Consider the following 144,179-nt stretch of genomic DNA (forward strand, 5'->3'; position numbering starts at 1 on the left):
ATTAGGTATCCTGCACATGCTTTGCCACCCAGGGACCTGCAAATCTTAAGTCCGGTCATGCCCAAATTGGTGCTGTGTGTCCCCCTTCCTTTTCTTAGAGGTGATTTATTTACAGAATCAGTTAAATTTTTAATATACTGAGTGAGACAGTAATTTATTTAAGAACCAAAAACAGATGTATTTACATTGCACAAAATGGATATATATAGAACCACCTCAGGTGATGCAGAGTGACCAAAGTACATATTTGCAGTGTCTCATGAAGTATTGGTTGAGGCAGTTGGTCCTTGCCTTATCCATAGCTATCAACTGACCTGGGACTCTGGGTTTCACCCACAAACAAATGCCAAACCCTTGTGACTGCAAAGGTGTCAGAGAAACCTGTGAGAAGGGCAGGCTGATAAAGTAATTACGTGCAATCGTTTTAGATGCAAAGCGATCCTTTCATCTGGTACAATGGTTTTACTGACTTCTGCTTCTGCCAAAGTCACAGAGCTTTGGCCTACTCTGTCCTCGTAAAGTGTGCAGAATTTGCAGCCCATAATACAAAAAAAGTAAAACCACCTCACCTACCAAACAAAAAAGGTAATTTAAGTGCTTTGGTTTGCAATTGGTCCAGATAATTGTGTTTGCTCCATCGCTACACATATGAAATAATGATGTTTTAATTTGTGAATAAAGTCACACTGATGGGGAACACACATTAACAGAACAGTTTTTCCCAGGATCACAAGGCACTCCAGTACAATTTCACCCCTCCTGAAGGCCTATAAACGGGTAACTCAAAAGTATAATGCAGTGCACACTTCCCCTGGGTGATGCAAATAAGATTAAGTGCTTGTCTGTCAAACTAATCACAAATCAGTCAACTCAGGAACTTTCACCTTTATTGTGGCAAATATCTACACTAATAACCACTAATTCAAAAAGGTAAATACAAGTAAACTCTCCTTGTTTCTTATTCCAATGCAATTGCCCTGAATGTGGGAGTTCACCGTGCATTTTGTCCTTTTGATGAGAGGGGTGGAGCTATGTAGATTAGGAACATTTTTGGAGTGCCGGAGAAGTGACCCTCAATCCTATTGCGAAAAGTTGGCATGTATGGTATTCTGCCTGCTGAGCCAGCTGCTCCCCCCCTAACCCCTCCCACAGGCCACAACCATCATTCATTAGGCCGTATCCAGCACTTCGGCAACACCGCCTTTTAAGAGCCCCACCTCAATTTCTCATCCCACCTAAAGCACTGACTATGGCACAACTGTAGAATAAGAGGTCCTAAATAACATGTTGTGCTGGTCATGCCATCTCTGCTCCCAAATTGCCCACCCCCAAAAGAAAAGCTATTTTTGGGCATTTACTCTCCTCTGTGGTATTCAGAACCCACACAGATAACAAGGTGATCAATCAATGTACTGATTTCAGGGGTCTGAGCACTCCAGAGTTTTGTTTTAGTTGCTAGAATTACGAATGGTTTTGGTTCAGTACATCTTATTGCATTCTCAGTAATCTTTGCTCACCAGGAGTTAGTTTGCGATAAGAGCAGACACTGCTTCTGCACACCGGGTCTGCTTCAGTGCCTGTCCTCGCCTAAGCCTAGAGTTATTTTCATCTCTGAATGGGCAATGCACGGTATCAGCAGGTTTCCACAAAATAGTGCGAGGGGGACGGGGGAGGTGGATTCGCGTCTTTTCCTTGTCAATTTCCCTTTTTCGGCCCAGTGACCTGTGCCTCGCAGTATATCGCACTGTCACTCTGTGCACCACATATGCCGCCACATTCACAGTAGCCCATGTGCTTTCCCTTTCGATGCCATCACACAACATTGTACACCACGGTTTTCTTCTTGACCACATTTTGTGTTCCCCCCACTCTGCAATCAATACAGTGCTTTAGCAGTTCTTGGCATGTTATCATCTGGCTATGCAGCGATACACAGGAGAATCTGAATAGTGAGTTCATGTGTAACCATGTTTTAATGTAAACTGAGTGTTAAGTTGTTCTCACCTGCATGCTAAACACTAGTGGGTGCTGCAGGGTTACCACCCGAGAATCTTCATTATTTCTTTCATCCCCATCACAGCCATGGCGACATTATTTCCCTACATTTATATTAATATTCTGATTTATAGCTGACCTTTGACAGTGCCTCCAGCCTACCCCTGTTTAGTACAGAAAGGGAGAGAAAAAACGCAATAATCAGTAACCATATTCATTATCATTTTCACATTTATAGAGGAAACACTAAACACACCCATGCTCTATTTTGTTCTTATTTTATTTGATATAGTTACATTTTGTTCCCTTTACATTAGTCTAGTTTCATGTATTGATATGATATGGCATTTATAACGCGCCTATACCCAAGTGTTTCAATGCGCCAAAACGTGCAGTAACATATACATCTCCTTTATACATTTCAAAGGGCAAACATGGCCTAATTTGGCTCTCCCCTAGAATGACAGCACTTCAGTGCTGTGAGATTTAGCACATGGGCCGCTTTAGGCGCTGTGCTCTGAGACTTGTGGTGGTAATGGGATCAGCAGAAAACTTAAGGCATATTGTGGTTTCTTTTTCCACAAAGGGGCAGATGCTTAGGGCAGCCCCCACGCACTATCCCTATGAGACCTGAACTCAAATAGCCAATGACTAAATAATATGGGTCTGCATTAGGTTTGAGTAATAAGTGACAGGGTTTCTACCTTATTTTCTAAATTCTGTTGGTTAGTGTGGTGTATATTCCTTTAATAATCGTGACAGGTAAAGTCACGTGGTGTGGTTAATAAATAGGGGCCGCCCGTGCTGCATAGGCAGTCAGCACGGGGAACCAGTAAGCAGCACATCCCTGTCTCTGTGTATTTATTGCAGCAGTGCAGAGGCCCAACTCTGGACCCGGCCAACCCCACCACACTGGCGACAAGGGGGTCGGCGAAGTGGTGCCATTCCGCACAGTGGGCAAACCCACATCTGCTGAAGGAGGTGGAGCGTCTCCTCCCTCGCTGAGCGTGATTGCGGCTCGCCACTGGAGCCGGCATTGAGGCACGACACAGGCGACAGCTTCGTGGGGAGTGAAGGCCAGCCCCCCATTCTGATCCAAGCTCACTGACCAGGCGAGCTACAACAAAGCTCTTCTCCGGTCACCTGCAAAGCGCAGCGCCGAGCGGGCTGGTGAGAAAAGAAAAAACAATACAGACAGTAAATCAAGGAGCTGGAAGGAAGGAGACCATGTGGAGTACCCCAGCCCAGGCATTGCAGCGGCCTCTGATAAGGTATGTCTAGGCTCTACAACAGTTATAACTGGATGCACAGTGTAGACACAAAAGACAACGCAGGAACAATGGTTGCAGCTCTTAAAGGCATGGTCTAGTAAAACATTTTATTTAAAAAATAGATAGGCAACATAAAAAAAAATACTAGCATTCTCTTTTTTAAAACTTCCTATGTAAAATTTTGAGCTATTCAAGCTCAAAATTCGCAAAAGCAAGCACATGGGTGCATCCATTTTGTGAAATGGATGCCCTCCTGTGCTGGCTTTTGCAGCACTAATGAAGGAAAAGCCAGCCAGCTGTAGTAAACAAAAGCTACCGCTGGGTGGCTTTCCCTTCATTAGTGATGTACGCGGAGGACCGGGACCGGAGATCAGAGCAGGACAGCTGCAGCTGAAGCTGAATCTCGGTAAGCCCGGAAAACTTAGAAATAAAACCGCAGCTTTAAAAACGTTGTATTTATGTTTGCATTCGCTTTTGAAGCGACCGCAAACATAAATACAACGTTATTGTGTTAAAAAACGCTGCGGTTTTTCTTTCCGAGTTTCTCAGGCTCCTCCGAGCCGGAGGATCCTGAGAAACTCGGAAAGAAAAACTGCAGCGTTTTCCAACACAATAACGTTGTATTTATGTTTGCGGTCGCTTCAAAAGCGAATGCAAACATAAATACAACGTTTTTAAAGCTGCGGTTTTATTTCTAAGTTTTCCGGGCTTACCGAGATTCAGCTTCAGCTGCAGCTGTCCTGCTCTGATCTCCGGTCCCGGTCCTCCGCGTACATCACTAATGAAGGGAAAGCCACCCAGCGGTAGCTTTTGTTTACTACAGCTGGCTGGCTTTTCCTTCATTAGTGCTGCAAAAGCCAGCACAGGAGGGCATCCATTTCACAAAATGGATGCACCCATGTGCTTGCTTTTGCGAATTTTGAGCTTGAATAGCTCAAAATTTTACATAGGAAGTTTTAAAAAAGAGAATGCTAGTATTTTTTTTTATGTTGCCTATCTATTTTTTAAATAAAATGTTTTACTAGACCATGCCTTTAATGTGGAGTGCTTGTGTGCCCATTTCCCTTCTGAAGGTGCACCCTGCACCATAAACCACAGCAACAGTGCCATTCAAGCAAGATCGCAGTCTGAGCAGTAGGGTTGCAGTTCCCACCAGTAGTGCCTATGCCTCTTACCTGCCTGAGGCCTGCACGCACACAGCGTGAAGAAGTTGACAGGACAACGTCCTGCCTGTTCCATTTTTCCCCGATCACCACGCAGTTGACCATCTGCAATGGTGGACAATGCTGCTGCAGTCCCAACTGCGACGCCGGCTGTGGCCAGTATGCATTGCTCTCCTGTATACCTCACATCCCTACAGGAATTCGACATCTCCGGTGCTCCATCAGCCCTTGGCCCTAGATGGTCTGCCTGGGTGAAACATCTGGACATGTTTCTTTCTCCCACTGGAAAATACAATGATAAGACAAAGAAATTAATTATACTGTACTCAGCTGGCCCTGCGGTCTGCAATATTTTCAAGACCTTCCAAAACTAATGATGAGCCATTTGGTGCAGCTAAAATGGCGCTGCAGGAATACTTTGCCCCCAAGGGGAACCTTGATAATGAGAGATCGGTAATAAGAAATGCTCTACAGAAAGAGGGTGAGTCCCTTGACATGTATCATTGTAGACTGCACAGGATGGCCACAATGTGTGCATGGCTAGATGAGGAACATGAAATGCGCCAACAGTTGATCAACGGTTGTTGTTCAGTCAAACTACGGCGACTGATCTTGCGGGAGCCAGGGATACCACTGGTTTGCATCCTTGAAAATGGGCGTTCCCATGAATTGGCAGCCGTAAGAGCTAAGAAGATATGTGCCACTATGAAATCTGTAAGGCTAGAGGAGGCCTGCACCATAAGAAGACAACAATTTTGCAAGCCAAAGAGGAGAGAAGGAGCAACGCGGGCCAGAAATTACATCATGTCCCAATTGTGGCTATGACCTGCCTCACTCTGCTGACTGCCCAGCTAAGGGCCATATCGGCGGGAGATGTGGTGTAGCAAATCATCAGTTTGCCAAGGTATGCCTCACACGGGCCCAATCCATGCACACACAGGGTCCAAGCAATTTGCACAAAGACAAACCCAGAAGATGGTGATGGCAGATCAAATACCCTAAAATGAGGAACAATAAGTCAAAGAAGAGACCGACAAGGAGGACATCTATTTTATATCCAGTGTGTCAGTGGTGAAAGCATCAGATCGATGGCAGCCGAAATGCACCATCGTCATTTGCGGCTCCCAGATTCCAGCACTAGTTGACACCAGAACATCATTTTGCGTCATGGCGGATGAGCGTTACTGCAGTCTGATGGTTGCACCCCCCCTGAAAAAGACTCGGGTACGGATTTACACATTTGGGGCAGCGGTGCCACTGCTGCTGGAAAGTGTTTTCATTGCACTGGTCCATCACGAAGATACCACTATTAAAGCAAGGTACTTTGTTACTAAAAGTGAGTAAAGTCACACTACTGGGCTGTGTGGCAGCAGAAGCGCTGCGTATCGTGAACTTTGCCTTCAGTCTCTATTGTCCAGGTTTGCTGGTGTTTTTCAGGTATAGGATGGTTCACAGGTGACCCAGTTCGCCTACACATCGATCCGACAGTACAGCCTGTGGCACTGAAGCACAGGCGAGTGCCTTTTCGCCTTAGAGCGATGGTCGAGAAAGAACTAGATGACCTAGTTAACATGGAAATCATTGAAGAGGTAGAAGCACCGACCCCGTGGGTTTCTCCCATCATCATTGCCAATAAACCAAGACAACCCAATTCCATCTGCATTTGCTTTGATATGCACCTTCCCAATAGAGCCATAAGGATGGAATGACACATCACCCTGACGCTCGACGATATTCTGGCAGACCTGCAAGGGGCCAAGTTCTTCTTGAAACTACACCTGAGGTCAGAGTACCTCCCGCTTATGTTGGACCCAGCCTCCCGTTACATCAGTAAATTCACCACCTACAAACGACTATACAGGTCTAAAAGCCTTAACTTTGGCATATCCTCTGTAGCGGACGTTTTTCAGAATACGATCCATGGTGCCCTTGCTGGTCTAAAAGGAGCAATCAACATCAGTGACAATATGGTATATTCAAACTGTGAGCAAGAATATTTGGAAAGGTTAGGGAAGGTGCAAGGTCGTATCCAGCAACTTAGACTCAGCGTTGCACACGTTGGGACAGATGCGCTTTTCTGCAAAGAAAAATCGAATTCTTCAGATTCAAATTTCAAGAAGATGGTATCTCCCCAAACCCTGAGAAGGTCAAGAACATACAAAAGGCAGGACCACCCTCAAATGACTCAGAAGGATGCAGCTTTCTGGGTATGGTTAGCTACTGCAGGAGGTCGTTGCAAAATTTGGCCACCCTTTCTGAGCCTCTTCGCAACCTCACCAAGAAAGAGGGTAGCTGGAAATGGACTGCCTTGGAGCAAAACGCTTTGAAGACATTAAGTGCACGCTCACAGCAGAGGACACCATGGCATTCTTCAATCTGAACAGTAAGGCAGAAATAAGCGTGGATGGCAGCATGTTTGGTCTTGGGGCAGTGCTGTCACAGCCGGATGAGGCAGGGGTGGCCCGTCCAGTTGCCTTTGCAAGTAGGGCTCTCTCGAGCATGCAACAGCGATATTCACAAATTGAGCGGGAAGCTGTATCTGTGCTGTGGGGCTGCAAGCATTTTCATCTCTATGTGTACGGAAAACCATGGTTGGATCATCCACCAGGCTGCCGGCAAGAATCGAAAGATGGCTGCTGGCCCGGCAGGAATATGACCTTGATCTGTTGTACCACCCAGGGGATGTCAACGCAGCAGACTACCTGTTCCAACATCCACAAGAGTTAAAGTCTCAGGTGGAAGACGAAACAGAACGTGAGGTTTTGGAGTTCCTACACACACTTTCAGAGGCAGCCACCCCCATATCAATGTTGCTCCAAGATATTCAAGAGGCGTCGGCCAACGACAAATGCTTCTGACAGCTGGAACCAGCGGCAGGTGGAACCATGTCCTCGACAAGTTAATTGGGTGCACACATGTGGCAAAGAGAGTTCTGGAGCAAATGTGACGAGTGCAGTCCAAACTAACATTCCTTGATAACGTACTCGTCCTAAGAGGATCGAGAATGGTTATCCCCTCCAGCCTGATACCACGCGCGTTGGAGTTAGCCCACAGAGGACATCAAGGAGTGACAAAAACAAAGGTTCGACTCAGAATGAAGGTCTGGTTTCCCGGCCTAGAAGATAAGGTGGGAGAATTCAAACGTGACTGTGTGTTGTGCCAGGCGGCATTGCCCCACCAGAGAGAACCATAGAGTCCATGGACTGAAGCAATGTCCCCTGGGGGCATGCTGCACATGGATTTTTGATCTACCTGCCGGGAAACCCATTTCCTAGTACTAGTGTACCAGTGGTCGAGGTACCCAGAGGTGGAGTTTGTGGAGTCCACCTCGCTAGAAGATATAGTACCTATTCTCGAGAAGGTGTTGGCCACTCCCAGACTTCCGGATGAGGTGTTCATGGATAATGGCCTGCCATTTCAGATCAGGGGGGGACTCTGAGTACCTCCATGTATTGGGGATCTGCCACCAGAAGATAATGCCAGTTTGGCCCAGAGTGAACGGAGAAGCAGAAAGGATGATGGGGATGCTCAACAAAGTATTCAGCATCGCGCATGGACAAGGGGAGTGCGAGCACTGGGCCCTGTACCAATTCGTGTTAGAATAACACAACCCTCCCCACTGCTCGACCGGGTGCCACCAGCTGAGGCCTTCTTGCAACGATGCCCGAGGGCTACTACCTGACCTTTTCACCGGCAACCCCAGGAGTGATTGATGAAGGACTGGTACTCGAGCTAATGAAAGGGAAAGCATCAGGAGAGGACTCTGATCACCACCTGGAGGTGGGAGACACAGTACTGGTAGGTACCAGGTACCCAAAAGAAAAGATGGATTTACCCCATGAGCCTAACCCAATGGAAGTAGTAAACACGAGAGGAACCATGATCACCGCCTCTGACGACAAGACCACTGTAACCAGAAATGCAAGCTTCTTCCAGTGAGTTGGAAGTTCAACAGGAGAACGCAGCAGAGAAAAAATATAAGATCCTCGGGCAGCTGTATCCCCGCCATGGCCAGGACAGGAGAGTGAAGGATCGGATGTGGAGGAGCCTGTGCCCAGCAACAACGAGAATGGTCCAGTGGATCAAGGGGAGGCATGCCTCCGTAACGGGATGAAAGGGAAGGTGAGAGGCGCTACCCAGTAATAGGTCACTGCAGACTATCAGAATGTTTGAAAGACTTTGTGGTCAACACTCTCGGATGTGCACGTTAGAACTATGTGATGCAGCTGTTCAGTTTAAGGAAAAGTAAAGTTTTGTTTGCTATTTGTTTTTTCATTATGACCCCATTTGTAGCTGTTTCTGTCTTTTGTTGTTAATGAAAAAGGAGGAGTGTGGTGTTTGTTCCTTTAATAATCGTGGCGGGTAAAGTCATGTGGTGCGATCAATAAATAGGGGCTGCCCGTGCTGAGTAGACAGTCAGCACAGTGCCCCCGTAGCAGTTCATCCCTGTCTCTGTGTATTTACTGCAGCGGTGGGGAGGCCCAACTCTGGACCCGGCCAGCCCCACCACAGGCTATAGCCCAGACTCCGTCCCTACCTCTAGGACAGTGTCAATTACTCTGCGGGGGTCGAACAGTCACTCACAGTTCCTGGAATGTTGCACATGTTCCCAGACACTTCTTTCCTGGTTTCTGATATCTACCTAGGGTGACCATGCATATAGAAGCAGGCTCGTCAGAAACAGAGCCATGGACCGGCCGGGGACTCCAACCCATGCATTCTGTCTGCTCGGGTAATTCTCTAAGGCATTGGTGGTGTGCAGTTTGGAGGCCTGCATTTGCAAGCAAGCTCAGAAGGCGAACCCTACTGATTTCAGGGGAGCTCGGGGTAAGGGAAGGCCCCCATAAACGTTTTGGAAAAATGGGTTACAGACTATGAAATTTACTACACAATTTCACTAAAAAGATCACCTAAAAAGCATTAGATTTCAAAAGATGGTAAATTATTACATTTGTGCAGCAGACAGGAACCAAGAGAAGCAACACATAGTGATGAATTCCCTTCTTGTACTCTTGTCAGTTTACATGTGTGCACATTAATGACATGGCAGCATAGCAGCCGAGATCTTTGCAATAATTGTGTCCCGATGCCATAACACACAAAGGGAGCAACCGTGGGCTTGATAAGGCCAAAACACACTTGGCCTGATTCACAGAAGCATTTTAGAATGGTGCAATCCCATTAGAAAACGCTCCATGAATCAGGCCCAGTGTGTTTTGGCCTGATTCATGGAGCACAATAATGTATGCACAATTTGAAACCTAAACTGTAGTCTGTTAATTGAAATACCACTAACATGTATTATGGATGTGATTTGTGAATCAATTGTACACACATTTTTGCACTTTTATTGTTAGTATTTAACTGAGTGTTGGTTGTTACAAGCCAATGCATTTTAAACTATTTTATATGAATAAATATGATAGAATCAGATATGTTTGATCTCTCTCAAGATTGATTTAAAACAGCAACCCTTTGAGAGATGGCGACTGTCTATATAGCCATATATAGCCATTAATTGTTTACCCTCCTGAGAGCCTGATCAAGTTCTGTGATTGCTATTGTAGCAGCTGCAGTAGTTGCCATTATTGCACACGTGTATGTGTTGCTCTACATGGGTGTTTCCTTTTGCTCCAAGTGCTGTAAAAATCGGTGCTATTACTACAAGGTGTAATTGTACGCAATTTATTAACCGAAGAAGATTTAACTGAACTATCCACTCGCTCTACAGTATGATGTTTGATCAACTGTGTAGTTAAAAATAAACATGTAAAATGACATCTATCCACCACTCTCTCTGCTGCCCTGCCACTATTTTCGTACAAAACATTACATTAATGTTATCACATCCATACGAAATGTGGCAGAACATATTTCTCGTGCTTCGAAGCACTGTAATAATAGGTGCTATTTTAACAAGAAATGTAGCCCCCAGAGTCAAGGCATTAATTAAAGTTATCATAGATATACACGTTTTAGGAGAAATATCTGGTAAGATAACTCAGCAGGTGTGGTGCATGTTGCTGAGATATACATGTAACCTGTAGGTCACAGGTTTCTATCCTCACCCAGGCCAACTCCCCTTCCATCATTCCAAGGTCGTTCAATGAGTACTGATTTCCCATAGCTAATAAAGACTGAAATAAATCAGCATCTGTTTTCAGCACCCTAGATTTTTTCAATCCCTGTGGTCCAATGTATTTATCATTTCCATCTACCTTTGTTTACGCCTGCAGTGAAATTCAGGGCGTCTTCACAGTGGACTGTAGTATCGTGAATGTTTGGTTAGTTAATTAAGGCGATGCAACTCCTGCCATCATGGCTACTACTGGAGAACACATTCGCAGATTCTCAAGGATTCAGAGAGGCGATTCCCAGGAGCCGGAGGAACTGTCTGCGTAGACAATGCTGCACTTCGGGGAACGATTTCATTGTGTGTTGCTGGAATGGAAAGCTATATTGGGTCTCAGAATCTCCCTCCCTTCCATGTGCCTTTATGTTTTGTCTGAGCATATTTTTTAAATAGGGTCTACATGCTCTGCTTCCGGCATCGACACTAACATCAGCGAAATTCGGATACACAGGGAATAGGATATTTTCCATACAGTCCAAGGAGATGGTATTCTGCAAGACACAGTGTGGGAATATTACGCTGGAACACCTAAGCGGAGGCATTTGTAAACTGCAGGAAGGACGTGTGCATAAGGAAGAAAATAGATATGCTATAGATGGGTGGTTGGGACATACAATGTAAATCGTGACAGTAGATCGTGATCAATAGCACCAGATGATATATTACTACTCAGAAAAGCCCCTGGCTAGAACACAGAACTATAAACCATTCAGAAGGCAGGGAGAATTCCTGACAGCCTACCAACAGAAAGGCAGAACCTTACCAGACCCCCAAGTCATCACGTTCGGTGCAGCAAGCCCGTGGGTGGTTTGTTGAGATTCTCAAAAGGATGGAAGATGAAACACAATTACTGGGTCTGCCACCTAATATCAGTAGGATACCAAATAGAATTTTACTCAGTGCCCATTTGATATTTGTGTCCGGTGGTACTAACGACAACGTGACAATTAAAAAGTAATACCTCGAATCTTATGTTGGAATATATCATTCAGAAGGAATTCATCAAGATGATCCCCAAAGAGGAGAGGCAAAAGGGTTCTTCTCCACCACATTCTTGGTTCCAAATCCTCAGGGAATTTCCCCCAGATATTGAACTTGAAGTACTCTGAACATCTGGGTTCCAAAAATAAGTTTCAATATGGTGATGCATCATAACATCAACCAGCTGATGGAAACATTTCTCTTCATGACTTTTTTGGATCTACACTACATTCCTAGTCACTTGTAGAAATAGCCACTGGAAAGGATTTATGTTCCCTGCTATTTTCACAACTGGCTTATCTTGGTGGCATCTCCAGCTAAAGCTTGCCAGAAGACAGAATCTGCAAATGCATCCAGTTGTTAGGATTTCTGATAATTACCACAAGTCACACCTTCCCCTTTCTCAGTCCCTGTACTTCATGGACACAGGTTTTGCCACAGATGCTGATATAATGTCCTTGCCCGATGAAAGATGTCAAGCTCAGAAAAAGGCTGCATGCATTGCTAAAACAGGATCCAAAGAAGCAAAGCAATGACTCAAAGTCAAAGGGGATATTTTGGTCAATATCTTCTTAGGCCTGTAGACGAGGACCCACGTGATACCTCGAATCTCACCTATGCCGGATCACTGGAATACCTACCTCGAGCTTCATGAGTTCAGTATCCTGCTTTCCTACAGGATAAAGAAGGATCATGTCAGAGAATTTGGAGAACAGGTTTTGCCCGAACGCAGTTAGCCCAGAATTGATCATCTCAGATTCAAGAAAGATAGGATGGGGAGCAACAAGGAGGAATGTTACCCCTCAGTGGAAGTGGACACAGAAAGAAAGTAAGACGTCTTCCAATGGGAGCGAATTGCAGGCCCATCTGCTGGTCATGAGGGATTTCATTCATGATGCTCAGAGAAGGAATGTTATGATAAGTACAGGAAATAACACGGCAAAAGGTTGCATAAACCATCTCTGTGTAGCAAAGTCCAATTCTTTGGCAATGGTGGTGAGTCAAATCTCTGCATGGGCAGAGAAGCATGTGTCACACCACAAGGAAACGTATTTGCCAAGGCACCCTAACATGGAAGTAGATCACATGAGCAGTGCTTTCCATTTGCCATGGACATGCGAACATAAACCAGGGCCTTCAGATTAACTGACTTCAGGTCAAGTTTGTTTATTTTGGATCAAAGACAATAAAACATCCTTAAAGCATGTATCATACAGCAGAAATGAGACATGCAACAATACATTAAAATACCACAATTCGCACAACGACTAAAACATAAAAATTCACACAATCTACAACAGTAGACTATGAATTAATCGTAATCATATCACCCAATCCAACAAATAAATTACAAATTCAGCTAAAAAAATAAAAAATGACTAATGCAAAACAGAAAACACAGAAAATGAACTCAAACTTCCCGTGAACTTTCGTTTTGAAAATTCAGTGGCCCTTACCCACAATTCCCTTGCTCTGTAACTTTTAAGTGCAGGTACGCTCTTTTGGCCTAAGGAAAACTTGCCAAGGCGAACCCCACCTTCACCTCAGAATACTGCAATAAAAATGTGAAGGCTGGTTTGTAAAGTCTTAGGCCACGTCCTCTCAAATCCACCAGCAAAAGAAGTCTGCTTACATCTGTATAAAGGCGACAGACCATAACAAACTGGACCAATGTCTCCCTTTCCCCACAGAGGGCAAGAGGAATCTCGACATGTTAAATCATTACTCAGTCGTTCCCCCCTCACAGCCCCCAATGATGATGCATTGAGTGGAGCCTGCAAAAGAAAAATCCTGTGTTCGAAGTCCATAACCACTGACTAATATCCAGCAGCCCCATCAATCAGGGAGAGAGGGAGGTGGTATAGTCTCACTTGGTACTTCAGCATCATTGCATCCTCCCGGACTCCAGCAAAGTAATGCATGATCTTGCGTTTCAATATGTGCTTGGGAACGTGGTTTAGCAAATCGGTATTAACGAAGCACCTCCCCATGCGCATCTTCTGAAGGTGACAGAATAAAAAGATACACCCTCAACCGACCTACCAGAATTGCCAATGCCAACCTGCTTGCAGTCCCCAGGTTCAAACGAACCAAAACTGGTGCCAACAGCTTCCAGGTGAAAGCAGCCCAACACTGGAACTCCCTGCCACTCACCTTAAGGATGCCTCAAACCTACCCCCATTTTAGGTGCACTTACATTCAGTGGATAAAGGACAATGACCAATAACTCACCTTGCCTACCCTATGTACATCTGTAAATATGTATATTTGTGAATTGTTTATCACTATTTATTACTGTATCTGTCGCTACAATTGCAATTGCCTTGATCTATGTACACACTGTAATTACTGTACAGCACTGTACCCAAGCTGAGAATATCCTTGTTGCTCCTGCGCCCTTATATCCTCGGGTCTGGTGCGCAATATAAATGAATAAACAAACAAGTCTGACAAAGGAAAGCCAGCCTTCCTTATACCAGTTAGTATGCAAAATTATGTTTGTAATTATTGCCTTAGTCAGATTCACCTCCATGTCTGTCCAAAGGGCATTCCAAAAAGAACATGTCTGGAGCGCAATACATCAGCCAAATAATGAACACAGTCTCACGATGGGTCATGTTGATTGAGGTGTCTCGTGGCACAGAGAGCAAACATGTGAGAAAATGGTTCTCTGCTCTCTCTAGTGAATCTAACTTTTCATACCTCAAGATTTCGCATCCGTAGGTTCCCGCAGGTATAGTTTTACCCATGTATATCATCAACATGTGGTCAGTTGAGTGCAACCGAATGGTTTTGCAAACCTAAATGCACCCCCACACCTGCCTGATTTTGGTGGATGACTATTCCATGTGCTTACCCCACATTATCCTGGAGTTCTATCGAAGATGCAGGTAGTCAACATTATTGCATATTACAAATGTGTGGTCAAAAGCGAAACTCAAATCCATAAAGGCCATGTACATGGGACTATCCAAACGTGCGTACCAGTGCCCACCCTAAAGGCAAGCTGTGTATCTGACAAAACATGTTTTTCTTGCACCAATCTTCTGGCCTGTTTAAAAGAATTCCAACAAACAGTTTGGAGGCACATCCAAAAAGGTCACTGGGCGATACGCTGATGGATCGGATCTGGCGCCTTTTTTTGTGTATGGGGCTATAATCCCTGTTTTTCACCTATGTGGTATAGTGTTAGTTATAATCAGTGCGATAAACACCTGAACCGAGACTGGAGCCCACAAATCAGTCTGATAAAGAAAAATATTATTTGGCACTCAGTGAAGCCCTGGTGATTTGTGGGCCCTCTGTCTTGACATTATTTTACTTGAGATAGGGCTTAGTTTTAGCTCTGCAGGAGGAGGAGAGGTATTTATGGGTATGCTAGTACCACTATTACCAGTATAGAGAGCGTGAAAATAGTTAATCCACACTTTCTCAGAAATGTGATTGTAAGGGACATCACAGAAATCAATATCTAGTTGAGTAGAGTTCCTCGTCGCAATGTACCAGAACTCTCTACTGTCCCTTATACTGGCAGCATTGCATAGTTGTCCCAATTGTCAGCGGCTATCTCCACTATTCTTTTGGAGAGTTCACTTTGCATTGCCCGTGACTGGCCCTGATCTCCTCAATGCCTGGCAGTGGATTCTTTAAAGCATCTAGTAATGTCTTTAACTTTACATGCCTTTGATAGCCATGATTTTTGCCCTGTCCCATGGGATCACTAATTGGAAAGTAGGTTTAAAAAGTTCTGACAGTTCTTAATCGTTTGGCTTCAACTATGACATTTGGCTTAACTTCTGCACTTAAACAGGTGACTTCCGTTTCGGATTCCCATCATTGGCTCTATTCACTGATAATGTAAACACCTTACTTGCACACTAATGCTCGAGGAACCTAGATACAGATGCCTGGGGAATGGACACCTTGACAATGACATGGCTATCAGGACTCCTGCATCCATTCCCCTCCCTTTCATACGCATTGCCTGAGTGGCTGCCAAAATAATGTCTTCCAAAGTGAGGATTATGCTGCTTGTTCCCTTTTGGCTGAAGAGGTCCTGATGGTACGACAGTTGGTGGTAGCCCTGGTGTTGATGCTCTTGTGTTGTCCTTCACACCTTATGTGGCCCAAGTTATGGTGGGTGGCCAAATTGTGAGAGCAGAATGGTGGTTGAAGGGCAGGGCCTTTACCAGTTAGGTGTCTCTTCGAAAGTGACCACGGCTATTCAGAGATCAAGAAGGATGGCTACTTCTGAGGTCTACTCTCGTCATTCATCTTAATTTTAGGCATGGAGTAGGGCAAATGGGTTGGATCCTCAACGAATTCTGGATTTCCTTTTTAATGGTTTTACTAGTGGACTGTATTTGAGCAGTTCGCCAATCATGCTGGGCTTTCACATCCTTTGGAGGACTTAGTCCAAGGGCTCTTGTTGTTTCTCAATACCCCAGCAAGGGTTCTGCGTTAATATCCCCGCAAAAATATTGTGATGCAAAAATATCGCCATATTTTTGCGGCGATATTGACCCATGCACCCTGCCGGGGACACCCCCTCAACTCTTGCATAATGTTTAAATGTGCGGGGGACACCCTAGCAACCCCGCTCCCACAAAATATCCTCCCCAAAAATATTGCCTATGGTGAGACAAACAGCCATGTGTAAGGTGATATTTTTGATGGGGATATTTTGTAGGGACATTGCTTGCTTGGGTCCTAGGTTTGGTACTATATGCTCTACAAGAGCCTCCATTTGAACCCATGCATACCTTTGACCTGGATCAGCACTGTCATGTTGGCCTCACTGTATGAATATTCTTATGGATGCAAACCAGAACAGTGCTTGTTTCCTATGGTTTTCTCTGATGTTCATCTGAATCCTGAGGTGGAGTTAAATGCTTTAATGGCTGTTGCTCCGGGGTTGAGAGAGACACAGTGTGTGATCAATGGACATGAAAAGGGCTATTCTAACATTGAAAGAAGACATCACATTAAGGAATGGGATTGTCTGCCTGCTGCAGCTACATGAAGTCACTGGTTAGGATTCTACGTTTCTGTGGCTTGTGAGATGCAGCAGGGCCTCTGTCTTTCCACTGTTCAAGGATGGTCGATTTGGGTTGATGCTGCTTTGCGGGCAAAAGTTTTAGCATCCCACACATAGACATTTGTTGCATGCCTACATGGGCTTTACCCAACACGCTCATGTCCCATAATGCATTGAAAGTGGGCATGTGACCAGAGGTAAATGTAGGCTCAGATATCCTAGGGGCTCAGAATGCAGCCCTCTGAAGCTGTATGGAAGGAAATAAAATCGGGACCCTGCATTTGACTTAATTTCTGTAGTTTATGGGGCATTAGTACCCGGTGAGTGTAAATGAGCTTGTTATAAGCAAGCTCATTGGCCCTCGCCGGGGCATTACCCGGCCGACAAGCCTCCCTCACTGCCGCGGCTCCGGGGTTCCTTCCATGATTGGCAGCTATGGAAAGGGAGAAGGGACTACTTGTAGTCCCTTCTCCCCGTTCCATGGTGGCTATTTTGTTTGTTTATTTTTTTTACATTGATTTCAATGGCTGTCATGGAAAGGGAGAAGGAACTACTTGTAGTCCCTTCTCCCGATCTCTGGCGGGTATTTGGTTTGCTTATTTTTTCATGAGTCGAAAAAATTGTTGCAGCACCATTTCTCGACTCTGGAAAAATTGCAATTAGTACCCCGGTACAACGTGCTGGGGTACTAATGGCAATATGACCCTGGGAGGTGGGCCATCACCAGTCAGATAATGCCCCTGGGGCTCCGTTAAAGACCTTGCTTTGCTCGGGCTTCTAACTATGGCCCCGGGGGCATTACCCGACCGGTAATGCCCCCCCCTCCTCGGGTCATATTGCCTAACTAATCTAAGTTCTCTTAACTGACATTTCCTCACTTGCGAGGAAGGGAATGAAGTAGTGGACAAAGGTATTACAAAACAAATGTAAATCACACATCTTTCCAGTGGAGGCCAACCCTCAGTTGTGACCAAGTGGAGAATGGAGGTGGCTATGGTAATGGTCACTCATTGCCAAATGTTATCTTGGAAATAATGCGCGTTTTCTGCTCATAATGCACTGTACAACGTCCACCAATGCTGCTGCAAAAGGCACGTTCGCTTTGTACGCATCGTTTCTCGTGTTTTTACTTTTTCGAATGATGTGGGGTTTCACAGCATATGCGGTAGCCTTCCCCTGCAAACACTGCTCCCCGTTGATGGCCCTCAGCCTGGAAAGAGCACGTGGAAAGTTGATTTCATTGTAAGAAATCCCCCACTCCCCCTTCGCAGCTGCCTGCAATGTGAATAGTTTCACAGCTCACCGAATAAATGACTGAATTTAATTCCGGATGAATGGCCCAACCTCTATATAGATGACGTTTTAATTGCAAACTAACAAGGAGAGAAATCCAATTACATCACAAAAGGGGTCCCGATTCGGCCATTCAACTGTTGCGTGTGTGTGCTGTGACTGGGGACTGCCTCCTAAGATTCATTGCGGAGGGGAGGCTCGCAAGGCATCCATCAGACGCACAAAAACCCGAAGAAACAACCCTCACCGAATCCGCATGCTTATGTGTGAATACATGAGCTTGACTGAAAAGTCCTGGGAAGAGACAAAGGCGGAGAACAGCTTTTTTCCGGCATGTTGTTTTTAAAGCAAGGTATTTAAACGCAAGGCTAAATCTCCATGCTGTGCTCTCTCAGAGCACCGAAGGAAGGACTGTTAGGAGAATTCACGTGTAAGAAATATGATTTTTTTTGGCTGTGAGAATTTTGCCCAGTGCCAACTGTGCTGAACATGTGTTTCACGTATATGAATTAAACCAATGTGGTTGAAGTTGCTATGACTGTGCTGGTGACTTTTGCTCAGCCGTACATATTAGGGACATGACACATAGAGCCTTTCCCTATGGGATTGCACCATTATTTGATGCTTCTGTGAATCTGGTCCTTGGGGTGTATCAACCACTTTTTCTCACTTGGCATTCGGCTCAGACTCAGTGGTAGTTTTCATATGCGGTTCAGAGTCTCCCTATTGACAGTATGTATGCAACATGTGGAATCTTGCACCCTGCGTTCACGCTCACATCAACATGGATAGGTTTGAGCCTGTAGTGCACGTAGTCCCACAGGTGTAGCTTTTGTCAAACCCTATGTAAGAATGTTGTTCTACTTCATGAATTTGTGAAATTTACTTATCTTGTTGTTTTTCTGTGTATTGTATATTGTATGTCAACATTATTTTCGTTTTTGATATTGTTTTAATGATTTGTAAAGTTTTTTTTATAAAACCATCAACAAATAAATAGTATTTAGAGTGGCTGATAGGAATTAGGACTAGGTGCTAAGAAATGAATGTTGCCAAGTTGATGCATTTTTCTGTTCCAACATGTTTAGACTTGTTTATGAATTTTTCACATTTGTACATTTTTGTTCTGCCTCCAGAATCATTTCACTCCCAGCTTTGCAAAGTGGGAGTATACTTCCACTTACAAACCTTGTCTGGAGCTCACTTTGTGCAGGTTGTTTTTTTTTTTTTGTGTGTCACATGCACGTGTTTTCCAGATGCCAGTGCCCGGTGCAGTGGTGACTGGTGGAAGATGCAGTTATCAATGTGTGCTACCCGGGAAATTGGCGTACACTTCCATGATAATTCCATTGGCATCACACACTACCTGCACATTAATGGAGTGCCAGTGCTTACGATTCCATCATTCGGGGTGGCCATAGTGCAATATGTGTGCAGTCAATTGCACTTAGTACACAGGAGAAGTGTGCAACGGCATACAATTCCTGGATCACTGTTTGCCTTTCAGCCACTGTTTGGGGCATATAAATGTGCCTGTGCACACATGCACATGCTGTTATGCATGCCAATTCCTGGTGTACTGGTGTAGACAGTGGGATTGGGTGGCCTGCGATATCTCACCAACTATTGCAGTGGTTTGCTGGAAGGAACCAGTAGCAATGAAATTAAGTGCAGTCAGCACTTTTTCTAGGGGGTAAGGGCCTGGGAGCAAATGGTGTCTGATGCTAAGCCATCTTCCCACTCCCTGACGAGGTCTAGAATTATATGGAGGGGGAGGCTGTACCTAGCATATTCCTGGTCATCCAGAATCCCAAACAGCGTGGTGCATGGTGTGAAGATACGGGCAATGGGCATCCTCCTCCTCCTGAGCTGTCCATGCATGATAGCTCCTACTATTGCTAGGTTTATCATGGCTGTAGATGTTGCCTTGGTATGCGTTGTGTGCTTTATACACATTGTCTCAGGAGGATAGCTCAGGGACAACATGCTCATCTTGGAAGCAAGACGACACAGAGCAACATAGGTTAGATCCCCGGGTCCACGCTTAGAAACCTCTGGGTATTAAGCGTGGACCATATCATTGGTTCCTATGTTTACGCCTTCTATCATATGGCGGATGTATCACAGGGTTTGCGTGTGTTTTTTCATGATACGACGTTCCGCATTGAAATCCATGAATTCAGTTAGTTTTACATTCGGATGGGCATGCAATTGCTTAGCTGTGGCTCGTCCCTCAGCACTGCCACATTTTTACGTGTGCTTCCTTATTCTGCATGTTCCGCCCCCTATTTGGGTTGCTGCGTAGGCCTGGCCCATACTCTGCTTGGAGTCTCGCGCAAGATGCTTGTCCACTCAGAGACATGCCGGGCCTGCGCAAACTCCACGCAAGTACCAGAAATGTCCCACGCAGTTGGTTCCATGAATGGACGAAAAGGGGGTTTGCATGCAGTTTGGCACACAAAGTCCCGGTTTTACATGCAGATTATTCCATGAATTGGGCCCCTTATTGTCTATGTTTAACATTAATGTGTTTGCAGAAACTGGTGTCATTACTGAGCTCATTGACGTACCCAATATCTGTAGGTCAAATTGTTCTTCATATCAAAAAAAGTTGTTCATCAAAACCATCTTCAATAATGTCAGTACAAATAATGTATTTCCTAAGCAATTTTCAGATTTCAAAAGTAACCATTTCATAGCAAATAATCCCCTCTCATGTGGCATATTGGTATGCAAACCTCACTACATCCATGGTGAACCAAATATCACAATCTGGTTTAAACTGTACCTCATGAAGTTGGTTTAAGAAAAATGCATTGTATCCTTCATGTAAATGTCAATATATTGAATTAATGGTTGTATGATGATGTCAATGTACTGGGCTAAAGGTTCTAAAATACTTCCAGTAGCCGTAACTATAGGTCTGTCAGGTGGTTTCACTAGATTCTGATGGGTTTTTGGTAACACGTAGAATTCTGGCGTGATGGGACTCTTGTTCATTAACATTTTGTTTGTTGTATTGTTAATCCATCCAATGTCTTTTTTACTTCAATTGACTCTCCAAACTTGAAAATATATTCAAGGGGTATTTTTATATAAATGCTTTCATCCTTCAATTGTCTTTCTATTTCATCTGTATAATCTTTGATGTTCATGATTACAGACCTCTTGTCGTTACTGCAACAAAACCACTGAGAATCCCGAAAATGTTGAATGACTTTCTGAATTTTTGCACTTTTTCTCATGGATGAATGCAGAGCGAGACCTCCTGCATGCTCCCCACACCCCCATGCCTAATTAATAACCCCACCCCACACCATATACTTTTGCAAGGAAAAGTGCACACATTTGATGAATAACATTATTTCTGGGTGCAGAGTGATTTCATTTGATGCTTTGGAGTGATATCCATGATTACTAGAGCCCCTCCTTTGTCTGCTGGGGTATAATACAATAACATCCTTATTCCATTTTATAACGTTCTGTTTTCATATTTTTAAATAAAATCTTTTTATTGTGCTTGAAATCGATTTTGCGAAACTTGTCCAACACTGCCTTCTGAAACCATTCTAGTGTGGCATTATTTACCAGCGGAGAAAAACACTTTTAGGTTTTAGTTCTATATATTCAGATGAGTCTGTACTTCTGTGTTCCTGTTCGTCTACAATATCGAAAATTATTTTCATTTTCATCTTTCTAACTATCTCCTCTTTCAAATGATTATTAGTATATTGTGGTACAAATGTCAAGCCTTTTTGTAACATCTTAACCTGAAAATTACTCCATTTGTAATTTGATATGTTACCAACTACATTTTCCAGTGATAATCTGTCACCTTCCTCAGAGGTTTTTTCTTCTTCCCTCATCTGGTCTTTTTCTTTTGTCTAAAAAAAGTACCCTGATTATCACTTGAAACACCTGCCAGCTCTGTTTCTTTTATCGCCTCATATGTCGTTGGTGTATCAAGAGATTCACAAGTTGCTTCAACCCTCCACTTTTTCAAAGAACTTCCTGCCAGAGTTATTCTATCTTTTCTAGATCTTCTATCTTGATTTCTATATCCACTATCCTGTTGGTAATACTCTTGTCACACGTACACTATATTCAATATATAGTCTGTTTCCCTACAACATGTGTTGATGTTCTTAACCTCTAATTCCTTACGGTATGTATCCAATTTGGAATTTATATATCTAGTGTTGCTTTCAGTTGCTCTTGTGTTAATAGTTTCGATAAATTGTCTTTCGCTTAATGGATATCTTTTCAATCCTCTGTAGTGAACTAGCCAATTCCTCAATAGGCAAAATTATTAAATCTAAAGAACATTTGTCGCCATCTCGTCACAAAGGTAGGATTAGCTTTACATAATGTTGTCTTTGAAGGTATCCTTAATCCCATCCGTTTGTGTTGTTCCCTATGATATTGTGCCAATCTAGAGGCATGCAATTTCAGAGTAATCTCTCTTCTAATGAGTCTTCCAAGTTGCTTCACTAAAACCTCTGGTTTATCTGTGCCTCTTAAACTTGATTGAAGATACAAAAAAAGCATTAAGACACCTGAGACTTCCTCATTCGTTAAGCCCAATGTTCCAGCTCTGTTAGTAGTCAGTAGAACACATCCATGCTGGCTGTGCCCAATAATGATGTATTGCCAATATAAAAAGACATTTCCATGCTTGCAGTGCCAATATGTGCCACTTTGGCCACCATACGAACAGAGTCATGTTGGTTGTGCCTAATACTAGACATTTTAAATACAAGAAGACACATCTCTGCTGTACCTTACAAAGTCAATATTGGCACTATAATTTCCCCCAGAACATTGTCACGTCACCCTGACAGGTACTTGAAAGGTGCATGCCTAACTGCAGTGTATGTTACCTACATGCAGACCATGGAAATGTTAAGGATTTCAATCAGGCGACGTACACCTTAGTCTCCGCCCAGTATGCAGCACGCAATTCATATGCTTATGTTTTATGATAGTTCCAATATTGAGATGGTACCCCGCTCATATATCACACCCTTTTCAAATACCCTGGGTCACAATGGACCATGAACCAGACTGGACGATAAAATGTAATATTTATTTATTTATTTTAAAATTCAAAAGAAATCATACCATTTTTAAAATGGGTCAGCAATCACCAATGGGGTGATAAGAACAATATGAATGTAAGCAATGCACAGAGTTTAACTTTCTATAGACACAACTACAAAACACCAGGGAATAGGAGCACTTTTAGATAAGATAGCTCTTTAGTTAGAATATCCCCCTGCAATGTTCCCTCAACCCACAAATAATCAATTCTAAGTGGATGAACAGAAGCAGCAGGTAATCAGGAATGACAAATGGAAAACAGAATAGAAATCCGACTTTCTCTCCCGAAACGAGAGAACAACAGATTTAAACCCTGGCAATGCTAAAAATGACACTCGGAAATGGATGAATACAACAATGAATGTGTCTAAAACTCTTGAAACAAAAACAATTCTTTACTGGAGCAACACTGGAAAGATACTAGCAATCACAAGCAATGGATTGAGCAAAAGCATACAATTCGAAATTGAATGGAAGATTTAAAATAGTTTATAATCAAAATGAAACGTAAAATTAGCAAACTTTTGCAATTCTCGTCTGAATTTACCAAAACGGTTTCTAATAAAAACAGGTGAAATATTGTAAATCGTGATGCGGTGTGTTGGGGCGTAACTATGGATCATAGGTATAATATGGAAGTGAAATGAGGTCTCTATCTGGAAAATTGAGTGAGTTATGCTAGATAGAGTGAGGTGCGTTTTTCAGAAAATAAAGGCGCGAAAAAGGAAAAGAAATCCATTTTGACAAGGACAGTTTTACTATACACTAGAGCATTCAGGCTAGGCTACCAGATTGAGACACGGTAAGCTCCGGGGCTGACTCGTGAGTTCAACCCTAGCACCTCCGCGCCCGCCCTGGTGGACCCAGTGTGATCACTCCAAACAGGATTAATAGTTTAGGATTTTACAAGACAAAATTATTAAAGATGTTGGCGCTAGCACAAGGAATCAAAGGCAGGGTTTCAAGAATGATTTTGAAAATATTACATTTATCAGGATAAAGATAGGATGACTTAGAGATGGAACTAAGGACAAGGCAAGGCAAGCTATACTATGGTTTTCGATGGTTCCTATTGATACTCACAGTCCACTTTTTAGTTTGGATTTTGGACAGTCAGCGGTTCTGGTCACCACACAGATCTGGTCTAACAAAGGACAGCCGGACAAAATCAGTGGGACAGGATCAGCTGGGCATGGACTGGATACCAAAGGATAGTTCTTCTGGACTGGCAATTCTGGTTATTGTATACTATAGGTCATCAGGGTAGCAGGATAGCGGCAGCATGCAGTGAGTGGTGGCAAGCCAAGCTGGATTAGGATGCCAAAAGCACCACAGATTCTCCTGGTTACTGGGAGATTAGTGGGTTTTAATATTGTAAGGTAGGCCTTGCTGGAGCAGAATCAGCGATGCTTGGGTTGTGCAATGGGCCCTGGAAGAGGATCAGCAATGCTTGGCCTGGTTGTTGGAGCCTGGAGTCTGAAAGATGAAACAGAAACAGGAACGCAGTGCAGGAAATCAAAAACTGTGTGGGTTTGTCCATGGTCTTTTCAGGAACCCTTATTTATAATGCAAAATGACATCATCAAGCTAGAGGAGGGGCGGGGTTAACCATGCCCGCCCCTAAACTCCTTGGATTGGGCAAGGGAGCTAGTCTCCACCATGCTCTCACTTTGTTGGATTTCTAAAGGGATGATGTCAGGTTTATGAGGTGAGGTTTACAATATCCCTACTCTCCCACATTTACTTTACTTAAAATCTGATTTTGCCAAAAACATACATTTCTTCACTTGCAATCTCATGGCAAATTATACACAGTGTTCACATATTATCTGCATCACATTTCAGTCCAATCCTCAGGTCTGTGTGACCTTTTTTAGCCTTTCTGATACATTTTGGTGGTTTTACACCTTAACGATTTGGCTTAAAATTCCATAATTTTATACACAAATGCGAATTATCCCCAGGGATCTATGTACAACATTTTATGTTTGCCACATTAATACTTCCCTTGGAACCTGTCATATTTCGTAACTTCTGTTCCCCATGCGGCAATGAGTTTTACCAAGTTTTAAAAGATAGCCCACAAAATTAAATTTAAAACTGCTAACTTTTCTATTTTTTGCTAATTCTTGCTAATGAAATAACAGTCTGTAATGTTTCTTTATAACATAGTCTTTGTCACCAAAAGGCAGTCCTTTGTTACTAGATCCTGTTTTTTTATTTCCTCCAACTCCAAGCAGCTGTCATTTCCTTCCAGGCAAAGGGGTTTCTAGTCTTAATTGAAGGTTTAATTAGCCATTCACACCTGACAGGTGAGTGTTCCCGGACTGCTATTGTCCCAGCCTGGAGCTCAGACGAATGTCTGACGAGCATGTGAACTTTAATTGTCCTGTCCCATTTAAAGTTTTTCAAGCTGGCACTTCCCACCTACGTGTCCTGGATTTATGGTGTATCTCCCTTCCTTGGAGAAGTTTCATGGCTGGCAACTGAAATTACAGGCTGGAGTTGCAAGCTCTCAGAAAAACCTATGTGTTTTAAACTGTTTCATTTCTTACTTTGCGTCTTGAACCTCAAACCTCTGACATAAAATAGCCTATGTGTGTATTATCACCACTAACATAATTCCTTTGCATTGCTAAGTAAACAGGCTTTCATTAACAATTGAGTTTTAAACAGGCCATTTTTTTCTCTTCAGTCAGCAAAGCCCGTTTTTCCACATGTGTTAAAAACTGCTAGCATTTCATTCTTTAATTTGGTTTGCAGCTCCTCATATTGCCACTGTCTTTGCAGCTGTAGTCATTTCCTTGCATGCAGGAGTTTTATCTAAAGTATAGATACATTTATCATTGACCTGGCTCAGAGAGTAAAAAGTCTCTTTGAACCGCTGCGCCTGGATTTATTTTGGCAAGAAATAAACGCGTGTTCCTGTGCGAGTGAAAAGAAAATCTACTTGGACAGGACCTATCATGCAGGAATTATGCCCGGTTTTTCTGAGGCACAATGACTTTTTCTGAGCCTGGCAGGGCCGTTTCCATCACAGTGGTTTCAGAATGCACAGATGGAAATAGCATAACAGCATTGAACGGGTGAAAAAGGGTTTCATTTTGAAGGGGAATTTTTGGCTTTTGCAGCAATGCAGTGCTGCCGGTTCACTTGATTCCATATATATGTCTCGGAACACGCCGGCATACTTTTTCAGTGTGTCCCCTTGTTCCATCTTGCCTGAAGTGTACTAGTCAGGATGGTGCAGCCATCTTTTGTTGCTGCCAAAATGCAGCTTTGAGGTCCTGGTGTGCACTGGAGCCAGCGCCGCCAGGTTGCTGTTTCTTGCGCAAATCCAGCTTGGTGATGTGAAGTAATGCTGTTGAGTGGGCCAATATATCCCACCCCACCCCCCTACTTCTCCTGGGCTTCCAAGTCGAAGGGGGGGTTGGTCAAGTTGGATTTCTCCATGGGCTTCCAACAGGATCAGGCAGGTATGAGTCCCTCTTCCATCAGAGAACGGTGCGTCCTGCTCCTCTTGTCGTCTCTGGACGGAACATGGAACAACACTCCCCGCTTTTATTTCATGGTGTGGAGCGACACTCCCGGATCACTCCCGGATCTCCTTTGGTTTCTCCCTTCAAGGCTGCTAGGGCGGCCCTCCTTGGTTGTTAGATAGGTGCAACCAGTACCAATCTATGACAGAGAGCACAAACCGATTACAACAATTTCCCACTAAGTGCCCACCAATTGGGTTGACAGCAGTGGGATACACAGGCATTTAATAATAACAATTGATGATAAAGAAAATACTCCCTGTTACATAATCATATCTATAAATCCTATCGGCTCCCTTCTGGTTATTCTTTTCCTCATTCTCATGTTTCCGATGTCTCCTCTGTTTGATTCTCTCTGGGCTCCTTAATTTGTTGCAAAGTGTGCCTAGGGTGGTATCTCTTAAGTTGATTAATATGGACCCATTTCTCTTCTGTCAATTTGCCTTTGGGGATGCAGATTCTGTAGGCGACAGGTGAGATTCTGTCTACAATTTCAAAAGATCCTCGCCATCTGGGCAAAAATATACGCTCTTTGGTCTGGTTCCTTTGGAAATTGTACAAGTAGACCCTGTCTCCTACTTGGTACTCCTTTTTGGTTGTTTTTAGATCATACTGAGTCTTCATGCCGTCTGCAGATCTTTCTAGATTCAGCTGATCGTACACAAAAGCATGTTGCACGTGTTTTCTTAGGTTCTCAACATACTCATGAGTTGTGGACATGTTAATCAGTGTCTGCTCCTGTGTTCTATAGAGCAGATGATGAGGTAGCATCATCCTTCGTCCAGTCATCAGCTCAAATGGAGACATCTTAGTTGCAGAAGAAGGGGTAGATCTGATGGCCATCAGGACAAGCGCTAATCAGATTTCCCAACTTGGCCCAGAATCTGCCATAAACTTTTTTTTAAATACTCACAATGGTTTTATTGTACCTCTCAACTCCACCACTAGAGGACTGCAGTATGCAATGTGAAGTTACCTTTTTACCCTAAGTATCTCCCACATCTTTGTCATCACTTCGCTGGTGAAGGGACTACCTCGGTCTGACTCAATCCTTTGGGGCAGTCCAAAACGCGAGAAGATGTGATTGATCATGAGGGCAGCTGCTGTTTCTTCCTTGCAATTTGGGGCCGGGAGACATTCACCCATTTGGTAAACAAGAATGCTATGGTTAACATGTACTTGTTCCCCCTAGTGGAGCAAATCACGGGCCCAATGAAATCTACTTATAAATCGGACCAAGCCAGTGTCATCCCCTTTTCTGGAGGGGCGCTCGGTGTGTGAGTGAAGTTGGCTGAAATTGTGCACAAACAAGACACCCCTTCAAGTATTGGTCGAGGTCCTGCCCCATGTGTGGCCAGTATGCAACCTCTTGCAAGATTTCTAAAGTAGTGTGAAACCCCCGATGACCGGCTGTGGCCGCATCATGGGCGTGACTTAGCATCAGGCTTCGGAATGAGGTAGGGACCACCCTCTGGTCACAGCAAGATATGGACCTCTTTACCAACAAACGCTCTTAGATTCAGAACATTTTTGGACATTTCATCAACACCCTGACGTCCTCTTTCCCAATGTAATCGGTATCAGTCAGGGGAAAGTTCTCAGGGTCCTGAATGTGTTGATAAAATTTACCAACAATCGGATCCCCTTTTTGTGCCGTGATTAAATCAGCATCTGGGGTCTCCATACTCCATTGGGCAGTTGAGAGTTGATTGTGAGCATTTGTCTGGGACCTAGTGATAGAGTCCCTGTTGGGGGAAATCCAGGTCACTGCTATCTCGAAGAGCTCCCCCTGGATGGCTCCGGTTTTGGCCAGCTGATCGGCTAGATCGTTTCCAGTTTTGTTGGTCCATCTATTCTGGAATGACCCTTGATCTTCTTCCAATAGATTGTCATTCCACTAGAGGTGACCAGATCCTCAATATTTTGGATGAGATTGCCATGTTTGAGCGGTTTATTATTAGCACATAGCATGCCTCTGGTTTTCCAGTTAACTAGGTGCTCCACGAACCCGTTCCAGATATAATCTGAATCAGTGATTATGACCAGTTCGTGGAGTTGGTGTTGGACAGTAGTGAGGATGGCTTGATGAACTGCCATCAACTCTGCCACCTGACTACTACGGGGACCGATTTTGTACCCAGCAGAGGGTTGCGGGGCATCATTCACCCAAGCATTCCCAATGCCGGCCACCATTTCCTTTTCCCGTTGTTGTCAACATGGTAGGAGCACCCGTTCACATAAACTGTGGGCATTACCTCGCCCTTGTCTTCTTCATAGACTTTGTGCGGAGAGTTCAGGTACGCCTCCATGTTGTCCAGGATTTTAAGACTTTCGTCCTTGAGACAGTTTTCTCAGGCACAATCATGCAAGTCAGCCAGACCTTGCGCGAGGGGACTCTTCTTGTTTTTGCCATATCTGACATCCACAGCAAAGCCTTGCATTGACAGAATCCAGGCAGTAATTCTGGAATTACTCACATTTTCGGCCCCGATTCTGTCACTTTGGAGATATGCAACAGCTGGTGTGGAGTCTCCACTATCATGTGTACCCCTTTCATGAACGGGCGGTAATTTTTCAATGCCCACACCGTTGCCAGGAGTGCCTTCTCACAATCGTTGAACTTTTCCTCCACAGAGGATAAAGTCTTGCTTGCATAGGAGATGACTTTATTGTCCTTGTCATGCTTTTGATATAATACTGCTGTCAAGCATGTATTTGAGAACCCTGTCTCCAAGAAGAACTCCTTGTTTTTGACAGGGTAAGCTAGACAAGGCGCTTGTGAGAGGCTTCTTTTGAGTTGCTTTACTACCTCGGCTTGTTCTGGACCCCACTTCTACTTGAACCCCTTTCAACAGATGGATCAGGGGTCTTGTGATCTCTGCGTAATCCTCAAAGAACTTCCTACTGTAATTAGTCAGTCCAAGGAGGCTCCTTAGCTCATGCCGAGTCATGGGGTCTTTGAGTTTTAGGAGTGCTTCCACTTTCTACTCCTGGGGACAGAGACCCTCAGTATTTATCTCGTTCCCCAAGAAGTTGACATGGGTTGTGCACCACTGTGCCTTTTGAAAGGAGTTTTGCTCCGGCAACCCTCAACTGGGTCAGAACATAACGGGTTCCGCTATGTTTTCCTCCGCAGTTGAGCTTTTTATCAAGACATCATCCACATAGGCCAGGTTACCCCTTTCACCCAGGTCGGGCAATGCCTTATGTAGGAAGATGTTGAATTTGATGCCGGAGTTGATGTATCCAAAGGGAGTCCGGGTCCAAGTGTATCGCGGCCCCCCCAAAGGTAAAGGCCAGCTTGTATTGGTCCTCCATACTGAGCGGCACGGTCCAGTACCCATTGGTCAGGTCAATGGCAGTGTATACCTTTGACCCCTGGATCTGGGCCAGCCCCTGGTCAATGTAGGGGAGAAACCATCTGGATGTAGGGACCCATTTGTTCAGCTCCCTAAGGTCAGCACAGATCTCCACTGGCCGTTGGGTTTTAAAATCCCCAGCACCGGATTATTAAAGGTGCCGTGGACTGGACGAATTATCCCACGGTACTCAAGGTTTTTGATAATTTCCGTCAGGGACTCAATGGATGCGAGAGGCAAGCGGTATTGCTTCACAAACACTGGAGTCATAACAGGGTCCGTGGGAATTGTTGTTGTATGGATTTCGGTGTGACCACAGTCATATGAGTCTACCGCCAAGAGATCTTGAAAATCTAAGAAAACCTGCTTCAACTTTTGCTTTTGCTCCGGAGTCTCACAGGCATCAGCTAGGTTGACTCTCTCTTCAACCATTTTCCTGATGCCTGGAAAGACTTCCGGTTTTGCTACCTCAGCGGCCGCCCCCACCTGGGTGGAGAGGTCCTTGGTGAGAGTATTGACCTGGACAGAGGGTTTCAGGCAAAGCAGGCAGTCCTTGTGGACCTGGAAGATCACTTCATCCCACCTGATGTCACAGGTCACCTCTTCCTCACCGTAAGGGCAGAAAGAGTACACAAGGGAAATTCCCCCCTTGCCGGGTGAAGATCCTTTCTGGTGTTATGTCATTGTCACTGTCAAAACAGTCATTTGGGATTGGTCCTATCACTTCATTACATAGGTCCATGGAAAAATGTCGGTCATCAGCCGCCATTCCAATAATGGTGCCTGCGCCAGGAGTGATGCTCCTAAGGTCGCTGTTATCCATCAAGATTGGAATGGTGTTGTGTTCTACATTGACTAATGGTGTTGGGTTTAACCCCAACCCTTGCTGTTGAAGATTGGCGTTGAGGTGAACATATGCGTCAGGATTTTGCAGTCTGTCCTCTTTTAATTTTTAATTCAAGTGGGAATAGTCGTGTACATCCTGAGATGGTGACCTCCTCTCCAATTTGAACTTCAATTGCATATGGCAGCTATTGGGGTGACCAAAATGCTTTCTCTGAATCATCAAAGTCCATGGGATTACCCCCTAATCGGGACCATGCTTTGTAGTTTATCAAGTCAAAATGAATGGCAAAACGATTGAGAATGTCACTGTCTTAATAGAATGCAGCAGGGACATCTCGCACAACCTAACAATTATGCACAATGCTTTTGTTTCCAATACAGATTTCGAGCATACACCGGCTAGGCAGGAGATGTTTGGAATTGGAAGGGTACAGGCCCATTTCCCACTTATTGATCAATTTAAATGTTGGAATGGCTGGATCTTTTGGGAGCTGTCGGAACATGGCTTCGCTGATGAAGCTCTTACCGTTGTTCACAGACATTCGGGCGAGAACAGATTCCTTCCCCTCATTTAACTGAATAGAGATGAATAGCTGTTCTCTAACTTTCTGAATGTCAGCTAAACTTTGAGCTGGTTTCTCATCACTCTTAACTATGGAATTGGGATTTTCAGATTGTGAATTGGTATAGAATTTCAAAGTATTTCCTTCCAGTGTGGAATGCCACTTGAAACTGGAAGGAAGGTTGATTTTCACCAGTTTGTTGTCATACAGCAATTACTGTCACATCAGGGATTTGGTTGTTCTGAAAATGGAACTCAATATGATCAGGTTTTTGTTCAACCATGTGGCATGTGCCATTTAAACTAACATGGTTGACACTATGTTTTAATTTTTGTGGCCTGTTAGTCTGGGTCCAGAGGACCTTGTTCACACAGTCTATTAGGGGGGACAATTTACGCAGGATGTCATTCCCCAGTAGACAGGGTATGTATCATGGCCACTGGGCAGGAGCCCAGTACTTCACTTCATGCAGGGTTCCAATGGACCCAGTCTTGGCGCCTATGGCACCAAGCTCATTTCTAAGTGTGCATGGCACATAGAACACCAAAGGCACGTGCAGCAAGGCCGGGCGGAGCCCTGTTATCACCGGGAAGGTATGTGCAGAAGATAGAAGGAGGAGCTAGGTGGGGCCACAAGGCTGGGCCTAACGGGAGTGGCTGGGGCCAGGCTATATAAGCCGGCCTCACCCGTATACTGGCGATTCGCGTTAGTTTGCTGAGAGCAGCGTAACGCTTACCGCCATTCAGAGGACTCTTACCTGATCCAGCATGTGCACCTTGAGTCTCCGAAAACCCTCCACCACCTACCTGGTTCTACACGTGCATCTCCAGTCTCTGGCTTCCTCGACCATCTTACCTGAATTCAGCCACACCATCGCCGAGAAGCCTGCCATCTGCTTTCCGCTCTGCAGTCGCTGCGCATGCCTTACCTGAAGTTGCGCCATCATCAGAAGCATTGACATCCGCTTCTCATTCCGCAGTTTCTGTGCATGCCTTACCTGAGGCCACACCATCGCTGGAAGTGCTGTTTTCACCTCCCGACTCCGTCACAGCCGCATTCACCTTACCTGCATTCTGAAATCCTCCGCAGGTACCGCCAAGCATCCTTAACTGCTCTGGACTTCACCAACATGGAGCTTTCATCGGGCTCAGCCTGCACGTGGATCTTCATCTCCGGAAACCTGAAGTAGTTGGACACCGCTCTCCAGCCATAACCGCTCTGCCGCACCTGCAACAGACACAAGGTGAGCGGTCACACAGACTTTAACTTGCTAAAGCAGCACTACTCACGAACTTGGTGCAGTTCCAAAAAACTACTTACTCACCAGTAGTGGAATCATCTGGAGCAGCCGCTCCGCTCCATCACGCGCTCCTGGGTCATCATCATCTACAGGGGAGAGAGAACAATATACCATTACGAACAATCTAACTTGAGACAGTATTTTTACAAGAATACGGACAACAACATTATTATAAAAACTTACCGTCAAGATCCTCTGGTTCTGATCCTCCAGTCCCACAAAGAAACTGGAGTATTCAGGGGAGAAGGTCACAGCTGGTCTGGACCTCCACGATTTAGACCAGTGATGCAACTAGGTCCCTCCGCAGCGTCCCTGCTGAAGAAAGCAGGATGGAGAGCTCATCCTTACATACAAACAGGTGAGCCTGCATGGGTAAACTTCTACGCACTGCATTTTGGCACGAAAGGGCAGAGGGGAACTGCGACTCCACCACGCTATCATAACTGCCTCTCATCTTATCTCAGGAACAAGCCCAGCCGTTAAGATCCCCGGCAAGACAGCAGTTGGGGGAGAGAAGCGAGCAGAGGGAGCCAGATCCAGGGAGGCCTCCAACCGTGCCCCTACGTCCTTGCAGAAACCAGTAGCGTAACTGTGTGCCCTCTGGAGTCACTACTATGACCAGTGTTTCACCTTGTGTCGCCCAATTTTTATTACCAAATCCGCAGTCCCCTCGACTGGAATTTCATTCCCATCGAAGTTCTGGAGTTGTCCAGGAAGAGGGATGAGAGGGAGCTGGTATCTCTCCCTCCTTCCTGAATTCAGCTGATCAAAGGCCCTCGTTGATAGAAGAGTTGCCTGGGATCCAGTGTCCACCAGTGCCGAAAATGTACATTGCCCTTGCACTTGGACTGGGACATAACATCTATCCTCCTTCTCCAATGGGCAAAGCTAATGGGCATTCTGGATAAGTTTGGTGGTCAATTTCCTTATTTTTGTCTCCGGTACAGGTGTCTTTTGGTCATGATCCTGTGTTGGAGTTTGGGAATCTGAAAGAAAAATGTGACATTGGGATGTGGGGAGTTTTGGGCTCCCCTTTTTCTGATTCTGGGCCGCCCCCCCCCCCCTTTTTGGAGGCAGTCACCAGGCTTGGTTTGGATGGTTTGGTTTCCTTGATGCTCATTCTGGGGTTCAATGATGGGTGATTCTGACTTAGTCCCCTCATCGACCCAGTCTTTATTCAGATCTCTTGGGACCCATTTTTCTTTGGGAGGAGTTCCCCCCATCCCTGAAGGAGAAGATCTTTTTCCCAGAATCCTCTGAGGATTCTTCCCCTTTGAACTGGAGGACAGTACCCTCCTCCACAAAATGGGAATTTTTGGGTTGTTTATTTCTCCTACCCGCCCTTTGTTCCTTGGGTGACAGGTTTTTAGCGGCAGGAGATTTTGGATCCAGTTCCTGGGTGTCCAGGGGCTTTTCACAAGTAAGGAAGGAAGCTTCCTCTAGGGTTTTATACCTCCCTTCACCTGCGCCTCTTCCTCTGGAACCGGTGAGTTGTCGGGGTGCTCCCCCGTCATTGTTCTGGAGTACTCTACCATTGGTTCGTGGAGTTCTGAGCCGCCATGTTCATCTGAGGGTTCTGCTGAGCCCTCAACATGCGACCCAGGTCCTGGGACAGGTTCTGGACCTGGCACTCCAGTTGGGATACCCGTTCTGGCTGATATGGGGGTCTCTGGTCAACCCTAGGTGTGTCACGGGAAGGGTAACTATCCCTTCTCCCATAGTACCCTGGGTATTGAGAATTTTGGTAACCCTCCACCTTCGGCCTCCCCTCTCCCAGATTGGGCTGTCTGGGCTCCTAAAAGTGGGGAAAGAAAGTAGGGTTGTCCTGCATGTTGGGCTTTTGTGGGTACCGGGGAAAGAAACTCAACCTGGCATTTCGAGGATTACTGCCCTCCTAGGGAAAGTTAGGAGGGAAGTTTCCTGGGGCAGCACTTACCTGGTTGGTCCCCCCACCTTGGGCTGTGGGAGTCCATACATACCCCAGGATTGGTCTGTTATCCTTGTATCGGGGGCTGATGTAATCAGGGGAGTGTTACACTCACCTGGTCTCTGCAGAGGTGTTGGGGTGCGGTTGCAGCCCTCACGGGGGTGAGGTCGCTCGGGTCTGACTTCGCCCTCTGCGCTTAAGTGGTGACTGGTGGTAACAGGCGATGCTGCTCAGAACTGCTCCTGCGTGGAGAATAGGGGGCATGAGTATGCCAGCTTGTGCGCCTGATCCCTTTCCAGACCCCTTCTCCCAAACCGTGGTACCCGTGGGATGCGCTGTCCCTGGAAAGCTCACCTGTTGATTAATTTTGGCGAGCACGCCGTCCTGCTGCTTCTGGCTGGGGCACTTGTATGATCTGGACTGAGTTCCTTCACTGGCCCCTTGCACGTGGTAGTCCAGTCCTGCTGCGACTAAGCCACTATTCTTCAGGTAAGTGTTCCTGTTTGCCTTTGTCTTTCCTCATCTGCTTTTGTTGTATTGTAAAGTACGTTGTCTTGTATTGCTGTCCGTTCCGCTTTTGATGTTTGCTCTTTTGCTTTTTTCCCTTGCAGGTGATGTTGCCGGCCCTTCAGAAGCTGCGGAGCTCGAGGCAGCAGCCGGAGGGAACGAGGAATGAAGCTGCAGCAGTAAAGTAGCTGATAAGTTGTTCACAATGGGGTGTGCGGGGTTCAAATGCGGCGTGGCCGTCGGACAGATGTTCTAACCTTGTCTTTCTTCTTCTTCACGGGGTCCAAGTTCGTGGATGCGGAGTGCGGTGCTGCGACGTCAGGATCAAGATCACTGGATATCAGGAGATGAGTCTGCAGATGAAGCAATGAAGCACCGGTTTCCTGGAGGTGAGTATGCAGGAGAACGCCTGGTTTCAAAGGTAAGTAAACTGGTCCAAGCGGCGGTGAGCGTCACGTTGCACACGAGTGCACAGTAACGTGAAGCACCGGCCTTAAGGATGGAGCAGCTTATATAGCTGAGCTTCTGAAGCCACGCCCACCAGGTTCAGCCTGCCTGGCACACCCTGCCACACGCGATGAGTCAGCACATGAAGACCAGGCCTAGTGAGCCACACCCGATGAGTCAGCACATTAGGATATTCTCTGGAATAAAGGGTTTCAGCTCCTGGAAAGTTCTTGGAAAATAAAAGCACTCTTGCACTGAAATAAAGTAAAAGCACTCCTGCACTGAAATAAAATGTTCATGCTCACATCTCTATATGAGTCTGGCGCCAAAGGCCCCTGTGTTTATGGGTCCCAAAGGGACATAAGTGAGTCAAGTGACCCATTGCCCCCATCACTAGATATGATATGGCATTTATAACACGCCTATACACAGGTGTTTCAAGGCACGACAGGGCAAGGGAGGGGAACAGAGGGAAGACAACGATCCTACTAGGCCAGGTGTCATTGAGATCGCGCAAGTGCATGGGAAGGGGAGGGGGGAGAAGTGCAGGGTGGGAAGGGGGAGAGGACAGTGCAGCACATAGGATAAGAAATAATAACAATAGGTAAAGTATGGCCAGCGGATGGCAAGTGCAAGGGTAAGTGCAGACAACAGGTGTAAAGTGCTGGTAGTGGGACTGTTGGGATACAGAAACAGTCCCTAAGTGCGTGGTTGCCAGGAGGGCAGTGCAGGAGTGCGACTGGCTGGGGGGGGGGGCCTGGGCCCGAGATCAGAGGGCGGCCAGGCAACCAGTGCAAAGGCAGTGTCAGCAGGAAGTCAGCAAGGGAGAGGAGGGGAAAAGCAGAAGCAAAGAGAAAGGTTTTGAGGTGCTTCCGGAAGCGAAGATGATTCTCCTCAAGTTTCAGGGAGGCAGGGAGGATGTTCCAGAGGGAGGCCCCAGCCGAAGAAAGAGATCTACCACCAACTCGTTGCTTGGAGAAGCGACTGACCCTGAGGGAATTTGAGGCAGATGAGCGAAGAGCTCGGGAAGGAAGGTATTTAGGAAGAGAGAGTTGAAGGTATTGAGATGGTGTGGTTTTTGTGTTCTGGGGCCTGTGGCCATGACAGGGAGTTGGTGATCCCATTTGTGGGATTAACTCCCTGACTACCACCTGTCTGGGATTGGCCCGAGGGCCTTCTGGGTCTTTGATTGGGTTGATTTGGTACAGGTATATTTTAAGGCCCCCCCATCTCCAGATCTAAAATGGGGGCAACCTTCACCTCAGCCACCTTTGCAGCAGCAGGGGTGTTGGCTGGTTTGTGGTTTTTGTTTGGATTTTTGATATCTGCAGGTTTTTGGACCTCATAAATGCGGGTCGCCTGCTCTATGACCCAGTCCAGCGATCTTTTCTCATGAAAGTCCCTCACCAGCTGGTTCACTATATATTTTGGGAGGGCATGAAAGAAGGAAGTGATGAACTCCCGACTTTCTGTGTGCACCCTCTTGGTGGTCTGTGCAAAGGCGCGTTTGAGCTCCTGCACAAATTCTTGGGGGGCCTGATCTTCCCTGCACTGCAGATTGTAGGCCGCCTTGCAGGCCTCTTGAGGGTTTCTGTGAGCAGAAAAATGTTTCAAGAAAGCCGCCCTATAGGTGGACCATCTGGAGTGGTTCTGATCCTCCAGTCCCACAAAGAAACTGGAGTATTCAGGGGAGAAGGTCCATTTTACATACTCTATGCAATTCTGGCTTTTCTTCATATGAAAAGTATCCATCATTTGCTCATATAGGTCTAAGTGTTCCCAAACAGAATACTTTGCAGTTTTATCATATGGAGTTAGGAAACTCCTAATGGCCTTAATCTGCCTAATGGGATCTTTGTTCATAGCTCACTTAAGTTTGTTTGCCTTCTTTGTTTTAGTCAACCGAGTCCACTCGCCCTTAGACTCAGAGGCGCTGCTACTGGAGGTTCCTTCTTGATCCTCTAGGCACTCCCGGATTCTGCGAGCTTGAGAAGGGCTTGCAGAATGTTGGGGCCTAGTTTCTCTACTCCTTTGGTGCTGAGAAGAATCTTCTGACTCTTCCCTGCTCCCAGGGTTGGCGGAGTATCCCCCCCACTGCCCTAACTGGGTAGAGGTCTTCAGGATGCTCTTTTCCGGCCTTATTTGCTTTAGTTCCCCATCAAATTGAACCAACTGGTCCCTTGGAAGGCGGTATTTCAGTGGATCTGATACACTGACCCTCCCCTCATAGGATTCTTCCTTGTCAGAGATATCAGCCCTAATATGTGGGTATCTGTACAGGGACGCCTCGTCCATCAATTTCTGGGGGGAGCTGATCGGTCAGTCCCATTTTACCAAACCTATTGAATTCTGCCAGCCCCATGGCTGCCAGCTCATGTGAGCCAATAGACATGAAGTCACCAGTGTTCCTGGTATTGAATGGGTACAGAGTTCCTTATGCTATGATCAGGGGTTGCACTGTCCCTCTCTACCTGTTCAGGGTCCCTCCAGTTAGGATTTAGTCTAGCACCCTCTTTGTCCAAACTTGCTAGCTTTTCTTTTTCAGCCGCTATTTCTTGGTAATAAGCAAAGATCTGAGCCTTTTGTTCACCTATCAAGGCCTTATTGGTCTCAATGACCCGCTCTTTCGCTGCCACTTGCTGGTGGAGCCCATCATTCTTTACACAGAGAGCCTCATTGTCTCTCTGTGCTTCCTGTATGGTCTGGGAATACTTGGACAATTTCTGCTGCAGGAGACTCACCTCCTGAGTTTTAGCATTTTTGGTCTGGGTGTTCACTTCCAGAGCACCCTCTACCCGTCTGGCGTGCCCCAGTAACTTCCCATACTCTGTTTTTAGTTCATTGAGCCCCTGGAGGGCTAACTCTCTTCCCTCTAACTTGCTTTTTAACTTGCTTATTTCCTGGTCTAAGGTGTCTTTCTCTTGATTTAGGGTGCCCTTGTGTTCAGCCAGGTCATCCCTTTGTTTTTTGATGGCATTGGATTCCTGGCGCTCCTGATCAAATTCTGTTTGAGAGTGGAGGTCTCTCAAGATGAACTGAAAGAGGAAAATAATAAGTTAATCTATCTGATTTTGTAGAGTAACTATCTGCTCTGCGCAGACCCTGTTATAGGTTAACTGTTGAGTCAGCTTCCGTTGACTCTCTTCTAGAGAGTTAGACTTTTCCTGACACTGTATTTTTGCTGCTTCTAGTTAGACCTCTTGATCTGCATTATTTTGCTGTTGGCATTTATGATGTAATTTGCAGATTCTACCTCCTGCACTTGCGCGGTCTGAATGACACCTGGCCTAGTAGGATCGTTGTCTGTCTTCCCCTTGTTCCCCCCTCCCTGCCTCGTCGCGCCTTGAAACACTTGTGTATAGGCGTGTTACAAATGCCTTATCATATCATAACATATCATATCATACCTCTAACTCTTGGCTCTTTTGCAATGTTTGTTCTGCCAAACTTAAATCAATCTGGATTTTATTTAACAGTTCAGATTGATTCAGCGGTAAAATTACATTTTCCTCCTGCCTTTCCCCCATCACTCCCGTGTGGAGATACACGTAGGCCGTGATTCTGGCAATTTTGCTTTGCTCCTCTTTATTTTTTGGAGTCATATATAGCTCACTCAGAGCGTGGTGGTGTTAGGGGGAATTCTCCAGAATGGCTAATTTCCCGTACCAGGTAAAAAGATTAAACCCTAGAAATCCAGCAAAGCTGCTGAGGGACTCAACAGGTAAGAGTGTGAGCCCTTTTTCCCACTCTTACATGTGTTTTGCTGTGTGTTGGACATTTTTATGCTCATGGACTATGGAGTCTCACCCACCCCATAGGCATCATCTTTTTAGTGTGTGTCACACAGCACCTTCAGTGCAGTGACACAGGGTTGTCTTTTCAGATTTCCCACTTTAAAACCCATTTTCTGGGACTGACTACTGTTTTAAATTTTCAGACCCAGTACAACCTATCTTCCAATAGAGTACTGGAGGGTTTAATAGTTATCCCCTTTTGTCTGATTCTCATGCAACATTAGTATGTTCCCCTTTCCCCTTTCTCTAAGATTTGGCTGGTGGCAGTGATATCTATCATTTTTATTCTACCGCGAGCTATGAGTGTTTTACTCTGCGTGTCAAACCAGGTTTGGTTCCTTTGTTCGCCGTCCTTTGGCGGGCTTCTGCACAGAAGCCCTCCTTAGGAACCTGAGTGTCTGGGTGGACAGGATGTGAGGGAGGGGTTTGAGGCCTCCTGCACAGGGTCTCCTTGGAGACCCAAGTCGCACTCTAGTTTGATTGGCTAGGTGGCTGTCCTGCCAGGACAGGCACCCTGCTGTGTGACTGACAGGCTGTGTGAATGGAGGATTTGGTGCATAAAAAGCCAGTCTCTGGGACTGGAAGGCAGAGTCGCCAATGGATCGAGAGAACCAAAGAGAAGCTGAAGGAAGACGACTGCTGCAACTACTGGACATCCCGGTGAAGCCCTGCTGCAGGTCCGAATCGCCCGAAACTTCGACGACAGAGAAGATCTGCAAGGAATCTTCTTCCCTTGAGCTTGGTGGCACCAACCAGCTTGTCAAACACCAAACGCCGGCCTCCCTCTCCTGGTCGGATTTGCTGTGCATCACTGCAGTGAACCGGATACCCAGGAGGAACGGAACCTGCTTGGGTTTTAAGGAGCGCACCTTTATTCGACATTTTGCTCCGCTGCTGGCTTCTTCCCTGTGCAGTGCAGGACTCTCCAGAGGTCATCCTTCTCGTCACCACTTGAAGCTTCAGGAACCGTCAGCCTGCAGGAACTGCCAGGAACAACTGCCTCAGCTAATGCATTCTTCTCCATTTAAGGTACTGTGCAAATCCGGTCGTTCGTTCCGTCCGACTGCAGTGAAAGTGCTTGAAATCTTTCACCTCTTCGAAGGCTTGTCCTTCTCTTCTCTTTGAATAACTTTTCCTCCAACCAACTTCGTTTTGAACTCTTGGCAAAGACTTAACCGCGAACTACACTGAGCTGTGTGATCCTCTGCAAAGACTCTGAACCATTAACATTGGCCCAGGCGTATTGACTTGAATCCTAGTTATAGTAGCCTTTTCTAGATTGCCCTGCCTTTAACTTGTTGGTGTTGTAGATTTTGAATAGCCTTGTCTTTTCTCCCTTTTAAATTGCTGGAGTGCCATTTTGCTCACACTTCATTTTGAGCCTACCTTGTCCAGAATTGATTTGGGGTTATTTTAGTATATTAAGATTGTGATTTTCTGCTGTTTTATGATAGTGAACTGTTTTATAACTGATGGTGTAAATAAATGTATATTCTGTTACTCAGAAACCTTGAATCAGTGTTAGTTTGAACCATAGTAATTGTTGTCCTTAGTGTAACCACTTGGACTGCTCACTTTATTCTTGAGATAAGTCTGGCTGCTCAGCCATTGCTACCACTTTACTGTGTAGTACGGGCTTGTACCAAAGGTGAAATTGTACTTACACTTGCATATGATTTTGCCTAACAGGTGTAATAGGCCACAGTCCTGCCATGTATCTAGGTCCATAGCAGTGACCCGTTAGGTTATGTCTTGTAGCCAGACTTTCTCATCCTGTTCTGGCCACTCACCTCTGACAAATAGCTTGTGCAGGAGGTGCTCCCTTGCCATATTGATCTCTACTGGAACAGCCATTTTGGAAATGTTCTTTCTTCATTAATTATTTCGGGGTTGATTCAATTTTACTTTTATAGACAGGCCTGGTGCTGAGAGTATTTGTTTTGGGAGGCGCTTGTACAGTGTAACACAGTATTCCCACCACCTAAAGTATTGCTGACTTGCAGGTTAGTCTGCTGTGTTAGACTGTCATGGGTGCCAACCAAACTCAACCCCGGACTCGAGCAGCCAAATTTGTTAAGGATTTCAATCAGGCGACGTACATCTTAGTCTCGGCCCAGCAGTGCGCAATTGAAATGCTTATGTTTTATGTTAGATTCAATATTGAGATGGTACACCGCTCATATCACACCCCCTTTTCAAATACCCCGGGTCACAATGGACCATTAACCAGGCTGGTTGATAAAATCTAATATTTATTTATTTTAAAATTCAAAAGAAATCATACAATTTTTAATATGGGGCAGCAATCACCAATGGGGTGATAAGAACAGTATGAATGTAAGCAATGCACTTAGTTTAACCTTCTATTGACACAACTACAGAACACCAGGGAATAGGAGCACTTTTTGATTTTAGGTAAGATAGCACTTGAGTTAGAATTTCCCCCTGCAATGTTCCCTCAACCCACAAATAATCAATTCTAAGTAGATGAACAGAAGCAGCAGTTAATCAGGATTGACAAATGGAAAACAGAATAGAAATCCGACTTTCCCTCCCCAAACGAGAGAAAAAAACAGATTTAACCCCTGGCAATGCTAAAAATGACACTCGGAAATTGATGAATAAAACAATGAATGTGTCTAAAACTCTTGAAACAAAAACAATTCTTTACTGGAGCAACACTGGGAAGATACTAGTAATCACAAGCAATGGATTGAGCAGAAGCATACAATTCAAAATTGAATGGAAGATTTAAAACAGTTTATAATCAAAATGACACGTTGTAAAATTAGCAAACTTTTGCAATTCCCGCCTGAATTTACCAAACGGTTTCTAATAAAAACGGGTGAAATATTGTAAATCGCGATGCAGTCTGTTGGGGTGTAGCTATGGATCGTAGGTACAATATGGAAGTGAAATGAGGTCTCTATCTGGAAAATTGAGTGAGTTATACTAGATAGAGTGAGGTGCATTTTTGAGAAAATGAAGGCGTGAAAAAACAAAAGAAATCAATTTTGACAAAGACAGTTTTACTATACACTAGGAGCATTCAGGCTAGGCTACCAAATTGAGACACAGTAAGCTCTGGGGTTGACTCGTGAGTTCAACCCTAGCCCCTCCGCGCCCGCCCTGGCGGACCCAGTCCGATCACCACAAACAGGATTAATATGTTAGGATTTTACAAGACAAAATTATTAAAGATGTTGGCGCTAGCACAAGGAATCAAAGGCAGGGTTTCAAGAATGATTTTGACAATATTACAATTATCAGGATAAAGGTAGGATGACTTAGAGAGTGGAACTAAAGACAAGGCAAGGCAAGGCAAGGTATGCTATGGTTTTTTATGGTTCCTATTGATACTCACAGTCCACTTTTTAGTTTGGATTTTGGACAGTCAGCAGTTCTGGTCACCACACAGATCTGGTCTAACCAAGGACAGCCGGACAAAAACAGCGGGACAAGATCAGCTGGGCATGGACTGGATACCATGTAACCAGACTGGCAATTCTGGTACTGGATACTATAGGTCATCAGGGTTTCAGGGTAGCAGCAGAATGCAGTGAGTGACGGCCAGCCAAGCTGGATTAGGATGCCAAAAGCAACACAGTTTCTCCTGGCTACTGGGAGATTAGTGGGTTTTAATATTGTAGGGTAGGCCTGGCTGGATCAGAATCATCAATGTTTGGGTTTTGCAATGGGCCCTGGAAGAGGATCAGCAATGCTTGGCCTTGTTGTTGGAGCCTGGAGTCTGAAAGATGAAACACGAACAGGACCGCAGCGCAGGAAATCAGGAACAGTGTGTGGGTGTGTCTAGGGTCTTGTCAGGGACCCTTATTTATAATGTAAAATGACATCATCAAGGTAGAGGCTGGGCAGGGTTAACTACACCCACCCCTAAACTCCTTGGATTGGGCAGGGGAGCTAGTCTCTGCCTCGCTGTCAGTTGGTTGGATTTCTAAGGGGATGATGTCAGGTTTATGAGGTGAGGTTTACAATGTCCCAAAACTCCCACATTTATTTTACTTAAAATCGATTTTGCCAAAAACATACATTTCTTCACTTGCAATCTCTTGGAAAATTATACACAAAGTTCACATATCATGTGCATCACATTTCAGTCCAATCCTCAGGTCTGTGCGACCTTGTTTTGTCTTTCTGATACATTTTGGTGGTTTTACACATTAAATACTTGGCCTAAAATTCCACAATTTTATACACAAATGTGAATTGTCCCCAGAAATGTATGTACAAATTTTATGTTTGCCACATTAATACTTCCCTTGGAATCTGTCATATTTTGTAAATTCTGTTCCCCATGCGGCAATGAGTTCTACCAAGTTTTAAAAAATAGCCCACAAAATTAGATTTAAAACTGTGAACTTTTCTAATGTTTGCTAATTCTTGCTACAGAAATAACAGTCTTTAAATTTTCTTTATACCATAGTCTTTGGAACCAAAAGGCAGTCCCTTTGTTACTAGATCCTGTTTTTTTTTCTTCTTCTTCCTCCAACTGCAAGCAGCTGTCATGTCCTTCCAGGCAAGGGGGTTTCCAGTCTTAATTGAAGGTTTTATTGCCCCTTCACACTTGACAGTTAAGTGTCCCAGGACTGCTATTGTCCCAGCCTGGGGCACAGACGAATGGCTGACAAGCATGTGAACTTTCATTGTCCTGTCCCATTCAAAGTTTTTCAAGCTGGCACGTCGCAACTACGTGTCCTGCATTTATAGTCTATCTCCCTTCCTAGGAGGAGTTTTATGGCTGGCAACTGGAATAACAGGCTTTTCTGAGAGCTTGCAACTCCAGCCTATGTGTTTTAAAAATGTCTTACTTTGGGTCTTGAATTAAACAAACCTATGACATAAGATAGCCTATGTGTGTATTATCACCACTAACATAATTCCTTTGCATTGCTAAGTAAACAGTCTTTCATTAACAATTTAGTTTTAAACAAGTCATTTTTCTTTTCAGTCAGCACAGCCCATTTTTCCACATGTGTTAAAAACTGCTAGTATTTCCTTCTTCAATTTGGTTTGCAGCTCCTCAGATTGCCACTGTCTTTGTAGCTGTAATCATTTTCCCTGCAGCAGGAGTTTTATCTAAAGCGTAGATACATTTATCCTTGACCTGGCTCAGAGAGTAAAAAGTCTCTTTGAACTGCTGCGCCTGGATACATTTTGGCAAGAAATAAACGCGTGTTCCTGTGCGGGTGAAAAGAAAGTTGCTTGTTGATTTCTTTCAAATCTACTTTGACAGGACCTTTTATTCAGGAATTATGCCTGGTTTTTCTGAGGCACAATGACTTATCCTGGGCCTGGCAGGGCTGTTTCCATCACAGTGGTTTCAGAATGCACAGATGGAAATAGCATAACACAGCATTTTGAAAGGGTGAAAAAGGGTGTCATTTTGAAGGGGAATTTTTGGCTTTAGAAGCAATGCAGTCCTGCCGGTTCGCCTGATTCCATATATATGTCTCAGAACACACTGGCATACTTTTTCAGTGTGTCCCCTTGTTCCATCTTGCCTGAAGTGTACTAGGCATGATGGTGCAGCCATCTTTTGTTCCTGCCAAAACACAGTTTTGAGGTCCTGTTGCGCACCGGAGCCAGCGCTGCCAGGTTGCTGTTTCTTGCGCAAATGCAGCTTGGTGATGTGGTGCAATGCTGTTGAGTGGGTCAATATATCCCACAGAAAGTATCGGCAGCAGCAATGTAACCGTCCCTCAACAAGCAGGTTCTGCTCAAACAGCAGCTGTACCAGTTTACGTCTTGAGAATAGGTACAATATAGGAAACAGAAGTATTGGAAAGTAATTAAAGATTAAAAGAGGCACTGGACTAGTATTCAGTGAATTCATAGAGAAAGCCTTTGGGTGTTGGGCGTCACATTGTCATTGCATGTCGACAAGCACTCAAAGAATGTGAATGTGTCATGGCCAGTGCAAAATTGGCCAGGCATGCAGCATATTCAAATCTTAGGGCAACATTATAGATCTGAAACATTGTCACAGAATGCTTGATAGTTCAAAGTGAGTTTATTGTGGTCCTCAATTCCTTTTTAAAATCATTTCCTAAAATGCATTCTCCATTTCCAGTGGCTTTAAATTGCGTTTTGAATTATTAAGAAGGGTTTTTTAAACCATGGTAAGACTAATGATCACAAAAATATATGAGCAATGAGCGAATAGTTTAATGAATAGTTGTGAATAAAGAGAGGTACGAGTGGTTTCAGTGAATTAGTGCATGAGTGATTGGGTGTTTGATGGAGTAAGTGAGCGGTTTAGTGGATATGTGGGAAGGTATTGAGTGATAAATGAGTAAGGAAATGGACCATTGGTTGTGGAGGTATGAAAGTGAGTCGGAAACTGGTTGTGTGAGCGAGTGGATTTAATTGTTTTATTGGGTGTGAGTGAAACACCTGTTAGCTGCATTGTTCACAGTGCTACCTAAAGGGCTTTTAATCACGCAAGCATACACATGGTGATATGGACAGCTGAAAAAAGCGAACAAAGCAAGCAAATGTACATCAATCTCCATTTGGAGAAATGTAAACAGTTTTTATCTTCACATTTTCACTAGTGAGAAACCCCTTTGCGGTTTTCTCTGACTGGTGCAGCAACCTAGCAACCTATCCCATTGTTTGAACAGAGGGTGGGTGAAAGCACGGGAGCCACCTTCATTTGCCTTTATCGGGCAGCCTGCATTCACCAGATGAAGCCTTCTCGTGTGTGTTTTTGCAATCTCAGGATAGAAGGGGGTTGGGGGGGGGGGGGAAGAGCGGGTCAGTAGTCATTCCTTTACTACATGGCCAGACAACTCATAGCCATCCCAGTAGGTGAGGGTCGATCACTATGGCATCAAGGCAGGCATACTCAGCTGCACATGCAGATATGCCTGTGATCTGACCCACCCAAATCACAAAGATGAGGGGAAGCACAACATTCCCATACTTTGGATCTTGTCAGGAAAATCACAAAGCTCAACTGAGCCGCAAAGCACCTTGAACAGATATGTTAAAACAAAAAGAAAGAAGTATTTGCTGCACGTGTTTATATGTTGCCACATTTGCACAATTAGAATGCCCATTGCTTCACGCCACAAATCTAAGGAAGATGCATTCCTGATAACAACACCTTCCAAACAAAGTAGTTGAAAGCTTTTGAGTTACATTCAGTGCCAACCTACCAATTTATCTGGGTATTTGACATTTGGTGCCTGCGTCTAAATGGAACACAACACATTTTCCTGTGTGCCAGATAGCATTGGCAGCGTGCAGTGGCATAAAGATCGCCGACTGATCCTCATGTAACATCCTCAGGTACCCTCTAAATGAGGTAAGACCACTTACGTCTGTTTGGGGAAATCGGTGGAGGCAACGTCTATGGTCAAGGCAGCCACTTGGTCAAATGGGAAACCAGCCATTTTTATACAAAAAGTAAATTCTGAAAAATCAAAATTGTGACAGGACTATCAGTTTTGTTTGTTCTGTATTTTGCTAAATGCTATTCTGATGTATTCTGATATGATATGGCATTTATAACGCACCTGTACACACGTGTTTTTAGGCATGACAAGACAAGTATGGGGAAAACAGAGGGAGGATAAAACAACGATCTTACTAAGCCTTGTGTCAATCAGATCGTGCAAGTGCAAGGAAGTGGAAGGGGAGAAGTGCCGATGGAGGTGCAGGGGAGGGGAGAAGTGCAGGTATCTCAATAAGTGCAGCCAGCTAGTGGCTCATAAGTGCAGAGCGAAGGGACTGTAGGGTTTCAGATGCAGATCATAAGTGCTGGGGGAGCCTGGAAGCACTGCAAGGGTAACTGGACATGCAGGAGCCTGGGCCCGACTTCAGAGGGTAGCCACGTGACCAGTGTGTGGAGCAGTCGGGACATCAGCAGGGAAGAGGAAAAGAGAAAGCAGAAGCGAAAAGGAAGGTCTTGAGCTGCTTCTGGAACCAGAGCCGAACCCCAGCCATAGAGAGAGATCTGCCCCAAATCTCTGCTTGGAAAAGCGTCTGACCTTCAGAGAGTTGGAAGTGGATGAGCGGAGAGCTCGAGAAGGGAGATATTTAGGAAGAGAGAGTTGGAGTTTTTGCGTTTCCAGGCTCCAGAAAGCCTTGGGGACGATGCAAAGGGTCTTGAACTTGATCCTTGCCGCCACAGGGAGCCAGTGAAGAGATTTCAGAGCTGAAGAGATATGATCCATGGGCTTGAGGCCAAGGATAAGTCTCACAGTCCTGTTCTGGATAGGTTGTAGAAGTCGGAGAGTAGAGGCAGGCAGGCTTAGAAAGAGGCTGTTGCAGTAGTCCAGCCTAGAGAGGACCAGGGCTCTGGAGACAGTGAGCTTCTGGGGGAAAGTGAGGAAAGGAAGAATACCTCTGAGGAGGTGCATCTGATAGTCTGACTTCTTAGAGACGTCAGAGATGTGAGGAGAGAAGGAGAGGGTGGAGTCGGAGATGACACCAAGGTTCTAAACCTCATAGGTAGGAGCAGGAAGAGTGCCCAGAGTGGGTGGCCAGAGAGAGAGGAAATGAGGGAGCTGTTGTTCTGATGAGGAGGATCTCAGTCTTACTGGCATTAAGGCCGAGATCATTAGCGGCACACCATTTTCCTGAGTTGTGGCCAGACAGTCTGGTATGAGGGCAGGGGAAGAGACAGCTGAGGGGAGACTGAAAGAGAGCTGGGTGTCATCCGCATAACCCTGAATGTTGGAGCAGAAAGTAGCCATGCAGTGGGCTAGAGGTGCCAGGTAGTAGTTTTAAAGCCAGGGAGAAAGGTAGAGTGGTAGAGTGCCCCTGTAGCTCCATCTGTAGATTTAGCTAGTCAACAGTGCCATAAGCACTTGCATCCAACCACCACAATACATGTTCTTATTTTAGAGGAGGAAATTGGGTATCAGTTATCAATCGTTGTTATTTTTGCACATGTGTTGCCCTGATTGAATGAGCTTTGGTTATTTTCATTTATTGTTTTGAAAGCATATGATTCACACTCAATCCAAAACTCTTTGGCAAGCACCGTGTTTACTGGAGAAACATTTTCTTACAGGACAGACAGCAGAGAATACTATGCGAGTGCCAGAAACTGACATGTATGAATGTACGCTTTTATGGAATATTTAATGTCTTCTCCTAAAATCACTGTATGAGTGCAGCCGTAGCTCCGATGTGATATATGATATTAATAACACGCCTGTACACAAGTGTTTCTAGGTGCCACAATGGAGGGGAGACAGAGTGAAGACATGACAAACGATCCTACTAGCTATTAGCTAGAGAACAGCAGCCGAGAGACATGCTCTAACGCAGGGCGAGAGGCTTCGGCTCCCATTGTGTCTGCTAAGAGACTTTCCCGAAAACATGCAAAACGAGATGATGTTTGTGTCAGTGCAGCCCTGAGACACCCTGGTTGAACTACCGTCCTCGGTCGGGTGTATGCCTTGGGAATTGCGTCCGTTCTGACTTCCACGCCTTTATTGCCTTTCACGTGATATTGTCATCCCGTTATCCTTGGTCCTGGCTGGCCTATGTTGTAGAAGCTTCTGTTATTTTGAGAAGCAGTCCCGACTAGCCACAAGAAATGTAAACTTTTTTTCCTTATGAAGACGTTGGTAAATGAAGCAAATACGTTGAAACCGGTCAAGAAAATGGGGATGGGGTCGTGCTGTATATTTAATTGACCCACCCCAGGAATAGACCATATTTACAACTACATTGGTCGTGTACATTGAATGCACTTTATTAAATCAAATCTGTCAGCTATGATTTTTAACAGGCTTTATCATATATGTATTGTTGTTGGATATGATAATTGTATAGAATGTGTATGTACGATGGCTGCGTGTGGACAAATGAATGTATGATTGTCATTTGTATGAGTTGTATTAATTATGATGTTCTTAACTCTCCTGCAATGTAAATAATTGTTCAAAGTGTTGATTAAATCACAATTAATTCGTTTGTTAAAATGATGTATCAGGCACAATAAATCCTGTTTGATACTTTGTTTATAAACTAAATTCCTCTGGTCTTTTTCTTCTGAGCTAATTAAACGACCCTACTAGGCCATGTGACATTGGGATTTTGCAAGTGCAACAATGAGAAGTGCAGGGGGAAGGGAGAGGGGAAAGTGCATGGCTCTGAGCAAGGGCAGGCAGGGCAGCACGGCTCTGGGTAAGTGCAAGGAGGCAGGGAGCTGTAGGCATTACAGTTACCGCCCCTAAGTGCGCAGTAAGCCAGGAGGCAGTGCAAATGCATGTGGTACTTTGGTCAAGTCTTTGGCTCTCTTCATTCTGGGTGGCTCTAGTATCCCTCTCACAAGACCACTATTGACTTGACACCCATGTGCTTTTTAACCTTTTCTTCCTAAAACATTTCCCTTCTCCCTACTTGTACTTTCTGTCTTTCTACCCAAGCAAAGGAATCCAATCATCCTCACATGTCTTCCATCCCCATATATGTGTAACCCCATCTCTTTCCGTTATCCCCCCTCTCAGGACCACTAGCTGTGTATAAAGGCAGTCTTGTCGCTGAAACATGGGTGCCAGTGGTGAAGTGTTATTTATAAACCATTGTCATGAAAATAACACTGCCTCAGCACAATAGCACAGGGCATTGTGGAGTAACAGCACACATTCCTGTATGAGCAATTCCTTGTTTTACCCCTTGTCTAAATGGGGAAAGTTCCCCTCTGGCCAACCTGATCTCCTCCTCTCTTCCAGTGTTATGCAGACGACACACGGCTCTCCTTCAAGCTTCCCTCTACTGACTCCTCTTCCTCCTCTTTCATCCCTGACTGTGTGACTACTATTCAGGCATGGTGTGCTGCCAATAATCTCTGCCTTAATGCCAGTAAGACCGAGATCCTTCTGATTGGGACCTCAGCTCCCTCCTTCCCTCTTACCCTCTGGTGGCCCTCTATGGGTCCCCTCCCCTCACCCTCTTGTGAGGCAAAAAACCTTGGTGTCATCTTTGACTAATCTCTCTCCTTCTCTCCTCACAAGATCACAGACCTTGCCAAGATGGTCCACTTTCAGCTGCACCTCCTCAAAGGCATGCTCCCTTTTCTCACCTTCCCCCAGAAACTCCATAGCTCTGGTCCTCTCTATGCTGCACTATTGCAACAGCCTCTTCCTCAATCTTCTTTTATTCTACCTTCGCCTTAACTAACCCAGAATAGGACTACAAGACATATCCTTGTCCGCAAGCCCAGGGACCGCATCTCTCCAGGCCTAAAATCTCTCTACCAGCTCCCGGTTGCCGCTAGGATCAAGTTCAAGACCCTCAACATCATCCACAAGGCGTTCTGGGGCCTGGGCCCTCGCCACCCAACTCTGCCTCCCTAAATACCCTCCAGCCAGATCCCTTCGGTGTTCTAGCTCCAACTCTCTGCAGATCAGATGCTTCTCTAAGCAGAGAGTGGGGGGTAGATCTCTCTTCTCTGGGTTGGGGGATGCCGGGTTCCCCCCGCCCTGTCCACCCACCTCCTCACACTTAGCATGTGGAGCCTAAACCCATGCACCCCATGCAATCCCTGGCACTTGCCCTCTTAACCTCCCTGTAGCACTAACTAGCCCTTGTGGCCCTCTCCCTCCTCCACCTCCTTTTTCACTTGCACGCTCTCATCTTTACTCTGCACTTCCCTTCCCACTCTAGCACTTTGCATTTACCACAGACCGGCACCCAGCCCACCCCCACGACTCCCTCTCACTTCTTGTTACTGCACTTGCACGATCCGAGTGTCACAAGGCCTAGTACGACCATTATTGTTATCTTTCTCTATTGTGTCCCCCCTCCATTTTTTGTCTTGTGGCGCCTTGAAACACCATTTGTTGTATAGGCGCCTTACAAATATCCAATATATAAATAAATAAAATAAATTAATTGTTGCTCGAATTTTCTGCAATCATTTCCCCTGATAAATGTAGACGGTAAATTGGGCTTATTCAATGTTTGTGGGTGTGGGGTGTAGGGGCATGTAGGGGGAAATGGGAACACATGGTGGGTCTTTCCCTACCCTCTATAAAAAAAAATCAAACAGAGCAAAAATGTTAGACCCATAACAAATTGGCTGAAAAAAATTAGTAATAGACATACAAGCTCTTAATATACGTCTAGCTTAGTTTATGTACATAAACTACTCACCCAAGACTTGCACGTTCCTTGATCTGTGGCACTATTTGTCGAGAGAAGATGCCCCTAAGCAATTTAGTGGGGTGGGCACATTTGGTCTAGATAAGATTATCCACTTATGGGGAATTCCTGAGTCCTTTCGTACTTTGCTGTATAAGTTCATCAAAAACCAAATGTGAAACTAGATGTGCCAGGGAAGCTGCAAGGACATCTGAAATATTTTACAGACTTTAGAGCAAATTGGGCTGTCCCTATGTATAGGAAAGACTTTATAACGAAAATCTTACAAAGGCATTCAAATATACCTAAACTTTTACAACGACAAAACATAACAGAAATGTATGTGGGGGTGGGGTAGAGGGTCAAATCTTGTGGGGAAATGGTTGGGGTGGGTTTTTAGGGGTGGGAAATGGGGGCTTGGGAGGGTCCCAAAAAAAGAAGAAAAAAAATGTTCGCTATAACTGCATTCTACAGAAAATGTGTCGCTATAAAGACATGTAACCCAGCCAGCTTTATCGAGAGCTTCAAGGGCTACTCCCACCTAAATAATCACCTTCTTGATCCCCATAGTCTAGCTATACCAAACCCCCCACCGACCAACCCCAACTTCAGTTAGCTGTATCTGTAGCCCCAAACTAGCCCATTGAATCTGCACCCAAGTGCATGTGCGTGCTGTGGTTGGAGACTGCTTCCAAAGATTCACTGTGGAGGGGAGGATTGCAAGGGATCCATCATCCCAGACTCTTCCCTGATTGCACCACAATCACTACGTAGCCCTTCCATGCCATCACTCTCATCCTTTGATTCTGAAAGATGGCCAATCTCGAAAATGTTTAGTACTTCTTCAGCTGCTGGAGCATTGTCCAATTTTGAAGTGTTTCTTAACGCCCCACCTCAAGTTAGCTTTTCAGTTTGCCATCACGACAACTGCCCTACCCCAGCAACACATTAGGGACTTTTTATGCTCTGAAGACTTGTTTAACCTTGTCCAAAGCTTTCCTAAAATCCGAGACAATACAATTGAGTTCCAAGAAGAACCCTAGTTGATAATAGACAGTTTGCTGCAGAGTCTTTTGGTTGCGGTTGCGAGAGGACTCTACAGCTTTTGCTCCTGAACCCTGTGAGGACCTGCTTCTTGTCCTTTTTTTGTTTCACCTGCTTTCACCTGGTGCCTTTAAAATACCCAGAAGACCGCGGAGCGGCCGCGGAGTCTGCTGCAGAGTCTTTTGGTTGCGGTTGCGAGAGGACTCTACAGCTTTTGCTCCTGAACCCTGTGAGGACCTGCTTCTTGTCCTTTTTTTGTTTCACCTGCTTTCACCTGGTGCCTTTAAAATACCCAGAAGACCGCGGAGCGGCCGCGGAGTCTGCTGCAGAGTCTTTTGGTTGCGGTTGCGAGAGGACTCTACAGCTTTTGCTCCTGAACCCTGTGAGGACCTGCTTCTTGTCCTTTTTTTGTTTCACCTGCTTTCACCTGGTGCCTTTAAAATACCCAGAAGACCGCGGAGCGGCCGCGGAGTCTGCTGCAGAGTCTTTTGGTCTTTAGGCTCTGCAGGCTCCGCGGCGCCCTCCCAGAAAAATCCGCCCACCGAGTCACTCGAAGACATTCAAAACCTTGCAAGTGACCTGCCTCTCGCCGCTGACAGCTGCGCTGTCCCCTCGTGTGTCCGTATCGGCTGGCCCGGAGCTGAACGACCCCTCTGAACGATTCCCCTCTGACTCTCCTCTGACACCGGAGCCTGCCTGTGCCTGGCGTACTCGTGCTCCATCCACCTAACACCGAACAGGGTCCTCTGCCGCGTGTGCCTTCCCGGCCACTCAACGCGCTGACTCCCGACACCCGCAGCTGTACAGCAGCCCCCTCAACGCCCTATACCAGACCTGTCAGGACTCCGACTCCAACATCTGATTATCTTCGCTGATCAGGAGACCGAAAGGGTTCGTCCCTTGGATCCCGAAAACTTAGCTCTAACCGCCCCACAGGAACAAAACGATCGCACAACCCCGTACCATTGACCGATCAGGAAACCGAAAGGGTCCCCCCATTGGATCCTGAAAACGCAACTTGATCCTCTACAGAAAAGCGGAACGAAGATAAACCTGCGCAGCCTCACTGATCAGGAGACCGAAAGGGTTCGACCCTTGGATCCTGAAAGCGCAACTTGACCCTCTACAGAAAAGCAGAACGAAGACAAACCTGCGCAGCCCCGCTGATCAGGAGACCGAAAGGGTTCGACCCTTGGATCCTGACCTCATCAAATAGACAACAGTAGCAAGCCGCAACCAGGGGGCCAGTATTCTAAGAAACCAAATAGGAACCCCCCAAAACCTAAACTTTGCAATCTACAAACTGGAAACAATGACAATAATTCGCACCAACAAACAACACCCAACTCAACGTCCAAAAACAAGACAAACAGCCAAGACCGCGAGCGCTAACACAACGGACGAAAATTTACTGCAGCTAACACTGGAGCAATCCTTCAAGAAAGTGACATTGTATAAAGAAATTCCAAAGTCCCTGACACAGAATTCAAACTCTAAACAGAACTCAGAAGACTTCAAAGAAAGAAACCTTGAATCTGCTAATCCCATTGTGATATCCCCTCGACTATTAGCGGAATCACACAGCACAGTTGAAAATCAGCAACTTACCTCAACCGAGATGAAGAGTCCGGACTTTAAAACTCAAGCTCAGAATCCAATCACAACAACTGGACAAACCACCATGTCCGTATCATCATCACCGGCTCTTCAACTCGAACCTGAACAGCAACTGATCGATCCTCCAATTGCTCTGAACACAACCCACCAGTCCACAAAACAAGACCCTCCAAACAACAGGACACAAGACACCCTGACAAATCTTATAATCAGCAATAAACAACCCATGGAACTTACAAACAAACAGTTGCAGACACCGACAAAACAGGATCTAACACCGGACAAACAAATCCGAAATCAACAATCCATGGAACTGAAGAAACCGCACGAAATAGTCAGCAATCCTCAGGAAATTGCTAACAACCAAGAACCAAAACGCACAGCTCAACATATCGGCTTCACGCCTACCTCAAACTGCCAACAAATTCAACGAACACAAGACCAAATTACAAAACCAGCAGTCCCAACACCAGAACAACAGAAGCAAAAAGAAAAAGCAAGATTAGCACGACTTGCGTGGCTTAAAACCCACAACTCCGTCAAATCCACCACCCCAGTGGAACCAACAACATCAAAAACAAGAAACAGACCGGAAAAATTATCACTGGACATCACCGAAATTGAGTCAATCATGACTACCGCAGAAAAAGGAAAAGTAGTATTTGGAGACTTAACGGAAGCAAACCCAATGCAACTAACATCAACACCATGTATCCCCCAGGGCAACCAAAACAAGCTGATGAAAAAAGAACGTCAACCAGAATTGGATGAACGTAAAACTGCCCCATCCCGATTCAACTATGACACAGATGAATCTTACTATACTCCAGATCCAGTAATCAAGAATCAAAAATCAAAAGACCCCCAACAGAAAAACGACAACCACGAACAAGCCGAAGAAGACCCACACCTAAGAATCCCAACAACAATGCTAGATTTGCAAAACATGCTCATCGCAACACTCTCCCAGTCGATGATCCCCTTCTTGAAATTACATGAAGATATGAAAGATGCAATAAAAGATCAGGCGACCCTTCTAGCGCTAATTCACTCAAAACAGATACACATCGAACACTTTGTCTCGACAGTGGAGTCAAGACTCACAATAGAAGCAGAGGAGACACACCGGTGGCAACAAAGACTAGCCGAGATTGCGAGAGGAGACCGACAAGAGAAAACAAAACTTACAGGAGAACTAGTACAGATGCTCAAAGAACACCATCACCAGCAAGCAACCAGACCAAACGATCAACGACTACAAACCCTGCCGTCTCTAAAAGCGTCACAATGTCCAATTCAGACACAACAACTATCTGAAACCACCTCGGACCTCGCCCAACAAGTACCAAAAGAACCGAGTCAAAATATTATTAACAAAAAAACAAAAACCATCACCCCAAGTAACATAACAAAGAACCCAAATGAAAACTTTCAGATTTTCGAAAAAGAAAAAATAACAAATGAAACAAAACCCACCCAACAGAAAAATAACAAAAAACGACAAACGGGCTCTCGAGCATTTCTACGAAATATAAACCAGAACGCCCAAACTGTTCAACAACCAAAGAAGAAAATATCAGCTGCCAACACACAAAGCATTCAAGTTCATCTAGCCCAGACCAAACCCAAATTAGCGGGACCTATCCTGCCACACTCGCCGATCGATGAGGAACTGCTCAACATGACCACCCACGAAGAACAACCATCAGAAAACAATCAACAGGCTTCGCAATCAATAATCCAGACGAGTTACATAATAATCGATGAATATACCACAATCCTTGATCAACATGCGAAACAAAATCAAGACAATTCTACTGAACTCTCCCTAGAAGAAATTTCGATGCTATCAATGGAAAACATCTCAATATCCACAACCAGAGACGAAGCTTACGACCCCATCTCGTCGATCTCGATAACAACAACACCACAAGACCCCAGTCAACAAACCCAGATGCGACCAACATTTGTTAATCCACTACGACAAAATGAAATATATGAAATCCACATTGAAAATGCAAATAAAAACCTGGATCCGGTAATCCTAAATAGAACAAATCTACTACGCCTCTTTGGCGTAATACCTTGCTTGAAAAAACTCACAACAAAAGACCTTGATCTGATAACCTTTAAAGACGATCGAAACTTGGATAAAATCGTCATAGAGCTTTCGGACCCAAATAACCAAGAACTCATCATATCAACACGAAGACAATTGCACAATTTGGGCTTCTCATGCTGGGCCTCAACATCCACAAGAATGCCAAGCAAACCAAAATATAAAACAACAGCAAGATACGAAAGAAAAAACAACGACCAAAGGAAACAAAAACAGGCAACTGACGACAGAAACTCAAATCGTGCCTCAGAAGAAGCATACCTAAACAGAAATAACAAACCTAACAGAACAAGCTTTGAAACTCCCTCATCAGACATTGAATCTATAGAAGACTCAATAAGAAGCCAACAACCAGACAAAGATGCCCATGCAATTAGAAGAATCTATGACTTCGAAACCACCTGCTCAGAAACAGAATCTACAGAATACTCAATGAACTCTAACTCATAACAATTAACGAACAATGGATTTACGTGGTCACTGTGCTCATGGAACACCAGAGGAAATCTCCATCTATTTACGGACTCAGCTGCTGAGCTAGAGCAATACCAATTCATATGCCTCCAAGAAACCTGGCTCAGCGACCCACCAGCATGTGATGGTTTTATCACACTCCTAAACCCAGCTATCGTACAAAAACAAGGAAGACCCGCTTCAGGCTTACTCACCCTAATCAAGATAAACCCTCACAGCACAGTAATACTCTCCGAAAACATAAACCCCTGGATTCAACTGACCACAATAATATATACAAAAAACCAGCAAAAACGAGAAGAGAAAGACAACTCAACAATCCTAATCCTAAATCTCTATTGGAACCCATTAGCAATATCAACAGATATGTTCCTAGATGGAGTTTTCATCTCAGTCGATGAGGCCACAACTAAACATCCGTCATCGGAAGTAATAATATGTGGCGATCTGAACATCAAACTATACGATAAGAACGGTGGCCTCTTAAAGCACTCAGACCTATCGGCAAACGCAAAGAGATGGATGAAAGAAACCACGATACGCAACCTACTCCTTCTGAGTCAAGGGAACACTTCGAAACCCTATATACCAACATGGAGCAGAGGTTCATCCCATGCGATCATCGATTATATATTCCTATCTGAAAAACTTCACCGATCAGTTACAAACGTGCAGACGATACTAACAGATAGGAGCGACCATAATCAACTTACCGCCCACTCTGAAGCGGCACTGGAAAAAATAGAGACGGGGCTACCATCTCCTCTATTAGAACTAAACGGAACAACAACAAGACTGAGAATCCCACAAGCATCCTTAGCCTCATTACCGGAAAAATTCCTACAGACAAGTCTGACAAATGCTCTAAAAATTGACTACGAATGGATCCTAATTCCGTTCCGACAAACCAGTAAAAATCGCCCGCAGAAAGACCATCGACATTTCTACAACCAAGAAATTGCCGAAAGGAAAAAAGCCTTAAATCGGACAATAAGACAGATAAAGAAAACCCCAGCGCTCGATATCCCAAACCAGATCAAAACTCTGAAAAACAACCATCGAAACTGGACTAAATCACAAAAAAGCCTCATTCAGCAGGCAGATGCAGAGAACATATTGAAAATCCACAAATCCCACAATACAAAAGAACTCTGGAACTTACTCAATGACAATCAACAAAAACAGCAGAAGCTTACAGCTAACGTAACCCAAGAAAAATGGATAACGCACTTCACTACCATCTATGCATCACGAGAAACGGTTCAACAGAACACACAACCCATAACAGACCCAACATGGAAAGTACACGCAGAATTTGAAGATTACATCCTCCTGATCAACAAACTCAACACTTCCAGAGCCCCAGGCCCTGATGGTCTATCCAATGCCATAATCAAAGAAGATCCTAACGCTTGGGCAACCCTCCTGTGTCACATCACAAAACTGATCAACAAACTGCACAGAATACCAAACTCCTGGAGAACAGCAGTAATCGTACCAATCCACAAACAAGGCCCTAGAGAAGACCCCCAAAACTTCCGACCGATCGCTTTGCTCGATCCGCTAGGAAAATTATTTGCAGCAGTACTTCTAAACCAACTCACCGCGTGGGCCATAAAAAACAATAAATTCTCGACCAGACAAACAGGATTCACCGCCAATGTTGGAACAAACCTCAACCTGATATTACTACAAGCAATCAAACATGAAGCCATCAACTCCAACTCGACAATCTACGCAGCATTTATTGACCTAAAAATGGCTTTTGACGCAATCTCACGCGAAAAACTATGGTCGAAACTGAGAACATGGAACTGTCCATCTGATATCCTAGAACCAATTATCCTGCTGTATTCAAAAACCACGATAAAAGTCAGACTATCGAGACAAGGAGCTACAACATCTGCCATACCAACAGAAAACGGACTTAAACAAGGCTGTCCTCTTGCAGCGACACTCTACAACTTGTTCACTGCCGATATCGAAGAACATCTAAAATCACATAAAACCAATCCCCCCAAAATCAACTCGATCCCAGTCCCAATCATGGCATACGCTGATGACATTGTGCTACTAGACAAAACACCGACTGGGCTACAAACGACACTAGCAGATCTAAGCCATTACATGAAAAAAAACGAACTAACGATCAACACGGAAAAAACAAAGACAATGACCCTCACCAAACCATCAAAAAAAAGAACAAACCAATATATCTTCACGATCGACAACTCAGAAATAGAAAATGTTACATCGTTCAAATACCTAGGGATCACAATAAACCAGTCAAAATCAGAAGAGCAGTGGATAGACAAAATCGAACAAACATCTCAAACTCTATCAAGACAAGGCTGCCTCCTTCACAGAAAATACGGCAAGTTCTCCTTTAAGCCAATTATCTCCTACTACAGACACAAGTATATTCCGATTCTCACCTACGGTACCGAAGCAATGTTGAACGCTCAGAGAGTCAACTGGACAAAATATGAAGCGACTTTTTGGCGCAAAGTCCTTCGACTCCCGCAAACATTTCCAATGCCAAGAATACGCTACGAACTGGCAACTCAATCAATCGAATCAGTCGTACAATGGAAAAGACTAGACATTTTTCGGAAAATATTGACAGATGGGAAAACTCCAGCAATTCAAATACTTCGACACAAAGAAAACACCTTCAACACGACAATATTGGAAAAATGGAAAGATACAATGAGAAAAGAAATGGATAGTGAAAATATCACAGAAGAACTGCTCACACTTCGTCCACAACACGCAAAAACAAAACTGCTGCACAACGACTGGATAAAGACCATTCAACAAAAAAATACCTACAAACAGAACCTACAATGCACAAAAGATAATAGGAGAATCCACGAACCACCGGCGTACCTGCAAACCTTCCCAGACCAAACCATTCGAGCAACATTCCTAAAAATTCGCCTAAACATTCTTCCTACAAAAGCATACCTATACACAAAAAGACAGATCAAGCCCGAAGACAACTACTGCAGGTTCTGTAAAGACCAAAAAATCGAGGAAACCATTTTTCACCTCGTAATGGAATGCAACGAACTCGCCACACAACGCAAAGAATTCGGTGCATTCTTTCAACTCTCATCGACACAAATGTGTACGCAAGAAAGATGGACCGCTCTCCTAAGCGGCCACAACAACAAGTACACCTACACAATTGCTCTCTTCCTATCTTCTACACTCGAACTAAACAAACAAAAGTTAAAAACCGATTCTAAATCAAGTAAATGATGAAAAAGTTTCCAAATAAACTGCAGCATCAAAAAAAAAAAAAAAAAAAAAAAAAAAAAAAATAGACAGTTTAAACCCAACCTACTTTGACTTAAACCTATTACTTTGAGCTGCTATCCCTCCGGAAATATTGGGGCAGATTCTCAAAACATGTTTTGGTGCAAGGATGAGCTGCATTAGTGCATCTCATCACTTGTGCCAAAAATGGTGAATCCCAACCCACAAATGGCGTCTAAACGTGCACATCTTAGATGCACAAACTCAAATTCGCTCGTCGCTCCTTTTGAGACAATAAGGGGGCATTTATGCACAATCCGCAAATGGAATGTTCTCTGAAACGCAAAAAAATCAAAGACATCCCATGTGCCTGCGTGGACTAGGCGCAGGGGAATGCACAATGCATGAGAGGTTAATTTCTGAACCTTTCATGCATTTTCATTGATATCGGAGAGCAGCGCTGTGAACTGCGGCTCTTCCCCATGCATTTCTATCTTTCAGACAAAGACAGAAATGTATTTTTCTTTTTTACAGTATCTCACATTCATAGGCTTTTTAAATGTGCTCCCAACACCCACATGGGTGCTAGGAGCCTGAAATACATTAGTGTCAGGAAAACGCTTCCAAAACAAATGCATGCAAGGGAGCTGAGCAGCGCATGTTTTGCGCTGCCACCCACCTGCCCCCCTGAAATGTGCTGCTGGACAGTATTGAGAATAGAGTGACCTGTGCATTTCTTTTTTTTATAACTCTGTTTATTGGTTTCTTTACGGTACAGGGTATGCATACAAGACATTATGTGATCCAATAGGAGAAACAGGCCAAACATACATACAAACAAGACAGGTCGCAATTCTAGATTTGTTTTGGTACATCTGTAGAGTAGTGTAGAGGGGGAAGAGGTACCGTTGGGAGGACTGAGAGCTGAGGATTACAGAGTTCCCGGGCCTGCCACCGTCTGCGCCCTTCCATCCCAGAACTTGGGTGTAGCCAGTTACATGAGTCCCGCCCACTGCCCCCAGACCTTCATAAACTTCCCTGGGCAACCCCTGGCATTATAGATGCGCCTCTCGAGGGACGCACAGCCGTCCATTTCATTAGTCCATCGGTTTAAGCTTAGTCCTTCTGTGGCCGCCCCCCACGTGGAGGCAATGAGTCTCTTGACCACTCCTAGTGCCACGAAGAGGAACATGTTCTCGTATTTATTATAGTCCACCTCACCCCATATCCCCAGCAATGCCATTTTGGGGTCTTGTGGAACCGGACAGCCCAGAACCCCTTTAATCTCCTTCATACATTCGTACCAGAAATCTTGAATGACCTCATCCCAGGTCATATGAATAAAGGTCGCCTCCATCCTGTGGCATAGCAGGCCGTCCCCATCATTTATTACCCCCCGTTTCTTCATTGCGACACGAGAGTGGTAGGCCTGGTGAAGTATCTTGTATTGTATCAGGCACAGTTTAGCGTCTATGCCGATTTCTCGTGGAAACATTAAAGCCTGCACCCATTCTTCCGATACTAACTGGCACACTACCCTTTCCCACCTCTCCCAGAGTCGAGATAGTTTGCGGGCCCCGAAGGACGTAATTACCTGATAAAGTGTTGATGTGGGTTTTGCCGTGATACTGCCTTGGAGGACGTTTGCTTCAAGGGGGGAGCATTTCGGAATGTCTGCCATAGTAGGAAATTGGGTCGTGAGGGCATGTGTGAGTTGTAGGTCTCTATATGTATCCCCAGGGGACAGAGTGAATTTCTCCTGGATCTCCCTGAAAGGCAATAGTTGCCCCTCTTATATCACGTCGGCTAGAGTCTTTATCCCTTGGACCTCCCTTTTGGTAAAATGACCCATTGTTAGAACTTCTGGGATGTAGCCGTTATACCATAGGGGATGGTCGAGTGTCGTCTTCCCGCCCCATCCGATATCCTGGAGTGCTTCTACCCAGACCGTTCAGACTTGATGTACCAACCCTGGGGCATTCGACATCTCACTGTCCGGTCCATACAGGACCCTACCTGTGCATTTCTTAAATAAGCACAAATTAAAATATTGCATCTGCCGTGCTTTTTTCATTTGCATTCATTTTTGAGAATCTGGCCCATTTACTTTACTCCAATAGATATGCAACTAGCCCTTAGACGAACGCATGAGAGAAAAACGGAACTAATTTACTGTATAGACTTCTCTGCACAGTTTTAGATATCTTCCCTAAAAAACCTTGCTGGACCAAGATTAATGCCTGCAAGCAATCTGAAGCAAAACCAAAATTAGATGGCTGGAAGGTTTCAAATAAATCATAGCCACCGGCACAGCTCTGGGAACCCCCCTGACCATCGTTTATCAGCCTGCCAAGCAATTACAGAAGGGGAAAGACCATATGCAAGTCAGGCCTGGTCCCACCCCAAAAAGGGCAGTCCAGCCCAAACTGCTAAGCCACGCCCCTTCTGCACGAAACTGCAAGTATCCCCAGACATATTTCGGCCTTGGGGCTGGGACCAAGCTTGATTTGCATATGGTCTTTCCCCTTTCAGTAATGGCTTGGCTGGCGAAGAACGATGGTCTCAATGGTTGCCCAGAGCAATCGATTTATCCTTAACCTTCCAGCCATCACCTCTTTGTTTTTTCTTTGCAAGCAATCTAAAGGCAAACATCGAGCCAAATACCCGAGAAGGGTAAGGTATTATTGGGACCATTCTACGTCTCAATGCACCAACTGACACAACCAATAGACAGCCTGGTGCTTTCCCCAATACTTTCCTGCACTTCAACCCCTAGGTTTTTTCAATTCCCAATATAGGACAGCCGAAAGGCCAGCAACAATGTTGCACTGCTAATTTCACTTGATCCGTCTTCTTAATAAAAGAAATGCTCTGTTGGTGGAAAAATACATTATTGTCTTGTTCGTACTGGAGCTTCTAGTTCCACACTGAAAGCTTCTGAATGTTTGCATGATCCATGGTCAAATGAGGTTCTAAATGCTGTAGGTGACCTGCTTACACCCAACCCTGTTTGAAGACCTTTGGATGTTACTCTGGGTCCAATCTGTGATATCATCAGGCTTATATACTTAGCCCTTTGACTCCTGTAAACCTTCAGACCTACTCTGTAAAATGGGTTTCATGATATACAGTTGTCCTGATGGTATTTATTTGGATGCCCCGATAGCTAAGGAACTGGCATTTTCTGGCTGTGTTACATGACCCATCTGCTCTGAGAGACTGTGGAGCAACTCTCCCTCGTAACAGGGATTGTTGGAACAGGATCCTCCACAATTATTGTCCTCTGATGCAAATACTGAAAGTAGAACCTGTACATATCACCCTGAACAAATCAAATCTGCTTACGCTTATCCTACAGTATTCCATTGTGAGAGAAGCAGAGGAAATAAAATCGGTCATTGAGGCTCTAATTCACCAAAGAATCATTGTAATGACCCAATCCCTTTCAATACCATAAATCTGCCTGTTAAGAAACCTGGCAGCGAGACCTATCAATTTGTAGAAGATCTCTGTGCGGTGGATGCCCGTTCTACTCAGATTTGCCGTTGTTGCAAATCCTGCAAACAGTTCATCTTGCATCCTAGTCGACGCAACCCATTTCACAGTGCTAGCTCAGTGCTTCACATTCCTTTGTGTGTACTTGTACACCTCAACAGTCAATATCTGTACACGTTTATGTATACAAATTTGCAATAGAACTATATAATGCTTCCAGATGGGTTTGTTGAAAGTCACTGTGTGACCTGTATAACTACTTCCTCACTACTCTAAGGTGTTGTAAAGAGTTGTATTTAACTGCCTTACTAACTATCTTGACACACACAACCCTTGTGACCTTCTGCAAGTTGTTTTCTGCTCCTGCAATTCCACTGAAGCTGCTCGCATGAATGTCTGCTAAACATTCCAACCTATCCTCTATCCTAATCCTCCTCGATTTATCTGCTGATCACTCTGATCTCCTCAATACTCCCTCTGCGCTTGGGATTATTGTGCGAGAACTTGCTTTGATCATGGATCCATACCTCAACCTCATATTGTAGAAGAATATGAGGCTTGTCAAGGAAGGAAAATTAGCTCAGTTCCGAGGCTGTGAAATAATTTTGGACACTGAGGGTCCCATATGAATAATAATGAATAGTGTGTAAATACCTTTCTCTGTTAGAAAACCCCTTTTCATATGTATTGTTATTACCCTATTTCTTAACATTTAGGGTGCTCCTTCTGTTAATCCACACACTTGCCGGGATCAAGTCCTACCTGGAACCTCATCTAATCTCTGTTTCCTGCAACAACAGCTATCAATTCACTCCTTTTACTGCTGGTGTTCCACTAGAATCTATCATGGGTCCCCACCTGTTCTCACTGTACGCTTCGACTCTCGGGTCACTTCTCCCCTCCTCTGGGTTCCCGTACCAACTCTTTGCAGACGACACCCATATCTTTTTATCCTTTCCTGAACACTCCACTGACTAATCTGCCAACATCTCTGACTGTCTCTCTGCTATTAAATTCTGGATGGTCTTGCACTCTCTTAGGTTGAACTCCTCCAAAACAGAGGTGTTTTTCTTTCCTGTAAAATCCTTTCTCTCTTTTCCTGCCCCGACTATCCAGTTCCCACCTAACACTTTTCCCTACTCCCATTCAGCCCAAAACCTAGGTGTCAGAAGCAACCCTTTACACATAGTATCTACCTTAATCTCTAAAACTGTAACAGTGGCTCACCTCAACCTCCTAAATAAGGAAAAACAGGCACCTCTTTCCCTTAAAAACCACCAAACATTTCCTAACCACTTCTGTCTTCTCTAAACTGGACTACTGTGCCAGTATCCTCTTTGGTCTTCTGACCCTTTGACACAAATATTAACTTTGCTATTAGGACTCTCTTTGCACTCCCTTGATTAACTCCTACCTCGTCCTATCACCAGCAGGATGACTGGATAACTCTGCAACACAGGGCTACATTCATATTTGTGCATAAATCCATCCATGATAAGGCACCAATGTGCCTATCCTCTTCTATCAACCACTTCAAACCCTCTCTCAGCCTTCACTCTGCCTCCTCCACCATCCTTGTCGCACCTTGCCCACCCTGTGCTTCCTCTCACTTCCGCTCTTTCACTCTTCTTGCTCCATTTACTTGGAACTCCCTCACCTTTGCCATTTGAAACATGGTCCACAGCAATGTACTTAAAGGCAAATTGAAAGCCCACCTCCTCACTTCTGAGCTATCCACTTGACTAAGCTCTCCCGCCCTACTACTTACACCTACCTTCACCACTAACTATATTCTTTCCTCTCTTTTCTATACCACACTGGCACTTAATAGTTTTAGGTCCTAGCTCATGCTTAGTTGGCTAGACTGCCTACCCTCTGACACTTGTTTGTCCACCATATTGTTCCCAGTATCTGTGCAATTTACCTCATGCCACTCGAACTCTCCCCGTTATAAGAGGCTCACTGCCTCCCGTTTATCTTCTATATTACCTTTTGTATGTTCCTTTGTGACCAAAAGAGTATATTTTCCTGTATATATGTATGCAAATAAATAGTCCACACTTCTTAAACATTTTATATCCTGTAATTTTTAATGCAATTTGATTTGCTGTTAGTGTTCGGGTTGGACTGCACCCTTTGGGGTGGGACCAAACCTGATGTGCATGTGGTCTTTCCCCTTTTGTGTTGGCTTGGAAGGTGTTAGGTGAGTACTTACCTGTTGGTGTTAATACACCACAGCACTTCCCTTAAATTCCAGACAAGTAAGCTCACAAAATGAAGTGGGAGCAAAATGGCACTCCAACAATTTAAAAGGGAGAGAAAGACAAAGTTAATAAAAATGAACCACACCAACAGGTAAGTACTCACGCAATAGAGCAAGAGGAACTACACTGATAGAATCAGGTAGAAAAGGCTTAGGGCCAAAGTCAATGGGACAAAAGTCTTTTGCTCAAGATCACATCGTTCAGGGTAGTTAGCGGTAAAGTTCGTGCCACAGATTTCTGACGAGGTTGGTTGGTAGAAAAGTTAGTTCAAAGAGAAGAAAAGGACAAGCCCTCAGATTGGAGAAAGATTTCACGCACTTTCCCTGCGGCTGAACAAAATGAGCAGCCGGGTTTGCACAGTACATTAAAACGGAGAGGAAGCTGTAGCTGAAGCGGACGTTCCTGGTAGTTCCTGCAGGCTGATGGTTCCTGAAGCGACTGTCAGACTGACACAAAGTCTTCCACTGGAGGGTCCTGCACTACCCAGGGAAGAAAACAGCAGCAGAGCAAAGCAACGAATAAAAGGTGCACTCCTTAAAACCCAAGCAGGGTCCAACCTTCCTGGCTATCTGGCCCACTGTAGCTCTGTACAGAAAATTCAACTAGAGAAGGGGTCCTGGCTTGCAGTTTGGGTGAACTGGTTGGTCCCACCAGCTCAAGGGAAGAAGTTTCCTGGAGGATCTTCTCTGTCGTCGGAATCTGAATATTCAGACCTGCAGCAGGGCTTCACCGGGCGGTTCAGTCATTGAAGTGGTCCTCTTCCATCAGCTCCTCATTGGTTCTTTCGTTCCAGTGGCGACTCTGCCTTTCCAGTCCCAGAGACCTGCTTTTTATGCAGTTTTCCCCCATTTATACAGACTTGCTGTCAATCACACAGCAGGGTGGCGGTCCTGGCAAGGACAGTCCCCTTAGCCAATCAAACAGGAGTGCAACTTGAGTTACCAAGGGAACCTATGGCAGGGGTCCGAAGACCCCTCCCTCACATCCTGCCTACCCAGACTTTCAGGTGCCTTAAGGAGGGCTTCTGTGCAGAAGCCCGTGAAAAGACGGCGAACAAAGGAATCAACCCGGTTTGGCACGCAGAGAAGAACACGAGAAAGTCTTTAACAAAAAGAAACGGCGAATAAACCCAGCCAGAGCCAAAATAAAATGTATTTGGACAAGCGGGTTTATGTTCGAGGCTAATGTAATAGCCTAAAACAATACCATTGTTATATAAGATAACCGCGGTAGAAAAGTTAGGATAGTTACCACTGCCACCAGCCAAGACTTGATGTAAAGGGAGCGAAACAGTGCTTCAAGAGACACAGATAAAAAGGGATAGGAATTAACCCTTTCCAATACTCCCTGTAAGATTGGGTGTACTGGGTCTGTAGTTTAAAGAGACTACATAAAGTTAATGGAAACTTTACATGTTTCTGGGAGACAGTAGTGAGTCCCGGAAAAATTGAGTCAGTGGAAAGTCTAAAAGACAACCCTGTGTCACTGCACTGAAGGTGCTGTGCAACACGCATAAAAATGATGCTCATGGAATAAGTGAGGCCCCACAGCCCAAGATCACACACATGGTAAAAGCACACACAACAAAACTCATTTAAGAGTGGAGAAAAGGCTCACACTCTTGCCAGGTGAAAAAAATAAATCCTAGGAATCCAGCAAAGCTGCTGAGGGACTCATTAGGTAAGGGAAATTAGCCATTTATGAGAATTCTCCCTAACACTCGCCCCCTACCCCCAGACTAAGGAACAGGAGGATTTAATCCACCCCTGGATGAATGTCTACCTCTAGTTGATTAAAAACATCCTAGAGAGACCATCAGCATTTTGGTGGTGACATCCTGCTCTGTGCTCAATGATCAAATCAAACTCTTGCAGGCATATTGACCATCTTAGAAGTTTTGGGTTCTCCCCTTTCATTTGCATTAACCATCTCAAGGGGTGGTGGTCTGTCTGAATCACAAAGGTAGATCCATACAAATATGGTCTAAACCTCTTCAGAGACCACACAATGGCAAAACATTCATGCTCTACGTTTGCCCACTTTGTTTCTGGTTCCTTCAGTTTTCTACTGATGAAGCAAATGGGGTGCTCCCTACCTTTCTCATCCAGTTGACTAAGGACTGCACCTATACCTTTATTGGAGGCATCTGTCCACACAATGAAGTGTTGGTGATAATCAGGAGCTCTTAGGACTGCAGCTTGACAAAAGGCTTTCTTCAGGTTTTCAAAGGCTTGATTGCACTCCTCATTCCATTTAACCTTTTTAGGGAATTCTGGAGATCACATTCAAGGGAGAAGCTATGGACCCATGAGTTCTCTATGAAATTCCTGTATTACCCAGTGAGACCTAGGAAAGCTCTCACTTAGGTTTGAGTTGTAGGGGTGGCCCAGTTTTGCACAGCTTGTACTTTGCTGGGCAATGGCCTTATCTGACCTCCTCCTACCTCATGACCAAGGTAGACCACTTTGCTCTGACCAATTTGATTTTGCTTGCCTTTATGGTCAGATGGGCCTGCTCAAGAGCCTGCAAAACATATCCCAGGTGATCAATATGTTATTTCCATGTAGGGCTGAACACTGCAATGTCATCCAAGTATGCCATGGAGAAGTCTACCATCCCATTCAGAACTTGATTAACCATCCTTTGAAATGTAGCAGGTGCATTCTTTAGTCCAAAAGGCATAACCTTAAACTGGTAGCAGCCTGCTGGGGTAGGAAATGCATGGTCTGTCAGTGCTGTTTGCCAATAGCCTGAGGTTAGATCAAATGTACTGAGGTACTTGGCTGAACCAAGTCTATCCACCAGTTCATCTGTCCTTGGCAAAGCATGGGCATCAGTCTTAGTGACTGCATTTAGAGCTCTATAGTCCACACTTAATCTCAACTGCTCGGATCCTGCCTTTGTTACTAGAACAACTGGACTAGACCATGGACCTGTAGATGGCTCTATAACCCTGAGATCAAGTATCTTGTTGCCCTCTCCTTTGATGTGGGATCTCACATGTTCTGACAGTCTGTAACCTCTGATGTTCACAGGTAAACAGTCACCAGTGAGAATATCTTGCTGGCTCCAAGGGGACAAGCCTGGTGTTAGTGAAAACAGGGAGGCAAACTGCAGTTGAGAAGAGAGATTAACTCCTTCTATTTGTTCATCTAAAGGTTGGCCTCTGAGGAGGTCAGGTAGAGGTTCACTCTCCTCTTCCTCTTGAGCTGAAGCTAGAAGCAAAGCTCCCACTTCTGGTCTCGAGACATAAGCCTTTAAACGGTTGGTGCGAAAGACTCTGGGAGCCTCCTTAGGTTTGCCTAAGTCCACCAAATTGTTCACCTCTCCAAGTTTGCCCACAACCTTGAAGGGTCCTATCCATTTGTCCTGCAAGACCCTCTACATTGTTGGCACCATAACTATTACAAGCTGGTCTTGAGTAAACTCAACCAAGCTGGCCTTCTGTTCATGCCAATGTTTGACCAGAACATTGGCATGTCCATGCTTTGCCAAGGACAGATGAACTGGATTGGTTCAGCCAAGTACCTCAGTACATTTGATCTAACCTCAGGCTATTGGCAAACAGAGCCTGACCTGCTTTTAAGTTATCACTTGCTTCTGCCATCATGTGTGACATTCCCCTCCGGAGACCTATCACATAGTCAGTCAATCTGACTGGCTTGGGGGAAGGAGCACTCTCCAACCCCTCCTTGATCAGGGCTAATGGACCTCTGACTGGATGGCCATAGAGAAGTTCAAAGGGACTGTAACCAACTCCCTCCTGAGGGACTTCTCTATATGCAAAGAGAAGGCATGGCAGTAGAAGGTCACACTTTTTCTAAAGGGGTTCTTCTAATGCACCTATCATGCTCTTCATAGTACGATTAAACCTGTCTACCAGTCCATTTGTCTGTGGATGTTAGGCTGTAGAGAACTTGTAAGTGACACCACAGTTTTTCCACATGGCTTGCATGTAGTGGGACATAAAGTTGGATCCCCTGTCGGATATCATTTCCCTAGGAAATCCTACTCTGGTAAAAATACCAAGTAGAGCCTTAGCCACAGCATGAGCCGTAACAGTTCTCATAGGTATGGCTTCTGGGTATCTTGTAGCATGGTCTACTACAACCAGGATAAACCTGTTCCCTGAAGATGTGGGAGGGTCAAGGGGATCGACAATGTCAATGCCCACCCTCTCAAAAGGAAGTTCCACCACCGGGAGAGGCACCAGGGGTGCCACATTCTTGGCTCCACTCTTGCCAGAGGTTTGGCAAGTGTGACAGCTCCTACAGAATTTGCCAACTTCTGCACCCATCTTAGGCCAGTAGAGAGAGAGCCTTTCCTTGGTCTTCTTGAAACTCAAGTGACCAGCCAAAGGTATCTCATGGGCTAACTGTAGGAACTGGACTGTTGGCAAGGGGCACTACAATTCTTTTGCACACTACAATTCTTTTGCAGTCCCCAGGGATAGACTCAGTTGGTTCACTGTAGAAGAGGCCATCTTCCCAGCTTAACTTGTGCTTTCCAACTTCTCGCCCATCAAGTTGGTTAGAAGCCCGTTGTCGAAGACCTACAAGAGTAGGACACTCTCTCTGTCCTTTGATGAATTCTGCCCTGTTGGGTCCACCTTCTGCCAGTAAGGACTGCAGCTCAGGATGTTCAACAGGGCAAGATCTCCAACTAAGACAGTCTCTTTTTCCAGATCTGATTCTTCAGATATTGGCTCAACCACACAAGGTTGAACCTCACACTCTGCCTCAGCAGGTGGAGTAGTCTCAGGTGTGACTTTGGACAATCTTGGGGATGTCCTTGTCGGTAGCACAGGGGTGGGGTCTGACTTTTTCCTGGAGGTCTTGGGTTTCCCCTTTGCCTCTGTTTTCTTAGAAATGGCAATAAGCAACTCCTGTGGAGTGGGAGTAATAGTTTCCTCTATCAACTCCTCTGGAGAGCCTCTCAAGGTTCTCTCCCTTGCAGACCTAGTGAGCTCCTGTTTCCATTTACTGGGAGGCCTGGGGTTGCTTGACACAACACCAAGTATTTTCAAGTCTTTACACAACAGGACTCTCCCAGGCACTTCACTCTGCACACTAACAGATATTTTGACAGTCATATCATTACACTGGATGAGAGCTGGTAACTGGGGAAGCATTTGCACAGGGCCTCCAGCTAACTTGGCGGCCACTGACACTCTTCATCGGTCGGATGACCTTGGAGGTAGGAGGTGGTGCTATATCCAAAGTAGAAGAGAGCTTCAAGTGAGAGGACAGAAGAAAATGATCAGTCCATGAGAGTGAAGTAGTGAGAGGGATAGAGAGTGGGATGTCTGTGGTGATGAGAGCATCCAAGTTATGGCTCAGGAGTGTACGTTGGACCAGGGGGTATAATGGAAAGAGAAAGGGAGTCACAAAAGTTTTGGAAAGGTCCTGAAGAGTCAGGAAAGTCAAGATGAATGTTAGGATTCCCCAGAAGGAGGAGTTGGGAAGAGGCCAGGTCAGCCAATTCCGAGAGTAAGAGGGTGGATTGGCCCGGTGGCCGATAGAAGGTGGCCAGAGTAAGAGAGGCAACAGGTGAGAGAGCGAGCCTGCAGACCAGGCATTCAAAGGAGGAGTAGACCTAAGTGGGAATAATGGAAACCGGGATCCACTCAGGAAAGATCAAGGCAACTCCACCTCCTGGCCTATTGGGCCTGGGCACAGACAGGATCTTGTAACCTTCAGGAAGGAGTGTGTCAAAATTCATGAAATAGCGGTCCTTAAACCATGTCTCAGTAAGAGCAAGAACATCAAGGTCCAGGAGTTCCAGGAAGTGGCAGATGTCAGAGTGTTTGACAGCAGAGCAAGAGTTTAGTGTGGCGACATGGAGCAGGTCGCCACTTTTGAAGGACCTACATGGGGAGGATGCAGGAGACAGAGGTCCCTCCCGCAAGCGGCAAGAGTGCCTGATTGATAGAGGTTAGAGGAGGCAGAGGAGGTAAGGGAGCTTGTGATGCAGTGGCAGTGGGGGGCCAGTGCAGCATGGCGGAGGGGGGTGACAAGGTTGTCTGTGTAGTGTGAGTAAGCAAGGTAGCCTGTAGAGTTGAGGGTGATACTGTGGGAGGGGGGTTGTGAGGTTGGTAGGAGGCAAAGAAGCCAGGGTGGGCATGGTTGGCAAGGGAGCCTGGGCAGCCGTAGAGGCAGGTGGAAAGGGAGCCCATGAAGAGGAAGGAGGAAAGTTGATAAGGCGAGGAAAGAGCCTATCAAAAAGAGGTTGGATTGAGGCACTTGTACTAGGATGGTACCACTTCGATAGACATTTATGATGGCCCTGGAGGTTGGAGAGGAGGAAAGAAGGGCCTCCCAGCCGGTGCCACCATTTAAGTGTGAGGAAGAGTAAGAAGAGAGCAACACAGCCATATGGGGAGTCCACAGTTCAGGAGAAGGAACGACAAAGAGGATGTCAGTGAGAGTCTCTGTGGCGGAATCACTGATATAGGTGTCAGCGATGGGAAGGCCTGGGGTGGAGGCAAGTATGTGCTTCTTGAGTTTCTTCCTGCCAGACCTAGTGAGTTGTGAAGGATAGGAGATGGAGAAACAGTTAGAGTAGATGGGGAAGATAGAAAGTGCCATAATGAGAGGCACAGGGTGTGGTGCACTTAACCAGGCAGAGCAATTGAAGTACGTGAGGAGGTGGGGGCAAGAAGGGAGCATGTGCACAGGGAGACAATGACAGGATAGGGAAGAGACAAAGGGAGATGACGAAGGTAAGGGAACAGATAGCGGACTAGACAGAGAACAGGCGGGGCAAACCTGTGAACACCTTCTCATGAAGCGAGATGTGCACAAAGCTAAATTCGGTTTTAACCAGTAGCAAGACAATCAGGATGTGTGCACACAACTAAATTCGATTTTAAACAGTAGCAAGACAATCGGATGTGCACACAGCTAAATTCGATTTTAAACAGCAGCAAGAGAATCAGGATGTGCACACAGCTAAATTCGATTTTCTTTTTTATGTGAACAGGTCAGCACAACAGTACAGGGGTGTCGGCAGTGGCTGTGAACGTCCAGGAAAGAAGTGGGCGTTACGGTTTGGTGCTTTGAGACAAAAGGAGACAAAGAAAAGTGCCTCCTGAGGATAGATTATAGAGATAGTCCGGAGAGACACAATGTCCAGAGGATGATGCCGGCAGCATAGAAGTAGCCCACACTTACATGATAGCTGAAGGGGCGATCACATATCCCAGGGGCGTCTGGACTCCATCGTTCAGGTGCTTATTGAGGGGTTGACAAAAAGTAGTGGGGCCCACAATGCCCAGCCATGACCGGACAGGAACAGACAGGAGCCTTATGAGTGGGACCTTTGGAGGCAGGTTGGAATTCGCCTGCTGGCTATGCTGATTGGACCTTTCAAGGAACAGAGGCCCAATCAGAATCAAACACAACAAGAAGGTCAGGCACTCCACCTCCTGCAGAACAGGGCAGCCATGATGAAAAAGGAGGCCAACTACAGCCTCACACAGGATTCCAGGCACACAGCAACAAGAAAATGCGAACCTTGAAATTTAAAATTACTAATTTTTCCATTTCCTTTCTTTCATTTTCAAATATAAATCAGACACCCTTTAGATGGCTCTTGTGCGCCGCTTGCACAAGGTGGCATAGCTAGCAAGGAACTTATATTCTTTAGAATCGTTCCTTTGGAAATTATAGAGATATACTCGATCAGCCTCATATTCATTTATGGATGTCTGCAGGTCATTATAGGTTATTGTACTTATCACAGCTTTCTCCAAGTTCTTCTGTGTGTAAGAAAAAGCATGTTGGAGAGGCTTCTGCACCTTTTCCATGTATTCATCAGTGGGACAGTCATTCATCAAGTCTGTTCCCATGTTCGGTATAACAGATGTCGAGGCAAGACCATTTTTCTAATGGTTATGAGTTCAGAAGGGGATTTCTTAGTCGCAAAGTAGGTCTGGACTTCAGAGCCCTCTGGACTAGTGGTAATCGTAAGTCCCATTTGGGTCCAAAATCCCCTATGAACGTCTTTAAAATGCCCACATTGGTTTTACTCTATCACTCCACCCCCTCTCCACTGGAGCTGGGTGGTAGGTGATATGCAATTCTCTCTTAACTCTAACCATGTACCACATGTTAGTCATTACCTCACAGGTAAAATTACCATCTCAGTTGGACTCAATCCTTTTCTGGAAGGTCAAAACGTTAAAAGATGGGTCGTTAATAACATAGCGGATGTCTCTGCCGTTGCAATTGGGCGGAGAAATACATTTAATACACTTAATGAAGATACACGTAACTGTCAACATATATTTGTTGCTGCATGCAGAATGAGTCACTAGTCCAATAAAGTCAAACTGAAGATCAGACCATGGGAAGGTCATTCATGTCTTTTGCAGAGGAGCCTGATAAATAGAAAAATCGAGTTGAAAATAAGCACACACCAGACACCCCTTTAAGTAAATACTTAAGTCCTGACCCATGTGTGGCGAATAAGTGACCTCATGTACAATCCCCATTGTCTTTTAAAAACTCCAATGGCCAGTTGTTGTGTCATGGGCAGGATTTAACACAAATGTTTCAAAATGGGGTCTGTAGAACAACTGATTATAACCAGATTGGAGTTTCCTAACCAAAAGTCTATCTTGAATTTTGAACATTTTCTAGAATTTCATTAAAGCTCCTTTCCTCGCCAATCCAGTTCAGATAAGAAAAAGCTTGCTGGGTTTTCTAAATATGTATAGCATCATCCTATAATTGGATCTTCTTTCTGGTGCATCTCTACTTCATTGCAAAGTAGAAAGCTGACTTTCAGCTTGAGATTGTGATTCAGCCACTGCTTTTAATTGTATTTCTCCAAGGAGATGTTCCATATCAATATATAATCACCTTGGATTGTTCTGGTTTTGACTAGCTGATCAGCCAAATTATTTCCGGTTTTATTGGGACCTTCAACTTTTGAGTGACCCTTTATTTGCTTCTAAATAGGGTTATGTTATTTTAAGCCACTAAATTGTCTATTGTTTGAATTAGCTTCCTGTGTTTCAAGTTTCTTTTTGCACACATCATACCTCTGGCTTTCCAGTTTACAAAATGTTCAGTTAATCCATTTCGGACATAAACTGAATCTGTTATGAGTACTACTTCCTGGAGTTGGTGAGCCACAGCAGGATGCACAGCTTTACATATGTGTATAAGTTCTGCCACCTGACTACTCTGGGGACCAATCTTATAATCGGCTACGGGTTCAAGGATGCCATTCACACAAACATTCCCAATGCCAGGTTCTAATTCCTTTGCATTGTTTTCTTTAATATGGTAGTACATCCATCAACATAAACATTGGCCAATCCATGATCTGTATTCTCATCATATACCCTATGAGATGATGGTAGATATACCTCTGCAGTATTGGTTGTTTTGAGTTCTTCATCCTCTAAACAATTATCTTGCACACAATCATGTAGATCAGGTAATCCTTGCGCTATTTTACCAATAGTTACCAAACCACATTTCTATATGGTAACCCTGTTTCTAAATAATCCAGGAAGTAATCCTTGAATTAGTGACATTACCAGTTCCTATACAGTCACTCTGAAAATATTGCAAAGGCTTATGGTAGGTCTCAACTATTACAGGTTCCCCATGGATTAACAAATAGTAGTTTTCAATGCCCATCCATTTGCCACGAGTGACTTCTCATATTCTTTAAATTGGATCCCAATGGATAATAAAGTTTTGCTTGCGCAAGCAGTCACTTCAGTAATCTGGTCATGCTTCTGATATAAGACCACAGTTAAACAGGTGCTGGAAAATCCTGTTTCCGGGAAGAATTCTTTCTTTATGATGGGATAAGCCATGCATGGAGCTTGGGATAAGCTTATTTTAGTTGTTTCCCAGTCTCTGTCTGATCTGTCTGAGAGTGCTCCTACTTCCATGCGACCCCTGCCTTCAAAAGGTGGATCAAGGGGTGAGTGATCTCTGTTAGGAAAGATTTCGTAATTGTGGGTAATTTTCCTTCCATGTGGCAACCCCTAAACTTTTTGCTGTTGTTTTTCACCTTGTTCTCGACTTTGCCAGAGAAGTGCAGCCTTCTGCCGCACTCCTCTGGGCTTTCGCTCCATTCTTACGGGGAAACTGACATGCCCTTAAGACAGTCAGTACCGGGAAACGCTGTTTTACGTAGTTTCTTTTATCATGTTGCGGCTTTCGTGCAACATGACACAAGAGGGCACTGTAAGATAAGTTACTGCTCTCTTGGGTCTCTAGCCTTTTACAGGCCCTACAAACTCTTTTTGGATTGTAACTGATCAGTGCAAGTGATTCACGGACGGGAATGGTGGCAGCGATCGTTTCTTGTGTTTTGAGCTCCTTTTGGCGTTCTAAGCGCGTTTCTCGCGCTCAGCCCAAAATGGTGGCCTGGCTCCCAAAATGGCCAGACCACGAGGCTCCTTTGTCCTGTCCGCTGACCGTCTTGCTCCCTTCACCTTCCCCAGGTCGAGCCGACCCGGGGCCTTCCTTATTTGGGCATGTACATTCCCGCGAAACACGGATGCTTTCGCGGGCTTCTACATGCCTGGTGTGTGCCTCCAGGATGTGGGCTGGGATGTCTGGTCCCAATACACATCCTGGGTGGGTGCCAGAGAGTCTAGGGTGGTGTGAATGCCTGGGACCACCGTGGTCCGTGATAGGTCCACGAATGGTGTGAGTGTTGATGAGCGGATCTCCCATTGGGTCCCCTCCGTTTTGACGCGAAGGGAACCGTGGATAAGAGGGGGCTGGAAACACCACTACCATGTCGATCGCCTGAGTTCTCACGAACGAAGGAATACAGGAGCCAAGTATCCTGCAACCAAGATGCTGAACCGAGGAATCGCTGGTGACCCGCTGAAGGACTGCTCCTCGGCACTGCTGTCGCCTTGTGAAACCCTTTTCACCTTTGATCGAACCAGAAGGCCTGTACTGGTACTTCAACCCTTGGAATAGCGGGAACAGCTATTCTCGGCATCTTCACCATCTCCTGCTCGTAAGCCTTCGTAAGCGTCTCTGGGCCATCCAGCAGACTGACCAGCCTAGACAGGAGTCTTGCTCTGTAACCGCCGCCAGGTTGTGTAGTATTTCGAGTCCTTGTCACTCTCACACGATTCGTACACTTGGCGTTCCCAGGTCTGAAGTGAGTAGTGTACATTTGGCTCCGATACACACGGCCACTCCGTTGCCCTGCTGTGGTAACAAACTGTGCGGGTTCCTTCGTTTGGGCGTCTTTTACTCAACTCTGCTGCAGCGACTGAAACCGACGCGGAGAAGCCTGGGTCTGCTTGCATCGGGGACCGGTGAGTAGCATAGCTAGGAACTGGTCGCCCTTCTGCAGGAGCCCCTAGCTTTTCCCCGCTGTGTCAATACAGCACGCCTTTCCGTACTCGCGCTCTGCTTCTGCCCACAGTGGAGGCTGCGCTTGAGTCGCGGAACTCTGTTCTTCTTCATTTGTGCACTAAACTGAACTGCCTGATTTCCCTCGAAGAGACTCCCCTTTTGCCCGTTGGCACCAGCGTGTGCAGGTACTTTTGAGCACAAGGCTCCACTCTTCATTGGGCTCGGACTTCCTTTTAGTTAGGTGCCTTTGAAGGCGGACTGGGTCTAAGCATTATTTCGCACTGCCTGTTTTCCTTCCCTTTTAGGTGGACTACACATTTCGTGCATCTAACGCTTAAGAGTTGTTTGTATTTGTATATATATTGTATTGGTATGGTATGTGTTGGTTTACTAGAGTTGAATTGTGATTTCTCGCTACGGTCATTGTTTTAAAGGCCTTGGAATAAATGTGTATATATTTTTAATATAACACCTGTTTGGAGTAGTTTGTAAGTGTCCTTGCTTTGTGTGCTCATTGCGGGCTTTCAGTCACCCTCACCCCTCTCGAGACCTAGTCTTGACCGCTGCGATCGCTACCCTGATTGGTCTGGCTTGTCCAGAGGTTACCCTGTTCCAAGTAATTAGGTTGGCCTTCTGAACTTCTGCGCCACCAGGACAGAGTTACGAAATCCGTCTTAACAATCTCTGCATAATCATCTGTGAATTTACAACTTTATTTAGTCAATCCCAATAGATCAAATGATTCACATAGATTTCTGGGGCCCTTTACTTTCAGTAGAGCTTCAACATTCTATTTCTGAGGATTATCACCCTCAGCTTTAATTCATGGCCTAGAAAGTTTACTTTAGTTCTGCTCCACTGTGGTTTCTGGAGAGTTAACTTCACACCTTCATATCTCAGTTGAGTCAACACAGCAGATTTCTTCCAGATCTTCCCCAACAGTTTTACTTTTGATTAGTAGCTAAATTCCCTCATTCTACAACGTCAGGCATAGATTTATGTAGGAATATATTGAACTCATTTCATCAAGTTTATATTGGAGTTCATGGAATAACAAGACAGTTCAATAACTGTTAGTCAAATCGATGGCAGTACATACTTTCGAACTTTGGATCTGTGCCAAGGCCCTGATCAATATAACGAAAAGGCCACCATGACATGTAAAAACAACAGTCAAATTGAGGGTTGCCAGGCGTATGAAGCACTAGGGCTGATTGGTTGGTGAGCAAAGATTCCTTAAACTGGTGCCAACAGCTGCTGCACCAAAGTGGAGCTAGTAGGCGCCTCAAGCCTACTCACACAAGATACAGAATGAAAGCGATAGTTCCACTACTTTGATGCGCTGCTTGTATAGAGATTAAAGACAACACCCATTTGCTTTACATTGTTTCTACAAATAATATAATAGCTGAAGCAGATAAAGGGTTATCATAAAATCTTGTATTCTGTTCCTCTACAAATGTGTAAAGCAAGTCTGCCGACACGTGTTTCGACCTATAACAAGGTCTTTCTCAAGGCAAGACTGAACATTACAAAAGCAATAACAATGTCCACATAGCAGATTGGGTGACATTTAACGGAAAAAGATAAGTGAAGTAAAGCAAATTCAAAATGTGCACAAATATTAGCAGTACATTGAAACAAAAAGAAGCACGAGAAGCGCAATATAAATTGCAAACAAGGGAGAGTGGGCAAGGAGTTAGCGACCAGGCAAAACATAAAACAGATATACATGCCATAACATATAAAAAACCCAATACATTACCAATTTTGAGTTGCCAAGTAAATCGCCCAATGATGATGGCGTCATGAGAGGAGTCCAAGGTGAAAAAACAAAACTGGTCATGTGCCCCTTTACAGATTCACAACATGAAGCACATTCATGTCCACATTAGAACGCCTGGAAAGCCATGCGTGAAGCACAATGAACAGAATGTCTGTATACAATCCGATCTGGGTTCACCTAATTAGAAGCAAGCAAAAAGCCTTCGAAAAGAAAAATAGAGAAAAGCTCTGTGTGAGAACATGCTGTCAAGAAACCACTTCCAGTTCACAAACAAGAGTGACAGAAAAAATGCATGCTGTGCCAGCTCTAATATTAGTATTACAACTCGTTAAAAGCCATATATCCGAGGGGGAAACCAGTGCAAGTGAGAGTAAGATCCACCATGGTGGTTCACCGAAAAATCGTGTTCCAATCAGAAACAAGTATTAAATCCAAAACCTGAAAAAATGTCCAAACAAATAATGTTGGCGTCTGGAACCTGCAAGATCAATTATTGGATTTTATATGCGGCGAGTGCACATTGGCAGCCAATCTTCTTGCAAAACATGAAGGAAGTGGTGAGAGCACGTCTCAAAAGCGAAGGTTTGTGATCAATGGCTCAAGGGAAACAAAAATGAATGTGCAGGGACTACCTGATAGTTATTTCTGTTGTGGTATACTGGAAGTGCGTAGTGTAGGTTGTACCAAATGGTATACGTAATATATTCCTTGTATTACGAGCGGTCTATAGAACGACACCAAAAGTATAATGCATCCTAAAGGTAATTCAGCTGTACCACTTGCACGTGTAAAGTAATCAGAGCAGCAAGCGCATATTGGAATACCTTAATACCAGAAACAAGTCTCCGCAAATGTTGCCTGTAATTAGTGTGCGCGAGAGCTCCAAAAGGCCAATTATAATGCCACAACGTAGTGAGTCACGTGAGGTAACTCCATACTGTTACGTGAAAGTATCTAGACCGATACATTCATTAGCGTAACAGCCCGGGCAGGAAGTCCGTATCATTGCCGTAGTAGTGTTGCTAAAAATTAAATACAGACACTGCTATTTCCAAAAAAGTGATGTAATAGAGAGAATTGCTTACGCGTCCCGGACCAGTGGCTGAATATAGGGAATTAGTACCAAAAAAGAATCGAAGCATGAACTGCACACAAAATATTGAACCTGATGCTAGACATAATATGGAACCATTGGTAGGAATGGTGGAGAGTACAGCCAATATGTGCATTGGAACATTGGATGAGAGCAATATCTAAGGTTGTATGCCAACAAGTATGGGGAATTGATGTAATGTGTAAAGTGAAGCATAGAATGAGAACATGATCTAAGGCCGCATGCCAGAAAACAATGGTAAAATGGGAGTTCTCTAGACCATGTTGACACATCTCACGAGTAGGTGAAAGGCCAAAATGCCAATGAAGATAGTGCAAGAGAGAAAGCAATGAGTGAATTTAACAATGGTAAGTGAAAAAGGTTTGTGACAAGGCGGGGACCTAACAGCATGACTCACACTGGGATTCAATTCTAATCATAATCACAGTTCTTGCATCAACCACGACAAGAGGAACAATGCAATACTGCCATGCATGGCAAGTATTATTCCAGCTGATGACTGGTGTTACAGGAAAACATGTAGTTCTGTGTCCTTGTTTAAAGCCAAAGTGGTGCATCTAAACTGGCAAATAGTGCATGCTTCAAGTTGACTCAGTAATAATTGTCGATCTCCTCCTCTCGGATGCGCACGTGCTTGAAGTAGTCCTATGAAACACATATCTTGCGCCGCACCTAGTTGATGATGTTCTTGCCAATGATTGGCTAGAGGCAATTTCGGATCTTGGCTATTCAAATGTACAAAGTGTTCTCTGATGTGTACTTTTAGTTCCCGTATGGTAGATCCTGCAAATACTTTTCCACATACACATAGAAAGGCGTAAACCACAAACTTAGATTTGCAAATAATGAAATCACGTAGTTACACTCTAAGGCCATTGTGGCACGTGAACAGGTTGGTGCACATGGTAAATTTGCAAAAGTTACACGTTCCACATTTGAAAAATCCCTTAGGTTTCGATGGCAACCACATGGTGTTGTCTGACAGGACAGGTTTTGGTGTGAGGAACGAGGGGCATAATTGGCATCTAAGCATCTGGTCCTGGTGAAAACCAGCTTGGGACGATCGGTGATGTAAGAGTGTAGATCTGGGTCCAATCGGAGCAAATGCCAGTGTTTGTTAAGCAATTGGAACAAAGTCCCACTGTTTTGTGCATATTTGGTAACAAACTGCACTTCAGAATGCATCAGAGTCGGTTTGGTACTGATGGTGGTGACAATCGAGTGCAGTTGTATGGAATTTGCTTGTTTCATACCTGTTTGTATGCAATCATGTGAGTATCCTCGTTCCAAAAACCTCTGCCTGATCTGGGCACACTCTTGCTCATAAGAAATTTGAGTACTACAATTCCTGCGGGCTCGGTAAAATTAACCAAAAGGAATATTATGTATAACAGAACATTTGTGACAACTGGTAGCATGTAAAATGGCATTTACCGCAGTAGGTTTTCTGAAAGTTTGTATATGAATGGATTCATTGATTATACTGATTGTTAAATCTAAGAAGTTCAACTGTTGGGAGCTGACATGTCCAGAGAATTTGATACCAAAAGAATTACAATTGAGATACTAAGAGAATTCTTCAAAGCATTCTGGGGTGCCATTCCATATGAGCAGAATATCATTGATGTACCTTTTCCATATAACGATGTTGTCAGAGAATTGGTGATGCCTATAAATGTAGTTGTGCTCAAAATACCCCATGAAGAGGTTGGCCAAAGATGGAGAATACTTGGCCCCCATGGCCACGCCCCTTTTTTGCACATATGTGCGGTTAAACAGGAACTGATTATGATCTAGGGTGAATGCTAGAAACTCCTTAATCATTTGAACATGATGAGTGTGTGATGAATGATTACAAAATGTGAAATCTATGGTATACAACACACCACCATCAAAAGTATTGTTCCAACTCTTCCAGCTTATTTGCGAGACACAACACATACTTTACAAATACTTCAAACTGTTAAATGGTGTCCACATTATATGTTAGCTAGTTTTGATGTTAAAGCACTTTATACATCTATTCAGCATAATTTGGCATTGGATACCATAGATTTTACATTTCGTAATCACCAATCTCTTCTTTCATCCTCCTTCACGTGCTCTTAAGGGATTTTTCCAATGAGGCTGTCAGTTTTTCATGGGTACATAAAGAATGGACTTCTCAATGGATATTTTGCTTCACAGGCTGCTTGTGTTATAGGCATCATTACAGGTGTCTTGCTTGTCACTATTTCCGGCTCCCAACATATAGGCAATTTAGGGGCTGGACTTCCGGTAGAGGCTTTTGGCTCCTCCTCTACACAGGTGCTTTAAATTCTCAGTCCCCCTCTTTACACAACCTACACGTTGGATTGAGATTTGCATCTCTACTACGTATTTAGGCACTCTTTAGTGCGGTAGAGATTATAAAGACTGTAGGGGGTATCTGTACACCTACCCTCTATATGGCAGAGTAGAAGCACAGAGCACCCCAACCAAGATTCTCTATTTGGTAAACGTGAATGAGCAATCAAGGCTTAAGCTCTCAGGAGGTGATGTGGGTTGGTTCTTAAGTGCAGTGTAGTCCCCAAACCCCCACAAATGATTGTCCACATACGATGTTGTTGATGACACAGTTCTTTATATAAATAAGCTTCAAGTTATGTACAGACACAATAACAAACTTTGTGCTCAGGCAATACTATAATGATAAATGTACAATTTCTATGTGGTACCACAATTACTCTTTGACTCCATTAAAATGCACCAACTGCTGACAGTTTCAAATGGCATTCAAATCAATAGCAAAAGGTATCAACCATAGATCTGGGAGGAAAACCAGTTGGTTAATCAATTGGCAGAATACTTGTCTCATTACCTCGACACAATTCTGTTTGATCATCCCCCCCTCCACCTGGGCAACCTGTAAATAAAGTATTGACAAGCCAAGTCCATATATTGTTTAGCAGAGTGTTATTTCCTTCTACAAATGTTCTATTACTCCAGTGTATGTGGTTTAGCAGAGTTCGACGATGGGTCGCAGACGGATCCATCTTGAGTGAACTCCCTTTAAGGCAGGAGCCACGGATCGTCAAGATTCCTCGAAGAAAAAGTGAACAATGGTGTTGAGACAGCAGCTACGGTCCTTGCGGTGCTCGTCGATGATCGGGCGTGGACGTCCTGTGAAGATGAGGCGTGCGGTGCACCTCAGCGATGAAAGTTCATTGCTGCAAAGAGTCAATGAAGAACGCAGGTCCATCGAGGTCATCGGGTCGTCAGCATTTGGCGTCAGCAACCGGGATCGACCACGGCTGGCTTTCAGATCTTCATCAGCGTCTTTGAGGACTTAGAGCGGTGGGAGACTCACCGGCGGATCCTACTCGGTTTGTCGGCGACCTTGATTTTTCTACAGCGGGACAAATCAGTCGACGGTGATGAGCAAGGGAGTCCCTGATTCAAATGTCTTAGGCAATAGAGCGTTTCAGTTCCGGTCGGCGATGATGGTCATTGACGGCAGTGAACTTCAATGCCCAGGCGCTTCGCTTCAGATTCCTCGGCACACCCAGTCCTGCTGTGATGGGCACTTGTGCTTTGCTAATGTTCTTTGATAAATCTCTTGGCTGCTTTAGTTTGCTGATATAATGTATTTTCCCTCTCAGCTTTACTGTTACTCCCTGGCTTTGCTTAGCTGATGCAACATATATGCGGCTTGCTTTCCTGCTTTACTGTCTTTTCCTCATCTACCTGTTTCTTGCTGCTTTTTCCTCTTCTGCGTTTATCTTGCTGCCTGACTTTCACTTAACTTTCAAGCAACCTAGAGCAGTACCTGTAACTGCTGCCTGTTGGATTATTGCTGCGGTAGAACGTGAGTGTGCACATGATTCTGTGTGCAGGCTTTAACTGCTTTCCTTTTTCCTGCAGAACTAGATATGGAGACTGCTTTGGAAGGGGAAGCTCCTGCAGATACAAAGGCATAAAAGTCATCTCCACTGGTGGCATGAACACACAGAGACCGTGCTTGGTTGGGAGCCCACTAATGAAAGCAAACACCAGAATCCGGTGATGGAAAGAAACCTTGAGTCTGTGCCGAGACACAGCAGCTACCGGAGCCAGTAGTAGCAGAGTTTCCATCAGAGCGGTACCCCCATGGAGAAGATAATCAAAAGTAAATGGAGGAGCCGTCAGAGCAGCCCTCGCAAGCCAAAGAGAGAAAGAGACACAGAAAGAATCTCTTGAATAAGCAAAGCTTTAAGTTTAAAACATTATCAAGAACTGATACAACTTGTGAAGGGGGTGAAATATAGAACTTTGTTGTGAGATTACTAATGATGTCATTTTCACCATGAGCTGAACTTGTGTGATCTTTTTCAAATGAACACTTTTTTCTTTTATGGAACTGAGAATGCTTTTTGAGATCAAAGCCAGTGGCCTTGGCTAGGCCAGGTGCATCAACCAGTACCCAAAGCTTCTGGTTATTTAGGTACTTTTCAAAAGTTGTAGGGCTAGGTAGAAAGCAGGTTCTGACTGAGGCCATTTTTGATTTCTTTAGAGGACAGGAGAGCACCATTTATTTTAGTTTCATAGGTAGGGGATACCCTCATAGCGATAGAGATGTTGATGCTTTTCTTTATCATTTAAAAATAGAGACCGTTGAAAGGCCTTCTTTTCATCTGCCTCCTTCTTCTGGTTTATGACAGTAGTTACTTGTGACTTTGAATACTATCTCATCTCTCATTTCCCAGGTAACATCCTCTACTGCATAAGGGCACAGGCCGAATACCATAACATCTCCCTCATATCGATTTTAAAGAGTTTCTGTTCAGTTACCATCAGTATGGTCACAAAGAAATAAATGCAGATATGGTACCTACACCTCAAAAGCCTCCATATACAACACCAGAATTGCTAATGCGGCCTCAAGTTCCTAAGAACTCTTCACCATTCTCTGCGAACCTGAAACTCCTCTAACCCCCCCCGTACAACATCATCAAAGACAACGACTGGTGTAACAAAATCCAAGACACCCTCACAGGTAAAATCACACAGTTCCAATCCAGAATACTCACCAAACAAGCCACTTTACCCATGGCGGATGTCCAATCTGGACCCACCTGTGATGACATCTCAACCTTCATGTTCCAGCCTACCAACATAACTACCCTTGCCAACAGCATTTCTGGCCTCAAACCTTCTTGTTGCAAGAGAGACGCTCTCCCAGCCTCCTTGGTCAAAGATTGCATTGAGACCCTACTCCCTTTGATAGCCATCATTATCAACTTGTCCTTCACAGCCTGTTTTGTCCCCCTCTCACTCAAGGAACCTTGGATCTCACCGCTACTGGAAAAAACCACCCTTGACCCTGCCATACACACCAACTACTGCCCTATCACCACTGTCCCCTTTCTCCCCAAAATCATGAATAGAGTAGCTTACCTACAAATACAATCCTTCCTTGAACACCATCACATCCTTGGCACCTGTCAGTCAGGCTTCCGCCCCAAGCACTGAACCGAAACAGCCCTCTTCAACTTAAAAAATCAGCTTGACACTGCCAAAAACAAAGGACCCTTATCCCTGCTCCTTCTCCTCGACTGCTCAGCAGCATTCGATATTGTGGATCACAAGACCCTCTGCCAAGTGCTCTCATCCGCCAATCACTTCTCCCCAGATGCCACCAACTGGATTGCCTCCATCCTATCCAGCAGATCCTCTAGAGTATTTGTGGGCTAGGCCACTGCCTCTTCAACACTTAAGTCTTGTGGTGTACCCCAAGGCTTATGTGTATCACCCACCCTTTACAACGTTTACACTAAGCCACTGTTCGACCACCTTAACACATTGGGTATCTTGATTACTAACTATGCTGACCTAATTCTCATCCCCCTCTCCGGTGATCACCTGAAAGACCCCCTGAGAATCAACAAAATATATGAAACTATCCAAGCCTGGATGGCAGCTCACAGTCTCTGCCTCCATGATGAAAAGACTGAGTTCTTACTCATTGGGCCCTCCGCCCATCTGAAGAGTCTCCCCAAGGATTACATATCCTTTGTCATTGAGGGTCACAAGATTCCTGTTTCTCCCTCCATTAAAACTCTGGAAGTCTATCTTGACTCATTGCTCTCCATGTCTCGCCATGTCAACCACATCGTCTCGACTTCAGGCTATGCGATCAAACTAATCAATGTCAGCAAACCTTTCCTCGCCACTACGAACTGTCTGGAAGTTGCACAAGCACTTATATGCTCGAAACTAGACTACTGCAAATCCCTACTCTGTGGAACATCAGAAAAAAACCTTGTCATACTTCAAACCACCCAGAACAATGCCCTCTGAGCCGACCTGATCATTGGCTAACCGGAACACACATCAGAGGCCAGGAGATGGTCCCATAGGGTTCCAGGAAAGGACAGAATCTTCTTCAAAATCCTATCACTCACCCACCGCTATCTTTCGAACAACTTCTCAGGCTACCTGGCGACCAGTCTCAGAAAACACACCTCAGTAAGACCCACCAGGGAGGCCTACAGTCACCACCTCATCAGCCCAAGGTTCAATCGTGCCAAAGCCTGGGGCACCAGCTTCCCAGTACGAGCACCATCTCTCTGGAAAAAGCTACCCATGCTCCTGCGGGAAGAACCCTCTTAAAATGTTTTCAGAAAGTATCTTAAAACACTGTTGTTTGACTGACTTGTTTCCGCTCCCTACCGATTTCTGTTTTCCTATCTGTAACTAGCATCTAGATGCCCACGGGCTGCGAGCGCTGCTACACATTTACAAATAAATAAACATTGATAGGATTGGCTAAATCAATGGAAACATGTCTAGAATCAACAATCATCCCAATGGTGGTATCTGGGGATATAATTATGCTTTCAAGATGATTATTATGAACTAATATTCGGATGGTGCCATCTTTGTGATCTACTAATGGGGTTGGATGTAGAGACAAGTTAAGTTGCCGAAGAATATCATTTAAATGAATAAAAGCTTCATTAAATCAGGTCTGTCCTTTTCTAATTTTTACACAGCAATGTTCATTGTCAAATATTCCAAGGAATAGTAGCTTCTTCATTTTGAACTTCTGCAGTAGAAGGCAGCAATTGTGCTGACCGAAATGCCTTTTCTAGATCATTGCGGTTCTTAGGTTTCTCCCGGTTCTGTACAAGACTTTATTAATAAGATCCACATTTATTGCAGCTCAATTTAGTACGTCTTTCCCAACATAAAAATCAGAAATGAAATCTCACACTACCCAACAATTCTGATTTAATTTTTTATATCCAATTTTTATCTCCAACATGCACCTACCTGCTGGTAATCATGTGTTTTGAATCCATTGCATGAAGTCCAGCTTCCCATTTATCAATCAGGAAAATGTGGAAATCTTCTGATCCGTCTGTACTTTCCTGAGTAATTTACCACTGATGAAACTTCTTTCTTCCGATAAACTTTGGAGAGAACTGTTTCCATACCTTCATCAAGATATATGATATGATATGATATGGCATTTATAACGCGCCTATACACAATTGTTTCAAGGCGTGACGAGGCAAAGGAGGGAGAACAGAGGCAAGACAGACAACGATACTACTAGGCCAGGTGTCATTCAGATCGCGCAAGTGCATGGGAAGGGGAAAGGAGGAGAAGTGCGAGGGGGGAGGGGGAGTGGACAGTGCAGTACATGGGATAAGAAAAAAATATATATATAAATAATAAATAAGAGTAAGTAAAAGTACGGCCAGCAGGTGGCTAATGCAAGGTTAAGTGCAGACATCAAGTGTCAAGTGCTGGTTGTGGGACTTTAGGGATACAGGAAACAGCCCACAAGTGCGGGGGTTGCCAGGAAGGCAGTGCAGGAGTGCAACTGGTGGGGAGGGGACCTGGGTCCGAGATCTGAGGGTGACAAGGTGACCAGTGCAATATCAGATTCAGCAGCCAGGAAGTCAGCAATGGAGAGGAGGAGAAAAAGCAGAAGCAAAGAGAAAAGTTTTGGAGGTGCTTCCGGAACCGAAGAGGATTCCTCAAGTTTCAGGGAGGCAGGGAGGCTGTTCCCGATGGAGGCCCCAGCCAAGGAAAGATATCTACCACCAACTCGATGCTTGGAGAAGCGACTGACCCTGAGGGAGTTTGAGGTAGATGAGCGAAGAACTCGAGAGGGAAGGTATTTAGGGAGAGCAAGTTGAAGGTATTGAGGCCCTAGAAAGCCTTGTGGACGATACAAAGGGTTTTGAATTTGATCCTCGCAGCCACTTGGAGCCAGTGCAGAGATTTCAATCCTGGAGAGATACGATCCCTGGGCTTGAGGCCAAGGACAAGTCTTGCAGTCCTGTTCTGGATAAGTTGCAGAGGGCGAAGCATAGAAGCAGGAAGATTTAGAAAGAGGCTGTTGCATTAGTCTAGCCTAGAGAGAACCAGAGCTCTGGAGAAAGTGAGCTTCTGGGGGAAGGAGAGGAAAGGAAGAATACCTCTGTAGAGGTGCAGCTGGTAGTGTGACTTCTTAGAGATGTCAGAGATGTGAGGAGAGAAGGAGAGTGTAAAGTAAAAGATTACCCCAAGGTTTTTAGCCTTGCTGGTGGGAACAGGAAGAGGGCCAAGAGAGCTACAGGAAAGGAGGGAGCGGGTGTGCCGATGAGGAGAATCTCAGTCTTACTGGCATAAAGGCAGAGGTCATTGTCTGCTATCCAGGAGTGGTGTGCCGCCAGACAGTCAGAAATGAGGGAAGTAGAGGCAGAGACCGAGGGTAGCCTGAAGATGAGCTGGGTGTCATCTGCATAGCACTAAAATCTGGGGCAAAGAGCAGCAATGCGGTAGGCCAGGTGTGCCAGGTATTAGTTGAACATCCAAGGAGAGAGGTTAGACCCCTGGGGGACACCACAGGTGGAGAAAAAGATAGCGGAGAGGAAGGACCCAAGTTGGACCTGGTAGGGTCGGTCAATGAGGAAAGAAGTCGGCCATGGCAGAGCCTGACCAGTGATACCCAGGTTATCAGGGAGACGGTTGACCAGGATGGCATGGTTGACAGTGTCAAAGGCAGAGGAGAGATCAAGCAGGATGAGTACACAAGGGGTGTTAGAGTCAAGGTTGCTTGAATGAATATGAAAGAATATGAGTTCTCCTTTTCCTTGTAGTGGAGTTAATCTGCTGATTTTTTTTCCTAAATTATCCTCTGATTGACCTTGTTCCTCACTGGAGGTTTGCCACAGATACAATTTTAAGGTATTTCCCTCCAAACTGGAGAACCACTCATTATTTGGAGGAAGATTTATTCTCTTCACTATCATCATGTACTTTTATAGGTATAATAGTGATGTCTGGGACTTCAGTGTTCTGAAAATGGATCTTCACTCGGTCAGGATGTTTTCAATCAAATGACGAGTGCCATTCAAACTAGGATAGTTGGCACTTCCCTTTAGTTTGATCGGATGGTGAGTTTGGGTCCAGAGGACCTGGTTCACACAGTGTATCTGATAAGAAGCCCCTGAAGTAAATTGTTTCCCATTAAAGCAATTCCCTCTTGCCATTACCTTCCCTGACCTGTTGATTCATTGAGGCCATGGTTTCTATTGGCATTCGAATCAGGATTTCCAATTGGAATCTTTTGGTTTGGCCAATGCTCTGTCAATGGCTTGACATGCCACTCAAGTTTAAAACATCTTTCTCCACTCTCTGGACTATGGGTTCTTCTCTGGTCATATCTCTGTTCTTCTCTAGAAGGGTAACTATCTCTTCTAGGAGAGCAGTTTTGATAGTTCTGAGAATGATTGTTGTATGTCATGTTGGATCTCCACTTATCCTGCTACTGGGATCTGTTATTCTGGAACCTAGAAGGTGGAGGGTACATTTCTTGATAATTAGTCCTAAGAGGTTGTGATTAACTTCTCTCCCCGGAAACACTCTCACTTTGATTTCCCTTAGAATTCGATCCTAGGTTTTGAGCATTTCTCTCTGAAGGAGGAACATACTTATAGCCCAGAATAGGTATTTAGCCTAAATACTGAGGACTGGTGTAAATATTTGGTTTTATGGTATCAATATTTTGGCAAGTAGTGGGCAGGTTGGCTGGCTGTCAAAAGATGATTTTCTCTGTCTCTTAGGATCCTTAAAAGAAGAGGAAAAAGCTTTTGGGCCCCCTGTCTCCAAGTTCATCTGAAGGGTAATCTTCACCTAAGCTATCCGAATAGTGGCAGGAGCGGGCATTTGTTTCTGGCTCTTTTCGTTGTTTTTTGGAGATGTTGGGTTCTATACATCATAGATCTTCATAGCCTGCGTGATTGTCCACTCCAAAATTCTTAAGTCATCGAAATTAATATGTATTTTGGAAGGGTGTGGAAGAACGTAGTTCTGAAATCTCAACTTTCAATATTGACACGTTGAGAAATCGGGACAAATGCATGCTTGAGTTCTTGAACACACTCCCAAGGAGATTAATCCTTAGCACATACTAAATGGTAGATTGCCTTATAGGCTTCTTGGTGATTTCTGTGAGTGGAAAAATATTTCAAAATGGCTGCATTGTAAGAGGACCATTTATAGTGATTTTGATCTTCCATCCCAGCAAAAAGCTAGAAAAAGCTAGAAAACCTAGGAGAAATGTTTTATGGTAAGGGATCACAACATTATTTATGGCCATAATCTGTTTGATTGAGTCTTTCACAAACTGTGATTGTGGTTTTCTTTGACCAAAGTCCAACTTCCCTCATATAAATCAGTGGCATTACTCAAATCACCTTCCTTGCTAAAAAATCTGCCCCACCCGTCACTAATGTTGGTAAGGGGGTTTCCTGTTTGCAGGATATTGGGGACCCTCTCTTTTCTCTTTCCCATTGGTATTCTGGGTTATGGGCCTCAAACCTTTTCTGATGGGCTGGATATCATCATATTGTCGCTCAAACTTAGTGTTTTCCCATCTATCTAGGGGCTCTCGGGCAGGAATCATCAATGTCCCAGGCATAGATAGGGGCTTTTAAAATGCTCTTTTTAGGTTGCATTTCATCTCTCCCACTGTCATCCAAACAGACTAAATGATCTCTCTGTTGAATCATATGTTCTAGTTCTTGTTCCCTTAACTCATTATATCTGGACTCACCTATTCTCTATTTGGGTGTGTTTCCTGGCATTATAAGTGTGCCACTCCCCTCTCCTTTCACCTGGAATACTCTATATTCCTCTCTATCAGACCGGGAAATCAGGTCTTCCTGTGTATCTGGGGGAGTTTCAGGAAGAGGGGATGGTGTGCCTTGCATGCCCTATATCCTGGCTATGGGTAGGTGCATCAAAACCAACAGCATGACTCTTGGAAGGTTTGGGGAATGGAGATGTAGTGTCTGGATTGGGGATCATTTCCCTTCTTCCTCAAAACCTATCTGCAGGTTTTAGCTTGTGAGCCTGAACTCACTTGAACATATTTGATTTCCTATCTCAACCTGGAACTATGATCCAGTTCAATGATCAACTATTGTTTGTTTCATGCACGCTGTTCCTTAGATTCATTCAGACAAACCTGGCTAGTGCCCAATAACTTAGCTTTGGAAACAAGTATTTCTTTCATGTTTTGTAGATCTTTCTCTAAGGAGTATTTTTCTTTCTTATAAATACATATTTCATCTGTTGATTCCTAACTAATAGTCTGACAGCTAACCACTTCTTCCTTTAGGAGTATAATTTCTGACATTGCAACATCAAGATATTTCCCTAATGTGTCCCTTTTGTCTCTCAATTACATATGTTCCTCTATTCTCTGTATTAATCCATGCACAGCCACTTGCTTAGATCACCCAGTGTCCGTTGAGGGTAATCTGATAAATTTTCTGAATTGTAGCATCTTTCTCTTGGGCCAACTGACTCCCTTGTTCCTTTTGAATTCATATTTAAATTATATAGCTGAATAGATTCTGTCTGAGACAAATCCTTCACTACCATTTTTGAATCTGCATCTTGACTCTGTTTCAGTTGGGTTTTTATATCCAAAATATCATCTAATAAGGCACCAGTACAAATGGTTTGGTTGGTTATTTTGGTCGTCAACTCATCATGCATCGATAAACACTGACTATGAATGTGTCATTAAGATCTGAGTGTTCGGGCTCTAGGCACTGTTTGGCTTCATGCACAGGTACTAATTCTGAGGAGGCCTCTTGGATATTTTCTGTAAAACGGCGTAACTCATTGGAGTTTTCAGCCAATCTATGCTCCATCATTTGAAAGTAAAAGCAGAGATGTGCTGAAAAAACTCACAAGGGTCAGTTTCTCATCTCTAACTGCTGATGTTATATATCATTTTTGTAGCACTTCACCAAGCGGGCCTTGCAGCACTCAAATATCGACTCCCACATTTTCAACCATATATTTCACATTATTTTCCCATTTCTCAATGTCCTGCAATTTTCCACTGACTGTGCAAAAAGTATAAAGTTAATACATGGTCAAGAGCCACACCCATATGCCTTGAGGAATCATGGCTAAGTTGTATATCCAATTCCAATTACGATCAATCAGTATATTCAATTTACCAACCATCAATCAACAATCAAGCACTTGAATTATTTTTCTGTATTTCAAAGTCCACTATTTTATTACAATCCCTGTCTCTACTATGAGACTATACAAACGAGGTCCACCTAATTCTATGCACTGATGCAATTTCACAAGCATGTGTGATCTTGTGCACATTTAGTGCTATTCGGTGAATGAGTGTATGGACACCACTGATGATGAAACTTTAGATTAATTACATGAGCCCCCATTATGTAAAGAAACATTTTACTTTTAAATCCCAGACTCAACATTAATATAATATTTCTGGTTTAACACCCCCGATTATACAGCACCACCCCACAATTCTGAACAATAAACGGGGAGTTATATGAAAACTCCCATTTATTTAAAGAAAATTAATTTCAAATCCCTGCAAAGGTGCTCTCCAGCTTTAGGGCAGGGAAGTGACAACAATGATATAGATTTATAAATAATTGATCAGAAAAACACAATTGTACCTGTCTGCATGAATCTCACTATGATTCAAACTCAAGCATTCCTTTACATAATCAATTCTATGCATGTATTAAGCGCTAAAGAATACTAGGCATTCTAAATATACTTCTATTACTTGTCAATAAATGTCTCTCACAATGCTTAATTGTTCAAAACATTCAATATAAAACGTAACGTCACATTTTCAAATGTATCAAAATACTGTTTTTACCTTCCCCACCGACACCCATCCATTACATAATCAGAGGACCTTTATATATGATTTACAGCATCTCAACTGAATATGCTACATGGCTTTCTTAACCTGTGTGTGCAACTTTCAATCTATATACGTCTGAAACTTTTAATCTATATAAGACTACAACATTCTCTGATCATGTACGTCCAACTTTCTATCAACTTCTATTCATGTACCTTCCTAAGGTTTTGGGCTAGAAATATAATATGCTTCATTAAAAGGTACAATGTTAAAGCACACTTGCCCTTTCACATCACACATAGATCTACCTGTGCATTTTAGGATAATTGATTGCACAGATTTTACACTTTGATGAATAATATTATTCCAGATGATGAAGCTTCATGACTGCATGACCTGCATTAACAGCTAGGCCATTGGGACATACTGATTCAGTTTTAATTTGGCATAATTCTGCAGACAAAATCTGCATTTAAATTGCTCAAAATGCTGTTGGTTTTAAACTGTGCTTCTCAATATAAAAATGCTCTGGGCTTTATGGGAATTAAATCTCACTTGCATTCAGTTTCAAATAGAGTCACCAGTTTCAAATAGAGTCACAGTGCCATTTGATCTTACACTGCCACTGTGTCCCTGTTAAAACTAGCATCCCTGTGTTGCTCCCAGGCCATCCTTATTTCCTGGAAGTTGCCATAGACAGTTCTATAGTGTAAGCCCGAGTTATGTCGGGACTGAGTACTTACAATTTAAATGGGGTTTCTTATTCTTCGAGTACATTCTGGACCCTGTCTGTTTTGAAGTTCTCAGTCTACAAGGTCCCTTAAGCTGCTGAATAGGTTTCCAGTATGGACTGCTCATCTCCCTGAGCCAGTCATCTCCACCCAAGAATACCCGTAATAATGATGACAATGTTCTTTTTAAAAATGTTTTATCATCTTTATTTAATTTTAAATCAAACATAACAATGAATACATTGGTGAGAACCATAAAACAGGAACAAATTTCTAGAAAAATTTCAAATATATAAATATCAATAATCCCAAACCCCTGTCCCAATTCCGATTCTAAACTCAACAAACTACATGGACAAACAAACAAAAACACCATGACATTAACCCCCCACCCCAACCCTATAATTTCCAATTCAAATTGCTCTACACCTTACCCAAATAAATCATTAAAGGAATCCCAACTTTCACAGTATTCAGTCTCCCGATGTAAGCAATAATCAAAAGATCTGTCATATCTTGATAATAAGCACAAATCTACCAACCATCCTTCAACATGTGGCTTTTTCTGCAACTTCCATACTTTCATAATATGTTTTACTGCCGTCATCAGTGCCCTATTAATCCAAGCAGAACCACCACAAATTTCCAAACCCAATGATGTTAATGTTCTGTCTGCATGCAGGGTATTTTATAATCACAACTCCTCCACTAATCTCGTGACTAAGTGGTGGGGGCTATTCACTCCTCGTCTTGTGACTGGCAAGGTGGAGCTATCCACCATAATCTTTTTACTTGAAAAGTGTGAGGCAAAATGTACTCCTAACATGTAGATATGCATTTAGTTTTTGTAACAGAACCTTTGGTGTGAATGTGCTAGTTTGATTTAATAAAGACCATTATGATCTTTAGATAAGGGCTGATGATTCGAGATGTGAACTGTAAAATCTGTATATTTGGAGATGTCCATTTTTTATAATTTTTATAATATCCATAATTGTCCACAATTCAAATTTGGTTTTGGCTGAAGGATATATTTTCCATCTATAATGTACAATTGGTTTTATGTTTGTAGCATTCTGTACTACAAAATTATAGATTTTTAAATAATTAAATCACTGGACACTAGATAAAATATGAACTTTTGTTAATCTTCGACTTAAATATATCTGAAGAAAATACCGTTTTCAGCCACATGATGTCCTCTGCGCTACATTGCAAACACGCCATTTTCCATAATACTTCTAAAGGAAAGCTCCAAATATGATATTCGCTTGGGATAAAAAGTGGGTCGTGACAAGGGACTGAAAAACTGGATTGAAAAGGATTATGCTGGAGAATCTTACTGTGGAGATGCACCCATCTTGAGACCTAAAGCACATTTTTACTGACTGGCAGGCAGCTCACAAACCCCTTTATGTCACTTTGATTTATAGCAACTTTGGCAGCAACAATTCTACAACCACAACCACAAACCTTTACCCCATTGGCATCAACTCCACACCACAAAATGAAAGCAGCAGACAAATCATCCCATCCCATACAATGTGAACAGTGAAGGACTACTTCACTGTTGTCAAAGCAAATATCAACATCGCTGTTTTTACCTTATGCAAGAAGGAGGTGGATAGGAGTAAGTTAGATTCCCACCTGGGTGCATCAAGCCAGGTATCCCACAAGAAAAACGACCACAAGTCTGCATAGAGCCAAGTCGTCAAGAAGAATAACAGCACATGTGGGCTCCAAGTGCAGGTACAGACAATGCAGGTTGAAGCAACTTCAATGCCCAGTAGTATAGCGAACATGCACCAGATGACGGTAATTTTGGCATTCCAAAGGCAATACCCCTATGACCTGAACATCTGATTGCTCCCTGAAATGAGTCTCTGACAGCAAAGATGCTTGATGTAGATCTTCTGTCCTTCTCCTTGATTTTAAACCTTTAGTTCTGGAAACTGATGGAAAACACAGCACTGGGGTGGAAGATTCTGAGCCGCTACTTTTTTCCAGATAGGTGTCCCCAGACCCTCCTCATTTAAACATCTGACAAATAGCTGCACATTGTATACTCTAATATCAATCTGGATCACACAGATCTGTCAACAGGAACCTACATGTTCCAATTTATAGCACAGGAATCTCTCAACAGTTTCTATGATAATATTCCCTCTAGACTGCCAATATTTAAATGTCCGACAAATATCTGCACATTTTGTACCTTAATTACATAAACTGTTTATTGCTTAGCATAAAACATCTCTTTTGCTGAACACAAATTCAATCTTGAAATTGTGATTCCAAAGAGAATTGGTGACCAACCGTAGAAAGTCGAACGTTTTCACAACGGAAAATACCTTATGAAAGACTATTTAATTTTCGGTATTAACTTTATCTTAGGCTTCATGGAGCTATGTATAGGAGCAAAACATCTGTTGGCCACGAGTTATTTAGCAGATTTTGGACTGTACCCATTTTGCAATTAATTCAGTACACAAGTATACTTTTCTAAGCGATTTCACTTAATGTATTAGTTATAATTTATTCAGTCATCTTTCAGGAAACTAGACGTTTTAATCATTAATGATGACAGTGCTTAACGTCACAGAAATACAACATAAAGTTTGAGCATGGGAATAGTCTGCTATATTCCTAAATCTATTTTCCAAAGACCTGAAACAAAGCATGATGTGCTTGCACAAATGTGAAACCCAAGTATTACACCCACCTATGTTTTTGGGCAAAGTGGAGCATGACGTGAAACACACAGGTAAGCAAGGAAAACAGATGCTTGGCTTAGCCTAAAGTGAGGAATGACAGGATGTGCACAAACAAGCAAGATGCTCTTGCTTCACTTCACCTTAATTGATTGGGCATAGTGAAGTGTTACGTAAAGCGTATATGCAAACAATTAAAGCTCACACGTTGCTTAGCCCAATCACTTAGGGTGAACCAAGTTGTGATATTATTGCGCATGAGTCACTGACCTATGTGTCATATTAATTCTCCTGACCTCCGGTGAGCAGTAGGTGGTCAGGGAAGCATTCATACGCCTGCTCGGTCCTCACACGCTCAGAGCAATAAACACGTGCAACTCACTTGTTTTGATCCCCGTGACGGAATGCTCGTCTTCCGGCTAAACTTTATTATGCCCATCCCACGTGACCCAGGTTTACCCTCACCCACATGATCAGGCCCTGCTTGGTTACACCAAATTCCTCCCAAACTTAGAATGCTGAATCAACATAACATTGTGTATCAGTGTCTCTCACTAGCTTCCGTCTCTCTCCGCACTTCGATAGTAGATCCCTTAAAGTACATATCCATACAGGGTCCACACGCTATAGTTCCCTGTGCTGTGTGTGGCGGGCTTGGCTTAATGTTTCATTCCACCTGGATAGTCTCTCCTCGAGGGGTATGTCTGAGTCAGGGTTTACCCAGCTCAGGTGTAGTGGTTGCTCAGCTTGTATCGGCATCCCGAACATCACTGCTGCTGGGCTCACACCAGTTGATGTGTGTAGGGTTTGTTGGTATGTTCATAGGAACCTGTACACTGCCGACAGCCACAGTTGGTTGTGGGATTTTGCGATACGTATGGTCGTGTTTAGGGACCCCATGAAGCGTTCCACATCCCCGTTTGCTTGTGGCCAGCAAGGGGTGATTTTCCTGTGCTTGACACTTAGTTTGGTGAGGAATTGTTTGAGTTCCTGGCTGGTAAACGGTGGGCCATTGTCACTCTTCAGCTTCCTGGGTATCCCGTGCACTGCGAATACCTTTTCAAGGGCCGTGATTACTGACACTGCATTTGTGGACTTGACGTGCTCCACTTCCAGGTATCTGCTAAACTTGTCAACCAGGACAAGGAGGTACCACTCTACGGCGAGCGATGGTACAAAAGTCCATGCTCACCGACTCCCACCTTGTGTAACTCCTGGGCACGCTGGTGATGGGTTCAGGCGTCGTTACTATATGTGATGATTGGCACGCTGCGCAAGATTCCACCAGTCCCGTCACACAGTGCTGCATCTGTGGCATCCATATCCTTGATTTCAAGTATGCGTGGGTCTTCACTATGCCATGATGACCTCTGTGTGCTAGTTTCAGGACTCTTGCTTCCAATGATGCAGGTAGGAGGATTCTGTGTCCCTTCAGCACTATACCTTCTTCAGACATTGTGAGCTTGTGGTGGATGCCAAACAGCACCTGTAGCTTCTCCTGGGCCGCTTTGGTGCGTTGTGCTACTGCGACTAAGTAGTTTCTCCAGTAGCCTGATTGGATGGTTTGGGTGGTCTGTTGTAGTCAGGGGTCTATCTTCATCTCGTCTGCTATTTCTTGTAGCGTGAGGGCTCGTGGGCGAGCGCGGGTGATCACGTGGCATACATGGTCCTCCGTTTCGACTGCGTGTAGCTCCTCATGTTTGGTGGCGGGTCGCTGGTGGCGGGACAACTAATCCGCTGGATTGTCTGCTCCGGCTCGGTATGCAATGACCATGTTAAACCGCTGTAGTTGGAGCATCCACTGCTCTACCCACGCTGGGGGTTCCGTGCTGACCTCCTGAAGATTGGTATTAGTGGTTTGTGAAGCGTGAACATTTTTGCTGGTTGCCCTAGTAGATATACTCTGAAGTGGCAGCAGCCCCACAGAATCGCCAGTGCTTCCTTCTCAATATGCACATAGTTTTGTTTTGACTTTGTTATCTCTCGGCTGGAGAATGACACTGGGTATACGCTTCCATCTTTGTCTATTTGTGTGAGTACTGCTCCTAGCTCCACCTAGCTGGCATCTACCAGGAGTTCAGTGGCCCAGTCTGTGTTGAAGAACTCAATTTTTGTGGTACTGGATAGCAAGTCTTTTATGCCTTGGAACGCTTGTTGGTGCTGTTGTCCATTCCCATGGTTTCTCTTTCTTCGTGAGCTCCCTTAGCTGTGCTGCAAGGGTGGCCAGGTTGGTTATGAATCTTGTACTGTAAGTATCCATGCCCATGAAGCTCCTCACCTAGGATGCTAATGTGGGGGCTTTAGTGCCTTTTATGTCGCTAACCTTGGGCGTGCCCGGCGACACTCTGTCGGAGTTCAATACATAGCCAAAAATGTTCAGTTAACTTTTGTTGAATTTGCATTTTTCTGCGCGTAGGGTGAGGCCTGCTTCCTCTGGTAATTTGGGGACTGCCGCCAGTCGCACGTGGTGTTCACTTGTCGTAGTGCCGTATACCAGTATGTCATCACTGATATTAGTGGTTCTGGCAAAGCTGTGGAGCACTCACCTGATCTCATTCTGGAAGACCTCCGCTGCTGAGGAGATACCAACATTCTGCCATTTGTATTTTCTGAAGCCCAAGTGGAATGAAAAGGTTGTTATATATCTTGACTCTTTGGCGAGGCGCAGCTGGTGGAAGCCTGACCTTAGATCCAACTTGCTGAAAACCTTGGCTCCTGTTAGGTCTACAATCAGTTAATCGATGGTAGGGGTGACATGGCGTTCGTGCCCAATGGCCACATTGGGTAGCCTCATGTCAATGCAAATTCTTACTGCATTTGGTTGCCGTGGTTTTTGTGTGACGACCATCGGAGATACCCATGGTTTTGGGCCGGTCGTTTTCCCAATTATCCCCTGCTTTTCCAGTTTCTCCACTTCTTTTTCGACTGCTTCTCTCATATGGAAAGCGACTCAACGGTGTCGTACAGCCTTGGGTTCTATCGTCGGATCGAAGTGTAGTTTGATTGTTCTTTCATGGAGGCACCCAATCCCCTGAAATAGTTTGTGGCATTTTGCTAGAAGGTTGCATACTTTCATCGGATTGATGCTGAATGCGAACTGTATTAGGTGCAGTTTTTCTGTGGTGCTACAGCTTAGTAACATTCCAAGCCCTGCATCCACTACGTATATCCTTGTTCTGCACGTGGCTCTGTTTTATGCAAGGTCTGATCGGAAATGACCCGCTCACTGGTAGGGGCTTCTTGCACCCATATGCAAACAGCTTCACTCGCTTGTTTTGGAGCGTCGGCCTCAGGTCAAGATTGTTGTATGTGTGGATGGGCATGACATTCACTGTTGCTCCTGTGTCAATGATCACTTTGGTGGGGTTTCCACTGGTCAGGATGGTGCATAATGGCCACTTGTGTTGCTTCTTTTACCTCCCGGGCTTTGTTCTGTTTGGCTTTATGGCAGAGATCATGTGTACTCGATGTTCTTTTCCTCTTGTTTTCTTCTGCCTTTCTTTTCCATGTCTATCGGGGGGCGCACTTTCGTCGGAGGACACTTCTGTCCTGCTGCTTCTGGGTGACCTCTAGGAAGTGTCGACTACTCTGGCCTTTCCTCTCCCTCTTTGTTGTCGGTTGGAAGTGTGTTGTTGGTTTGAGTCCCTCGGGCCCGTGGGGTTCAGGCATACGGCTGCAAAGTGGTTTAGCCTTTTGCACTTCCAACATATGCATCCCCATGCTGGGCAAAGGCTCACCTCTGTGCAAGGGGCCACCACACCATATGCAGGTGTTGTTGATTTCGACTTTGCAGACGTCCAGGGCTCGTGTTGTTGGGGCGTTTTTCCTCTTGTCGCCGTGTATCTTGTCGGCCTCTGATTGCTGCTACTTTTTACTTTTGTGGGTTGTCCAGAGGCAGGTGCTGCCTTGCATCTTCCATGATTGCTACTTGGTCATCTGTTCGCTCTCAGAGTCTTCCCATAGCTAGTATGCAATCTAGCAGGATGTTCTTTTCTGACAGTACTGTCCATCGTAGCATCTCGGATGATAGCCCATTGATGATCTGTAGACGGATTGCAAATTCCTTGTTGGGGATTGGGGAACTCGCACCCAATTGCCAGTTTTCTTAGCCATGTGTGAAAGTCGATTGTCTCCTTCTCCCTATTGCTGGTCATGCAGAAATGAAATCTTTCATAGTCTGGGTTTAGTTCAGGCTTGAATTTGTTGGTTAGCGCAGCTTTGGCCAGGTTGTATTCGTCTGCTGTTACTCTGTTAGGGAGTGTGTTGAATAGGCGGAGTGCTGCGGTGCCAATGTTCAGCAGCAGGAGCGGGTGTTTTCTCTTCTCCTCTGTGGTGTGCCTGGCTTGCAGGTGGAGCTCAAATTGCTGGAGCCATATGCCCCACCTGAGTGCTGCTCCCATGGTCTAGGGGTCAAATGGCCTCATGATAGTGGTCTGTGTAGTTTCCTGGCTCTCTGGCCTATATATGCTGTCCCTTCTCACAGCACTGCTGCTGTCACCTCTTGATAGGCTGGCGTGTGGGCTCGTCATGTTGGCTCACCTTGCTGGGCTGGGTGGGCCTGCTGTTGGCCTGTTGCATGCTCTTCTGTGTGCTTGCTTTGTTAGCGGCAGCACGTGCACCCACATGGATTTCTGGGTGACTCCCTTATGAATGGCCTGGGAGTTATGGTAGAGAAGGTCGCGGAGCTTCACCTGGACCCCTCTGATGCCTGGGCACCGAATGATGGGCCGCACTGGGCACTGAGTGTTTTGGGCCGCTGTAGGCCTTTCTGGTGTGCGTGTTGTGAAATGATGGCTAGCCGGTAGAGCGGCGTGTGAAAAGAAACGGGTTGGGCAGGCAGCAGAGAGGCGTGTGAACGTTGGGTTTGCCTGTGGGCTGTTCTGGGCCTCCCTGTTGTGCACGTTTCCGAGTATTGGGCAGGCAGCAGAGCGGCGTGGAAAGCGCTTCATTTTTCGTTGTTTCGTTTTTTTCTTCTAGACATGTGCGCAGTGTCGGAATCCTCGTTGCCAGTGTGATATTAATTCTCCTGACCTCCGGTGAGCAGTAGGTCAGGGGAGCATTGCTACGCCCGCTTGGGTTTCACACGCTCAGAGCAATAAACACATGTGACTTACTTGTTTCGATGCTCGCGCCGGAATGCTTATCTTCTAGGTAAACTTCATCACTCCCATCCCACGTGACTCGAGATTCCTCTTGGCCACGTGATCAGGCCCTGCTTGGTTACACCACACTACGCATGCGCAGCCTCTGGGAAATTTTACATTGCTATTTCGCTCTGCCGTTTCATGACGCCCTGTGCTGCCATTCAGTGTGGCATGAAGAGGAATGGTGGAGAGAATCGAAATTCTGGCAATTCTGGGCAGCAATTTTATGGTGCAAAATTGTGTCATTTCATCCACCCCGACCTGGAGCATCTTGTAGATGTTCACATACAAATGTGATTAAAATATTTGCTCAAGGGCATCGCAGAGATGCTCCAAACTTCTCTAGATGTGTTACAGTTTTAGGCTTTGAGAATGAGATATAAGAGTGCTCGTGCACATCTGAGATACAAGAACTCCTGTTTTGTTTCAATTCAAAATGTTGTGCAGGCCCGTAATTTGGCCTTTCGACCCTTCACTTAGATTTTTAAAATATGCAAGTTCCCCTTTACTTTTGCTAATAAGGGAGCCTGGAGTTTGAAACGGACTTCAGGAATTGTTCCTGCCAACGCCACTGTCAGCTTGAGAATAGAGCATAACCAATAACTGATGCTGTGGAGAACGTACTGTCAAAACATGTCTAGTCGGAAATTAAAGTTTTGTTGTACATTGCAGGGTAAAAGACAGATAATCTGCCAGATCAGACCAGTTATCGGTACCTTGGCATTAGACAGCTTTTCTTAGTCTTGTCTGTGTGAACATTTTATCAGGAGTGACAATAATACTACACTTCAAACCTGAGAAGTATTATTTTGTGTTGAAAACAAATCCTGATAGACTATTGCCATGGGCGGACGAGGGAAAGAAGACCATTTTATTTGCAGCAGTGGGTAATTTTGTCTGCTTTAATTTTGATCTGTCATCCGCAGCATTCTTGGAAACCAACATACATGTTTAAAATGAAGCTGTCAAACAGAATTTCCACATTCAAGTTGCAAAAAGCTGCCAGGAGGCCTCCCCTGGGTTCATGCTGTTCACAGGTGATGCACGGATCTCCTGGGGACTTCAGGGTAGCAGCTGGAAGGTTGTTGCTGGTCGTGAACACAGGAATGACGGCAGCAACTCAGCTGTGGCAAAATGGCATCAAACAACACTGGTTAGGTTTAGACATGCGTAGACGTTAACCCTTATTTCTGGGGGGCTGTCGATTATGAATAATAACGTCAGGTTTTTATTTATAGCTTTATGTCCTTCATGTCTCCCCCCGGATCTCAGCTTGTTCATTACTGTCCCATCAAGCATGATTTGTTTTCTAGCCTGCTTGGGACCTTGGGTGCCAGCTTCACAAATGTATTCGTAGGGGCCAGATAGTGACATTAAATCACCACTCTGGCAGGATAGTGGTAGTGACATCATGCGCCGTTTAACACAGATAACTTGACAGGAAGCAATTTATGTATTGTTTGCATGTTAGGCGCTTATACAGCAAGTAAAATACCATTTCAATGTGCCCACAAGGCGAGAGGAGGGAAATACATTGCAAAACACAATAATTAATAATAGCAGTGGAGGGAAAAGTAGGAAGGATGAACCTACTATGCCTTGTGAGTATTCAGAACGTACAAGTGCAGCAGGGAAAAGGGGAGAGGGTATAAGGGCTGGGGAGTCCGGGCTCATGTGTGACCCTTGACCAAATGCAATCACAGGCTGTGACCTCACATAACCTTTTAACTCCCAATGACATCTAAGTATATGATATGAGTGAAATAAACAGCATAAGTTAATAAAACAGAATGGCCATATTAATGAAGATGAGAGGTATGCAACACCTTTTAGTTTACATCCAGTTGTCCCCCCAACAACCCTCCCCCCACTCCTCAAAAAGGGTATAGTATTGAGCTTAACTACAAAATACCATGCAACATGGTAAATATGGAAGCATTAAAGAAATGTTTAGAAATAGCTGTTAGTCGAAAATAGTATGCTCCACTCTAAAAGGGAAACCGAGTACAACAAATACTGCAAATCTGCAAAATAACAAGGCAGTGGAGCAAAGAGGTTGGCTTAAAACTGCACCAATGTAATTCTCCATTGTATAATATCATGCATAAAAGGGAAACAACTGTTATGTTTAAATAAGTGAACTTCACTGAATGACCATGAGTAGCTATTTGAGACGATGAGCTACTTGGTGAAAAAAGCCTACTTTCACGTATCATTTAGTTTCGGACATTTGCAACAGCACATGTTGTAACATGCAGACATTGACCCAGCGGTCATTACCGGGTCGGTTACCCAGACTGTCCCAAAGGAGAATGATAAGTGTTGAATAATTTGTTCCAGTTAAAATTGGACATGGGTAATTGAATTGTAAGAATTGCCCTTTATGAAATAGGAGGGAAACAATCTCCGGTTGGGAGTTAGGCCAGATGTTTGGATATAATTTGCAGTTGATTATGAAGTGTGAATGTAACTATGACTGACATATTGTAAAAGCAAAAAGAGAAATATCGAGGCTGAGTACCACAAAAGGAAATACACCAAATACAGGCGTATAAAGATTCTCAGATCTTTATTCAAATAAGTGTACAGTTTACAAAGAAACAAAGTAACAGATAGCTATCTGGCCCTAAGTACATCACAACGAATACCAGCCCTTTCGGTGTGAGAAGTGAGAGGTAATGGACGTCTACCTATTCACATCTTTTATACAATTCTCATTCGCAATGTACAGCCCCTCTGCAAGTCAATCATTCTTGGACTAGGGTTAAGGCCGAGGTCGCCCCTAGTTTGTCCAACTATGTGCATGTGGATTACGTCTAGTTTATAAAACAACAAATCACAATGGCAACAGTGTATCTTAGAATTTGACATGAAGCCTTAGTAGATGTTTTATACAATGTAGTTCAACAAGTGCTCACATTCATTATTTAAACAACATTGTATTCAATGTATGCCCGCGGATCAGACTTCGTGGCGCAAGTAATCCTTTGATCTTCAGGTCAAACATAGGACATGGTCTTATTACACGACCCAAACATTTAGCCTACAGGCAGTTTAGGCATTAACCTGTGTAAAGGTCAGGACAGCTAAGGTTACGAGCAGGAGAACGCTGTCCACCATTTTAGAATAGAGTGACTTTGAGGTGGAAATCAAAATGGCAGATGTTCCCAAAATGGCGGCTAGGTCGATCTAATGTCGGGACCTTGCAACGCGGATTTCTTCGCAGAGTGACTGGGCTTAGGCCAATATGTACATAAAGGAGGCATAATATGATATCCCGTTTCAAAACCCTCCTTTTTGCCCAAGCCAAGTGCTAAACTAATTCTAGTCACTTTACGAGTAACTCCACGTCTCAATGTCCATACATCCTGAATCACTATTGGAAATATCAATTGCCATGAGGTTGGATACTAAGATTTCTTTCAGCTTGAATTCATTGGAGATTTTCTCTGGGGCACATATTTTGTGTCCTAATGCACCCATCGCTTGTGCACAACATCCTCCTACCATCGAACATATACCAGGAAGACATTGTATACAGCAGCAAAGAAACAGCAGAATACCTAAAATAATCATCAAGACCGAAAGTAACTACCATCCCCAAGATCGTAGGAGGTCCCAGAACCAAGCGCTAAGTTCCCAGTTTCCCCTAGGAACATGCACTTCTGAACTAAAGGACATGCAGATTTTGGATCGCCCTAAAGATTGTTGGGGAGGAATCTGGAACGAAAACGCAGCAAGCGGACCCCACTAATTTACATACCCCACCACGTTCAGCCAGGATGACATCTAATGCCATCCGGTTCTGAAGTGCCACTAACCTTATTGCTTTCTGTTCTAATGTCATATTATAGAGTATGTTGCGGTAAATGCGAACAAACCCAACAATTAGACCTATTAAGAATGGTATGTGTAGCGTTCATGATGAGTAATAGAGTGTTGTTGTGGTAACTCTGTCTGTGCTGAGAATCTCTCGGAGATAAAGTATGCAGATGTACAAAGGGAGTAGGAACAGTGGGTACATTTTCAGTGGGTAACACATTTTCGAGCGGATGTATTTCTTCCAGATACCAAAATCCTAAGGCAATGACTATTGTAAAACCAATCGACATTATCACTAAGCAACAATACGTTTTCGGGGCCCAAGCATTTGAATGTTCATTTCCGTAGCTGGTCACACAGTCTCTTATCTTTTCCGTATGAGCAGGAGCGGTTGCAGGCAGTGTTCTTCAAACGATTTACACCAATGTTTTTTGCTGGGGACCTCCAGGCCGAGCGTCTTCTTAGTCCTTTCACAAACCCTAGCCAACAGAATCCCCTTCTACACAGATGATCGGGTCAAAAAGGCAAGCCCTTGATGACTTTTCTTCGATGGCACAGCCGAACCGTGCAGTAAGTCTATTTCCTCGGACACAGATCGTACCTTGTGATCCCTGGTACTGAGTGATCTGTGAACAACGTGTCGTCACTTCCCGTTGGAAGCGACAAATTCAAAGCAGGATCTGATGCAAAATCTGGAGCAAATTCAAAAGACGAAACTGTTGGAGTGTGGAGACGAAATGGCTGTTTCCCCATGCCTCACGGGATCAGGGAGAGTCTCCGATGTACTCTCGATGCGGTTTACTGCATTGAGATCGTTGGTTGCAGTACTGGTGAGGGGTTCTGTATCTTCTGTAGCGTGTGGCACAGGGTGTGGAATCCTCTTGATGTGGGACACGTGGATCCAATTATTCTTTCCTGCCATCCGCACTGCCGTCTGTGTGACCAGGAAGACCTGATGCGGCCCCCGCCAACGCGATGTGAGGCAAGAGGAATGCTTGAATGCTTTCGTAAGGACCCAGTCACCCGGCCGTATGCTGTGGCCAGGACCCTCGTATTTCACAGGTAAAGCCTCTCGCACCTGGTGATAAATCAAATACAGATTTTTAGTTAACTGGCCACAATAGTCAGAAAGAAGTACATTATCAACCTCGCGCAAAGAACGGGGCCTGGGAATATTCCAAATGTTAGCTGGCCTACCCGTGACCACCCGAAAAGGGAGAGAGCGCAGTCTTAGTTTGAGGGGTCATCCTCATGGACAATAATACGATCGGTAAGGCGTCCGGCCATTTTAGTTTGGTGCCGGCACACGTTTTAGCGAGCTTGTTTTTGATGATGCCTTTGTGTCTTTCTACTAGTCCAGCACTCTGTGCGTGTCTGGCCGAATGGAATCGTTTATCGAACTGTAATCCCACGCATATCTGCAAAGTTACAGCAGTGATAAAATGTGGACCATTGTCCGACCAGATGACTCTTGGCAAACCAAATCTTGGAAAATATTCCTTTAGCATGGTCTTTGCCGTGGTCATGGCTGTGGCATCTTTGACGGGAAAAGCTTCAACCCATTTGCTAAAGGCACAGATGACAACTAATACATACTTCAAATTGTGGCAACGCTCCATTTCAATAAAGTCGAAATGAATCACCTCAAAGGGGACAGAAGGTGGACCAAAACTACCCCTAGGAGTTGATGTGCCCTTTCCCACATTGTGCTGAAAACGAATCATACATCCCTGAACGAATCGTTCAGCTACTTTAGGGATTTTATCATTTGCCCACACATTCTGCAACATTTTGGTAACCTTACGAGCACAAATATGGGTGGGACCATGAGCCATAACGACCATCATCATAACATATGTGTCAGGCAATAGCCATTTCCCTTCAACTTTGTCCACCCAGCACCCACCATCATCCAGTTTTCCCAAGCCCTCATGCCAATTCTTAGATTCTTCTAACGTGGCATTGGCATGAATATTCTTTACGGAATCAATACCCTCATCCAAAGTACAGGCATTTTTGGCTTCCCTTGAAGTATACATTTCTGACGAGGGATCAGTGGCAGTCTGTTTGGCTATCTGGTAAGCGGAAGCATTACCTTTTCCTACATTCTCTATGACCTTCTGATGCGCTGCACATTTTATGACAGCTAGCTGAGTAGGGAGTGCAAACACAGAGTAACCGTACGATCAAGGAAGCATGTTGGATTTTAGTACCATGTGAAGTCAAAAACCCTCTTTATGCCCAAAGTCTGCCGAAGTTGTGAACCACCCCAAAGGCATACTGACTGTCAGTATATATATTTACTGTAAGCCCTTCGGAAAGTTCACAAGCTCGGGTCAATGCTATAATCTCTGTGCCCTGCACGGAGTTATGTGTGAATCTTTTGGTGTCCACGACCGTGCTCAACGTGGTGATTGCATAAGCAGCTGTGGATGTACCTTCCAGGAGTTTGAAACAGGAGCCGTCACAAAACAGCTCCCCTAGCGGATTATTCAAACAAGTGTCCTTTAGGTCAATTCTGCCTTTAGACTCTTGTACTTTGGTATAAAGGCAGTCATGTGACTCTTTGTCACTGCAAGCAGTACCTTGCGGGAAAGGTAGAAGTTCAGCCGGATTAAGGACACAACACCTATTAATTTGAATGTGCGGTGCAAACAAGATCAATTCGTATCTCGTTAATCGTGCGGAGGTGAGGTGTTGCGTTTGTGTTCTGTTTAATAGAATATCTACAGAGTGAGGTACCATCAGGGTTAGAGCATGGCCTAGGACCATTCCCTCGCTCTGTTTAATGGACACAGCAGCAGCAGCGACAGCTCTCAAACATCTTTGCAAGGTGCATGCTACAGGATCAAGGGCGGAAGAAAAGTAGTCGCACAGCCTATTCTTCCCTCCATGTTACTGCGTTAATACAAAAATGAACCTGGGCGAAATGAGATCAGAACATCTGTACACATTTAAACAATACTAAGTCTTGTCAAAAAAAATAATATTTATTTATAAGCAATTTACACAAATATTTATTGTTCTCAACATCCACATTTAAACACCACCATTCATTCCATCATTCATTCACAATTTCACTATACATGTCAATATTCCACACTTGTGGTACTAAGACCACCTAGAACCAATATATTAACATAAATGTCAACACCTCTTGGTGATTACAGTAAGTGTTAATACAAAAACAAATAGCATTTTGCTTATTTGCTGTAACTCAACATATGTTTCGGTCGTCACAATAGGCCCCTAATTAAAGCCGGCAAATATAAGCGACCTTCTTCAGGAGACGGATGGTTCTGTTGCAACCACTCCGAAATGTCAAAAGGTGGAGGATGTCATCAAACCTCAATTTCCACGTGAATTAATGGAGACGTGTGTCGACAATGGACTAAATCCTGCAGTGGTGCTAGATAACTACGAAATTTGGTGCGAGTGCAGGACAAGAGAAGGAACCCAGGGAACATTGAACTGGAACCACCGCGCAGTGAGAAAAAACTGGGGTACCAGAATAAGAACATATCTGGACTCGGCCACATGAGGCGAGAACAGGGATTTTTCCTCTTGGATTTATTAACTAAAGACGCAAGACACCCCCATACCTGAATTTTTGATCAGTATAGGCGAAGAGTTATCTAGCACCACTGCAGGATTTAGTCCATTGTTGACACGGTCTCCATTAATTCATGTGGAGATTGAGGTTTGATGACATCCTCCACCTTTTGACATTTCGGAGTGGTTGCAACAGAACCATCCGTCTCCTGAAGAAGGTTGCTTATATTTGCCGGTTTAGGTATAGGCGACCTCCTGTCGACAATATTGACATTTTTTAAGCGAAGCTTTGTGTCCATGTTGAGCTAGATGAATAAGCAACAACACAGTGCCCTCCTTACAAGCGCTCTCTGAGTCAGCAGCTAAAAGCAGGTCATCAACATATTGAAGCAGTGTACAAGTAGAGGGCAACTCAAGGGTATCGAGCTATTCTTTCAAAGCCCTACTATAGATGCTAGGACTTTCCGTGTAACCTTGAGGTACACGGGTAAAAGTAAACGAGCGTCCCCCTAAGTGAACGTGAACAGGTATCTACTGTCCTTATGTATAGGGATACTAAAGAAAGTGTTCTTTAGATCCACAACACTAAAGTAAGTAGCTGAAGCCGGGATCATAGTCAATATTGTTGTCACATCAGGCACAATAGGAAATTGTGGAGCAATGATCTTATTAATGGCACGTAGATCAATAATAAAATGGAAGGGAATTGCATTATCGCCTTTTTTGTACATAGGCAAAATCGGACTATTGCACAAACTACCTGCAATTTCCTCAATCACCCCTTGATGCACAAAATCGGAGACGATGCATTTCAAAGCTTGCTCACCATCGACCAAGGTCTTATACTGGGGAATACGTGGCAACTTCACTCCATGTTTCAAAACAATCTTAACGGGCTCAATTTGCAAAACACCGACATCATTGTCGTCAATCACCCACAAACACTCTGGAACATTTCTAAATTCTGGCAGCAATGGTCTGGTCAAGAATTGAGAGACAGAAAGTTGCTGTGGTGAAATCATCAGACGCACTCCGTCAGAAAAACAATGAATTACCGCATTTAATTCCTTCAACAGATTCAACCCCAACAAATTCTCTCCACAATTTGTGGTCAAAAGGAATGGACAGTGGTCCATAAATGGACCCAAAGAAATAGGTACCGGCGAAGAAACCGGACAGATGACTGGTGTGCCAGAAAACCCTACAGAAACATTAGTTTGCCCTGACAGTGGAAATTTTGGAACCCGCAAGTGTTCTATGGAACACTTCTGTGCCCCTATATCTATCAAAAATAGATGTTTCCTTTTACCCACTAACATTTCAACGTAGTTTAGTTTATTCATTTATATTGCGCACCAGACCCGAAGGTATGAGGGCGCAGGAGCAGTATGGTTATTCTCAGTTTGTTTTCAATGCTGTACAGAGGATTTACAGTATATGCATAGGTTAATACAGTTGCGATAGATACAGTGATATGCAGTTTACAAAATATACATAATTACATGGAAGCATAAAATGTAGAGGCAGGTCAGTTATTGGTCGTTGTTCTTTAGCCACTGAATGTAGTTGCGTCTAAAGCAGGGGTATGTTTGGGGGCTCCTTAGAGCGAGTGGGAGGGAGTTCCAGTGTTGGGCTGCTTTCAACTGGAAGCTGTTCCCGCCCATTTTGGATCTGTAAAACCTGGGAACTGTAAGCAAGTTAGCATTGGATGTTCTGGTGGGCCTGTTAGGGGAGTATCTTTTTATTCTATCAGCTAAGTAGCGGGGGGCTGCATTATTGAGGCATTTGTGTGTTAAGGAGGGTACTTTGAGCCAGATTTTGTTGGTGATGGTGAGCCAGTTATGAGATCTCCTGATGTTGGAGATGTGAGCTCTCTCGAGAATGCTAAGCCCTGCTCTAAGGGGATTATTTTGCAGGTCTGGATTTTGTTAGTAATCTGTTTGTTGGCTCCAACATAAAGGGCATTACAGTAGTCGAGTTTGGATAAAACAAGGGCTCTGGCTAGGGTAATGCAATTCTGTGTGGATAGGAAAGGTTTGGCTGCTCTTATAAGCTTACATGTGTAGGCAGTGGAAGAGGCCATAGAGCTAATCTGTTTGTAGAAGGAAAGAGCGGAGTCTAGGTAGATTCGTAGGGTTTTCACTACTTTTGCTACCTTGATGGGGTTACCGTCTATATTGAAGCTCGAGTAGTTGTGGTCCAGTTTGTTTAGATTGGGGGTGGATCCGAGGATGATAAATTCAGTCTGGTCATCATTCAGGCATAGACTGTTGGAGGCCATCCATGCCTGGATGAGGTACACCCTGTTCACCAAGGCGAAATCCGTGTTGTAGTCTCCCGTCAGCGGGATGAGGATGTGGGTGTCATCAGCGTAATTAGTGGAGGTGACACCCAGACCATCAAGATCATCAAACAGGGGCTTCGTGAACACGTTGTACAGGGTGGGGGAAACACATGATCCCTGGGGGACCCCACATGTGATGGGTATGGGGTCAGCGGAAGCAGAGTTGGAGAAAACACGCATGGATCTGTTACTCAGGAATGACTCAATCCAGCCGATGGCTTCTTGGGAGAAGTGGGCAGCCGAGTTTAGGTGGTCACAAAGAATTTTGTGATCAACTAGGTTAAATGCTGCAGAGAGGTCTAGAAGAAGCAGTAAAGTCGGTTTCCCATTGTCTCTCAGAGCGTCAATTTGGGCCTTAAGGTCAATGAGAGCTGTCTCTGTCCCATGTTGGGCTCTAAAGCCTGATTGCCGGGTTCTTAGGATGTGGTTTTGCTCAAGGTATTTTTGTATTTGTTCATAGGCTGTATTGTCTAATATTTTGAGCAGGAAGGGGATGGTGGTAATGGGTCTGAAATTAGTGGGAATCGTCGGGTCAAGGGTGGGTTTTTTGAGTAGGGGGAGGACCCAGGATTCTTTAAGGTTATTGGGGATGGTATCTGAAGAGAAGGAGGCGTTGATAAGTTTGGTGATGAACGGTGAGAGGTCTCTTGCGTCTTTGATGATTTGGGGGGGGCAAAGGTCGCCTTGACAGTTTGATGGGTTGAGGCTGAGAATGATTTTTCCACTTCTAACGTGGAGACTTTGGAAAAGCTGAAGTGGGAACGTGGGTTAGGTGTCGTGTTCTGGGGCGTGGGGAGGGGAGTTGGGTGTGTGAGGGTGTTAGTGGAGTTGGTAGACTTAGTTAGGGATTCTTTCTTGTTAGAGATTTTGATTTGATGGCCTGCTACTTTATTGGTCAGGGCATTTTGGACACTAGTGCACCATTGTTTATCTTTCACACATGTGTCTGGGACTAGGATGGGTGTTTCCAACTCTTTGATAATGGTTAAGAGTTCCTTAGTGTTGGATGTGGCTTGTGATATTCTCTGATTGTATGATTCCTGTTTAGCGGTGATGATTTCCTTTTTGTAAGTAGAGACTATTTTGTTGAGGGTCTGCTTGTTGATGTCTGTTGGAGATAGTCTCCAAGCTTGTTCTTTTATGCGTTTCTCAGATCTGAGGGCTTTTAGGTGAGTAGAGAACCATGTGTTCAAGTGTTTTTTCGGCTTACACTTTCTCAGTTTTAGGGGTGCAATAGAGTCTAGTGCTGAGCGCATGCTATTGTTGTAGCTTTCTACAAGATGGTGGTGGTTGGAGGTAGCTGGGAGTTGGTTCAAGGTTGGGAGGATAAGAGGGATGAGTTTTTCAGCTGTGATGTTTTTCTTGCTTCTCGTAGGGATGGCAGTGGCTAGTAGGTTATTAGTAATGGGGCTAGCAGCTTTCAGGTTGAAGGCGAGGAGATGGTGGTCGGACCATGGTTGGGGGGTGTTAGCTGTGATGGAGGCCACGCAGTTGTAGTCAGCTACCCATTCCAGGGTTCTTCCTTTGTTGTGAGTGGGGGAGGACACTCTTTGGGTGAAGCCTAGTTCTAGCAGGGTATTGTTGATGAGGGTCGCCTGTGGGTCTTTAGGGTCTTTGAAGCCCAAGTTGAAGTCTCCTAGGAGGAGGCTCTGGGAGGTGTTTTTTAGGTTATTAGTGATGGTGGTGGTGAGGTCTTCCTCGAAGGAACCAAGCAGGCCAGGGGGTCTGTAGAGTAAGTGGATGGTTATAGTTTGGGAGTTGGCGGTAGGAAGTTTGGCTGTGAGGGATTCGCATGATGGGAAGTGATTGGTGGTGTCGAGTCTGATGTTGAGGTGTGTTTTGGCAATTATAGCGAGGCCTCCACCTCTGGATTCTGTTCTGTCTGCTCGGAGGATAGTTTAGTCATTGGGGACGGCTAGTGAAAGAGCAGGTCCAGCGGCTGCATGGAGCCAAGACTCAGTAATGGCTAGGAAATATAGTTCTTCTGTTAGAATGAGGTCTGCTACATCTGTGGCATGGGCTACTAGTGATTGTGCGTTAATTAAGGCGCCTCGTATGAGAGGGGTGGTAGGTTTGGTATGGGTAGTTGTAGTGGTTAAGTTGTGAACCTTGTGCTGAGTGTTAGTTTGGCCGTGCTTGGGTGTGTCCAAGGGGCGGTTGGTGCAGAGGATCAAAAGCATGGGTAGGGTCTGGTTGGACAATTTAGACTGGTTAGAGTCTCTGGATCGGGGTTCATATATTTTGGGTAGTCTGGCATGTAATTTGGAGTTTCTAGCGGTGAGGCTGCATGGTATCGAGAGGTGCATCGTAGGAGGGGGGTGGTGCCTGTGGAGGCAGAGCTAGAGGTAAGGCTGGGGTGGCTTGACAGGAGGATGAGGTGGAGAATTGCTCTCAGCAGTGCTGAGAAGATGCCTGGTAGGTACATTCTGTAGGTATAGGTGGGAGTCAGATGGTAAGGCAAGTAACTGCTAGGTGCATCTTGGGTGGCCGGGGTAGTTATTCAGCCAGAGTAGTTGGTAAGGAGTGGGATCACTGGGTGCAAGTAATATGGCAGCTGAGATTGTCTAGGATCGACAATCACAGAGATGTGCTAAAAGCACTGTGCAGGCAAATAACCAATATGGCAACAGGGTCTGCTTAGATTTGAAAGTCACAGATTGGGCTAAAAACACTATGCAAGCAAATAACCAATATGGCAACAGGGTCTGCCTAGATTTGGAGAACGCAGATTGGGCTAAAAACACTATGCAAGCAAATGATAACCAATATGGCAGCAGGGTCTGCCTAGATTTGGAGAACGCAGATTGGGCTAAAAACACTATGAAATCAAATGATAACCAATATGGCAACAGGGTCTGCCTAGATTTGGAGAACGCAGATTGGGCTAAAAACGCTGTGCAGGCAAAAGATAGTATGGAGCAGGGTCTGCCTAGATTTGAACATCACAGATTGGGCTAAAAACACCATGCAAGCAAATGATAATATGACATCAATGACTACCTAGGTTTGACATTCAAAGACTGGGCTAGGTACAGTATTTTCATAGAGTGGAGGAAGTGATTACTTGAAAGTAGGCGAGCGCCCGCATGTATACTGTGAGGTAGAGTAAACAGAGTTCAGTAGTGGCGGCTGGTATGGAGATGCAGTGTTACCTTTGCTTTGGTCTGGTGTGAGGTAGGGACCTTTCTGATTAACGGGAATAGGTGTTGGTTCCAAACCCTGTTTCGGGCAATCCTAGCAAAACAGAATGTCGCTGAAAGGAAGTTCTTCAGAGAGGTAAGCAGCAGAAGGATGGTCAAAAATGTTTCTATTATCTACACTCGATGCCTGATTGTCCTGCGAAAAAGGTTGCTGTGAATCTTGTGAAAACTGACCTCTTGTACGACCCCCTACCCCTGGGTGGCCTCTGGATCATCTACCCATATTTCCAAATGTGTTATTTGACCTCTGCTGGAGGATGGGGCATGGTGCATGCTAATGACCCTCTTGTCTGCAATAAGCACACTGGTTAATGTTTACAGGACCCAAGGGCGCATTTCCTTGTGGAACGTACTGACCTCTAAATTGCGAATTACCCCCTCTAGGGCCTCTAACAATTTGCTGCAATAGCACTTTTGTCTTTAAGTCACCTTTTCTATTTTCAACTCTTTCCTTTTCGTTATTGACAGGATTCTTGTAGTATTGTGCCATGTGCAATACTTCTGACTGAGACTTCGCTTGCCAAGCGCTCTCGGAGGACATGATCTGTGACTGGATGTCAGGCAGCAATCCACGCACAAATTTGTCCATGAATAACCTTTTCCCTGACTCTGTGTTTAAGTCTTGCCCATTGTAATCTGAAAATACTTGTTCGAACCGATTAAAAAACTTGGTAGCACCCTCAGTTTTCCCTTGGACACAGGCCGTAAGCTTGTCCCAAATAATCCTTCTTTCAGGAATTATAGTCTTCAATTTTGTAACTATTCTATCGGGTAAGGTTAGTATTACCTGTGTTGGTCTCTCACCAGCTGGTCTTTCTCTATCGAGCCTAGTCATAGTAACCCATGAATCTCATAACCCTGGTACATCATCTATAGTCCTAATCTGTTTCCACAAATCAATGGCAAGGAGTATGGGAAACAAAAGATCAATATCACTTAAGGTGAACACTGAAGATTGTAAAACAGACTATTTCTTTGTAGAACCCTGTCGGATTCTTTCTAATATCGGGAATAGACTGTTTAATGGTGTTCACTTCCTGTCTTGAGAACGGGAACGTGAACGAACTGCGACACAATGTGCAGGAATTTCTTGAGCAGCAGTACCTGCTGCAACATTAGCTGGAATCTCTTCTTTTAGGACAAATGTTGGAGGGACCTCTCTCATTGGCAACTGAGAAGTAGGCAACTCCGAACGCTTACTAAGCAACAGAGCTAAATCGAGCGCTAAAGCAGCTGAAGAAGTGTCAAACGAAAAAGCCCTCTTATAAAAACTGAATAACTCTGCGGGACAACAAATCTTTCTTTTTACACACTCATCCTGTAGGTACTCTACCATTACCTCTATCACTTTCCTCTGCATTTCTGGCGTATACGGACTATATGTGTCATACACTTCAACAGGAGATATCGATGTATCTGAGATCCACCTAATCGCATCTTTCGTACAAATTCGTGCTTCCTCAGTTATTGATATTCGACAAGGAGAAAACCATTTCTGTACGAACATAACATCCAAGCTATCACATCTACATCCTCATTCTTTAGCCCTTCCTATTCCGTTCTATACACAAAAACCCTCTCAACATGCTCTTGTACCTTCTCCGCAGTATCTCTAGAAAACGCTAAAATATTCAGATCCCTTAACCCTTGTGGGAGATCTGTATCACTTAGTCTGTTCCACATTACAAATAAATGAATTCCTAATCCCTCAATAAAAACGTTTTTCTCAGGAAAATTGTGTAAATTATAAAGTGTGGCAAGAATATCAGCTTGGTCACCCTTCTCCATGCAATGCTTAGCCTACGCAGTTAACTCACGCTTTTTCTCTGAAGATACAGTATTACGAGTTACAACCCTCGATCCTGCTCCCTGATCTACTACAAGCGGTGTAGGACCACTTGGACGAGGGAGAGTAGGCAGATTTTGAACATCTGGATACAGAGGTACTGTCGCTGGCACGGCAGGCAAGCCCACCGGACCCGTAACAGTAGGCAAAGGTTGAGGAGCAGGTGGAGGAGTGGCGACAAGAGGAGGAACAACGGGAGGAAGAGAACATTAAGCGGAGCAATAGGAGGAGCAGGAGGAGCAATGGGAGGAGGAATAACAGCAGGAAGAGGAACATACAGAGGTGGCGCAGTGGCACCAGGCCTTCGTTCGTTTAATAGTTTATCGATAAGTTCATCAGATACATGAAAGTCTTTAGAAGGATACATTTTTTGGATACCAAGTGAGAAAGCCCTATCCATATTCCTAACTGACTCAGACTGTTTACTCTGGTCATATAACAACGCTTTTTCGGCGTTCGTCATATGACGGCGCGCATGCTTTTCTCTACTCTTAAGCTGCTACATAGCTTCTTTCTTCCAATTTTGTAATACATCGAATGCTGCAGGCCTAGCCTTTTTCTTCAATAATATAGCTGCTAGGTATTCAATATGAGGGTTTTCAAAACTACCATTGATTGGCCACTGAAGTTCGGAAGCATGTCTAGTTTGTCTGTGCCAAATATCGTTAAATACTATACTACCAATGCCGTGCTTACAGTACATATAACACGCCGGCGACCCCTCCATTGGTGCCGGTCGGCCAAATTCCAAAGATTGTTTGTCACTGCGGAATAACGCCCTGAAGCAGGCAGACAATTTCCCAGGCATATCAGAATACTGGTGTTACCTGGTCAATAATTGCACTTGCAAGTATAATGCGCCAAAACAAATTATCAGGATACTTAAGAATCAGGTCACGACTCGCCTGATCAATTCCTAAGGTGGTCCGATCGGAATACACATTTTTATAACTAAGGTGCCTCGTGGTTGGTGATTTCGGAAAATCTGCCCGCCTCGACATATGGACCCTCGTCAAGATGCCGACTCGGACCGTGGGCTCACCGTCCAGGGATCGGGTCATGCAGCGCTGCTGAGGTGGCGCGTCTCATCCAAGAAAGGGGCCTCCTTTTACACTGTCCGATCCCGGTCCGATAGCCGTGTCAACCTTCAACGAGCTGGCATCAATCTTGAGGGTCCCTATTCTGACACCATCTGTAAATGCAAAAAGAGAAATATCGAGGCTGAGTACCACAAAAGGAAATACACCAAACACAGGCTTAAAAAGATTCTCAGATCTTTATTCAAATAACTGTACAGTTTACAAAGAAACAAAGTAACAGATAGCTATCTGGCCCTCAGTACATCACAACGAATACCAGCCCTTTCGGTGTGAGAAGTGAGAGGTACTGAACGTCTACATATTCACATCTTTTATACAATTCTCAATCGCAATGTCCAGCCCCTCTGCAAGTCAATCATTCTCGGACAAGGGTTTGTGCCGAGTTCGCCCCTAGTTAGTCCAACTATATGCATGTGGATTACGTCTAGTTTATAAAACAACAAATCACAATGGCATCAGTGTATCTCAGAATTCGACATTAAGCCTTAGTACATGTTTTATACAATGTAGTTCAACAAGTGCTCACATTCAGTATTTAAACAACATTGTATTCAATGTATGCCCGCGGATCAGACTTGGTGGCGCGAGAAATCCTTTGATCTTCAGATCAAACATAGGACATGGTCTTATTACACAACCGAAATATTTAGCCTACAGGCTGTTTAGGCATTAACCTGTGTAAAGGTCAGGACAGCTAAGGTTACGAGCAGGAGAACGCTGTCCACCATTTTAGAATACAAAGTGACTTTGAGGTGGAAATCAAAATGGCGGATGTTCCCAAAATGGCAGCTAGGTCGATCTAAGGTTGGGACCTTGCAACGCGGATTTCTTCGCAGAGCGACTGGGCTTAGGCCAATATATACATAAAGGAGGCATAATATGATATCCCGTTTAACAATATGAGCATATTTAATGAGCTATGTATGAATAAAAACGATTGTTCTGAAATTATGCACACTAAAATTGAGATTTAATGTATTTATGCAGATGTCTTACGGACTTAAAAAATAAATGAATTAAAAAAAATATTTGTAAACCAAAGTTCATTTATATAAGCGCTGGCATTCATGATGGCAACTTTAGCTCATCAATTGATAAGGAGAAATAACATAACTTTTAGGCCCATCCGCCATGTCAAACATGGTGTTTAATGGCCACTGAGCTTTGTTATCCCCGGGCGAAGCAAGAGCCTCATCTCCAGCTGCGGGCAGTTAAACGCCATGTCTGCCTTTGCGGCGGGGCATGAAAGCTAATCGCACCCCTGGATTTCCCGGGGTGCAGATAATTTTCTTTTTTTTTGGATTCTTATGGGAGATGTGCTCAGTGTGACCACATCTTCCATTGGAATGAAAAAACAAAAGTCAAATCAATGGTGGCCATAAACATAGAAAAAGGACTAGGTCCCTTTTTGGATGACAGCAGCCATTGAAAACATGTTAAAAACTGCCCGCCGTCATTCCAAAAAGGGACTTAGTCCCTTTTCAATTTTTATGGCAGCAGCCATTTGGTTGACTTTATTTTTCACCACAGCAGGCGGGGTGAATGCAGAATCACACCTGCCATCCAGGAGTGGTGTGCCGCCAATGATCTCTGCCTTAATGCCAGTAAGACTGAGATTCTTCTCATCGGCACACCCTCCTTTCCTGTCACTCTCTGGCCGGCCTCTCTTGGCCCTCTTCCTGCTCCCACCTGTAAGGCTAAAAAGCTCTGGTCATCTACAACTCCACACTCTCCTTCTCTCCACACATCTCCGACGTCGCTACGAAGTCACACTACCAGCTGCACCTCCTCAGAGGTATTCTTCTGTTCCTCTCCTTCCCCCAGAAGCACACTGTCTCCAGAGCTCTGGTTCTCTCTAGGCTGGACTATTGCAACAGCCTCTTTCTAAATCTGCCTGCTTCTACTCTCCGCCCTCTGCAACTCATCAGAACAGGACTGCAAGACTTGTCCTTGGCCTCAAGCCCAGGGATCGTATCTCTGTATGACTGAAATCTCTGCACTGGCTCCCAGTGGCTGCGAGGATTAGGTTCAAAACCCTCTGCATTGTCCACAAGGCCTTCTGGTGCTTGGGGCCTCAATACCTTCAACTCTCTCTTCCTAAATATCTTCCTTCTCAAGCTCTTTGCTCATCCGCCTCCAACTCCCTCAGGGTCAGTCACTTCTCCAAGCAACAAGTTGGTGGTAGATCTCTTTCTTCAGCCGAGGCCTCCATCTGAAACAGCCTCCCTGAAACTTGAGAATCATCCCCTGTTCCGGAAGCACCTCAAAACCTTTCTCTTTGCTTCTCCTTGTTCTCCTCCTCTCCCCTGCTGACTTCCTGGCTGAAACTGAAACTGCACTGGTTACCTGGCCACCCTCTGATCTCGGGCCCAGGTCCCCTCCCCCGCTGTAAAGACTGGAGGGGGCTGTCTGTACTCCTGCCCTCTATATGGCAGAGGAGAGGCACAGAGGACCCCAGCCAAGATTCTCTATTATTGGTAACGTAGTCGAGCAATCAAGGCCTAGCTTCTCAGGAGGTGATGCAGGCTGGTTCTTAAGTACAGCGTAGTCCCCAAGCCCCCATAAAGGAATGTTCACACACTATTAGTTAAAACACAGTCTTTATATAATTAAGGTTCAAGGTCATATACACAATTACAATAACTCACTTTATGCTCAGTAAATCTACAATGTCAAATATATACAGTTCTAAGTGGTACCACAATTATTATCAGATTTCATTAAAGTGCATCAACTGTACTCTGGTCAAACGTCACACAAATCACTCAATAAAGGTAACCAACAATAGCCATAGGAGGAAAGCAGTTGGTTAGAACAATTGGCAGAATACTGGACCCTACCAACTAGACAGTCTGTGTGGAGGTCCCCCCCATCTGGGCAACCAATAAAGTAAATATATATCACAAGACCAGTCCATATGTTGTTCTATAAGTCTTATTTCCTTCTATAATGTTTCTACCACCCCAAAGTACCTGGAATAGCAGAGTTTGACGTCAGGTCATCGACGGATCCTTCTTGAGCGGCTCCCTTTAAAGCAGGAGCCGTGGATCGTTGAGATCCCTCGAAGAAAGTGAACTCGGCGTCGAGGCGGCAGCTTTGGTCCCAGCGGTGCTCGTCGACGACAGAGCGAAGACTACCTGCAAGGAAGAGGCGTGCGGGCACCTCGATGTCGATAGTTCAGGACCGCAAAGAATTTGTGAAGAACTGTTGCCCAGCAAGGGCGTCGAGTCATCCGGCATCTCTACGGTCGTTGGGTGGTGGGAAACCCACCGGTGGATGCTCGTTGGCCCGTCGGCGTCCTGGCCTTCTCCGGCGGGATAATGCTGGCGGTGGTGCGGATGAGCGCGTCCGTGAATCAAAAAGTCTTAGGCAACAAAGCGTGCAGCTCCAGTCGTTGATGGAACGGCGTCAAGCAGTTCCCGCTTCTGGGCAACACGACTTCGACGGGCCTCCAGTGGTTATAGCAAACCTGCGAACCCTGGTCGACAACGGTGGACGGAATGTCTGGGGCTTATCTTCATTCTCCTCGATGGCCCTAGTCGGCAGCCTTTCGAGGGACTGACTTCTAGGGTACTTGGGCAAAGGTTAGCGGTGCTAAATGGTCCCTCTGAGCATGAGAGGAGGGCGCCTAACCAGGTCCTCTCTTGCATCAGTCTCGACGGCTTTCGGCTTTCGGATTTCAGCGAAGGGAGACAGCAGTCAAACTTCTTCTTCAGGCTTAGCTTCGAGATTAAGCGTCAGTTTCAACTTCAGCTTCTGAAGGATTTCTAGCAGCGAGAGGCCCCCAGATATACTAGTTGATCTCCCATTCATTCTGCTGGGTCAGACTCAGGCAACCAATCACTCAGAAGGGCATTCAGCAGCCAATCAGACATACAGTGCATTCAGGCCATTCTTCTCCCTCTCAGACACTCACAACAAGGAATGTGTATTGGGACAAGTACCCAGCCATTCAACACTACACACTGCATTCATACCAGTTTCGGGCAGGACTGTCTCAATCATTGTGTCAAACACCAGATAACAGACATCCACAACAAGAAGTGCATTTTGGTCACACACTCTATTCACCCAGGTCCCACCCACAGGGTGTACCCACACATACAGTCACTGGGAAGGCTCCAGCCAGTCTGGCCTGGACTTCACAACAACACCATATATGTAACTTCTACCCAACAGCCAGTCAGGGGGAAGGGACAGAGTCAGGGCTTCCCAGGACTTTGGGAAAACAAAGTAACAGGCGATAGAAAGCAAGAGGCCACAGGGGCCATCTTGTTTCCTATCAGGAATCAATTGATTCCAATGACAGGTCCTGGGTATCCCAAAATGGAGGATACTCAGAGCACCTGTCAAATTCAGCATGGAGCTGCCACAAGCCCATACCCTGCTCTGTGGGCCACACACAGGTTCACAACAACATATACTAGGGGAACCAGCCCATACCCTGCTCTGTGGGCCACACACAGATGCCCAAAAACATACACTAGCGGCACAGGGTTGTACCCCCACCCATGGGTGCCATAAGAGTATCCCATGGGTCTGTACACCAAACCAAAAACAGGAAAAGCTGCACTGCCAGGAGTCCCACATGGACCCCTGGGCAGAAAACAATACAGAACACACATGAAAAAGGACTACAGGACAAGGACAGGGAGGCCCTCTCCCTCCAATGCATTTCCAGCATCACACCTGCCAGTCGCACACCTGCACTGCCTTCCTGGCAACCCCCGCACTTGGGGACTGTTTTCTGTATCCCTACAGCCCCTCTACCAGCACTCGACACCTGATGTCTGCACTTACCCTTGCCACCTGCTGGCCTTACTTTTAATTATTGTTATTTATTCTATTATCCCATGTACTGCACTACCCCCCCCCGCACTTTCGCCCCTTCCCCTTCCCATGCACTTGCACGATCTGAATGACACCTGGCCTAGTAGGATCGTTGTCTGTCTTCCCTCTGTCTCCCCCTCCCTTGCTTTGTTCCGCCTTGAAACACATGATATGATATGGCATTTATAACGCGCCTATACACATATCATATCATATCTAGGTGTTCCAGTGGCATGTGGGACAACTCCATCCTTCCTCGTCTTTTCAGTAAATTGTAATTTCTATTCTGGGACTTGATATTTTGTTTTCACGTAAGGTTTGGCCGTCACATCATTAAATGCACTGCTATGGACTAAAAAGTAAAGACCGCACAATTGTCAGCCACTTTCTTACTGCCTGCTTACAGTGGTGGGGCTTAGGGAAAGGCCACCCTCATGCCCCGCGTGCACCTTTCAGATTCCTATGTGCCCCCTGCCACCGCAAAGTAGTAAAATATGGACCAGTGCTCCTTGAGGAGCCCTTCACCCCAACTGGCACCAAAACATGCCTCATCCACCGACGCTGTATGGTGGCTGTAAAGCAAAGATAGATTCCCTCACGCCATGTCAGAAGTGACTGGTGCATGCTGCCTTTTTCCTTTGCACTTGTGTGCCTGCACTTCATGCTTAGGTCACTATAGCCACAGAACTATATGTACCACAATCCAAAGAAAAAACTCTGGCCTGTATGCAATTCTCACACTTGGCATTGGACACTTTGAGTTGTCTGTAATCTTGGAGGGTTATGGTGCAGAGCTAGTGGCATGCCAACCTGGAGGGGCAGTTAGCACCTGCACATGCTCCACAGTGGGTTCAATCAGGAAATTTTGAAGCGGTCTGGGACTTTTTTCCCAGCTGCTTCATCTGCAAGTGCCTTCAACAGAGCACTGCTGGTAGTAGGAAGTTCCCCAACTGCACAGCCCATCAGGGTTCTGTTGTCAAACGGTGACTACATGCAGATTGGTTAATCACAAGGGGTGTTCTCAGGGTGTCTAAGTATTGAACCTATTAAGACCTATAAAACAGTTTAAGGATACTTCAAGTTTTGCAGTGTCAGGTGTGAAATAACTAACCATTGCTGGCCTTTAAGCTCCTATAAAAAGTAAAAAGGTAAGTTTTAAAAAGTATAGTGGAATGAGTGTTTGTGCGACTATATTTGTACGTGTGTGTGCACACGTGTATGCGTGTTGGATCAAAGGTATAGTTTGTGGGCATGGTGCAGAACTGGGGTCAGCATTAGCATATACTGAGCCAAACTGCAGGATCTAATTTGAGCAGTTCATAGTGATAATGTCGAATTCAAAAAAGTTGAATACAAAAATGTTGAAGAAAAAAAAATAACCAGCCTCCTTGCCTTCTTTTTACACAACCATCATGAAATTGAAATAGCCCTCATGATCTTATTTAGGCAGAACCTGCTTCAAAGGGGGGCAGTGTTACCATATATTGTTGAGACAGGCTTCAAAGTTTTTATTTTATGGACAACCAGCATCAGCATACTTTGCAAAACGCTCCTCTGTAGTGTTGGTGACCTGACATCTATTGAAGTGTTTCATGTGTTTCCCTGCAGAACCGAGAGAAGTTTATGTCAGGCAACGCGCCCATAGAACATACATCATTAACAATCAGCATATATAAATGTTTAAAAACAAAGAAAATGTGAAAAATATATTATAGAAATCCATAAAATGCACACCGTAAACATCTGTACATCAAAAATATTAAAAGAAAATGTTAAAAGGTATTTATAATATTCATAGAGGTCAAACCTTCATGCAACAATATTTCAAAAAGTTGCTATAATAAAAGATAATTCAGGTCGGATTGGATTTTCCTCTCAAAGCCAGTTGTGTGTATGTCATCTGTCTGTGCATGCCAACGGAAGTGTTGAGGGCAAGTGGATTTCTTTTTGCATCTTGCTATCCGTTTGAGGAGAGAATACAAAAAGGATGTAGTAACAATTTTTTCCTTAAAACATTGTACCAGTGACAAAAGAAATGAAAGTGCTCTTTAGACACTTCCAAACTGCTCTGACCTGCACATGCATATACCAGCAGTTCGTTGAGGTGCCAATGACCATCTAGAAGTTCATTGAGGAGAGTTAGCAAATGAAGGCGTCGAGGGAAAGGGAAATTAAGACCGAGAGTACGTTGTATGAATTACTACCCAATGTTATTGAAATTTGTGATGCAAAATTCACAATTTCCACGCACTATTTAAAAGAAATTCTAATGAGAACTTCCCAAAATCTTCCTGGATTAATTCAGGTGTACTCTTTTGGGCCAAACTGTAACAGACTTGTCTGAGTGGGCAATGGCAATCCAAAATGATGGCTTGTTAGGTCTCCCTCCCCTTTTGAACACACATTAGAATCCGATTCCCCATTAAAAAAAAACAACTTTCCACATCGTTTGCTCCCCAACTCTTGTCACGCTGCATACTCTCCAATTCAGAGCACAAGTAAAATGATGGTGTATGGAGATATTTGATAATGCAAGAGGCGCAACTATGCCCTGCTTGTGAATGGTCCATCTTTTAGTGATTTTGCTCTGCATTCTGGTGCTTGTAGTTTAGCTCTTCCATTATAAATGCAGTGAATCACTTGAGAGAATGCAAGCAAAGGAAGCTGTGGTGGATGTGCACACTGACATTGGACAATGTGGTGTTTCTGGAAACTCTTCTCTTGGTTGTAGAATCAAGAAAAGCCACCAGCGTTTTTCATTGTCTGACAGAGCTAAGCTCCTCGTTCTTTTGTATTAACTAAATAAAATGTGTGGATTAGCATAAAAGCAATGCCTGTTTTTGCTTTTCAAACAAGAAAACAATTTCATACATTTTTGAAAGTATTCAGTTTAACTTTTTTGCCACATATGAACTAATTAACTGCAGTCAGCTGTGGTTTGGGATTTGCCTTGGAAATGGACATGGCACCTCACAATGTTATTAACTGAGCATTAGCACTTTATGGGACGGTTTCTCTTAAAAGAATCATTCAAAAGATGAATGTGTGGCCAGATGCTTTGATGTGTCACAGCCATGACAGTTCTGGACCTAAGCATACCTTTGCACTGACAAGAAGCTTCTGAAATACTGGGTTCAACACCCCACACCCCTTGTATTTGCTTGCTGTGAGAAACCAAAGGGTGTCTCACCTACTAGCCCTCTCTGATCTCTGTCTCTCAGGTTTCTGGAGAAAGTTTGTAATAGTATAATTTGTTTTGGTTTTCTACTGAAAGGAGTAGTAATCAGTGTAAAGTGACGCTGCCTATGTTTTAGGCAGCAAAACCTGTGGGGGCAGTTACAACAGCTGACAGTTTGTTGTTTGTCAATTTTTGGAGGAACCTCCTGATGATTTTGATTAAGAACGTTTTGCCTGAATCAGCTTGACCACTCACATACAGCAGTATAGGTTTATAGCGTTGGCAGATACATTTTTTACTTTCATGTTGCACACCATGTTCAATTTGTTTTGTTACTTCTTGGAAAATGCTACACTGCTCATTGTTTAGTTGTGATTTTAGTACAGCAAAGTCTTCTGTGGATTGCTCATACTGACACATGGGGCCTCATTACGAGTCCGTCGGTCCGGAATCCGGTGATTCCGTGACAACGGTGACACCGTTTCCACGACTGCAAGGTTGCAGAATGAACAGGCGATTACGGCTTGTGGGTCGCGCGCAACACACCAAGGCAGAAACAATGTCACTGTCATCACGTAAACACCCAAGCACACGGACATATCGCCACAAAAACCGGTGCAAACCCGTGTCCGCCCTTGCCGTCATGGACACGGAATCACCGGAAGCAGAAATACTGTGACCGAAAAAAAACGGAAACAGCGAGGCGGCCATTATATAAAGCACAATCCACTGCCATCCTCAGACATCACAGGTCAGAACACCTCCCTGAGACTGAGAATACATTTACCACCATGGCATCCAGGATCCCAACACGTAGACAGTAAAAGCAGAGCTTCATTGAGGCCGAGCTGACAGTACTGGTTGAACACATTGTGGAGAATGCCGAAATGCTCTTCAGCGCAGACCAGCAGCGCGCTACCCAGCAACGCCGCAAGGTGGTGTGGGGGCGGAAGTAGCGCGCAAGTGCACAGCGGTGGGGTGATGACACACTGTGAAGGACTGCCATAAGAGGTGGGATGACCTCAGGCTCAGGGTGCGCAACCTCATCGCTGCACACCGCCAGCACAGCACTGGCACCGGTGGAGGTCCTGCATACCCTCTCAAGTTGCAGTCGTGGGAGGAGTGCTGCAGCAGTGTCCTGCACCTCGAGGGCATCCACGACATCGGAGACGCAGAGGCAGGAGTGATCCCACCTGCAGAGGCCAGTAAGTGCACAAAGTACAAAGCCATAAGTGTGAATACACTGACTAACCCCCCCCAGCCAGGGTAGGAGTGACCCAATGGACCCACTGACTAATCCCCCCCAGCCACGGTAGGAGTGACCTAATGGTCCCACTAATTCCCCCCAGGCAGGGTAGGAGTGACCCAATGGACCCACTGACTCCCCCCCCAGCCAAGGTAGGAGTGACCCAATGGACCCACTGACTAATCCCTCCCCCAGCCAGGGTAGGAGTGACCCAATGGACCCACTGACCACCCAGATGGCAAGTAACACCCCCCAATGCATGTCCCCAGGACATGCACACAGTGCGTGCATGTGTGAAAGCAGAGACACACACACCTGAGTGCATCAACAGTCATAGGTGCGTACATGCAAGTGGTCACGGATCGTTCAGTTTGATGCATGTGATGGACACATCAAGTAACATCACACAACTAAAAGCATGCCTTCTGTATCCCCACAGACATGTCAAATGACAGCGACAATGGCCAGCAGGTGACGCAGCGGCAACGTGCATGCACCCAATGCAGCACTCCTGCCCAGTAGGACGATGCTAGCTGCTCTGGCACACAAGCACCAGCTGCAGCGGGCATACATGCACCAGCTGCAACAACACCACCATCCCCATGCAGGCACCCAGCATGGCCCCGGATGGCATCCTGCAGGCCATCTGCACTGCTGAGGAGGCTGCATCGAGTGATGACAGTGCCCCGGTCATGCAGGCCGAAGTTGTACAACAGGGTGAGGTGGACGACACGGAAGAGCTGTCATCCCTCCATGGCCTACAGTTCAGCCCCCAAACAATGCAGAGCCCCATGCGCTCCCCAACACCCTCCATGGCTGAGCTCAGTTCCCGCATTCAGCACATTGAGGAACAACAGGCCACCTTGATGCAGCTCGTGGAAAGGCAGCTGGAGGAGGCCAGGCTGCAGCGTGAAGAGGCCAGACTGCAGCATGAAGAGGCCAAGCTGCAGTGGGAGGAGGCGAGGCTGCAGCATGAGAGCAATGCGACATCAGTGCGTCGGCTCTCCAGGGCCATTGGACGGTTTGCCACCACCATCGTCACCCTGGCACGCCATGTCAGGGAAGGCAAGTGTTCAATCCAGCATAGCAGAGTCAATGTTGGTTGCCCAGCAGGCGTTTCAAGGACGTGTGCCCACAGTCACACCAGCAGTCACCTCAGCCAGCACCACCCCATCGAGCTCTGCCACTGCCAGCCCACAGAGGCACTCTAGTCGGCTGACTGGACCCGCTGGCAAGGAAACTCCTCCGCATAAGCGCCCACGCAAATAGTGCTATGTGGGGATGGCGATAGACATGACATTCAGGGACACATTGGGTGTATGGAGGTGGGTACGTTTGGGTGGTGGGGGAGGTCCATTAGGGGGCGAGTAGTTTGGGGCTTGGTTGGGGGTGGGTATGTTTCGGTGGTGGGTGAGCACGGGTGTACAGCTTCCCTACCCAATGCACCTTCTTTCCTGTTTTGTTTACAATATATCCAACATATCACCTTGGAAAAATTCTATAATGGATGGACATCCGTCATTTCATTTGCAGTCAATCCATTTATTAACCGATATCGTCATATCCATGCAATGATGTCAATGTGCAGTCTCTCAAAAGTAAATGCGAATGAGTGTATCTCGTGCTCGTTGGCCATCATGTGCACCCCTGGGAGGGAGTGGAGCTATCCCATACCCATCCCCAACTCCATCATCATCCTCTGTGTCTAGGGCAGCGGAATTTTCCTGCGCATTCACAGATTGTGCAGCATGGCACACACAAGCAAAATGTTATCCGTCTTCGTTGGGTTGTAGAGCAGTGATCCGCCAGATCTGCTCAAGCAGTGGAACCTGGCCTTCAGTATGCCAAATGTCCTCTCAATCATGCCACGTGTGCGGATGTGTGCCCTGTTGTACGCCTCCTCATGCCTTTTCTTTGGCCTCCGTACAGGCGTCATCAGCCATGGCGTGAGTGTATATCCAGCATCACCTACATGGGATGTAAATGTGGGGCACATGCCAGTGTTTGTGGTATCATGTCTTGATCAGATGCAGTGCAATCTTGTGTCATCATTCATTCATCCATATGGGGCAAGCAGTGGTTGGACCGGTGGGTGATTGCCAATCCTGGGTCTTACTTGTCGACGTTGGCATTTGGACATTGCCCAACAACTTGCTGTGCATATGTCGTTGCCCATGCGGGAAACAGTGGTTGGTAAGTATGGCATTGTGCAGTGAGGTACACACATGGGAGAGTCAATCAATAGACTGTGATGATGTGGTCGATGCAGGATGTCTCATGTGCAGGCATCATGTGTATTGGGGGGGGCAGTGGTGCATAGTGTGGGTGGCTGTATTGAGTGGCTCATGTTGTATGGGTTTGTGGTCGTATTGGTTGTGTGTCTCATTTGGCAGGGTGTGTAGGGGCACAATGTGGCAACCTGTCATGTGCAGCTTAGTGATATATGGGTTGTGCTGACTGTCCATTACATGGGCTGGGGTGTGATGCATGTGCAGTTGTAGCAGCCCACTCACACAGGTCATTGCCCTGGACACACACACCCCTTCCACAGGGCCTGTGCATTGGCATTTGTACTCACCCAATAGGCGTGTGCTTTGTCCAGCGTAGCGTTCCATGTACCGTGACAATGTCGAATTCCACAGGACCATTGAGTCATGTGTTGACCCCGGGAAACGTGCGCAACAATGTGTTATCACTTGTCCGGCGTCACATACCATCTGTATGTTCAGTGAGTGGTACTGTTTCCTATTGCGGTACACCATCTCCATTGCAGAGGGTACTGTCAGCTCTATGTGGGTGCAGTCTAATGCACCTATGCAATTTGGCATGGCCGCAATGGCATGGAAGGCCAACTTGGTGGCAATGACCTGTGCAAGGGTACGGGGTAGGGCTATGTGTTCCGACACATGGCGCAGCAGGGCATCCAGTACCTGTCCCAATATTTTAGAAAAACAGGGTTTTGAGAGCCGTGCAGCTCACCAACTGTGTGCTGATAAGTTCTGGTGCCAAGAAAATGCAGTATCGACACCACCTTCAGGAGGGGGGGGAATGCAGTCGAAATGCCAATGTGGCTGCTGATGTCGTCCTCAATCATGGTGGTGATATACATGTTTGTTGGACGGTCCAGCCGGTGTAATGTGTGGATCTGTCCTGGGGTCAGGTTCCAGGGTGAGGCCCTGATGCGGGGTATTGCAGGCTGCCTGCGGGGTCGTGCCGGCTGCACAATTGGGTTTGGCATGGGTCAGAGTTTGCTAACTGCCGCCTGCGCCTCCTCCGCATCTGCCTCATCCTCCTCTGCACCATTACTGACACCATGTGCAGTGCTGCCTATAGGTTCAATAACCTCAGTCCCAATGCTGCTACAGCTGCTGCCTGCATAGTTGTGTTTGGAGTTGGCCTGGGTGTGGGCCATTTGTAGGCTCCCAGTGGCCTGCTGTGTCCAGCTGGGCTCATTTAGTGCACCTGTGGCCTGATTGAGCTCACCAGGCACTGTTTAACGTCACGTTCGCGGTGGTGGCGATTCTGCCACCATGTCCACGGTTTTTCCGCCATTTTTGTGGCAGTTTCTCCATGTCCGGGATACTCGTAATGCGCACGGTGTTAGGTGTTACCGGTAACTGGGGGGTTTCCCAGCCGATGCAGTTTACGGGTGCCTGAACTCTGCTGTGGCGGTTTGTGGTGGTGGTATTTTTGGGATTGTAATCGGAATTTGCCGGTCGCGGAAACGGTGCCGGTATAGTTATATCGGCAATGTTAAGTTCGGACCCGCTGACTCGTAATGAGCCCCATGGTGTTTTCTACTTCTGTCATGGCTAATTCTGCCTCATTTGCTATTAGTGGCTGGCTAATTCTGCTTCATTTGCTATTAGTGGCTGGCTAATTCTGCTTCATTTGCTATTAGTGGCTGTCCAAGTGGTTCTTGGCTTACTGTTACAGAAGGTTGATTACTGTCAGGAGTGTCCACATCTAGTTGGGCCTGGAGTTCTTCCTCGTGTTGCTGTTCATTGTGCAACATTGTTTTGTACTATGTAAAGTTTACTTCTGTTATAGTGCTTTCATTTGCTTTGAAAGCTTCTTCATAGGAGTCATAGGTATCTAGTAAATATTTTCTCCATGGTTTAAAAAGTTGTAGCTGGGACATGTAATACAGTTCTTTATGTTGAGGAGTTTTTAATGACAATTTGATATGATTAATTAAGCTTTGTTTGGTAAGTTTCACTGAGCTGCCTTTACAATTTTCCACTCTGTATCTACCTTTCTTTTCATCTGGTTTAATATTCATTTTGTATGTGAAGTTTTGGGCTACGTGGTATAGACACATGGGGCCTCATTACGACTTTGGAGGTAGCCATGGCACTATTGGTGCCATGGCTGCCTCCAAAATCAGGTCCGGGTTCCGTGAATGGGGTATTACTGGGCCATTCTGAGTTTGGAGGGCCCAGTAATTCCTCCTTCAGGGAACCCGGCCCCGGACCTTCCCCATTCCCATTTCAGCCCCCATAAGGCTCAATGGGAATGGGTGCAGGAGCTAACAATGGGCCGATTACGACCGGCCCGTTGTTAGCTCCCTGGTCCCCTCGCGGGACCAGCTCTGGACGTCTGGTAAAACCAGACGTTCACATCGGGTCCCGCGAGGGCACCTCGTAATATTGCGGAATGGATTTAACGGTGCCGCCACCATTAGTGGCGCCCGTTAACCCATTCCGCAATACTTGTAATGAGGCCCACGGTTTCCAAAGTGGTACTTCTGTTTGGGTAGTATGTGTCTAGTAAATTGTTTTATAAAATGTTTGGCTGTTGGGATCATTTTTGGCTATAATCTGTGTCTTCATATGATTTGAGAACTATTTTTCTAGATTTAGCTGGACCAAGGCTTAGCCATACTATATTTTCAAATTTTCCATACAAGGCAGTACCGGTTAAACGGTCTGCAGATTCATAGCAGCCACATTCTCTATGGGAGAGGATTTTTATGCCTAAACTGTACAATTTCTGTGATAGTGTTTTGTTAGATGATATGTCATCCCAGAGGTCTTTGAGCTCTGTTTTTCTGCTTTGGTTAAGTAGGCTGTGACATATTGTGCAAATGCAGTGGAATTGTCTGCAATGTACTGCACATCTATATTTGCAATCCATAAGAGGGCAACAATTGCATTGTAATCATTGATGTATTTTGATCCTTCTGTTCTTTTTATTCAATATGTGTTCTTAGGTGATTTACATTTTTACACTATGTCTAACTGAAGACATGAAGTTGTTTACTTGACCTGTTGTTGAAACTGGTCTAGGGAAACCAAAGCATTTGGTGTAGTATTTCCCTTTGTTTTTATATTTGCGCCGACAATACTTTGAAATTGTAAAATGTGTGCATGAAGGTCACTAGGTCTTGTTTGTGAAGGGATTTCACAAGTGACATATTTTTGGATGAACTGTAAAACAGTGGCATCACTGTCTTGACCACATTAGGAGAATCTTTAATCCACAAAAGCATGTGGATGTGTGGTGCTCCTCTGGCTTGGTGTTCTTTTCTCCCAAAAAAAAGTGTAACACTTCTGAGGGGAGGAACAGTTTTATTACAAATGAAGTGTAGCATAGCAATGAAGCGATGATGGAAATATCTTGATACATTTACAGGACCTAGAGAGCAGAGTTCTCCTGGTGTTTTTATATCTATGTTTGTTTTGTTTTTGTTTTCTATGCGTAGGAATTAGTGTAAATCTTCCCATGCATATTCTGCACAACTTAATTTCACAAACCAAGTGGGCGGGCCAAGGTTTCTTATCGTACAGCATACATCTCCGTGACGTCGGAACCAGTATTCTTTTGTACCACGCATGTTTTCTAAAAGATTTGTAATGCTCGACTGTAAAACCTCATCTTCTTCTTGCACTTTTTGTAGTAATTGTGTAGGTGACATTTTGAAAATGGGTACCTGATTTCAATGTATGTGCAACTACGTAGCATAGAGTTGCTAATTCACTTTCAGAGAGAAGTGGAATATGTATTCCACGTTTTGTCTGAATCTGGGGTCTTCAGAATACATTCGTAAAGGGCAGTATTCTGATGCTGTTATTTGTGTGGGTCTATCATCGTACCTTCCTCCTTTTCCAGTAGGAAAGATTAGAGGAAAGGCACGGGCTTCTATTATTTTTTCCCATATGCTGATTGGAGATCCTTTGGCTTGTCGCAATTGGTACATTTCCAGTGTATCATCTATGGTGTCTTTAGGGTATAATGGGTGAATTGAAGAATGGTTCTAAAATGTTGGATTCTGTAGCAGGATCTAGAAGTTGAAATTGACCAGTTTCTGATGAGTCTTGAACTATTTCAGTGGTTTCCTCAGGTTTTCTTCAATATCAATTTCTTTGTAGTATTCATTGTTGTCTTTTAGATATTGCAGGGCCTGTCTATCTTTATGTAAGTCCATGAGTTGTTGCCAATTTTTTTTGTCTTTTGTTGGTACACCATTTACTAAGATAATTAAAGATTGATCTATTGACTTTGCACTCCTATAGTGTGTACATTTTCTTTGAGATCTAATGGCAAATAAACTACTTTTCCACTAATGCCTTTCACTAATTCAGAGGGAGGTGATTTTGCTGTTTTTGCTTGAAGGCGTATTATTGCTTGAAATGGGTGCACTATTTGAATTATGATGCTTTCATATAAGTTAAGTTGTTGCAGGGGTTTTGGTAGTGGGAATAATTCCAAGTTATTTGTGATAGAACGTGAAGGTGTTTGGTTGTTGTCAAGTTTTGCAGTGCAGTAACTGCAACGTATTAACGGGTCAGTAATTTCGTGTTTGTTTTTTTTTCTGCTATAAGATAGAGAGCTAAATGGAACCACTTGGAATCTTCATTGTCTTATATTTTGTACGTTAAGTCTACAGTTTTTGTGCTATTGTTATAAAAAGTCCTGCGGCAACACACAAACATGTTTGGTACTTCAGCAGATGTAATTTTAAACTTTAGTATTTCTTTTTTGTATGTTTGTAGTAGAAGGTTGCCATCTGTAAAGATGTTGCTAATCTGTTAAACTATTGCATTTTGTAAGTGGCTTTCACCTCTGAAATATTTTCTCTGGATATGCTCTATTTCTTCGAGTAGTTCTTTGGCTGTACCATGTAGAAGATTGTTATTTAAATTGGCTTGTGCTAAAGCAGGACTTTTGGCATAGTACAGTTTATGAACCAGAGTTCTTATAGTTGAATGGTGTGTTGATATCATTTTGATATGGTGGAAGATGCTTTTGCAAATAGGTTCAGAAATGCAGGGTAATGAATGTCCTTGTAGTCCTCTGTATTTGCGCACTGGACAGGGGTCCATATTTTCTAGTAGTTTCATTTTGAATTTGTCTTTGCCTTTCATATACTGATTGAGGAACTGGCGTAAAGACTTGAAAGATTTTTTTGGCTATGTTACATATTGATGTGCACGGCCCTTTGTAGACTGGATGTATTGGTTCAGTGGAATGGAGAGTTGGTCCGTTTTCTGGGGATATTTTTGTGAGCAGCGTTTCTTGTTCCATAATGGTATTAAGCTTTTCATACCCTCGTCCACTGCTATATATGGCAATTGGGTTTATTTTCTTTTGTTTGTATGCTTCTTCATTGAAATATGGTTCTGTGCTTGTGGTGTGAATCCATTCACCTCCACAGATGTTTGTGAATCTATCTTTGTTGATATTCCTTTTATTGAGAAGTCTTTTTTGTAGTTAAGTACTTAGTTTGTTAGTGGTTTCATTCTGTTTAAAAATACAATAAATAATTTCCTTTTGAGAAGGATTGCACGGTCTATGAGAGCTTCTAGGATTAATTTTCTATGGTAGGTTTTAAGGGTTGTTACGTGATTTCTCCTGTTTTTATAAGGTTCTGAAGGACTGTGGAGGAACAATTTTTGTAAAATAATTTTTATTGGTATGCTTACTTGTGGCTACATCAAGATTTATAGATGCAGTGTTAGCACTAGTGGTAGCTGCAGTCTTGTTAATCAATTTCTGTTTCATTTTACATTTTGAAAGAGGAGGCAAAGTTTCTGTACTGGAAGCTTGTTTTGCTTAATGACTGTATTAGCTGCTTTGTTTGAACTTTTTGTACACATTCTGCTAGACCTGGATGGTTATTTTGTAGACTTATTTTGATTTTGTTTACTTTTGCGTTGCTTTTTGGTAGGCATTCTTTAGGGTCTGTTGGAGAAAAAAGAAAGTGCGGGTTGGGATCTTGTGCAGTGTATGTGTGCTTTGTCATGAGTTTCTGAGTATGATGGTAAGGATGTATGCAGAGGTGTGTGATTGTGCAATGGGCTGCTACTTCAGGTTGGGAAGGCTATTCTTGTATTGTGTGTTACTATACTGGTGTTCAGATGACAATACAGAGTATTCAGCTGGTGAGGGGAAGCACTAATACTGAATCTAATGTTGCAGGGCTAATACAATTGTTTGTTCTACAGTACTAGAATTCTACAGTGTTTGAGTAACAGAACATTATGGCAGTATTGCACTTACATTTTTGGATGGAAACAGGTTTCTTCTGAGTTCTAGTTTGTACTTCAGACACTGCTGCTTTTCAGGAGTGGTCTTCACTGCAATTGTGAAAGAAAGAAGTTATTAAATATGTTTGTTAATAGTACTGTTGTTAATGTAGACATGGATTCCTTTGTTTTTGCAGGAGTAGTGCTTACTGATTACTGTGCATAGCATGTACCTGCACTTTCCTTTGCCTATATCCATTCTGTATATTTTACTTAGAATCTATTAGTTGAACGTGCTTTAGAAATGATTACAATATTAAGCGCACAGAGCACACTTGGCTTCTTAAGGCGGTGTTATTGGATGTTAGGAGATAGAAGAAATAATCATATTTTTTTGCTATTTTTACAGGGTAAATGGCAGGAAATGTAGGGAAAAGCATGCAATTTATGCATTTGTGAAGGTGTGGGAAATAAAGCAGAAGGATGTCATGGGTTCAGCAGCTTATTACTCAGCAGGTGATTACCAGACTACTGTGTGATCCTGTGGTGCTTGGAGATGGGAGAGTCTGAAATAAAGTAAGGGTTGCAATGAAGGATCTGGTACTTGCGTTGCAGACTGAAGGGCAGGGGGAGATGTTGTATGTCTTGCTTTACAGCACTGTACATAGTTGTACATGATGTGATAGACATGACTGCACCTGTTTATAGTTGAATGTTGTTGTAAATTCTAGAATAGAATGCACAAGCAGTTGGAATGAGAGCGCTGCCTAGATTGGAAGAACAGTTATAGAGGCAGTGGTGTTTCAGCTGGAAGCCTTTAAAATGATATTGGCTATCTGTGTGCATGAATAAAGATGCATGTACTCATCCTGGCTGTGTGTCATTTTATAACACACTAGAAAGCCGTCTCCTATAATTATACTGTTATTTGTCCCATCTTTTAACATGAAATTAAACTTTGTTAGATAGCTGTGTGTGTTGTGTCTGATTCCTTTTATAATCATTTTTAAAGGAAGTACAAATGATAGAATGTATGTCAAATATGCAGAATGTATAGAAAGGAAAGTGTATGTACATCCTATGCACTATAATGCATTAAATGCTATTATGGTTGAAATGTGGATAAATAGGTGGCAGTGGTTACACAAATAATGGAATGAATGAACAAAATAATAGTTTGCACATTACAGTTAGTAATATGGGTAAATTAAAATTTGGAGAGCAGACAGGTTGCAAATGACACTTGATCATAGCAGATGGGAGAAATGACAGTAAGCTTTCTTAACAGGTTATAGAGGGTAAGTGGCAGTTACTCTGTTTACATGCATTTATACAAGAGCTGTACATGTACTGTGCAGAAAATATTCATACCTGTAGTTTGTGTTCATGCATGTGGGTGTGCCTGAATCTGCAAGTAGAAATGTTGGAGAGTTTTGTAGTAGTTGTAGGTGCTTTGCAATTACAGCCCAATTGTACTCAAAGTGATCAGCAGTACATCTAAAGTGCTGAACTGTGATGATGGAGTTAGATGTAGAGTTCTTGGATGTGATTGGTGGATGGTTGTGTGACTGCTTAACAGTAGCCAATGAGGGAATGGTGCAGAAATTGAAGTGGAAAGGGTAGAAGGGCTGCCCCAGTGTTACGCACTCTGCGGACACTGTGGCTGTTCGCGGACAGGGCGTGTCACATCCGGGGTTTCTCAGTAGATCCAGCATGGAAAGGGCACTGTAGGGATTAGCCAATTAGGTGTTGAGGTTATGCTTTGTACTGAGAGAGGCTGTGTGTAGTGAAGATGGCAGAGGTGGAGAAAGTTAGGGTGTTGGTGCTTGGAGATATGTTTGTGAATGGTTTGGAGCAGTATGCTAAATGTAGGAATGTGGATAACAATTTTGACGTAAAAGGAGTGGAGGTGGTGTTGAGCACTGTGCTTGGTTTCAATTTGCAGGCAATGCTAGAAGGTTGTCAAGATATGGCTATGGTTAACAGTCCATATGTGGTTGTCCTGCACTGTGGTGCTTTGCATTTGGGCTATGTCACTGTCCCTACTTTGTTGGAATATCTGGAAAACTTGGTTCAGGCAGTAATGAAAGTACTTCCAAATGCCAAGGTTATTTTCTCTGGTTTGGTACCTAGGGCAATATGGGACAAAGGTTCTGTTTTTTGTCCTCAGCAAAATGTTGCTAGGTGTTTAATTAACTGATGCATGTTTGCTTTTATGATTAGAGCTGGCATGTTCTTTTGCAACAATGACAACATTGATTCTGGTAATGTTGTTTACTTTAAAGAAGATGGCATGTCTTTATCTTTTATGGAAAATGCCATGCTGTGTTGGAACATAAGGATTGCTTTGGAGAAGCTAATGTGAAGATATTTGGAGGAAAAGAATGAAAAAAAACCAAACAAAATGTACAAAATGAAAGGTGGTTCTGAAGCATATTAAAAAAAGGCTCTTTTCAGAGCCAACCTCAAAGGGGAAATGGGGCACACTATTTAAATGTTCAATCCCCCACTCACAGATTTGTCTATTTGTATGCAGACACCGCGGTTATCCGCAGACACTGCCTATTCATACAGGGATTTTGAGGTTGAGAGGCATGCAAATGAGACTTAGCAGAGTAAGGGATTGGCCAATAAGGTTTATTAGGTGTGATGTGTAAGGAGAGACTTTGTCAGAAAGTCTTTTTCCTGAGAGGAGAGCAGATAGCTATGGCTGTGTGTTTCAGAAAGCAGATTGTTTGGATTTTGGGAGATTTGTGGATCAATTGGTTGGAGGTGCATGCAGATCGCTGTGGAGTGACTGCACATCTTGGATTCCCTCATGTGGAAGTGCATTGGCATGGAGTGCGTGGAATGAAGTGGCTGGATTTGGTACCTCTTTGTGCTACTTTGGTGAAACAGTGTCATCCAGACATTATTATTCCTGTGGAGGGAACAGTTTAGGACATGTCTCTGGAATCTCTTTGCAATTTGCAATGAAAGAAGGGCTTGGGAAAGTTAGGGACATGTTTGCAAAGTCCCAAGTAATTTTTTCTAGTATTGCACAGAGACAAACGTGGCTGCGTTCTTCATTTGGTCCACAAATGGAGAAAGCGAGGCACAATGTCAACAAGGCTGTTTGTGCCTTTTTTTTTTTACAGATGTTAGCATGTCCTCTTTTCACAATAAAAATATGTTTTGTAGTACATACATTTTTGCAGAGATGGAGTACATCTTACTTATGCTGGCAATCAGATTTTTCTGCAAAATATACAAAATGCATTGCGACCCTTTTTGGAATTACAGCAATCCATTTTACAGTAGGTGTTGACCATTTGAAGTTTTCCAAACAAAAACCCCACAAAAAGGCTCTTTTCAGAGCCACCACTTCCTACCAGAGAAAAGTGCAATGATTCTGATAGGGCAGCACCCCAAACATTTGAAATGTCCGTGGACTGTCCGCTGACTTCTAAAAAATGCACAGGGCCCTGCAGCATTTCATTGACACTTCTATTTTTGAACTGTGAAAGGCGGCTCTGAAAAGAGCCTTTTTTTCTTTTTGGTTTTTGTTGTTTTATACTTTTTTTTGGTTTTTTAAACACGACACACAAGATAAGGAAGGGAAAGGAGGGTAAGGAAGGGACACCAACCAGGGGGATAAGAAAGGGCAGATGGAGAGAGGAAGATGTAGGGTGGGCCTTAATCAGGTAGGTAGCAGTCCTTCTCATGCTCCCGGATTATAGCCTCGAAAGCACTTTGAAGGTTCTCCCTCCTGAAGAGTACTGCATCGCAGTACATGCACAGTACTGTGACCCTCGAAAGTTAAGGGTCATCAGCATCACGTATGGCCTGCGAGGCAGCTGGAGGGATGCACTTCCCCACAGGAGTGTCTCTTGTGGTGGCAGGTGCGGAAACGGAGGATGCTGAAGGGGAACTCAACCTACTATGTTTATCGCAAGGTACAACCTTACGAATAGCCCCACCGTGGAACGACCTTAGGTGTCACTTCATTGAGGTAGTACCGTAGCTGTACAAACCCGGTTTGCCACGACTCAGTACCAACTGCCACTGAGTGCAGCACACCTTGTTTGCACGAGCTTTCGGTACTCCATCAAGAGTGGCAAACAACCTCCACACCCAAGATTCATGGTGAGAACTAGTAGTAGGGACTTCCACTACCTCATCCTCGCCATCCTCTTCATCACTCTCCTCTGCATCCTCACGCATTTTCCCGTCTGCAGGCCCTTGGGGAGGTGGTGGAGGGGGTAGGGGTGGTGCTGAGGCAGAAGTAGCAGGAGCAGCAGCAGCCATGGTTGCCATCTTCAATGGTGTCAGGAACCACCAGAATGTGAGCAGTCTGCACACAGGAAAGAGCAAGAGCAATCCAATGCAACAATGAAACAAGGAGCAGTCTCTGTCCTGGAAGCACAAAAACAGAATAAGGAGCAGGTCGGGGGTGTGGCTTTTATAGGGGTGCTGGTGCATGCTTCGTGGACACCTGCGCTGTCCACGAACACTTCAAACACCAAGAAAGGGCTCAAAAAGTTCCAAAAAGTATTTAGATCAACAGGGACATTGTCTGGGACATGTGCAAGGGTGAACTTTCACTGGAAAATACCTTGGATTGTAAAAAAAAACATACACTTTTTAAATGCCCGTGGGCCCGGACTGTGTTCCCGAACAAGCACCCACGCTTAGTGTGGGTGCAGTCACATGATGACGTCACGGACAAGTTTGCGAATGGGACGGCTGTCCGTAGAACACCAAATGCGTGGGGTCAGTCGTGCTCATGCGTGCGGGTGTTCTACGGACAGTGCTCCTGTCACCGAACTAATTAAAAGTGCGACACACATGCGGTGGACACCTTCATTTGAATAGTTACTGACATGCGGACGGATTTAGTGTCCTGCGGACACCCACATTTTGACTACAAACAGTGCAAACAGGTACAATGTCCTTAGGACACCCCCATTACGGTTAATTGTGGGCAGGTGGACATACTGGACACCCGCGCTGTCTGCGGACACCCTACCTGCCTTTTTTAAAAAAATAATCACAGAGGAATATAGTAACATCACACATAATATTTTATTATTGCATAAACATATAAAAATTATGAAACAGGGGGAAGCAGAAACTGATACAAATACAGGGGAATTAGGGATTTGTACATGTTGAATAGTAGGGGAGGAAGGGATTGAAGTCTCATAACATTTTCGTTGCTGGGGAGTTTTTGGGGATGGTTGGCTGGGATATGAAGAAGGGATACAGGTACATGTGGGACAGTGATATTTAATGCTTTCCTTTATATGGTCCTCCACAAAGTTTTTAAAAAAAATGAAATTTGTCATTAATAGATCCATTTTTGCTCCACACACTGCAGATGATTTTCCAAGGTGTCTGTTTCTGTATTATGTTTAATGTCTGTATGGTCTGTTAAAAAAAAAATGTTAAGTACAAATAAAGTAATGGTTATTAATTGGTTTATTTACAGAAGCGTAGTGTCTACCATTATTATCACCGTTTTCACTCATTTGATCCCGAGGAAATGTTCTTCTAGCCATTCCAAAGTACTAGACATTTCTGTGTAAATAAAGAAAAAAATACTTTGTGTACCTAATGCAGAACGTTTATGAATATATAAAATTAATGTAGTGTACTTCCTAGTTTCTTTTTAAGTTTTGCTGTTACTACTGCGTAGGTGTGCTGTTGATTTTTCCTGTGCAATTTCTGTGAGGTAATTCTGCTGGAGACATATTTATTTTCTTGTGATATGTTCCATTATGTTGCATATACAGTTTCACTTCTTATTTATTATTGAATGCAATTTATTTATGCGCTGCTGTTTGAACATGTTCAGTGTTTTTATTGCATGATATAACAATGTAAGATACCCCCCTGAGTTTTTGGATATCGTTGATGTTGACCGAGTCCGTCCGCGGACATGTGCACGGTCTGCGAACATCAGAACCACTAGCGTTGGACAGCGGGTTCAGTATGTTACATGTTAAATGCATTGAAACTAAGGGAATCCTACTAAACGCCTATCAAATTCATGCTATCTATATCTATATATATTCAGTGAAAAAACTTTGTTAAAGGGGCGTTATGGTTCCACATAAAACCGAAAACCCCCTAAAATTTGCCAATTATGGTAAGCTAAGCAACCATAACACGCGCCACCACCATGCACTCCTAAGACCGACACCCAGGACATCAAAGATGACATCACACATGTCATTGATGACATCACAGATGACATCACATATCTGGCTCCCTCTTTTTTCCTTTACTGACATATGTAGGCCACATGGTTTTCTTCAATAACAGTCAGAAAGTAAAAATTCAAAAGGTACTATATTTGTAGACTTATCCTTCAAATATGTTCTTACAGTAATTCACTTAGGGTCCACTCACAGCATATGAAACATATACATAGGGAAAGACACAGGCTTGAAAGACAGCAATGCTTTCTATGCATGAAGATAATCAGTAAGATTATCAACACTTTCATATAGTTCTGCTGTTTTTTTTATTACTGTACTTTCCCTGCATATGCTCATATGTGTATACTTTGTACTCACACTACTTTCCTTATGGCCCAGTCACACCATTTGATACTTATAAATAGGGGAAGTAGCAGCTTTGAAGCAGAGCAATTATTTCTGTGCATGAAGATAATCAGTTAGGTTACGAACATTGTCTGGTAGTACTGCTGCTTTTTTGCTTACCTCACTTTCCAATATGCTTATATTTGTATGTGTTATTGTCTGTGTTTTGTCTGTACTAATCAATTATGTAGTAAGTGGGTTGTTATTAGCTACTTAATTAATGTTTCACAGTACGCAAAAGTCTAATAAGAAAACATTTATCATTTTACTATTCAACATGGTAAGATTAACAATATTGCACCTCCATCAATTATGCTGCACATAATGCCTATGTTTCTAAATGAGTAGCTTAGTATACTGGAAAGAACTTCATAATAGATTGCTATTTGTATCAATGCATTGCTTAATGCACTACGTACCTCATGATATTTATTCCAATGATCCTTGATACTTTTTATCAACATTACAATAAGAATCCCTTGTACAGACTTTTCATGAAAATTAAATGCACATGTGATGTCATCAATGACATCACTGATGTCATCTTTGTTGTCCTGGGTGTTAGTCTTAGCAGTGCATGGTGGTGGCGCAAATTATGGTTGTTTAGCTTACCATAACTATACCCAGTCTATAATAGCTAACCTACTCATTGGGCTACTTTGCTTTGAAATGAATATGAGGCATTTGACATAAAAACTGGCTAAAGTTAGACATTCCAATATGGAAGCAGGACTTTGCAGGCAATTGCCAGTACGTTTTACGATCATGTGATCATTAGTCATGTGACTTGGGCGAGGAGTTTGCCGCGTATGGTGGCTTTCTTTAAATCACAAGTGTTTGGATGCTAATTTGGATTGTATTAGCCTGACAAAGCTCGGAACGCATGGCGTGAGTACACCCTGGAGGGTGAGTGACTTTTAAAACTTGTCTGTCATGCAGGTGAGCACAATATTTGTGCTTGCTTACTAAGGTATGTGTTGCACTAAGATGCTAAAATAAAGACTGTTTGATTTTACAAAAAAGTATTAAGGTCTTGTGGGCTTGTGTACTTTTTGTACACACATTCTAAGGTTTTTTGTAGTGCTACAACCGAGGAATAGTGTGTGTTTTGTCATATTTTGAGAAAATAAGCCTGTTTTCATACCCTTAAGCACCAGCTACGAGTAGGCAGAGAATTTATTGGCTAATCAAGTTGTTCAAAATGATTTCAGAAAGTTGGCCACCCGTTGGGAGGAGAAGCTCGAATGCGGCTCGGCCAGAGTTCCAGGGAGGCTGGGGTTGCTGCCCCTTGCGTTGGGTGCCTGTCTCCCACATGTGTCCACCGCCCCCAAGCCCAGCGGCAATTCCGGAGAGGGTCCATAGGGAAAAGTGTGCACTGGGGTGGTCAACTGTCCTGTTTTGGAGGACTGTGTCCTGTGCTGAACGGATAAATGTCCTGTCTCCTTTCAGGTAGGAAAATGCTTTGGTCATGGGGTTGTGGGCACTTTACTCACCGTCCCCATGTTCAGCAGCAGCCCCGGGTACCCCAGAAGGAGTCCCTGTACCTACCCGGAGGGAAATGCTCTAAAAGAGCCATGCTAGAGCTCCAGGGCGGCTGGGGGTGCTGCCCCTGGCCTTACGCGCCTGTCTCACATGTGGGTTGACAATCCCCAAGCCAAGCAGTGTTCCCGGGGAGCTCCGGCGTAGTCCCCATCCCTCCCCAGAGCGAAAAGCTCTAAAGAAGAGCTCCATGATGCCAGGTGGCGCTGCCCCTTGCCTTGGGTGCCTGTCTCACACATGGGTCTGGCTAAGACTCTCAAAACCAGGACTAATGGTTGGCAGAGGGACTCCCAGAACTCTGCTTGTGTTTGCATACATTATGTTACTCACCTTGAGTTACTAGGGTAATCCAGACATGGACCCCTTGCTCACTGCTCTTAGAGAGGCACAGCTACCACCATACTGATGAGGCCCAACCAGGCTGAAACACATGCCTGGGTTTGCTGTCTGTATGCTGTCTGTACTCTTGTTCAGAGGAGAATTGCCTAGCATTTTGTTGCTGCTGCCCTAGGGCAGGACAAAGACGGACATGTTTTGGATATTTGTCCTCTGTGAAAGAGATAGTAAGCTAAAGAATCTGGCTAAGCCTCTGAAAACTGGGACTAATGGCTGGCAGAGGGACTCCCAAAACCCACCTTGTATTCGCACATGGGTCGACCATCCCCAAGAGCAGCGGGCCCATTGCAATGGTATCTAGTCAATTCATCTAAACCCATTCCATCCAATACCATTCCATCAAAATGTTTCCATCTAAAAAATGTTCATCTAATGCATGTTTTTGGGTGTTTTTTTTCAGGTGCATT

Source organism: Ambystoma mexicanum, chromosome 8, assembly GCF_040938575.1.
Source record: "Ambystoma mexicanum isolate Mex_15411 chromosome 8, UKY_AmexF1_1, whole genome shotgun sequence".
Taxonomy (NCBI): Eukaryota; Metazoa; Chordata; class Amphibia; order Caudata; family Ambystomatidae; genus Ambystoma; species Ambystoma mexicanum.